General features: G+C 42.9%; 1 long non-coding RNA gene across 3 annotated transcripts; it reads right to left on the bottom strand.

Annotated features, from left to right (window-relative positions):
- Window positions 1-70905: 70905 nt before the first annotated feature.
- LOC130369406 (uncharacterized) lies at window positions 70906-143399 on the bottom strand. Of its 3 annotated transcripts, none has more exons than XR_008892740.1 (4): window positions 143290-143399; window positions 115401-115552; window positions 114247-114349; window positions 70906-71378 (listed from the first exon to the last, which is right to left on the bottom strand). It is a non-coding gene; the product is annotated as an uncharacterized LOC130369406 (long non-coding RNA). The 3 variants fall into 3 exon arrangements; XR_008892741.1 differs by lacking the exon at window positions 70906-71378 and adding an exon at window positions 108644-109563; XR_008892742.1 differs by lacking the exon at window positions 70906-71378 and adding an exon at window positions 108644-109532.
- Between the last annotated feature and the right edge of the window lie 780 nt (window positions 143400-144179).

Here is a 144179-nt window from a genome sequence, read left to right as displayed (position 1 = left end):
GGCATCAAATTACAGATTAGACATTCTTATAATATGTCAATTTACACTTTCATTTACACTTTCAAAATAACAGAAAACAAAAAAATGGTGTCTGCAAAAGTTTGGGTAACCTGCAGAATTTACAGCATGCACTGCCCTCTTTGCAAAGCTGAGACCTGACAGTGTCATGGATTGTTCTCAATCATCATCTAGGAAGGCCAGGTGATGTCAATCTCAAAGGTTTTAAATGCCCAGACTCATCTGACATTGCCCCAACAATCAGCACCATGGGTTCTTCTAAGCAGTTGTCTAGAAATCTGAAACTGAAAATAGTTGACGCTCACAAAGCTGGAGAAGGCTATAAGAAGATAGGAAAAACGTTTTCAGATGTCAATATCCTCTGTTCGGAATGTAATTAAGAAATGGCAGTCATCAGGAACAGTGGAAGCTAAAGCAAGATCTGGAAGACCAAGAAAAATATCAGACAGAATAGCTTTCAGGATTGTGAGAAAAACTATTCAAAACCAACGTTTGACTGCACAATCCCTCCAGAAAGATCTGGCAGACACTGGAGTTGTGGTACACTATTCCACTACAAAGAGATACTTGTACAAATATGGTCTTCATGGAAGAGTCATCAGAAGAAAACCTTTTCTACGTCCTCACCATAAAAATCAGCATTTGAACAAATGAACATATAGACAAGCCTGATGCATTTTGGAAACAAGTTCTGTGGACCGATAGACCGATAAGGTTAAAATTGAAATTTTTGGCCGGAATGAGCAAAGGTACGTTTGGAGAAGAAGGGGAACAGAATTTAATGAAAAGAACCTCTGTCCAACTGTTAAGCATGGCGGTGGATCAATCATGCTTTGGGGTTGTATTGCAGCCAGTGGCACAGGGAACATCTCACGAGTAGAAGGAAAAATGGATTTAATAAAATTTCAGCAAATTTTGGATGCTAACTTGATGCCGTCTGTGAAAAAGCTGAAGTTAAAGAGAGGATGGCTTCTACAAATGGATAATGATCCTAAACACACCTCGAAATCCACGGGGGATTACATCAAGAGGCGTAAACTGAAGGTTTTGCCATGGCCTTCAAAATCTCCTGACCTCAACATAATTGAAAATCTATGGATTGACCTTAACTCCTTGGGAACGGAGGTCGTATGCATACGCCCTCGCGTCCCGTCGCTTAAGGACGGAGGGGGTATCCATATGCATTTGCGATCACTGCCGCTCGCCGGGCGGTGATCGGACCGGGATGACTGCTGATATCTATCAGCAGGCATCCCGTGGCAATGCCTAGGGGGGTCCTGAGACCCCCCCATGTCGGTGATCGCGGCAAATCGCTGGTCAATTCAGACCAGCGATTTGCCCGCGATCCGGGCCATTCGGGTCACAGCTCCGACCATACTAAAGCATAGGAGCGAGGTGGCAGTGTTGCCACCCCCTCCTATCCCCTGCCATTGGTCGGTCAGGCTGACCACCAATGGAAGGAGGGGGGCGGGGGGGTTAGAGTTCATTTCCCCCGCTCTGGCCACCGATCGGAAGTCGGTACAGAGCGGGGGAACACAGGCGGCGAGGGGGGGAACATGGCCCGACTTACCCGGACCGGTGGCATCATCGGAGCGGCGGCCGGAAAGTGCGGCGGAGAAGGCTGCAGTAAAGATCGCGGTAAGTGATCTTCACTGTGGCCTTCTAAAAGCTGCAAAACTACAACTCCCAGCATGCCCAGACAGCCAAAGGCTGTCTGGGCATGCTGGGAGTTGTAGTTTTGCAACATCTTGAGGGTCACAGTTTGGAGACCACTGTGTAGTGGTCTCTAAACTGTGGTCCTCCAGATGTTGCAAAACTACAACTTTCAGCATGCACTGACTGTCTGGGCATGCTGGGAATTGTAGTTTTGCAACATCTGAAGAGGCACAGTTTGTAGACCACTATAAGGTGGTCTCTAAACCCTAGCCCTCCAGATGTTGCAAAACTACAATTCCCAGCATGGCCAGACAGTCAGGGATGCTGGGAATGTAGTTCTGCAATATCTGGCGCTTTATAGGTTGCAGAACTACAACTCCCAGCATGCCTGGACAGTCTGGGCATGCTTGGAGTTGTAGTTTTGCAACATCTGGAGGGCTACAGTTTGGAGACCACTACTTAGCGGTCTCCAAACTGTTCTTCCCCAGTTGTTGCATAACTACAACTCCTAGCATGCCCAGACTGTCCAGGCATGCTGGCAGTTGTAGTTCTGCAACATCTGAAGGGCCAGATATTGCAGAACTACACGCCCAGCATCCCTGACTGTCTGGGCAATCTGGGAATTGTAGTTTTGCAACAGCTGTAGGCACACTGGTTGGGAAACACTGTGCTAGAGTCTGTTTCCTAACTCAGTGATTCCAACCCGTGTGCCTCCAGCTGTTGCAAAACTACAACTCTCAGAATGCACTGACAGGCCATACATGCTGGGAGTTGTAGTTTTGCAACAGCCGGAGACACATTGGTTGGAATCACTGAGCTAGAGTCTGTTTTCTAACTCAGTGGTTCCCCACCAGTGTGCCTAGAGCTGTTGTAAAACTACAACTCCCAGCATGTACGGTCTGTCAGTGCATTCTGGGAGTTGTAGATTCAGTAGCAGCTGAAGGTTTGGGGTGCCCCCCCCCCCACCCACCCCATGTGAATGTACAGGATACATTCACACGGGCGGGTTTACAGTGGGTTTCCTTATACAAGTTTGAGCTGCGGCAAATTTTCCGCCGCAGCTCAAACTCCCAGCGGAAAACTTACTGTGAATCCCCCGCCTGTGTGAATGTACCCTGAAAACACTACGCTACCAAATAATAAAAAATAAAACACTACATATACACCTCCTTACACGTCGTCCCCCCCTAAATAAAAATGAAAAAAGTCACATACGGCAGTGTTTCCTAAAGGGAGCCTCCAGCTGTTGCAAAACCACAACTCCCAGTATTACCGGACAGCCATAGACTCTCCTGGCAGGCTAGGAGTCTTGCAACAGCTGGAGGCACCCTGTTTGGGAAACACTGCTGTAGGGTTTTCCTGTAGGTAACCGGGTCCGCCCCTATTGCAAATTCCTTATTTAGGCCTCAAATGCGCATGGTGCTCTCACACTTCAGAACCCTGTCGTATTTCAAGGCAACAGTTTAGGGCCACATATGGGGTATTTCCGTACTAGGGAGAAATTGCACTACAAATTTTGGGGCGATTTTTCTCCTTTTACCCCTTATGAAAAGGTAAAGTTGGGGGCTACACCAGCCTGTTAGTGTAAAAAAAATGTAAAATTTTTACACTAACATGCTTACACTAACATACTTTTCATTTTCACAAGAGGTAAAAGGAGAAAATGACCCCCAAAATTTGTAACACAATTTCTTCTGAGTACGGAAATACCCAATATGTGTACATAAAATACTCTGCGGACGAACTACATGGCTCAGAAGTGAGAGAGCGCCATGTACATTTGAGGCCTAAATTGGTGATTTGCACAGGGGTTGCTGATCGTTACAGCGGTTCTGACATGAACGCAAAAAAAAAAAAAAAAACACCCACATGTGACCCCATTTTGGAAACTACACCCCTCACGGAACATAACAAGGGGTATAGTGAGCCTTAACACCCTTCAGGTTTTTGACAAATTTTCGTTAAAGTTGGACATGAAAATAAAAAATTTGCTTTTTTTTCCCCTGAAATGCTGGCGTTACCCCAAATTTTTATTTTTCGTAAGGGGTAATAGGAAAAAAGCCCCCCAAAATTTGTAACCCCATTTCTTCTGAGTATATAAATACCGCATATGTGGAAGTAAAGTACTCTGCGGGCGAACTACAAGGCTCAGAAGAGAAGGAGCACCATTGGGCTTTTTGAGAGAGAACTAGGCTGTAATTGAAGGCTATATGTGTTTACAAAGCCCCCATGGTGCCAGAACAGTGGACCCCCTCCACATGTGACCCCATTTTTGAAACTACACCCCTCACGGAATGTAACAAAGGGTACAGTGAACATTTACGCCACAAAGGTGTCTGACAGATTTTTTGAACAGTCGTCCGTAAAAATTAAAAATGTAATTTTTCATTTGCACAGCCCACTGTTCCAAAGATCTATCAAATGCCAGTGGGGTATTAATGCTCACTGCACCCATCATTAAGTTTTGTGAGGGGTGTAGTTTCCAAAATAGTATGCCATGTGTTTTTTTTTTACTGTTCTGGCATCATGGGGGATTCCTAAATGCGACATGCCCCCAAAAACCATTTCAGCAAAATTGGCTCTCCAAAAGCCCAATGTTGCTCCTTCCCTTCTGAGCCCTCTAGCGCACCCGCAGAGCACTTTACATCCACATGTGAGGTATTTCCTTACTCAAGAGAAATGGGGTTACAAATTTTGTGGTGCATTTTCTCCTATTACTCCTTGTGAAAATGAAAAGTTTTGGGTAACACCAGCATTTCAGTGTTAAAAATCAAATTTTTCATTTTCACGTCCCACTTTAACGAAAATTCGTCAATCACCTGGTGGGTGTTAAGGCTCAATGTACCCCTTGTTACGTTCCTTGAGGGGTGTAGTTTCCAAAATAGTATGCCATGTGGGTATTTTGTGCTGTTCTGGCACCATAGGGGCTTCCTAAATGCCACATGCCCCCCAAAAACCATTTCAGCAAATTGTGCTTTCCTAAAGCCAAATGTGACTTTGACATTGTAGTTTGCCCACAGAGCATTTTACGCCCTAACATGGGGTATTTCTATACTCAGAAGAGATGGGGTTACAAATTTGGGGGGCATTTTCTCCCATTACTCTTTGTAAAAATGGGAAATTTGGGGGGGAAAACTTCACTTTAGTGAAAAAAAAAAATTTTTCATTTACATATCCGACTTTAATGAAAAGTCGTCAAACACCTGTGGGGTGTTAAGGCTCACTGTACCCCTTATTACGTTCCTTGAGGGGTGTAGTTTCCAAAATAGTATGCCATGTGGGTTTTTTTTTTTTTTTTGCTGTTCTGGCACATAGGGGATTCCTAAATGTGACATGCCCCTCAAAAACCATTTCAGAAATATTCACTCTCCAAAATCCCATTGTCGCTCCTTCCCTTCTGAGCCCTCTACTGCGCCCTCCGAACACTTGACATACACATATGAGGTATTTCCTTACTCAAGAGAAATTGGGTTACACATTTTGGGGGGCTTTTTCTCCTATTACCCCTTGGCAAAATTCAAAAACTGGGTCTACAAGAACATGCGAGTGTAAAAAAATTAAGATTTTGAATATTCTCCTTCACTTTGCTGCTATTCCTGAAAAACACCTAAAGGGTTAACAAACTTTCTGAATGTCATTTTGAATACTTTGAGGGGTGCAGTTTTTATAATGGGGTAATTTATGGGGTATTTCTAATATTAAGGCCCTTCAAATCCACTTCAAAACTGAGCTGGTCCCTGAAAAATTCAGATTTAGAAAATTTTGTGAAAAATTGGAAAATTGCTGCTGAACTTGGAAGTCTGATGTCTTCCAAAAGTAAAAGCATGTCAACTTTATGATGCAAACATTAAGTAGACATATTTTATTTGTGAATCAATATATCATTTATTTGGGATGTCTGTTTTCCTTACAAGCAGAGAGCTTCAAATTAGAAAAATGCTAAATTTTCAATTTTTTCATCAAATTTTGGAATTTTTCACCAAAAAATTATGCAAGTATCGACAAAAATTGTACCACTAACATGAAGTAGAATATGTCATGAAAAAACAATCTCAGAATCAGAATGAAAGGTAAAAGCATCCCAGAGTTATTAATGCTTAAAATGCCAGTGGTCAGAATTGCAAAAAATGCTCCCGTCCTTAGGGTTATAATGGGCTCCGTCCCCAAGGAGTTAAAAGAGCAGTGTGTGACAGACAGCCCAGAAATCTCAAAGAACTGGAAGACTTTTGTAAGAAAGAATGGGCAAAGAGCCTGGCTGGCTACAAAAAGCATTTACAAGCTGTGATACTTGCCAATATTGTCAGGATTCGGCAGGCTGGAGGTGGATCCTCTGTGTCAGAGAGGGATTGGCGTGGACCGTACCGGTGGACCGGTTCTAAGTTGCTACTGGTATTCACCAGAACCCGCCGCAAAGCGGGATGGTCTTGCTGCGGCGGTAGCAACCAGGTCGTATCCACCGGCAACGGCTCAACCTCTCTGACTGCTCAGACAGGCGCGGTACAGAAGGACAAGGCAAGAGCAAGGTCGGACGTAGCAGAAGGTCAGGGCAGGCAGCAAGGGTCGTAGTCAGGGGCAACAGCAGAAGGTCTGGAACACAGGCTTGGGACATACACAAAACGCTTTCACTGGCACAAGGCAACAAGATCCAGAAATGCTGGGAAGGGGAAGTGAGGTTATAAAGGCGTGGAGCAGGTGGGAGCTAATTACACTGATTGGGCCAGGCACCAATTAGTGGTGCACTGGCCCTTTAAATCTTAGAGAGCTGGCGCACGCGCGCCCTAGAGAGCGGAGCCGCGCGCGCCAGGACGTGACAGCCGAGGACCGGGATGCAGATTGGGATGTGATCCGCGAGCGGGCGCGTCCTGCTATGCGAATTGCATCCCCGCTGGCAGTGTCAGTGCAGCGCTCCCAGTCAGCGGTCTGACCGGGGCGCTGCAGAGAGGAGAATGCCGCGAGCGCTCCGGAGAGGAGCAGGGACCCGGAGCGCTCGGCGTAACAGTACCCCCCCCCCCTTAGGTCTCCCCCTCTTTTTGTCTGTTTGTCCCTTCATACGAGACGAGACCATTGGGAGTGACTCTTGAGTCTCCTTCCGGAAGAAAGAGAAGTCTTGGGAAATTTCATCAACGACAGGCAATCCAGAAGAAGTGGGAATGGGGAGGGGGCGCAGAGGGTGAAGCTTGCCACGGAGCAGAGTGTTACCAGGAAGGGGGCTATGAGGAGGCAAAATCTCAGCTTGCTTTTTGCCAAAAATATCCAGGTAAGCCTTGGGAGGGGCCGGTATGGGTGGAACCTCAGGAGTTAGACAAGTGGGAGCAGATGTGAGGCATCGTTTGTGATTTTTGATCTCCCCGGTGGTCCAGTCAAGGGTGGGATAATGACGTTGGAGCCATGGCAGACCGAGGAGGACTTCAGAGGTGCAGTTGGGCAGAACAAAAAATTCAATTTTTTCGTGATGCAGTCCAATGCTCATAAACAGGGGTTCTGTGCGGTAACGCACAGTGCAGTCCAATTTTACTCCGTTGACGGAAGAAATGTAGAGCGGCTTGACGAGACGGGTCACTGGGATGCTGAACCTATTAACAAAAGAGGCCAAAATAAACCAGAACCAGAGTCCAAGAAGGCCACAGCTGAGAAGGAGAAGTTGGCAGAAGGAGAAATCCGCACTGGGACAGTGAGACGTGGAGAAGCAGAATTCACACCAAGTGACGCCACTCCCATTTGAACAGGGTGCGTGCGTGCGTTTCCCAGATGCGGAGGACGAATACGGCAGTCCACTAGGAAATGTTCAGTACTAGCGCAGTACAGGCATAAGTTTTTATCTCTGCGACGAGACCTCTCTTCATGGGTCAGGCGAGACCGATCCACTTGCATAGCCTCCTCGGCGGGAGGCACAAGGGTAGATTGCAAAGGATACTGGGAGAGAGGTGCCCAGAGATCAAGGTCCTTTTCCTGGCAGAGCGCCTGGTGTCTTTCAGAAAAACGCTTGTCGATGCGGGTGGCCAAAAGGATAAGTTCAGACAGGTTAGCTGGAATTTCTCGTGCGGCCAGTACATCTTTGATGTTGCTGGATAAGCCTTTCTTGAAGGTTGCGCAGAGGGCCTCATTGTTCCAGGCTAGCTCTGAGGCAAGGGTACGAAACTGGATGGCGTATTCGCCTACGGAAGAAGTTCCTTGGACTAGGTTCAGCAAAGCAGTTTCGACAGAGGAGGCCTGGGCTGGCTCCTCGAAGACACTACAGACTTCAGCTAAGAAGGACTGGACTATGGCAGGATCATTGTGGTCCCAGAGCGGTGTGGCCCAAGACAAGGCCTTTCCAGACAGAAGACTAACTACGAAAGCCACCTTAGACCGTTCTGTAGAAAATTGGTCCGACAACATCTCCAAATGTAGGGAACATTGAGACAGGAAACCACAGCAGAGATTAGAGTCCCCATCAAATTTGTCCGGCAGAGACAAGCGGAGGCTAGGAGTGGCCACTCACTGCGGAGGAGGTGCAGGAGCTGGCGGAGGAGACGGTTGCTGTAACTGTGGCAGAAGTTCCTGTAGCATCGCGGTCAACTGCGACAGCTGCTGTCCTTGTTGGGCGATCTGTTGGGATTGCTGGGCGACCACCGTGGATAAGTCAGCGAGACTTGGGCTTGGAAACTTTAGTTTGTAACTGGATTGAACACTGGCTCATGGATCGTACCCAGAGAGTGGTGGTCAATGATTCATACTCTGATTGGTCCCCGGTTATTAGTGGTGTACCCCAAGGTTCAGTACTGGGCCCGCTGCTGTTTAATTTATTTATCAATGATATAGAGGATGGTATTATCAACTCTGTTTCTATCTTTGCAGATGACACCAAGCTTTGTAGCACGGTACAGTCTATAGAGGATGTGCATAAGTTACAAGATGACTTGGATAGACTAAGTGTCTGGGCATCCACTTGGCAAATGAGGTTCAATGTGGATAAATGTAAAGTTATGCATCTGGGTACTAATAACCTGCATGCGTCGTATGTCTTAGGGGGGATTAAACTGGCAGAGTCACTGGTAGAGAAGGATCTCGGTGTACTTGTTGATCACAGACTACAGAATAGCATGCAATGTCAGGCTGCTGCTTCCAAAGAAGGCAGGATATTGTCATGTATCAAAAGAGGCATGGACTCAAGGGACAGGGACATAATACTCCCCCTTTATAAAGCATTGGTACGGCCTCACCTGGAATATGCTGTTCAGTTTTGGTCGCCTGTTCATAAGAGGGACACTGCGGAGTTGGAAAGGGTGCAGAGACGCGCGACTAAACTAATATGGGGCATGGAACATCTTAGCTATGAGGAGCGATTAAAGGAGTTCCAATTGTTTAGTCTTGAGAAGAGACGTTTAAGGGGGGATATGATAAACGTATATAAGTATATAAATGGCCCATACAAAAAATATGGAGAAAAACTGTTCCAGGTTAAACCCCCCCAAAGGACGAGGGGGCACTCCCTCCGTCTGGAGAAGAAAAGGTTTAGTCTAAAGGGGCGACACGCCTTCTTTACCGTGAGGACTGTGAATTTATGGAACGGTCTACCTCAGGAACTGGTCACAGCAGGAACAATTAACAGCTTTAAAACAGGGTTAGATACATTCCTGGAACAAAATAACATTAATGCTTATGTAGAATTATAAAACTACATCCCTTTCCCTTATCCCCTTACACCCTTCCCTTCAATCCCCTGGTTGGACTTGATGGACGTATGTCTTTTTTCAACCATACTAACTATGTAACTATGTAACTTGGCAGCGGCACCTCAGCGGGATCCATGGCCGGATCTACTGTCAGGATTTGGCAGGCTGGAGGTGGATCCTCTGTGTCAGAGAGGGATTGGCGTGGACCGTACCGGCAATCTAAGTTGCTACTGGTATTCACCAGAGCCCGACGCAAAGCGGGATGGTCTTGCTGCGGCGGTAGCAAGCAGGTCGTATCCACCAGTGGGACATACACAAAACGCTTTCACTGGCACAAGGCAACAAGATCCGGCAATGCTGGAAAGAGGAAGTGAGGTTATAAAGGCGTGGAGCAGGTGGGAGCTAATTACACTGATTGGGCCAGGCACTGGCCCTTTAAATCTTAGAGAGCTGGCACGCGCGCGCCCTAGAGAGCGGAGCCGCGCGTGCCAGGACGTGACAGCCGGGGACCGGGACAGGTGAGCAGATTGGGATGCGATCCGCGAGCAGGCGCGTCCTGCTATGCGAATCGAATCCCTGCCGGCAGTGTCAGTGCAGCGCTCCCGGTCAGCGGGTCTGACCGGGGCGCTGCAGAGAGGAGAACGCCGCAAGCGCTCCGGGGAGGAGCAGGGACCCGGAGCGCTCGGCATAACAAATATATTAACTCTGCAGGGTGCCCAAACTTTTGCAGATGACAGTTTTTTTGTTTTCTGTTATTTTGAAAGTGTAAATGATGGAAATAAAATCTAACTTTTGTTGACATATAAGAATGTCTAATCTGTAATTTGTGATATGTAGCTGGTTGCTAAAGAAAAAGGTCAGGACCACGCCAGCACCACCACACACAGGATCACGAGCAGTTACTCTGCCTTCTAATATAGAAGTTGGTATTGTACTCTTTGGACCTGAGGAAGGCACCTTAAGTGTGCTGAAAAGCGTTGTCCACTCTTTTTTGCAAAATAAACAAGTTTTACCTGTGCTGGCTTTAGTTTCTCCGTCCTTTCGTACACAAACAGCAGCGCCTCCACTAAAAACCGGCCTTTTTCTGTAGCAACCAGCTACCTATCCCGTCTCTCCACTGGCTCTTGCATAAGAGCCCAGACCCGGTCGGAGTGCAGCAGATTTCGTTTAACAGCTCACAACCACAACTGGTGAGCCACCAGCAAGATCTGGCAACAGATTCTGCATTACATTCCACCCTGGGAGCGCCCCCCATTTTTCGCCCTACTATCCGCATAATCTGTAATTTGATGCCTTTTGGAGATTTTTCCATCTTTCCTTGGCTTCTTTATGCACATTAATGCAAATTTTTACCTGGGGTGCCCAAACTTTTGATCCCCACTGTATACCCAGTATATAGGGTTTAGTGCAGGTGAACAATCGGTCAGTTTCAACTTTTCTTGACAGCTGTCACATTTGGGTTGTTTTCTTTTTCGTATAAAAGCTATGAAAATAAGAATTTTCACGTGTTTTAGGCAACTTGATGTAAGATGGAAAGACCTGTATAAAAGATAAAAGAACTCAGCTACAGTTTGTGAAAAATGGAGAATTAAGCAATTGTACTTTACTTTCATTATAACCTTTGCAGATTGAATAATTATAATCTGTGGAGAAAGGCAATCTCTGCACTCAGTGTATTAACCCTATAGGAACCTGCCACTTACACTGTCAGTAGGAAAATGCATCTTATAAAATGTCAGCAAACACTGTTTTCTATTAATTATATCACAGGAAAATCACACCATTATATCAGAAAATACAGTCGGAGGCTGTAAAAAAAAAAAGGCCTGTTTTTTGATTCCTGGAATACCCTTTTAAGGAAAAAAAACACGTGGATTTTGATGAGGAAATTGGAGCGTTTTATCGGTCACAATTCGTCAAGGTTTCCGTACAGGTTTTTTTCTGGAGTTCTTCTAAAACTGCCACTGCAGTTTTTGAGCTAAAGCCAGAAGTGGATCCAGGAGGAAGGAGAAGTATATGTCCTTCCTTTATATTTTCCATGTCTTTTGAATACACTTTTGACTTTGGCTCAAAAACTGCAGTGGCGGTTTTCCAAAAAATGCCAGAAAAAACTGTCAGTTTAATTTTAGCATTATTTAAACAGCATTTTACATATAAAATACTGAATGAACTTATAGAAAACTATATATCTTAGACCTCAGCGTCTCCTACTTATATAGCGTAGCATAGGAGTAAAAGCTACTTTAAGGAATTACAAAAAAACTATTGTAAGTATACTATAAAACCTATATAAAAACAATTACACTGTATATATAAGTGACATTGTCCTTTTACTTTGACTTTTAGGCTCTGCTCGCATGTTGTAGATTCAATTTTAGTAAAATAACGGTAGAACTACAATGGTACTGTGATGCATCCGCAATGTGTAAACACAGCCTTAGGGCATGATACTGATTCATTGTTATAATTGATTTGAATTTATAGTTTTGATCCTTCTGATCATAGACTGGAGCCAGTAATTATTAACTTAAAGGGGTACTCCGGTGGAAAACATTTTTTTTCCAATCAACTGGTGCCAGAAAGTTAAACAGATTTGTAAATTACTTCCATTTAAAAATCTTAATCCTTCCAGTACTTATCAGCTGCTGTATACTACAGAGGAAGTTCTTTTCCTTTTGAATTTTTTTTCTGCCTGACCACGGTGCTCTCTGCTGACACCTCTGTCCATCTCAGGAACTGTCCAGAGCAGGAGAGATTTGCTATGTGGATTTTTTCCTGCTCTGGACAGTTCCTGACACAGACAGAGGTGTCAGCAGAGAGCACTGTGGTCAGACAGAAAAGAAATTCAAACAGAAAAGAACTTCCTCTGTAGTATACAGCAGCTGATAAATACTGGAAGGATTAAGATTTTTAAATAGAAGTAATTTACAAATCTGTTTAACTTTCAGCGACCAGATCATTTATAAAAAAAATGTTTTCTACTGGAGTACCCCTTTAATGTGTTTTGTTACTGATTTAGAGAAATGCTTCTCAGGATGTGCTGTTCTTTCTGTGTAGCAGATTGTATTTATGGACAAGGCATAACTATCCTCATTGATTCAGCAATGGAATGCCAAGATGAATATATATTAGACATCTGCAATTGGTTTAGTAACCAATTGATTTTTTGTAAATTTTCAGTTTTTTTTACATTTGTATCGATATGAAAGTAGAAAATAACAAAATTATATATTCGGGTAAAACAGATAACCAAATAGACAATGGGGGAGATTTCTCAAAACCTGTGCATAGGAAAACTGGCTCAGTTGCCCAGAGCAACCAATCAGATTACTTCTTTCATTTTGCAGAGGCCTTGTTAAAAATGAAAGAAGCGATCTGATTGGTTGCTATGGGCAACTGGGCAGCTTTTCCTCTACACAGGTTTTGATAAATCTCCCCCAATATGAATAAGAAGAATTAAATGACAAAAATGTTAATGTTGCAGAAGACTAAAATGATTAAAAATAAAACTGTCTCATAACTAATACATTTGAATATTTCCGTTACATTTCGGCCTAGCATAATGAAAATACATTTGGATTTAATCGATTAGTTTTTTGGATGGGCAGCGTTATTGTTATGTGTATCATCTTTGGCCAATAAGATTATCCTATTGTGTTTCTGTGGAGTCAGACAGCAGACAGGGAGGGGATTGTATATGTTTAAGTTGGAGGCGGAGCAGATCTTGAGAAGTGAGAAGTTGGGGGAGTTAAATCTTAACCTGTGCAAAGGAAAAGTGAAGAAGTTGCCCATAGCACCCAATCAGATTGCTTCTTTTATTGTTCAGAGGACATTTTAAAAATGAAAGAAGTGATCTGATTGGTTGCTATGGGAAACTGCTTTACTTTTCCTCTGCACAGGTTTTGATAAATCTCCCCCATTGTAACTTTACTGAAAGAACAAAGTTTTGAATGCGGAATTTGCCCATAACTATATTTTGAAAAACAAAAATGACAGAAGGAAAAGTGAACTTAACAAAAAGAAACTAAACTTAAAGGGGTATTCCAGGAAAAATCTTTATATACATATATATATATATATATATATATATATATATATTAGGGATCGACTGATATCGTTTTTATAGGGCCGATACCAATAATCTGTGGAGGTTAGGGCCGATAGCCGATAACTTATACCTGAATATTGGTATAAGTTATCGGCTATTTACCCCGATAACTGCAAGCGGCTTTTGCGGTGCCATAGACCGCCGCCACCCGCTTCTCTCCCCCTGCCTGTCCGGGGGTCCTGAGTCCTATCACTGTGACCGCCGCACCGCCACCGCGTCCCCGTGCCGCTGGCTTTGGCTCAAAAACTGCAGTGGCAGTATTCCAAAGACTGCCAGAAAAAAACCAAGTGGAAATTTAGCCTTAATGAAAAGTGTCCATTGTGTGAATAATGAAAAGTTCAGAATACCAAATAAGGCTAAAAAACTAAAACAGAATGAAAAAAATGGGCTTCAGAAAACTAAACTAGACAAACAGAATCACATTTTTCCGTTGTGCACATGTCTAATAGATATGACTAAAAGTATGATATGAAAAAATAGGCTATGTATGTTTTTCCTCTTCCTTACCTTCATAATAATATAAGGCTGCCATCACACACAGCAGAACTTTGACATTTCTTTAAACTGCTAATTCCACTCTTAGGGTACGTTCACACGAGCGGATCCCCAGCATGTATTATGCTGCAGATCCGCTGTTGAAGGGGCGCTGTAAGCTGCCTTTACAGGTGCCTGCTCGAAGCGGCAATACGCTACAAGTGGACACACTGAAGCAATGTGCGAGTCGCTGCACATGCGCGGTGTACTCGCACACATCGCGGCCATTCCCCCTGCTCTATGAGCTAGGCCAAGAGCTGCCGCTATATGCAAGTACACTGCACATGGGCAAGTCAACTCACACGTCGCAGTGTGTCTGCTCGTAGCAGTGGATTGCCACTCCAAGCAGGCACCTGAAAAGGCAGCATACAGCGGTCCTTCAGCAGTGGATCTGCAGCGTAATACGCGCTGGGGATCTGCTTGTGTGAATGAACCCTTAGGCTAGGTTCACACTACAGAATTTCCGTCAGAAATTCTGCTACCGCAAAATCCCATTGCTGACAATGTGTTTCCGCTGTACAGAGCACACTATGGAATGTCAAAACAATGGTCTTGACTAGGTCCATGGGGACGGCCATATTCCCATGGTTCTAACGCCAACTGATTCACACTACGGAATTTATGTCTGGAACTCAGCTTAGGCATTTCAGGTGGAAATTCTGATGCAGCAGAATCCCATTGCTGTCAAAGGGATCATGCTGCACAGTGCACACTACAGTATGTAAGTGGCCCCTTATTCTGGCAGAAGCTGCAGACAGCAATGTCTGCGCAGTCCTAGTGCTGCACTAGGAATCTCTAGGATGCTGTAGTGTGAACTTAGCCTTAGTTTTGGCTCAAAAACTACAGTGGCAGTTAAAAAAAAAAAAAAAAACTGCTGTGTGTGATTGCAGCCTGAAAAGAAAAAAAGCAGCCTGTGAACCCAGCCTCATTCCATATTTGTCTAATACTCATCAAAGTAATTATATGTGACTGTTACTACTTCTTAACCTTGCATTTGCATGTTATGACATGAGCTAACATTTACACCTAAGCAAGCTGCATTGAGTCAGCTATACACATACTTACTACTTTGCATTTTACATTGTCTGTTTACTGCATAGGTTTACTTAGAACCTGTCACTTTGTTAATTCAGGTTTATTCTAAAATTGTTGTTTAAATAATATTTCTTGAGTGGGAATAAATGCCTATTTGTACTCAATGGTTATTTATTGGTGATCTATTAGTGGCTTATTTGTCCACATATACTTTAACAAATGGTCTGTGCTGCAGTTAGACCACCTTATACATGTGTATCTGGATTTTGATGTTTGCCTTAAAAATGTGTGTGTTTTTCCCACTAGGTTTTTTTTTTGGACAAAAACGCCCCAAAAATGCCAAAACTGCTGCACAGTGTTTTTTTAGTGGCAAAAACGCCACAGCCAGATGTTGGCCGGGAGTCAACAGGGAATTATAAAACACCAAACCCACTTTGCATTTTTGGGTATGGTGTTTTTTCCCTGCTTTTGGGCCTTTTTGGTATGACTGTCAGTTTCTCAAAAATGCAGCATGCCGCATGGCGCAATTGCTGGCATAAATGGCAAGTGGCACCATCTACCAAGGTAAGGTATAGTATCCAGTACTTATCACTTTCCTTTGTGTGTACAGGTATTGGTGGACTTAGTTGTGATAGATGTAGCCAGAAGACAGCAGGCATTGGTGGAGTAGTGGTAGCTGTAGCCAAAGAACAACAGGCAGTGGTGAACTAGTGATAGCTGTAGCCAACGGACAGCAGGCATAGGTGGACTAGTGACACTTCTAGCTCCATGTTCTTACATAGAGCCGTAATTCCTAAAATCAGAACCTGGCTAGCCCCTTTTCTTGCACTGTATGGCACTGTGCCGGGTTTTCTGCATCTGGTAAGAAAATAATTTCCACACAGCAGGATGTCGTAAAGAGATAGGTACAACACCACCTGACTATACCCCTCCTTTGAAAGGCTTTTTTTCTCAAGCCTGCAAATCCAGCAACATTGCTGTCACCTGCTTCTGAGCTGATCAGACCAACAGGCCTGCTGACATTCTCATAATCAAACTCCTCCTCATTGTTCCCACTACTCCTCTTAGTATAAATTTCTAATGTCTGATCATGGTCTCCTTTCTCCCCCTTAGCAAATCCATCATGATGGCTTACAATCTCACCAACACACCTACCACCACCAGTCCCACTAGTGTTACACTCAGCCGCTGCTTTTACCTCTACCACCTCTGCAACACACTCCAAAGGTTTACTGTGACACAACTCCTCCTCTAATGCTTTCCTTCTACTTAATGCTAGGGGGTTGGAGGAAGCAAAGACAGAAATGATGAAAGAGACCATCTAGGACAGACACTTCCACTGCACAATGTAACTGCAGATGATGAGGAATCCACTGACACCTGGCTCAAATTCATATTGTCCTTCTGAGAAGACCTTGAACAGGTCAACCAGTCCAAAAGGGACTATCCTTCGAAACTATGCAACCCCTGGAAGACAGTAAGGAATTTTGCTTGCTGACACAGCTGCTACTACCACCAGGCACCTGGCTGCTGCTGCTGCTGCTAACTGTACTGGTCCTGCCTCCAACATTCATATTGGCAGAGGACATGGCAAGGGTGCTCTGTTCTCTACCTTGTATAACAATTCCTTTACCATTCATTATTTATTTATTTTTTTAAAGAGGTCACCCACTAGTCAACTTTTACTCTTAACGCCTTTAAATGCCTACTTATGTTAAACCCTGGTAGAAATACTATATGTTCGGAAAAAAAAAAAACAGAAAATACACATACCAGAACATTAGATGGCTATTCCACTTTCACTCTCAACACTTTAAACAGTGTAGTTATGTTAAGGGGTTATCCAGGAATAGAAAAACAGAGATACCATCTTTCAAAAAACCGCTTCCCGTCTGTCTCACACTCAACCTGGATACAGACGTGGAGCTATTTTTGAAAGAAATTAGCTGTGTTTTTCTATTTCTTGGATAACCCCTTTAACCCCTTAAGGACCCAGCCAATTTTCACTGTAGGACACGGCCATTTTTTACACATCTGACCACTGTCACTTTAAACATTAATAACTCTGGGATGCTTTTACCTTTCATTCTGATTCCGAGATTGTTTTTTCGTGACATATTCTACTTTATGTAAGTGGTAAAAAAATTTCGATACTTGCATCATTTCTTGGTGAAAAATTCCAAAATTTGATGAAAAAATAGAAAATTTTGCATTTTTTTTACTTTGAAGCTCTCTGCTTATAAGGAAAATGAATATTTCAAATAAATTATATATTGATTCACATATACAATATGTCTACTTTATGTTTCCATCATAAAGTTGACATGTTTTAACTTTTGGAAGACATCAGAGTATATCAAAGTATAGCAGCAATTTTCCAATTTTTCACAAAATTTTTAAAATCGAAATTTTTCAGGGACCAGTTCTGCTTTGAAGTGGATTTGAAGGGCCTTCTTATTAGAAATACCCCACAAATGACCCTGTTATAAAAACTGCACCCCTGAAAGTATTCAAAATGACATTCAAAAGGTTTGTTAACCCTTTAGGTGTTTCACAGGAATAGCAGCAAATTGAAGGAGAAAATTCAAAATCTTCATTTTTTACACTCGCATGTTCTTGTAGACCCAGTTATTGAATTTTTACAAGGGGTAAAAGGAGAGAAATCTTCCTAAAATGTGTAACCCAATTTCTTTCGAGTAAGAAAATACCTCATATGTGTATGTCAAGTGTTCGGCGGGCGCAGTAGAGGGCCCAAAAGGGAAGGAGCGACAGTGGGATTTTGGAGAGTGAGTTTTTCTGAAATGGTTTTTGGGGGGCAAGTCACATTTAGGAAGCCCCTATGGTGCCAGAACAGCAAAAAAAAAAAAAAAAAAAACATGGCATACTATTTTGGAAACTACATCCCTCAAGGCACGTAACAAGGGGTCCAGTGAACCTTAACACCCCACAGGTGTTTGACGATTTTTCGTTAAAGTTGGATGTGAAAATGATTTTTTTTTTTCACTAAAATGATAGTTTTCCCTCAAATTTAGATTTTTTTTTACAAGGGATAATAGGACAAAATGCCCCCCAAAATTTGAAACCCCATCTCTTCTGAGTATGGAAATACCCCATGTGTTGACGTTAAGTGCTCTGCTGGCGCACTACAATGCTCAAAAGAGGAGTCACATTTAGCTTTTGAAAAGCAAAATTTGCTGAAATGGTTTTTGGGGGGCATGTCGCATTTAGGAAGCCCCTATGGTGCAGGACAGAAAAAAAAAAACCACATGGCACACTATTTTGGAAACTACACCCCTGAAGGCACGTAAAAAGGGGTCCAGTGAGCCTTAACACCCCACAGGTGTTTGACAACTTTTCGTGAAAGTTGGATGTGTAAATGATTTTTTTTTCCACTAAAATGCTAGTTTTCCCTCAAATTTAAATTTTTTACAAGGGGTAATAGGACAAAATGCCCCCCAAAATTTGAAACCCCATCTCTTCTGAGTATGGAAATACCCCATGTGTGGACGTCAAGTTCTCTGCTGGTGCACTACAATGCTCAGAAGAGAAGGAGCGCCATTGAGCTTTTGGGAAAAAAATTTTTGGAATGGAAGTCAGGGGCCATGTGCGTTTACAAAGCCCCCGTGGTGCCCGAACAGTGGACCCCCCCCCCCACATGTGACCCTATTTTGGAAACTACACCCCTCACAGAATTTAATAAGCGGTGCAGTGAGTATTTACACCCCACTGGCGTTTGACAGATCTTTGGAACAGTGGGCTGTGCAAATGAAAAATAAAATTTTTCATTTTCACGTACCACTGTTCCAAAAATCTGTTAGACACCTGTGGGGCGTAAATGCTCACTGTACCCCTTATTACATTCCGTGAGGGGTGTAGTTTCCAAAATGGGGTCACATGTGGGTATTTATTTTTTTGCGTTTATGTCAGAACCTCTGTAAAATCGGCCACCCCTGTGCAAATCACCAATTTAGGCCTCCAATGTACATGGTGCGCTCTCACTCCTGAGCCTTGTTGTGCGTCCGCAGAGCATTTTATGTCCACATATGGGGTATTTCCGTACTCAGGAGAAATTGCGATACAAATTTTGGGGGTCTTTTTTTCCTTTTAACGCTTGTGAAAAAAATAATATGGGGCAACACCAGCATGTTAGTGTAAACATTAAAAATTTTTTACACTAACAAGCTGGTGTACCCCCAACTTTTCCTTTTCATAAGGGGTAAATTGAGAAAAAGCCCCCCAAAATTTGTAGTGCCATTTCTACCGAGTACGGAGATACCCCATATGTGGCCCTAACCTGTTTCCTTGAAATACGACAGGGCTCTGAAGTGAGAGCGCCATGCGCATTTAAGGACAAAATTGGGGATTGCATAGGGGTGGACATAGGGGTATTCTACGCCATTGATTCTCAAACAGGGAGCCTCCAGCTGTTGCTAAACTCCCAGCATGCCTGGAAAGTCAGTGGCTGTCCAGAAATGCTGGGAGTTGTTGTTTTGCAAGAGCTGGAGGCTCCATTTTGGAAACACTGCCGTACAATACGTTTTAAATTTTTATTGGGGGGGGGGGGCAGTGTAAGGGGGTGTATATGTAGTGTTTTACTCTTTATTATGTGTTAGTGTAGTGTTTTTAGGGTACATTCGCACTGGCGGGTTACAGTAAGTTTCCCGCTAGGAGTTTGCGCTGCGGCAAAAAATTTGACGCAGCCCACACTTGAAGCAAGAAACTTACTGTAAACCTGCCTGTGTGAATGTATCCTGTACGTTCACCTGGGGGGGGGGGGGCAAACCTCCAGCTGTTTCAAAACTACAACTCCCAGCATGTACTGACAGACCATGCATGCTGGGAGTTGTAGTTTTGCAACAGCTGGAGGCACGCTGGTTGGAAAACCTTCAGTTAGGTTCTGTTATCTAACTCAGTATTTTCCAACCAGTGTGACTCCAGCTGTTGCAAAACTACAACTCCCAGCATGTACTGATCACCAAAGGGCATGCTGGGAGATGTAGTTATGCAACAGCTGGAGGTACGCAACTACAACTCCCAGCATGCTGAGACAGCTGTTTGGGCATTCTGGGATTTGCAGTTTTGCAACATCTGGAGGGCTACAGTTTTAGAGACCACTGCAAAGTGATCTCCAAACTGTGGTCCTCCAGCTGTTGCAAAACTACAAATCCCAGCATGCCCGGACAGCAAACAGCTGTTTTGGGATGCTAGGAGTTGTAGTTTTGCAAGATCTGGAGGGCTACAGTTTAGGGACCACTATATAGTGGTCTCAAACTGCAGCCCTCCAGCTGTTACAAAACTACATATTCCAGCATGCTCAAACAGCTGTCTGGGCATGCTGGGAGGTGTAGTTTTGCAACATCTGGAGGGCTACAGTTAGAGACCACTATTTAGTGGTCTCAGACTGTACCCTCCAGATGTTGCTAGGCAACTCACCGGCTTCCATAGGATCCAGCCGCACGACGTCGCCGCCCGCGATCTCCATCGCCGCCCGCCGATCTCCGTCGACCGCAGCCTCCGGATCGGTAAGTGGATCTTCGGCGCCGGTCCCTGTCGGGTTTCCCCATCCTGCCCGCCTATTGTGGGTGGGCAGGACGGGGAAAACTAAAGTAAACCCCCCGCCCCCGATCTGCTATTGGTGGTCGCGTCCAGACCACCAATAGCAGGGATAGGAGGGGTGGCACCCCTGCCACCTCACTCCTATCTCTTCAGGGGGGTTGTGGGTGTCATGGACACCCGCAATCCCCCTTCTATTCCGGGTCACCGGGTCACCATAGACCCGTAATGACCCGGAATCGCGCAAAATTTGCTGCGATCGCCGACATGGGGGGTCTGATGACCCCCCTGGGCCTTTGCACGGGATGCCTGCTGAATGATTTCAGCAGGCATCCTGGTCCGATCCCCACCCGGTGCGCGTCGGGGACCGGAATTGTCCAAGACGTACGCGTACGTCATGGGTCCTTAAGTACCAGGGTGTCATGACGTACGCGTACGTCAAGGGTCCTTAAGGGGTTAAACTCAGAAAGAGAAATACTGTTTGATTAAACGCCTTTAACTGCCTAGTTTTGATAAACCCAGGCAGAAATACTAAATGCTTAAGTGAACCCAGAGAATACATGTAACTGAACTTTAAATGGCTATTCCGCTTTCACTCTCAATGCTTTAAACTCTGTAGTTATGTTAAAACTCAGGTAGAAATAATAGATGTTAAATTATACTAAGAAAATTCAAGCAACTAATCCTTAGATTTTCCGTATTCACTCTCCTATGCTTTTAACTGCGTAGTTATGTTAAAGCTAGTTAGAAAAACTATGTTTGATTAAACCAAAGAAATACACTTTGCCTTAGATGGTTATTCAACATTCACTACGCTTTTAATATGTATTTATGCTAAAATAAAGGAAGGTCACCCCACTACTTTGCTCAGTTTGCTAGGTTTTGTTATGTAATGGCGTTTATGGACTCGTTCACTGTTGGCTGAGATCTACAGTGCACCAACTGCACACAGTACTGCAGACGACTGGAGGTCATGGTCAGCCCACTGATCAATGTTTTGCTCTTCTTGTTATTGGCTCTTTTACTGATGGCTGGGGTTTGTAGTGCACCAACTGGACACAGTACTGAAGGTGATAAGAGGTCACTGAGGTCAGCCCACTGATCAATGCTTTGCTTGTAATGTGATAGCTTTTATGGGCTCGTTCACCACTGGCTGGGATTTGCAGTTCACGAACTGGATACAGCACTGTAGGTGACAGGAGGTCATTGTCTGAGGTTAGCTAAGTGATTAATGCTTTGCTCAGCTTGCTTTCAAATTATATAGGATTTGTGAATGCTTTCTGGGTTCAGTAGCCCTTGCACTCTCTCTTAGTTTTTCTCTCTACAAAATGGCAGCCACAATGCAGTGCATGGGCTTTATTAGCCTCTTAAACCCACCCTATTCTGTGTCCAATTGGCCTGCGAGCTGTATGACACATAAATGCAAGCAATGATTGGATTGGATAAACTGGGGTGATCTTGCTGATAGTTGCAAGGTATGCTAGGCTAACCTGATGTTATCTTGGTGTTCAAAGTAGTTCCTTTCATTAAGGTGCCAAATGTGTTCCTCATCCCTTCTGCTATTATAACCTTCATTGCCAGGTTTGCACAAGTTTGGCGAGCCACTGTCAAGTTCAGAGCGATACCAGCTCGCCAAGTTCAGCTAGCTCATCTGTAATTTTTAACATGCCTTCAAAGAAATTTTTTCTAAAAATGGAAGATGTGAACAGAACTATCAACTATATAGATGACTGTATACTGTATAGCCCCCAATTAGTTAAGTAGCACTGCACAGCAGTACTATTTAACTTTTTTCTTGCTGGGCCCGAAAAAAGCACTCATCCCAGCAAGGGGTTACAGTAAAACAGCGATCTATAAAAATCACTGCATTACTGTACTGTATGTTGTCAAAAGAGTTACGTTATACTGCAGACACATATCGCTCAGGCCAGCAAGGGATTACAGTAAACCACCAATCTATACAGATTGCTGCTTTATTGCATGTTCTTGCTAGGAAGAAGGTACAATGTATATATCCTGCCTACCATGAGCTGTACCCACGGCTGTATAGCAGTGGGCCTAGCTCTGTTCTGCTGGGAGCAGGGACATCATACATCAATTCGCTATGTATACTGTATCACCATGCATCAGTACTTTGGCATTTTTTTCAAAAAATAGTAATAGTAATGTATTTTAATATTGTGTTTACTAACGTGTGTGTGTGTGTTTTTTAAACTTTATTTCATTTTTTTTCTTTAGTTTTTAAATTTTCAGGTAGTACTACGAACTGTTCCATGATGGGAGTAGTAGTACCTGTACTAATAGACAGGTGTCACTCCTAAAACCTGATCCGATTGTCCTTTCTATTGCAGAGATGTGGAGTGGCTTTCTCCTGCGCTTGCATCGCTGCACTATACTCCGGCTGGCCAGTGATGTTAATAGAATTGACTTCACTTATTCATATTTTCCGCCCAGTGTGGTGATTGGCTGGATGGTGGCAGCCAATCACCGATCTCAGCAGAAAATATGAATCACTTGCCTGGCGGAGTATAGTGCAGAGATGCAGAGGGCAGGAGAAAGCCGCTCCACATCTCATAAGGATGAAGGAGGTTCACAGCGGGTGTCAGGAGTAACACCCGCTGTGATCTTTCCTTAACTGCAGGTACTACTGCTCCCAACATGGAGCACACTCTGCTCCATGCTGGGAGCTGTAGTACCTGCATTAATAGACAGATCACAGCGGGTGTCAATTCTGACACCTGTTGCAATATGTCTATTAATGCAGGTGCTCCAGTGCGGAGCAGAGTGTGCTCCATGTTGGGAGTAGTAGTACCTGCAGTTAAGGACAGATCACAGCTGGTGTCACTCCTGACAACCGCTGTAATCGTCCTATATAATGTATAGATGCGGGCGGCCGGACGCTCTTCTCTGGTCCCCTGCACTGCCGTTTTTATACCTATTATTCATATATAGGGGACCAGAGAAGAGCGGCCATGCCGCCCATTCTATACATTATTTAGGAGGATCACAACAGGTGTCAGAAGTGACACCTGGGCGATCTGTCTATTAGTACAGGTACTACTACTCCCATCATGGAACAGTCTGTTCCATGCTGGGAGTAGTAGTACTACATAAAAAATGAAAAAATAAAGAAAAAAAATAGAAAAAAGTTAAAACACACATTTTATTAAAACACATTATTAAAATACATTACTGATAAAAAGTTTAACAAAATTAATTTTAAAAAATATATAATTTTTACATTTAAATGTCACCTTTCTACGTTTATATTATTGCCGGCTACATTTTTAGTTTCCTGCCCGCCCACATAAATTGATCCCTGTTTAAAAATGTATAAAAATGTAATTATAAAAAAATATACATTTCTTTAAATACAATTTTTCCATCCCTACTGTATCTTTTTTTTTTTTTTTTTTTAGTACCCTACGAAATTTTATTAAAAAAAAGGTATCTCCATCCCTTTTTTAGATCACTAAAGTCCAAGAAATGAATAAAAACCGCCTGCAAAATCCCCAAAGTTTAAACCCATATGGCGTTTTTCTTGGCGTTTTTCTTGGCGTTTTTTCACTCTCATAGACTTCTATGGGAGGAAAATGCCAGGATTTTCCTGAAATAAACGCCAAAGTCTCAACAAGAGGTCGTTTTTCAAAAACTGCCAAGGAGCCAAAAATAGCTGAAAAACGCCAAAAGGATAAAAAAATAAAAATAAAAAAAACACCAGACTGAAAAACGCCAAGTGGATATGGCATTTTGCAATTCCCTATTGACTTGCAGCTAACATCTGGCCGCAGCGTTTTTCCACAAAAAAAAAAAAAAAACATACGGCAGAATGGGCATTTTTACGAGCATTTTTGCAAAAAAAAAAATAAAACAAGTGGAAACCTAACCTCAGGCTGCATTTCTACTGCCACTACAGTTTGAGCCAAAGCCAGAAGTGTATCCGTAAAGAAGGAAAATTATAAGTCTTTCCATTATATTTCATATTCCTTTTGAATTCCTTCCTTTGGCTGTAAAACTGCAGTGGAAACACAGCCTAATACACATATTCCAATTTTGTGTCTTTTGTGTTGCTATAGCTGTAATGACTATGGTTTTAATAAAAGTGTAGCATCTCGTGTTTGTGTGCATATGATAGGTGGTGTTTGCTAGATTTGTCAGGCATGCCTCTATGACATCACAAGCGAGTTTCTAATAGGCAACTTCTGAAACATCAAAACTAGTTAAAGGGTACCTCTCATCAAATAAACTTTTGATATATTTTAGATTAATAAATGTTGAATAACTTTCCAATAGCATGTTAATGAAAAATATGCTTCTTTCTATTGTATTTTTCCCGATCAGTCCTGTCAGCAAGTATTTCTGACTCATGCTGGAGTCCTAAACACTCAGAGCTGCCAGCCTGCTTTGTTCACAGCCAAACAGGCTGTGAACAAAGCAGGCTGGCAGCTCTGAGTGTTCTCCTTTGTGAACAAAGCAGACTGGCAGCTCGTAGTGTTTAGGACTCCAGCATGAGTCTGAAATGCTTGCTGCCAGGACTGGTAGGGAGACCCCTAGTGGTCATTTCTTCAAAGTGGAAAATTAAATAAAAAGAAGCATATTTTTTAATAACATGCAATTGTAAAGTTATTCTGCATACATTAATCTATAATATATCAAAAGTTTTTTTGATGAGTGGTACCCTTTAACTACTGTGACGTCAGTCATGTTAGCTGCATTTACATTACAATCAGGTTTTAGTCAAGTAAAAAGTTGTGGCATCACAAATGTTTTTCTCTCAGGTGAGCTACTGTGACATCACAACTGTAATACTGTTAGGTGAGCTACTGTGATATCACAACTACAATACTGTTAGGTGAGCTACTGTGACATCACAACTATAATACTGTTAGGTGAGCTACTGTGACATCACAACTATAATACTGTTAGGTGAGCTACTGTGACATCACAACTATAATACTGTTAGGTGAGCTACTGTGACATCACAACTATAATACTGTTAGGTGAGCTACTGTGACATCACAACTGTAATACTGTTAGTTGAGCTACTGTGACATCACAGTGGGCTCATTGATCAGTCATAAACAGCTGTTACATCAGAAGTGTGAATAAACATTAACTTGTTATAAAATTAAAAAATGTGCAAGTTGCAGAGACATCATAAGTAGAATTCAGTCAATTGAATCCAGGGTGGACATACCATAAATACCATCACATGCAAAAAAAAAAGGTGGACATACGGTTTGCACAGTTCTGTTGATAGTGTCCTCCTCTGATTAGGACTTCAAATCTGAATCGATGCAAACACACCAAACACACACACGTGTGAAACCAGTCATAACCATTTCTCCAATATAATTGTAAGAACACCAGAGTCCTTAAAGGGGTATTAGAGGAAAAACATTTATTTTTATTTTTTTTTTAGATCAACTTGCTCGAGAAAGGTAAACAGATTTGTAAATTACTTTACTTTTAAATGAATTAGAAGCCTAACAATTTAACTTGCAATTTTCTAAATATTCTAAATTTGAAAAGTACATCTTTTTTTATATGCTATGCAAGGTTTGCATAAATTTGAAGGTGGTAGAACATTTTAAAAACTACACCCCTCAAAGGTATTTGCTAGGGGTTACAGTGAGTATTTTAACACCATAGTATTTTGGCAGGAATTATTACAAAGTCAGTGTTAAAAGTTTGAAATTTGCTTTTTTTCACAAATGCATCATTTGTGGGACTATTTTTTGTACATTGCATGTTAAAAGAAGAAAATGCACCCCAAATTTTATTACGCTGTTTGTCTCGAGTTCAGAAATGCCACCGCTTAGGCCATATTTGGTTGCTTGGCCGCGTGGTGGAACCCAGAAGGAGAAGAGCACCATTTGGATTTCAGGACATCATTTTAGGCTGAAAGGATTGTAGGCCGCACCTCATGCCTACCAAGATTTTTAGCTGCCAGAACCTTACAGAACCCCCACAAGTGACCCCATTTTGGAAAGTACACCCCCTAAAGTATTCACTTAGACCAAAAGTAAGTACTTAGAGTCCTTTTTGTGTCACTGTTATGCATACAAAGTCAGTGAAAAAAAATGTAATTAGCTTTTTTTTCACAAATGCTTAATTTGTGGGACAAATTTTTTGTACATTGCTTGTGAAAAGAAGAAAATGCACCCCAAAGTTTATCGTGCCGTTTGTCCCAAGTTCAGAAACAGGGCCGGACTGAGTGTGAAAACCAGCCCTGGAAAAAATTACATACCAGCCCCATAGTGTTGCGTCATTATACCAGCACTTCGTCATTTTGTTGTTCATAAAAGGTAAAGTATAGTTCCCCCACATTAGGTGCAGTATAGTTCCCCCACATTAGGTGCAGTATAGCTCCCCCACATTAGGTGCAGTATAGTTCCCCCACATTAGGTGCAGTATAGTCCCCCACATTAGGTGCAGTATAGCTCCCCCACATTAGGTGCAGTATAGCTCCCCCACATTAGGTGCAGTATAGCTCCCCCACATTAGGTGCAGTATAGCTCCCCCACATTGGGTGCAGTATAGTTCCCCACATTAGGTGCAGTATAGTCCCCCACATTAGGGGCAGTATAGTTCCCCCACATTAGGTGCAGTATAGTTCCCCACATTAGGTACAGTATAGTTCCCCCACATTAGGTGCAGTATAGCTCCCCACATTAGGTGCAGTATAGCTCCCCACATTAGGTGCAGTATAGTTCCCCCACATTAGGTGCAGCATAGTTCCCCCACATTAGATGCAGTATAGTTCCCCACATTAGGTGCAGTATAGCTCCCCACATTAGGTGCAGTATAGCTCCCCAAAGTAGATGCAGTATAGCTCCCCACATTAGGTGCAGTACAGTTCCCCCACATTAGGTGCAGTATAGTTCCCCCACATTAGGTGCAGTATAGCTCCCCACATTAGGTGCAGTATAGCTCCCCACATTAGGTGCAGTATAGTTCCCCCACAGACATACAGCCTTCAGCCATATACAGTGTATGGCTGGAGGCTGTATGCCTGTTTACTACCCCACTTCAGTATTCCGACCACCGCTCCGGGTTTACGATCTACTGCTATGGACTATGGGTAGATGGTGACTCCGGAGTGGTGGTCGGAATACTGAAGATGACGTGCCGCTGGTCACTTACCATGCGCACGCGTCCTCCTCACTGCTCGGCTCTGTTACTATGGGTGCACGCACGGGACGTCAGTGACGTCCCTGCGTGCGCAACCTTCGGCAGCCCCTGTATTTTGAAAGTTAACGTGGGGCCGGCGGCCGCAGAGAGGTAACCGGGGCATCTTTGTGTCCCGAAAAGATTTTCGGGAAACAGGGATGTCCCTAATGTGACGCAGCCACATATCAAAGCGGCCGCAGTATCCCGTTAGGCCAGTCCGGGCCTGTTCAGAAATGCCCCTGCTTAGGATATATTTGGTTGCTTGGCCGCGTGGTGGGACCCAGAAGGAGAAGAGTACCATTCGGGACATCATTTTAGGTTGAAAGGATCGTAGGCCGCGCCTCATGCCTACCATGGTTTTGTAGCTGCCAGAACCTTACTGAACCCTCACAATTGACCCCATTTTGGAAACTTCACCCCTAAAGTATTCACTTAGACCAAAAGTTAGTATTTTGAGTTCTTTTTGTGTCACTGGTATGTATAAAAATCGGTTGAAAAATTTTAAATTGGCTTTTTTTTCACAGATGCCTAATTTTTGTGACATATTTTACATTGTGTGTGAAAAGAAGGAAATGCACCCCAACTTATATTACACCGTTTGTCCTGAGTACAGAAATGTCCCCGCTTAGGCCATATTTGGTTGTTTGGCTACGTGGTGGGACCAAGAAGGAGAGGAGAACCATTTGGCTTTCAGGACATCATTATAGAAATTATAGGCCGCACTACATGTCAGAATCATGCCGCACCCCCAGAAGTCACCCTCTTTTTAAAAGATTCACAAAAGGTATTCATCTAGGGGCTTATTGTGCATGTGAGTCACAAAGTTTTATTTCTGAGATAGTTTTGAATGGTATTTTTTAGACAAATTGTAAAAAAAATTCTTGTCACTGAAAAAATTACTTTGTTGTTGCTGTGTTAAAAAATATGCAGAAAACTGGTGGTAGCAAACTAAAATGAATTTTGTATTTCTGACAGAAATGTCCCCAACAGAACATCTCCCAGTACATATGACTATGCCCTACTATTTGCGCTGTTTTATAACAGATGTGTCAGTTAGTAGCTATGAAAGGTGGAGAGAAGAAGCAACAATGTTGCGAAGTTGAGGAAGTTCACAGGATGAAAACGCAGCTACAGGGCTATATATATATATATATATATATATATATATATATTTTTTTTTTTTTTTTAGGGACTGGTCGTACAATGTTTCATTAGCAGGATCAATCCCTATATAAGGGACGGATGTGCCAAGTGACGTTGGCACAACATAATAGATCCTGCCCAGCAAGGTAGGAACCACAATGTGCACAAAACAACCATTCCCTTACAGAACTTTGATGCTGTGTCATGCACCATCTACTGTCTATGAAAGCAAAGGATCACCGATTCCCAGGATCCTGTCAGCCCATGTTTTATTGATCAGGAATAGCTTATATATTAGGAACCCTCCAAGTAAAAATCGCTGCCCAAATCAGCAAGCGATAATACGAAAAAAAAAAGACTGCTTCATATGGTATGACATAGTCATAATAACTAGAGAAATAAAATAAATAAAAAAATAAAAAATAATATATATATATATATATATATATATATATATTTTTTAGATATGAAATTTTTTTTTAATTTCAGTGTACACATGAAGAAAGATAGTAACTTTCAACTATGGGGGGGGGGGGGGTTTGGTTACCTCACGGTATACATGTAGCGGGATAATGAGAAGGTTCTTTTGTAGATTTGTGAGGCTTTACCTCACTGTATACATGTAGAGGGATAATGAGAAAGTTCTTATGTGGATTTTTGAGAGTTTACCTCACGGTATACATGTAAAGGGATAATGAGAAAGTTCTTTTACAGATTTGTGAGGCTTTACCTCACTGTATACATGTAGAGGGATAATGGGAAAGTTCTTATGTGGATTTTTGAGGGTTTACCTCACGGTATACATGTAAAGGGATAATGAGAAAGTTCTTTTACAGATTTGTGAGGGTTTACCTCATGGTATACATGTAGAGGGATAATGAGAAGGTTCTTTTTTAGATTTGTGAGGCTTTACCTCACGGTATACATGTAGAGGGATAATGAGAAGGTTCTTATGTGGATTTGTGAGGGTTTACCTCATGGTATACATGTAGAGGGATAATGAGAAGGTTCTTATGTGGATTTGTGAGGGTTTACCTCACGGTATACATGTAGAGGGATAATGAGAAGGTTCTTTTACAGATTTGTGAGGGTTTACCTCATGGTATACATGTAGAGGGATAATGAGAAGGTTCTTTTGTGGATTTGTGAGGGTTTACCTCACGGTATACATGTAGAGGGATAATGAGAAGGTTCTTTTGTGGATTTGTGAGGGTTTACCTCACGGTATACATGTAGAGGGATAATGAGAAAGTTCTTTTACAGATTTGTGAGGGTTTACCTCATGGTATACATGTAGAGAGATAATGAGAAGGTTCTTTTGTAGATTTGTGAGGCTTTACCTCACAGTATACATGTAGAGGGATAATGAGAAGGTTCTTATGTGGATTTGTGAGGGTTTACCTCATGGTATACATGTAGAGGGATAATGAGAAGGTTCTTATGTGGACTTGTGAGGGTTTACCTCATGGTATACATGTAGCGGGATAATGAGAAGGTTCTTTTGTAGATTTGCGAGGCTTTACCTCATGGTATACATGTAGAGGGATAATGAGAAGGTTCTTATGTGGATTTGTGAGGGTTTACCTCATGGTATACATGTAGAGGGATAATGAGAAAGTTCTTTTACAGATTTGTGAGGGTTTACCTCACGGTATACATCTAGAGGGATAATGAGAAGGTTCTTTTGTAGATTTGTGTGGCTTTACCTCACAGTATACATGTAGAGGGATAATGAGAAGGTTCTTATGTGGATTTGTGAGGGTTTACCTCACGGTATACATGTAAAGGGATAATGAGAAAGTTCTTTTACAGATTTGTGAGGGTTTACCTCACGGTATACATGTAGAGGGATAATGAGAAGGTTCTTTTGTAGATTTGTGAGGCTTTACCTCACGGTATACATGTAGAGGGATAATGAGAAGGTTCTTATGTGGATTTGTGAGGGTTTACCTCATGGTATACATGTAGAGGGATAATGAGAAGATTCTTATGTGGATTTGTGAGGGTTTACCTCACTGTATACATGTAGAGGGATAATGAGAAAGTTCTTATGTGGATTTTTGAGAGTTTACCTCACGGTATACATGTAAAGGGATAATGAGAAAGTTCTTTTACAGATTTGTGAGGCTTTACCTCACTGTATACATGTAGAGGGATAATGGGAAAGTTCTTATGTGGATTTTTGAGGGTTTACCTCACGGTATACATGTAAAGGGATAATGAGAAAGTTCTTTTACAGATTTGTGAGGGTTTACCTCATGGTATACATGTAGAGGGATAATGAGAAGGTTCTTTTTTAGATTTGTGAGGCTTTACCTCACGGTATACATGTAGAGGGATAATGAGAAGGTTCTTATGTGGATTTGTGAGGGTTTACCTCATGGTATACATGTAGAGGGATAATGAGAAGGTTCTTATGTGGATTTGTGAGGGTTTACCTCACGGTATACATGTAGAGGGATAATGAGAAGGTTCTTTTACAGATTTGTGAGGGTTTACCTCATGGTATACATGTAGAGGGATAATGAGAAGGTTCTTTTGTGGATTTGTGAGGGTTTACCTCACGGTATACATGTAGAGGGATAATGAGAAAGTTCTTTTACAGATTTGTGAGGGTTTACCTCATGGTATACATGTAGAGAGATAATGAGAAGGTTCTTTTGTAGATTTGTGAGGCTTTACCTCACAGTATACATGTAGAGGGATAATGAGAAGGTTCTTATGTGAATTTGTGAGGGTTTACCTCATGGTATACATGTAGAGGGATAATGAGAAGGTTCTTATGTGGACTTGTGAGGGTTTACCTCATGGTATACATGTAGCGGGATAATGAGAAGGTTCTTTTGTAGATTTGCGAGGCTTTACCTCATGGTATACATGTAGAGGGATAATGAGAAGGTTCTTATGTGGATTTGTGAGGGTTTACCTCATGGTATACATGTAGAGGGATAATGAGAAAGTTCTTTTACAGATTTGTGAGGGTTTACCTCACGGTATACATCTAGAAGGATAATGAGAAGCTTCTTTTGTAGATTTGTGAGGCTTTACCTCACAGTATACATGTAGAGGGATAATGAGAAGGTTCTTATGTGGATTTGTGAGGGTTTACCTCACGGTATACATGTAAAGGGATAATGAGAAAGTTCTTTTACAGATTTGTGAGGGTTTACCTCACGGTATACATGTAGAGGGATAATGAGAAGGTTCTTTTGTAGATTTGTGAGGCTTTACCTCACGGTATACATGTAGAGGGATAATGAGAAGGTTCTTATGTGGATTTGTGAGGGTTTACCTCATGGTATACATGTAGAGGGATAATGAGAAGATTCTTATGTGGATTTGTGAGGGTTTACCTCACTGTATACATGTAGAGGGATAATGAGAAAGTTCTTATGTGGATTTTTGAGAGTTTACCTCACGGTATACATGTAAAGGGATAATGAGAAAGTTATTTTACAGATTTGTGAGGCTTTACCTCACTGTATACATGTAGAGGGATAATGGGAAAGTTCTTATGTGGATTTTTGAGGGTTTACCTCACGGTATACATGTAAAGGGATAATGAGAAAGTTCTTTTACAGATTTGTGAGGGTTTACCTCATGGTATACATGTAGAGGGATAATGAGAAGGTTCTTTTGTGGATTTGTGAGGGTTTACCTCACGGTATACATGTAGAGGGATAATGAGAAAGTTCTTTTACAGATTTGTGAGGGTTTACCTCATGGTATACATGTAGAGAGATAATGAGAAGGTTCTTTTGTAGATTTGTGAGGCTTTACCTCACAGTATACATGTAGAGGGATAATGAGAAGGTTCTTATGTGGATTTGTGAGGGTTTACCTCATGGTATACATGTAGAGGGATAATGAGAAGGTTCTTATGTGGACTTGTGAGGGTTTACCTCATGGTATACATGTAGCGGGATAATGAGAAGGTTCTTTTGTAGATTTGCGAGGCTTTACCTCATGGTATACATGTAGAGGGATAATGAGAAGGTTCTTATGTGGATTTGTGAGGGTTTACCTCATGGTATACATGTAGAGAGATAATGAGAAAGTTCTTTTACAGATTTGTGAGGGTTTACCTCACGGTATACATCTAGAGGGATAATGAGAAGGTTCTTTTGTAGATTTGTGAGGCTTTACCTCACAGTATACATGTAGAGGGATAATGAGAAGGTTCTTATGTGGATTTGTGAGGGTTTACCTCACGGTATACATGTAAAGGGATAATGAGAAAGTTCTTTTACAGATTTGTGAGGGTTTACCTCACGGTATACATGTAGAGGGATAATGAGAAGGTTCTTTTGTAGATTTGTGAGGCTTTACCTCACGGTATACATGTAGAGGGATAATGAGAAGGTTCTTATGTGGATTTGTGAGGGTTTACCTCATGGTATACATGTAGAGGGATAATGAGAAGATTCTTATGTGGATTCGTGAGGGTTTACCTCACTGTATACATGTAGAGGGATAATGAGAAAGTTCTTATGTGGATTTTTGAGAGTTTACCTCACGGTATACATGTAAAGGGATAATGAGAAAGTTCTTTTACAGATTTGTGAGGCTTTACCTCACTGTATACATGTAGAGGGATAATGGGAAAGTTCTTATGTGGATTTTTGAGGGTTTACCTCACGGTATACATGTAAAGGGATAATGAGAAAGTTCTTTTACAGATTTGTGAGGGTTTACCTCATGGTATACATGTAGAGGGATAATGCGAAGGTTCTTTTTTAGATTTGTGAGGCTTTACCTCACGGTATACATGTAGAGGGATAATGAGAAGGTTCTTATGTGGATTTGTGAGGGTTTACCTCATGGTATACATGTAGAGGGATAATGAGAAGGTTCTTATGTGGATTTGTGAGGGTTTACCTCACGGTATACATGTAGAGGGATAATGAGAAGGTTCTTTTACAGATTTGTGAGGGTTTACCTCATGGTATACATGTAGAGGGATAATGAGAAGGTTCTTTTGTGGATTTGTGAGGGTTTACCTCACGGTATACATGTAGAGGGATAATGAGAAAGTTCTTTTACAGATTTGTGAGGGTTTACCTCATGGTATACATGTAGAGAGATAATGAGAAGGTTCTTTTGTAGATTTGTGAGGCTTTACCTCACAGTATACATGTAGAGGGATAATGAGAAGGTTCTTATGTGGATTTGTGAGGGTTTACCTCATGGTATACATGTAGAGGGATAATGAGAAGGTTCTTATGTGGACTTGTGAGGGTTTACCTCACGGTATACATGTAGCGGGATAATGAGAAGGTTCTTTTGTAGATTTGCGAGGCTTTACCTCATGGTATACATGTAGAGGGATAATGAGAAGGTTCTTATGTGGATTTGTGAGGGTTTACCTCATGGTATACATGTAGAGGGATAATGAGAAAGTTCTTTTACAGATTTGTGAGGGTTTACCTCACGGTATACATCTAGAGGGATAATGAGAAGGTTCTTTTGTAGATTTGTGAGGCTTTACCTCACAGTATACATGTAGAGGGATAATGAGAAGGTTCTTATGTGGATTTGTGAGGGTTTACCTCACGGTATACATGTAAAGGGATAATGAGAAAGTTCTTTTACAGATTTGTGAGGGTTTACCTCACGGTATACATGTAGAGGGATAATGAGAAGGTTCTTTTGTAGATTTGTGAGGCTTTACCTCACGGTATACATGTAGAGGGATAATGAGAAGGTTCTTATGTGGATTTGTGAGGGTTTACCTCATGGTATACATGTAGAGGGATAATGAGAAGATTCTTATGTGGATTTGTGAGGGTTTACCTCACGGTATACATGTAGAGGGATAATGAGAAAGTTCTTATGTGGATTTTTGAGGGTTTACCTCAAGGTATATATGTAAAGGGATAATGAGAAAGTTCTTTTACAGATTTGTGAGGCTTTACCTCACTGTATACATGTAGAGGGATAATGGGAAAGTTCTTATGTGGATTTTTGAGGGTTTACCTCACGGTATACATGTAAAGGGATAATGAGAAAGTTCTTTTACAGATTTGTGAGGGTTTACCTCATGGTATACATGTAGAGGGATAATGAGAAGGTTCTTATGTGGATTTGTGAGGGTTTACCTCATGGTATACATGTAGAGGGATAATGAGAAAGTTCTTTTACAGATTTGTGAGGGTTTACCTCACGGTATACATGTAGAGGGATAATGAGAAGGTTCTTTTGTAGATTTGTGAGGCTTTACCTCACAGTATACATGTAGAGGGATAATGAGAAGGTTCTTATGTGGATTTGTGAGGGTTTACCTCACGGTATACATGTAAAAGGATAATGAGAAAGTTCTTTTACAGATTTGTGAGGGTTTACCTCATGGTATACATGTAGAGGGATAATGAGAAGGTTCTTTTGTGGATTTGTGAGGGTTTACCTCAGGGTATACATATAAAGGGATAATGAGAAAGTTATTTTACAGATTTGTGAGGGTTTACCTCATGGTATACATGTAGAGGGATAATGAGAAGGTTCTTTTGTGGATTTGTGAGGGTTTACCTCATGGTATACATGTAGAGGGATAATGAGAAGGTTCTTTTGTAGATTTCTGAGGCTTTACCTCACAGTATACATGTAGAGGGATAATGAGAAGGTTCTTATGTGGATTTGTGAGGGTTTACCTCATGGTATACATGTAGAGGGATAATGAGAAGGTTCTTATGTGGACTTGTGAGGGTTTACCTCACGGTATACATGTAGCGGGATAATGAGAAGGTTCTTTTGTAGATTTGCGAGGCTTTACCTCATGGTATACATGTAGAGGGATAATGAGAAGGTTCTTATGTGGATTTGTGAGGGTTTACCTCATGGTATACATGTAGAGGGATAATGAGAAAGTTCTTTTACAGATTTGTGAGGGTTTACCTCACGGTATACATCTAGAGGGATAATGAGAAGGTTCTTTTGTAGATTTGTGAGGCTTTACCTCACAGTATACATGTAGAGGGATAATGAGAAGGTTCTTATGTGGATTTGTGAGGGTTTACCTCACGGTATACATGTAAAGGGATAATGAGAAAGTTCTTTTACAGATTTGTGAGGGTTTACCTTACGGTATACATGTAGAGGGATAATGAGAAGGTTCTTTTGTAGATTTGTGAGGCTTTACCTCACGGTATACATGTAGAGGGATAATGAGAAGGTTCTTATGTGGATTTGTGAGGGTTTACCTCATGGTATACATGTAGAGGGATAATGAGAAGGTTCTTATGTGGATTTGTGAGGGTTTACCTCACGGTATACATGTAGAGGGATAATGAGAAGGTTCTTATGTGGATTTGTGAGGGTTTACCTCATGGTATACATGTAGAGGGATAATGAGAAAGTTCTTTTACAGATTTGTGAGGGTTTACCTCACGGTATACATTTAGAGGGATAATGAGAAGGTTCTTATGTGGATTTGTGAGGGTTTACCTCATGGTATACATGTAGAGGGATAATGAGAAAGTTCTTTTGTAGATTTCTGAGGCTTTACCTTACGGTTTACATGTAGAGGGATAATGAGAGGATTCTTTTGTGGATTTGTGAGGGTTTACCTCACGGTATACATGTGGAGAGATAATGAGTAATTGAAGAGGGAATAAAAGGGGAAAAGAGATAAAGGGGATGTAAAGAGATATAAAGGTATAACCAGAAAAAAAAAATAATCCAGGCATGTATGGAATAACTTAAAACACTCCTTTATGCAAAGAGGGGGTTTATCCGGGCATGTTTCACACTGATAGCTTGTTTCCCTCTGTCTCCCATTCTTAGTACACACCCGGCATCTCTTTTTGGGCGGGATTTCAGACCCCCCCCCCCCCCATGTATTTATTGTAATCTTGTATGCAGGGGGGTTTGCGGGTGGTTGAATTTGTCCGCCTTACAGGTATATCTACATAAATATCGGGATGTATGGTAGACAAAAGGCAAACGTCCCTCTTGTCCGTCCCTAAATTTTATGAACAGTAATCCCTCACTGCAGAGGCCCCTGGATTCCCCAGGCCCCAGTTTCTGTTGAATTACGGGTTTGGGGAGCTCTTTTTGGTTCCTCCTCATGGTGCCACAGGCGACAGTTTGTCTGCATGCAAGGCTAAGGAGAAGGGATACACTTGTATAGAAGTTGTCAATATACAAGTGATACCCCTTATCCAAAAGCAGATGTATTAGGTGCCAGACGATTTTCCCAGGTACATTAAGTGAGGGGGGGGGGGAGATTTGGGAGGGGGGTGGGGGGGTCAAACGTGCTATCTTTCCCCTCACATACCTGGAAACTGTGCGTGCACCCCGATTTGCTTTTGCACATTTTATATATTTTCATACCAAAACGTGCCCATTTGCTGGGCACGTATTGTCATCGACTGCTATATTTTTTGATGGGGTGTACACTGAAAATTTAGTATTCAAGTAATTGATCAGGGGCTGATTCTTATAAAGGCGGTCAAAATTAGGATCATGTCTTGGGAGGCATTGCATATTATTGCTAAAATGTAGGAAGCGCAAAATTGCCTCAAACCACCTACGAGGCATTATATTCCAATATAGTGGGGTGTCATATAATGTATCCTCTGACCAATAGGACCTCAGAGTTGGGTTTTTTAGGATCCCTATATTAAGAAGAAGGCCCCAAAATTTCTGCATCTCAGGCTCATCAACTGGGTGCCACGCATTTGATTTGGCATAGTGTGAGGTGGGATTTTGACTAATGATTTGCGTAGTGTGCAAGTTCGTTTGAAATATTATTAGGTCTAGGAGCTCCGCACTAAAAAATATATTTTTTTAAATCAAGCTCACTAAGCCCCTCTACACTGGCATGGAGTCCCACATCTGAAATAAATTCAGGAATCTGGGGTGAGTGCGCTTCTGTGGAAAGCAAGTCACGGACGATGGTGGCAGGGACAGGTCGTCTTCCCCTGCACCGTTCCTCCCACTCCTTATCACTACTTGAGGATGAAGAAATTACAAATTCATCTGTCTCACTTGCACTTTCAGTGTTAGAGCAGAGCATGGCGTACACTTTCTCGGCAGCATAGTGCCATGCTGCCATGTTCTTCTAGTATTTAAAATCTAAACAATATATATGTAAAAAAAAAATATTACAGAATATCTTTTTTAATTTTTATTAACTTACACTAAAATCTAGACCTATCTAACTTCCCCCCTATCTAAGACCCTACACCTAACACTAACCTAATGCCCTACGCCTAATGATAACTAAGTAAATACCCCGCTAACTAACTACCTAATTACTTTTTTTTTTTTTTTACCTTTTATACAAAAAAATTAAAAATAATTAATGAATGAATGAAGAAAAAAAAAGGCAGGGGATGAGAGCGGGAAGGAGATGTGGTGCTTGCGCACACTGTGTGGGACACCGGGGGTTAACAATTTTCGCTTCTTCTGTCTTCTGTCTTGTCTCTTCTCACAGCAGCTCCAATCTCCTACACTACACTGAAAGGAGTGAAAGAGATCGGAGCTGCGGCGGCAGGTCAGATCAGAAAACAGCGCGCATTTCATTGAAAGTTGCTACTGGTCAGTCACTGACAAATAGCAGCGATCGCCAGGCAGGGACCGCTCTTATTGGTCCCTGGCCCTTGAGCAGTGATGCTCAGCTGTCAGCAACAGCAAGCTCCACTCTCCTGTCACCACTGTTTACAAGCAGTGACAGTTTAGACCATGAACGTGTACACTCGTCCTAATGCCGGAAAGTACATCCTGTCTGGATATGTATACACGTTCATGGTCATTAACCCCTTAACAACAATGGACGAAAATGTACGTCATGGTGCCGTGGTACTTAACGCACCGTGACGTACACTTACGCGCCACCATGATCGTGAGCAAAGGAGTGGTGCTCGCGTCATGCGCGGCAGGTCCCAGCTGCTATCAGCAGCCAGGGACCCACCGTAATGGTGGACATCCACGATTGCCCGGATGTCCGCCATTAACCCCTCAGATGCTGTGATCAATACAGATCCAATCATCCAGCATGGCAGCCGGAGGTCCCCTCACCGGCTGTCTCCTGGGGTCTTCTGCTCTGGTCTGAGATCGAGCAGACCAGAGCACAAAATCACCGATAATACTGATCAGTGCTATGTCCTATACATAGCACTGAGCAGTATTAGCAATCAAATGATTGCTATGAATAGTCCCCTATGGGGACTATTAAAGTGTAACAAAAAAAAAAAAAAAAAAGGAAAAAAAATTTCAAATAAAAAAAATTATATTTGTGAAAAATCCCCTCCCCCAATAAAAAAGTTGAACGTCCGTTTTTCCCATTTTACCCCCAAAAAAGCGTAAATATAATTAATACACATATAATATAATTAATACACATATTTGGTATTGCCACGTGCGTAAAAGTCTGAACTATTAAAATATATTGTAAATTATCCCGTACGGTGAACGGCGTAAACGTAAAAAATTTTTAAACAAGGCCAAAATTGCTGCTTTTTTGTCACATTTTATTCCAAAAAAAATTTATAAAGTACTGATAGTACTGATAAAAACTACTGATCATGGCGCAAAAAATGAGCCCTCATACCGCCCCATATACAGAAAAATGAGAAAGTTATAGGTGGTCAAAATAGGCCAATTTCAAACATACTAATTTTGTTAAAACGGTTTGAGATTTTTTTTTTAAGCGGTACAATTATATCATTTTAATCGTATTGACCCACAGAATAAAGAAAACATGTCATTTTTTACCAGAAACTGTACAGCGTGAAAACAAAATCTTCCAAAATTTGCTAAATTGCGGTTTTCTGAAATGATTAAGATTTTTTAATAGAAGTAATTTACAAATCTGTTTAATTTTCTGGAGCCAGTTTATATATATAAAAAAGTTTTTTCATGGATAACCGCTTTAATTTAACTCCATCTGTACATGGAGGTAAAATAGCTGAAATGTCACTCTCTGGAGATGAGCGGTGTTGAATTTCGCAATCTGATAAATTTGTCAGTGCTTAAATTATGTAAATCCTGGCAGAACACTCCTTAGCTGAGACAGAAATAGTAACATTTCAAAGGAGCATTCATGTTCAGAGATGTAGTGCACTGTGTAAGCCAGTGAGCAACCAAATGCTTGCAAAGGGCAAGTGTGAAGAATAAAGAATTCTCTGCCCTAATAATCCCATTATCAGCAGAGCACACGCCATGGGTCAGATATAGAAACACAAATTACTGTAGGCTACGAACAAACACTCTCCTTTCGCTTTTTTTAGGCCTGAAAAATAAAACATCACAAAACCTGCCCCTTTTTTTTCTCTCCTCCATGATGCAGCTTTTGTGTTTTATTAATAGTGTGTATTAATATAGGCATTTTATTTTTGAAGTTTTATCCTAGAAGCATTGACTAGATAAGATCCATTTGGCCCATCTAGTCTGCCCAATATTCTGAGTACTTATGAATAGTCGATCGGGGACATTTGTCATTGTTTGCTTTGCTAAGCGAGTTCTGTAGGCATTTTTTTCTTGCTTTGGTTTTGCTTATTATGTCTATCTATCACACAGGGTTGATAAATTTGGCTTACATAAGCAAAAAACAATAAATTACTTTAGAATAAAAATTTTATAGCACACATAAGCAAAAACCAATAAATAACTTCAGAACACCACTGGGAAACACCACCTCCTCTTCTCTGTGTTTATTAAAAGTTTTTACTACTTTTTTCCTCCCTAAATGTACTAAACAATTTTTTGTGTTTTTTTCTCATTTCAGATCCATGTATGCAGAGGATTTCTTTGTCTTCGGTGGACTATGATGACCAGTTTTTTAATTTATTTTTTTTTATTAATAAAATGCTTAAAAGGGCGTGTATGGGGATTTTTTTTTTTTATAATTCTTTTTTAAAATGTGTTATTTTTTTTAATTAATTTTACTTTACTTTCTTAGTAGTGGAAGCCATCATATAGACAGAATCCATTACTAAGCCGGGGCTTAGTGTTGGCCTCATAAACAGCTAGCGCTAACCCCCAATTATTACCCCGGTACCCACCGCCACATGGGTGCCAGGAAGAGCCGGTATCAACAGGCCCAGAGCTAAAAAATGGCGCTCCTGGGCCAGTAACAATGATCCTCCCCCATCCTGGTAACGTCGGACTGTTGCTGCTTGGTTGGTATCTGCCTGAGAATGAAAATATGGGGAACCACACACTTTTTTTGGAAATAATAAAAAAAAAATAAAATAAATAACTTTAATTTTCAGCCAGATACCAACCAAGCAGCAACAGCCTGACATTACCAGGGTGGGCGAAGACCATTCTTACTGGCCTCCCCAGCCAAAATGATGCCAGCCTGTTACCGCTTAGGCCCAGGAGCACCATTTTTGATGCTCCGGGCCTGTTGGTACAGGCTCTTCCCGGTACCCCTGTGGTTGTGTGCAATAATTGTGGGTAAGCGCTAGCTGTTTTTGAGGATAACTCGAAGCTCAGACTTAGTAATAATGGATTCTGTCTATAAGACGGCTTCCACTACTAAGCATGTAAAGTAAATTTTTTTAAAAACACAACACGTTTATAAAACTTTTATTCCAAAAAACACTATTTTTCCTGTGCAACACTTTTTTCCCCCCGTGCGACAGAATTTAACCCCTTAACCCCTTAAGGACGCAGCCCTTTTTCACCTTAAGGACTGAGCCCTTTTTCGCAATTCTGACCACCGTCGATTTCCGAATTAATAACTCGAAAACGCTTTTACCGAATATTCTGATTCTGAGATAGTTTTTTCGTGACATTCTACTTTATTTTGGTGGTAAATTTTCGGCATTCCTTGAATCCTTTTTTGGTGAAAAATCCTACTTGTAAGGAAAATGGATATTCCCCCCCAAAAATTTTTTGATTCACAAATACAATATGTCCACTTTATGTTGGCATCATAAAATGGACATATTTTTACTGTTTGAAAAAATTTGAGGGCTTAAAAGTAGAGCAGCAATTTTCAAAAATGTCATGAAAATTGCTAAATCTGAAGGGACAGATGTTACAGAACTACAACTCCCAGCATGCCTGGGCAGTCTAGGCATGCTGAGAGTGGTAGTTTGGCAACATCTGGAGGACTACCGTTTGGGCACCACTGTAAAAGTGGTCTCCAAACTGTGACCCTCCAGATGTTGCAAAACTACAACTCCCAGCATGCCCAGACATGCTGGGAGTTGCAGTTTGGCCTTCCTAGTGGTTGCCTCAGTTTCCCTACCTGAGTCAGGATCCAGCAGTCTCCAGCGACGATCCGGGGGCCTCAGGCATCTTCTCCTCCAGGTACCGGCCTCCATCTTCTTCCCACGTTCCCCTCGACATCCAGGGGTGGGCAGAACAAGGGGGTTGCCATGGCAACCCACTGTCCTGCCCTTCCATTGGTCAGAATCAGCTCTGACCAATGGCAGGGGATAGGAGGAGATCGCAGCACTGCGACCTTGCTCCTATCCCTCAGTATGATCAGGGCTGTCCCTGACAGCTCCGATCATCCCTATTTTCCGGGTGATCAGGTCACCAGAGACCCGATCAGCCCGTAATAGCAGAAAATCGCATGTCTGAATTGACATGCGATTTTCTGTGATCGCCAACATGGCAGGGTCTCAGGACCCCCCTCGCCGATGTGCCGGGATGCCTGCTGAATGATTTCCGGCTAGCGGCGGAGACCGGAATTCCCACGGGCGTATGCAGACGCCCCACGTCCTTAAGGACTCGCAATGCAGGGCGTATGCATAAGCCTGGCATCCTTAAAATGTTAACTACCAGCACAAGTAAACCTGTACGCCCCTGAAAGACCAGGCCTGTTTTTTCAAATCGGGGATGTCTGTCTTTATTAGAGAATAACTCTGGTAACGTTTTGGCAATCACGATAATTCTGACATTATTTTTTTGTCACAAGTTGTCCTTTATGTACATAGTAAAAGTAAGCCGATATCATTTGTAATTTTTTTTTTTTACAATGCAAAAAATCATGACATTTTTTTAAAAATTAAGATTTTTTGCTATTTTAACACTAATAGGTTGCATATATTTATACTTACTGACCAAATAGTTCATGAAACTTTCAGATGTCTACTTTATTTTGACAGCATTTTTTTTTTTTAATTAACATTTTAAATTAATTAGAAGCCTAACAATTTAACTAGAAATTTTGAAAATTTTGAAAATTTGAAAAGCACATCTTTTTTTTAATGTGCTATGCAAGTTTTGCAGAAATTTAAAGGTGGTAGAACATAGGACCCCCCCCCCCCCCCCCAAATGACCCCATTTTAAAAACTAGACCCCTCAAGGTATTTGCTAGGGGGTACAGTGAGTATTTTAACACCATAGTTTTTTGGCAGGAATTATTAGTCAGTGTTAAAAATGCTAATGCATCATTTGTGGGGCATATTTGTACATCACTTCTAATATTGCAAGAAATGCACTCTATATTTTATTAAGCTGCTCGGCCTGTGTTTGGAAATACCCCCGCTGAGGCCATATTTGGTTCCTTGGCCGCGTGGTAGGACCCAGAAGGAGAGGAGCGCCATTTGGCTTTCAGGGCATCATTTTAGGCCAAATGGATTATAGGTTTACTTCATGCCTTCAAAGGTGACCCCATTTTGGAGACTACACCCCCTAAAGTATTCATCTAGACCAAAAAAGAGTACTTTGAGGTTTTTTTTGTGTGGCTGGAATGGATACAAGTCAGTGGAAATATTAAAATTTTCTTTTTTTTCACAAATGCATTATTTGTGGGACATATTTTTTGAATATCTGAAAAGTAGAAAATGCGCCCCATATTTTATTACGCTGTTCGTCCCGTATTCGGTAATACCCCCGCTTAGACCATATTTGGTTGCATGGCCACATGGTGGGACCCAAAAGGAGAGGAGCACCATTTGGCTTTAAGGATATCATTATACAAATTATAGGCCGCACTTCATCTTGCAAAGCATTCTAGCTGTCAGAACAATACTGCACCCCCAGATGTGACCCCATTTTCGAAACTTCACCCCCTAAAGTATTCACGTAGTGCAAAAGTGAGTATGTTGAGCCCTTATTGTGTGGCTAGAATTATTTCAAAGTCAGTGGAAAAAATAGCAATAGCAAATAGCAATTTTGTCATGTCAAAAAAGGGATGCCAATGTATATTGTACTGTCTCATTCAGAAATGAATGCGGAAACGCAGTATGAACGGGATGCAGTGCACATAGAGCACATCCGCAGCATTTTTCACACCACGGATGCCCCCCAGCAATCACAAGGGCGAGATCACTGCTGTGGCTGGGTAGCTCAGTGTGTTCGCTCATGACTGCCGGTGGGAATTCCGCCACTATGTGTGGACACACAAAGCTACCCAGCCGCAGCAGGGAGCTCATTATTGTGACTGCTGGCGGGCATCTGCAGCACGTAATATGCTGCGGATGTGCGCTGTGTGATCCTACACATTATAAATTTTTCTTTTTCTTTTTTTTTTTTTGAACTGTAATTTTTATTAAGAAGTTTTGCAGGTACAGTAATACAAAAGCAAAGTAAGTAAGAAACATCACGGCGGCCAGGCCCAACGCCTGTCGCATTTATAAGAACAGAACCAGGGCCAAGGCCCAGCAACAAGTAGCAGAACAGAGATCAGACCCCAACAAAAAGAACTGCTGAGGCACACAACGATATCATAGGCGAACTAGAGAAAGCCTCCGGCACAAAGCCATGATGCTACCATGGTATAAATTTTTATTTTTCATTATATTTATTTAATAAATGTATTTTTATTTACTTAGTATTCCAAAGCATTGCAAATATATGCTGCCTGCTAGTTTTAAACTCTGTCACGTCCTGTTTTACACTCTGGCAATAACCAGGGCAGACCTGGGGGTCCTTGTAAAGACAAGGTAACCAGCAGCACCCCGCAAGAGAGAGACAGAGGGAGCCCCCTCCCTCTGTCAAAACACCTTACAGCTCGCGGTCGCCTCCGACCGCGGCTGTAAGGGTTAAACTGCTGGGACCGAAGTTTACTTCGGTCCCTGCAGTGCGGCAGGGTCCCGGCTATGTGTTACAGCCGAGTCCCTGCCGCGATCTCGTGGGTGCACTGGGCAGCACCCACGAGAACCATGGAAGAGTATACACGTCCTGGTGTGGGAACGTTCATCCTGCCTGGACGTGTATACACGTCCATGGTCGTTAAGGGGTTAATATCGTACAACAGTAGTAAATACATTAGGAAGGTAATTTAGTCAATAATTGAGGAACATAAAAGGGGGCTATGCCCTATGAATAAGAATTAAGGATGGGGAAGGGGAAGCGATTATCGATTGGAGAAGCGATTGTGGAAGTGATTTAGTTAGGGTGCGTTGAATGCTTGTGTGTTTTTCCTTTTTTTATTTCTATTTTGGTTTATCCTTGTTTGTTTTTGATTTTTGTATGTATTATGTTATTTGATATGAAAATTAATAAAAAGATTGGAATCAGAATATCGTACAACAGAATTTTCCCAACATGTGCAAAACATTGATAAATACGTGTAAGAAAAAATTTTCTGGGGAAAAAATAACACTCAGAAAATAACCCAACACTCTTAGTAAATCAGGGTTAATGTAATTCCAAGTCAATCACACTTCTGTGAAATCACACTGTCCACTCAGGAAGCAACACTGATTGACAATCAATTTCACATGCTAGTGTGTAAATGGAACAGACAACAGGTGGTAATTATAGGCAATTAGCAAGACACCCCCAATAAAGGAGTGGTTCTGCAGGTGCTGACCACAGGCCACTTCTCAGTTCCTATGCTTCCTGGCTGATGTTTTGGTCCCTTTTGAATGTTGGCAGTGCTTTCACTCTAGTGGTAGAATGAGACGGAGTCTACAACCCACACAAGTGGCTCTGGTAGTGCAGCACATCCAGGATGGCACATCAATGCGAGCTGTGGTAAGGCGTTTTGCTGTGTCTGTCAGCATAGTGTCCAGAGCATGGAGGCGCTACCAGGAGACAGGCCAGTACATCAGGAGACATGGAGGAGGCCATAGGAGGGCAACAACCCAGTAGCAGAACCACAACCTCCACATTTGTGCAAGGAGGAGCAGGAGGGGCACTGCCAGAGCCCTACAAAATGACCTCCAGCAGGCCACAAATGTGCATGTGTCCACTCAAACGGTCAGAAACAGACTCCATGAGGGTGGTATGAGGGTCCAACATCCACAGGGGGGGGTTGTGCTTACAGCCCAACACTGTGCAGGAACTTTGGTATTTGCCAGAGAACACCAAGATTGGCAAATTCGCCACTGGCACCCTGTGCTCTTCACAGATGAAAGCAGGTTCACACTGAGTACATGTGACAGACGTGACAGAGTCTGGAGATGCCGTGGAGAACATTCTGCTGCCTGCAACATCCTCCAGCATGACCGTTTGGCAGTGGGTCAGTAATTGTGTGGGGTGGCACCTCCATGTACTTGCCAGAGGTACCGACTGCCATTAGGTACCGAGATGAGATCCTCAGACCCCTTGTGAGACCATATGCTGGTGCGGTTGGCCCTGGGTTCCTTCTAATTCAAGACAATGCTAGACCTCATGTGGCTGGAGTGTGTCAGCAGTTCCTGCAAGAGGAAGGCATTGATGCTATGGACTGGCCCGCCCGTTCCCTAGACCTGAATCCGATTGAGCACATCTGGGACATCATGTCTCGCTCCTTCCACCAACGCCACGTTGCACCACAAACTATCCAGGGGTTGGCGGATGCTTTAGTCCAGGTCTGGGAGGACATCCCTCAGGAGACCATCCGCCACCTCATCAGGAGCATGCCCAGGCGTAGTAGGGAGGTTATACGGGCACATGGAGGCCACACACACTATTGAGCCTCATTTTGACTTGTTTTAAGGACATTACATCAAAGTTGGATCAGCCTCTAGTGGGGTTTTCCACTTTGATTTTGAGTGTGACTCCATATCCAGACTTCAATGGGTTTATAAATTTGATTTTCATTGATAATTTTTGTGTGATTTTATTGTCAGGACATTCAACTATGTAAAGATGAAAGTATTTCATACGATTAGTTCATTCATTCAGATCTAGTATGTGTTATATTAGTATTCCCTTTATTTTTTTTTGAGCAGTGTATGAAGGATAGCCTTATGCTGATCGAATGCATGCTTAAAGGGGTATTCTGGGCAAAAACATCTTATCCCCTATCCCCGCTGCTGGGACCCCCTGCGATCTCCCTGCAGCACCTACATTCTATGCGGGGCTGCGTCTCCAGTTTCTGAAACCTCCAGGTTTCCGGGACTGGGGACATGACGTCACGCCGCGCTCCCTCCATTCATGTCTATGGAAGGAGGCCTGATGGCCATCACGCCCCCTCCCATAGACAGGAATGGAGGGAGCTGCTACCACTTCTGCAGGAAGGCTATTCCATGCATCCAATACTCTCTCAGTAAAGTAAAACTTCCTGATATTACTGCAGAAACCTTTGCCCCTCTAATATAAAACTATGTCCTCTTGATGTTGTTTTTTTCTTTTAAATATACTCTCCTCCTTTATCATTTATTCCCTTTATGTATATAAAAGTTTCTATCCTATCCCCTCTGTCTCGTCTTTCTTCCAAGCCATACATGTGAAGTTTCTTTGAACTTTCCTGATAAGTTTTATCCTGTAGTCCATGTACTAGTTTCTCTAAACTCTCCAAAATATATCCATATATCCTTCTGGAGATACGGTGTCCAGTACTGCGCACAATACTCCAAGTGAGGTCTCACCAGTGCTCTGTACAGCAGCATGAGCACTTCTCTCATTCTACTGCTAATACCTCTCCCTATACACCTAAGCATTCTGCTTGCATTCCCCGCTGCTCTATGACATAGTCTGCCTACCTTTAATTCTTCTGAAATAATGACCCCTAAATCCTTTCCTCAGATACTGAGGTTAGGACTGTATCACATATTCTATATTCTGCTTGAGGGATTTTATACCCAAGGTGCATTAGCTGCATCCTGCAGTTATTTAAGATAAACACCAAATATTCACACATGGTATTATTTTCTGATATTTTTTCCACCTATTAAGGAAATATAGGAGGAAAAACAATTTTTTTGCATTTTGAAAAACTGCCAGTGACCCTAAAACTACTAGAGGGTAAAGATAACACACCCCAAAAATGCCTCTTGGGTATGATATTTCATATTTTCCTGTTGACTCCGAGCTAACATCTGGCCACAGCACATTTGTCCCTAAAAAATGCATTTTTTTTTTTTTTTTTTACAAAAACACTATAGGGGCATTCATGAAGCCTCAGCCAGCACACAGGCTTGCTGGATTTATGACAGGCCCATGCACCCATGCTGAAATCTCCACTATGAGCTCGTGGAAATTTGCCCCCTTAACCCTAAACTGTGCCCCCTTTTCTATAGGCCACATCCCTTTAGAGAGCAGTTAAAAAGAAAATAATTGCACAACGTCTGTAGCAAGCATAAAAATGATGTGACTATTTTGCAAAATAAAAATAAAAAATCACAAATTGTTAAATACCCCCCCCTCCCTATGTCTGTTTTTAACCATACTGAAAAGACCCAATGTATTCAATCTTCCTAAAATATCACATTACATATATGTTAAGAGAAATGAGCCCAAGGAAGTAGTCAGTAGTAAAGGTTGTCAATAGAGATGAGCGAACTTTTAAAAAATTCGATTCAGCCGATTCGCTGAATTTTCCGAAAAAGTTTGTTTCGTTTCTAATTTTTTTGCGGCGAATCTATATTTAAAAAGGCTATTTCTAGCCTACATACAGCCTTCTATAGGGGTATAGAACACTTTGCTGTGTTCTAAAACGCATATGGAGTGTGCTGGGGTAGTGAAATAATACTGTTATTCAGAATAACATGCAGATTACCGGCCTCGCTTTTAGAATCACTGCCGCACAGCAGCACAATTACAGAGCCTGGTGGTGGCATCAATGTCAGGAGACCATATAGTGACTGAATGACACAGCGTAGAGGTGTTGGCAGCATGAGGAGACCATATAGTGGCTTAATGGCACAGCGTCGAGGTGTTGGCAGCATGAGGACACCATATAGTGGCTGAATGACACAGCATGGACAGGTTGTCAGCATGAGGAGACCATATAGTGGCTGAATGGCACAGCGTGGATGTGTTGGCAGCATGAGGACACCATATACTGGCTGAGTGGCACAGCGTGGAGGTGTTGGCAGCATGAGGAGACCATATAGTGGCTGAATGGCACAGCGTGGAGGTGTTGGCAGCATGAGGACACCATATAGTGGCTGACTGACACAGCGTGGATGTGTTGGCAGCATGAGGAGACCATATAGTGGCTGAATGACACAGTGTGGAGGTGTTGGCAGCATGAGGACATCATATACTGGCTGAATGGCACAGCGTGGAGGTGTTGGCAGCATGAGGACACTATATAGTGGCTGACTGACACAGCGTGGATGTGTTGGCAGCATGAGGAGACCATATAGTGGCTGAATGGCACAGCGTGGAGGTGTTGGCAGCATGAGGAGACCATATAGTGGCTGAATGGCACAGCGTGGAGGTGTTAGCAGCATGAGGACACCATATAGTGGCTGACTGACACAGCGTGGATGTGTTGGCAGCATGAGGAGACCATATAGTGGCTGAATGACACAGTGTGGAGGTGTTGGCAGCATGAGGACACCATATACTGGCTGAATGGCACAGCGTGGAGGTGTTGGCAGTATGAGGACACCATATAGTGGCTGAATGACACAGCTTGGATGAAGCTGAAGCATGAGGACACCATATAGTGGCTGAATGACACAGCGTGGAGGTGTTGGCAGCATGAGGACACCATATAGTGGCTGACTGACACAGCGTGGATGTGTTGGCAGTATGAGGAGACCATATAGTGGCTGAATGACACAGTGTGGAGGTGTTGGCAGCATGAGGAGACCATATAGTGGCTGAATGACACAGCGTGGAGGTGTTGGCAGCATGAGTACACCATACAGTGGCTGAATGGCACAGCTTGGATGAAGCTGAAGCATGAGGACACCATATAGTGGCTGAATGACACAGCACGGACAGGTTGTCAGCATGAGGAGACCATATAGTGGCTGAATGGCCCAGTGTGGAGGTGTTGGCAGCATGAGGACACCATATAGTGGCTGAATGACACAGCGTGGAGGTGTTGTCAGCATGAGGACACCATATAGTGGCTGAATGACACAGCGTGGAGGTGTTGTCAGCATGAGGAGACCATATAGTGGCTGAATCACACAGCTCGGATGAAGCTGAAGCATGAGGACACAATATAGTGGCTGAATGACACAGCATGGACAGCTTGTCAGCATGAGGACACCATATAGTGGCTGAATGACACAGCATGGAGGTGTTGGCAGCATGAGGAGACCATATAGTGGATGAATGGCACAGCCCGGAGTTGCCAGCAGCATGAGTAGGCACTAGGCCTTCACAATCCCTAAGTTTAAAAGATGAATTAAGAAATTTAAACTGAAGATTTTGTATAGCGGGTGCTACCTATGAGAAAATTTGAAATTCCCAGACCCAGGACCAACAGCGGCATCAGTAACCCATATATTGCCTGAATGACACAGCATGGAGTTGCTTGATGCACGAGTACACACCAGGGCTTCACAATCCCCCCCAAAAAACACCACAATTTTAGAAATTTTTGAAAAAGATTTTGGATAGCGGGTGCTACCTATGAGAAAATTTGAAATTACCAGACCCAGGCCCCAGCACAGTGGCATCAGTAACCCATATATTGGCTCAAGGACACAGCCTGGAGTTGGCTGATGCACCAGTACACACAGGGCTTCACAATCCCCCCCAAAATCGACAAAATTGTATAATTTAAAAAAAAAATGTAAACCTTTGTGTAAAAACAAGCGCATATCCAACAGTTCAGAAGACTCTATAATGCAGGACGGTGGACCACCCAAAGACTTTCTTCTCAAAAATAATAAACCACACAATGTTTGAAATAAAAAAATAAAAAATTATTACGTGTGTGTAAGCGCATCTGTCTCCAAAAGATCAGATCACCAAAGGAGTTTTTTCGCCAAAAATGATTAAGCAGAGTTACCGTATTTATCGGGGTATACCACGCACCGGCCTATAACAAAAGTTTTTTACCCAAATATCCATAGTAAAATGAGGGTGCGTGTGTGCGCGTGTATACCCCGATATACCCCCAGGAAAGGCAGGGGGAGAGAGGCCGTCGCTGCCCGCTTCTCTCCCCCTGCCTTTCCTGGGGTCTAGAGCGCTGCTGTCGGCCCTTCTCACCCCCTGGCTATCGGCGCCGCTGCCCGTTCTGTCCCCCAGACTATCGGTGCCGGCGCCGATAGCCAGGGGGAGAGAAGCGGCGCCGACAGCCAGGAGGAGAGAAGGGGCAGCGGCACCCATTGCCGGCGCCGCTGCCCCGTTGCCTCCCCCCATCCCCGGTGGCATAATTACCTGAGTCGGGTCCGCGCTGCTGCAGGCCTCCGGCGTGCGTCCCCTGCGTCGTTGCTATGCACGGCGCGGCGCACTGACGTTCAGCGCATAGCAACGACGCCGGGGACGCATGCTGGAGGCCTGCAGCAGCGCAGACCCGACTCAGGTAATTATGCCACCGGGATGGGGGGAGGCAATGGGGCAGCGACGCCGGCAATGGGTGCCGCTGCCCCTTCTCTCCCCCTGGCTATCGGCGCCGGTACCGATAGTCAGGGGGACAGAACGGGCAGCGGCGCCGATAGCCAGGGGGTGAGAAGGGCCGGCAGTAGGGCTCTAGACCCCAGGGAAGGCAGGGGGAGAGAAGCGGGCAGCGACGGCCTCTCTCCCCCTGCCTTTCCTGGGGCGGTATCGGCGTATAACACGCACATAGACTTTAGGCGTGTTATACGCCGATAAATACGGTAATCCCTCTCCGTATTTTTTTTTTTTTTTTTTTTCATTAAAAAATCACACGCAACATAAAATTATCAGTAAATTTAAAAATAACACTACCCAAGAGTGTTTAATTACACTATGCATTGCACCAGGAACAGTCAGGAGTAGACCTCAGCAGTACCCAAGAGGCTTTAATAACCCCTTACATTGCACAATCAATTGCAAGATCGAGCAATAACAGGTGTGTTATGGCCTCAGATGTCTGGGCCACACTAGCACTCCACTGAACGGATTAGCGTGTCTCTATCTTTCACCGACGGGTATGGGTAACCTGCCTCGAAGCAGGTGGTCTCCCCCGGGCACGTTTGTCTCCTGAATTTCCACTACTGCCACACCACGCTGACTGCCAACCGTGCTACCGCCTTGCTGACTCAAGGGCAACCTGCAACTCTCTTCTCCTGATGATGATTAAGCCCCTTCTGCACCCGGCTCCTGTTGGCGATAGGGATCATTTTTGCCAGGAAAGAAGAATCACAACTAAGTGCGGGTCATAAGCTAGGGTTCATTAAGTCGCTGCCCCTTTTACACACCCCATGTCTCTACTAACAATTGGATGGTTTAGTGAGGTCCTCGGATCGGCCCCAGTGGGGTAGGAGAAGGCCCTGGCAGAGCGCCGAGAATTTAACGATCATTGTTGAAATTTGCATTAAGCATGTATTTAGCTACTGCTATACTTCCAAAAATGATAGGCCCAAGGCCTGAGGCACTGGGGAGGCAAGTAGTTCCTGAAAGACACAGAATGATTCTAGAGCAGTCATTCGCAGTACCCAAGAGGGTTTCATAGCCCCTTACATTTAAAGATCAATGTTGACATTTGCATTAAGCATGTATTTAACTACTGCTATACTTCAAAAAATTATAGGCACAAGGCCTGAGGCGCCAGGGAGGCAATTAGTTCCTGAAAGACACAGAATAATTCTGGAGCAGTCATTCGCAGTACCCAAGAGGGTTTCATAAATCCTTACATTTAAAGATCAATGTTGACATTTGCATTAAGCATTTATTTAGCTACTGCTAAACTTAAAAAAATTATAGGCCCAAGGCCTGAGGCGCCAGGGAGGCAAGTAGTTCCTGAAAGACACAGAATGATTCTGGAGCAGTCAGTCATTCGCAGTACCCAAGAGGGTTTCATAAACCCTTACATTTAAAGATCAATGTTGACATTTGCATTAAGCATATATTTAGCTACTGCTAAACTTCAAAAAATGATAGGCCCAAGGCTAGAAGCATCAGTTTAGTTCCCCCATATTAGGAGCATAGTTGTCCCCCAGATTAGGCATCATAGATGTCCCCCAGATTAGGAGCATAGTTGTCCCCCAGATTAGGAGCATAGTTGTCCCCCAGATTAAGCAGCATAGATGTCCCCCAGATTAGGCAGCATAGATGTCCCCCAGATTAGGCAGCATAGATGTCCCCAGATTAGGAGCATACTTGTCCCCCAGATTAGGCAGCATAGATGTCCCCCAGATTAGGCAGCATAGATGTCCCCCAGATTAGGCAGCATAGATGTCCCCCAGATTAGGCAGCATAGATGTCCCCCAGATTAGGAGCATACTTGTCCCCCAGATTAGGCAGCATAGATGTCCCCCAGATTAGGAGCATAGTTGTCCCCCAGATTAGGCAGCATAGATGTCCCCCAGATTAGGAGCATAGTTGTCCTCCAGATTAGGCAGCATAGATGTCCCCCAGATTAGGCAGCATAGATGTAACCCAGATTAGGCAGCATAGATGTCCCCCAGATGAGGTAGCATAGATGTCCCCCAGATTAGGAGCATAGTGGTCCCCCAGATTAGGCAGCATAGATGTCCCCAGATTAGGAGCATACTTGTCCCCCAGATTAGGCAGCATAGATGTCCCCCAGATTAGGCAGCATAGATGTCCCCCAGATTAGGAGCATACTTGTCCCCCAGATTAGGCAGCATAGATGTCCCCCAGATTAGGAGCATAGTTGTCCCCCAGATTAGGCAGCATAGATGTCCCCCAGATTAGGAGCAAAGTTGTCCTCCAGATTAGGCAGCATAGATGTCCCGCAGATTAGGCAGCATAGATGTCCCCCAGATTAGGCAGCATAGATGTCCCTCGGATTAGGCAGCATAGATGTCCCCCAGATTAGGAGCATAGTGGTCCCCCAGATTAGGCAGCATAGATGTCCCCCAGATTAGGAGCATACTTGTCCCCCAGATTAGGTAGCATAGATGTCCCCCAGATTAGGAGCATAGATGTCCCCCAGATTAGGAGCATAGTTGTCCTCCAGATGAGGCAGCATACATGTCCCCCAGATTAGGCAGCATAGATGTCCCCCAGATTAGGCAGCATAGATGTCCCCCAGATTAGGCAGTATAGATGTCCCCCAGATTAGGAGTATAGTGGTCCCCCAGATTAGGCATCATAGATGTCCCCCAGATTAGGAGCATACTTGTCCCCCAGATTAGGCAGCATAGATGTCCCACAGATTAGGCAGCATAGATGTCCCCCAGATTAGGCAGCATAGTTGTTCCCGCAGTCAGCGTGGGCCAGTCAGAGCCAATCAAAGGGCCGTATATGGAAAGCGGGCCATACAATGCCCAGGTCTGCCCCAGAGGGTTTCATAACTAACCATAATTGAGAAATTTTTGTTGTAGGAGCATGGTCAATCTACTCCGAACCATCTGGCATTGGTGGCTGGAAATCCTGGCTGATCCATCCCTGATTCATCTTGACAAACATCAGTCTCTCCACATTTTTAGTGGACAGATGAGTTCGTCTTTGGGTGACTATGGCCCCGGCCGCACTAAACACCCGCTCTGATGGCACACTACTGGCCGGGCAGGACAGCTTTTCCAGGGAAAACACTGCTAGTTGTGGCCATAAATCAAGTTTGGCTGCCCAGAAGTCCAGAGGATCTTCAATGGTTGTTGGCATGTCCATGTCAAGGTATGCCACCACCTGCTGGTTCAGGTCCTGCTCCATGTCTACCTGCTGCTGATGAGTTGCTTCACTATGCGGGTGAAGAAAGCTACTCATCAGCGACTGTAGACTCAGGCTGCTGCTGATTGAGCTGGTACTGCTCCTGCCACCCCTCCCCAGCAACCATGGCAGTGGAAGGTAAGCGCAGAGGGCCCCCCCGAGTCAGACCTGCGAGTGGATGGACCATGTGGCCGATAGGCATCAGCTAACTGACTACGTAGAAACTCTCTGTAGTAGGTCAGTTTGTCCTCCCTCTATGTGGGTGTAAAAAAGGCCCCCATTTTGGGACGGTAGCGAGGGTCTAATAAGGTGGAGTTCCAGAAGTCATCCCGCTGACGAATTTTGACAATTCGGGGGTCACTACGCAAGCAACTGAGCATGCATCGTGCCATTTGCGCCAGTGACTCAGAGGGACTAACTGCCTCCATCTCCACTGCATACTGCCACGGTGTGTCTGGGTCCTCTGTCTCAACTTCCTCATAACCCTCCAGCTCCTCTGGCTGCTCCTGCTCCTCCTCTCCTGTCCGAAGACTAGAAACACCGGCCATCTCATCCAACCTGTGCTCCACTCTACCCCTCATCATCCTCCTCCTCCAGTTCAGCCCCCACAGGGCCTATGTAGCCTGGAGATGTAGGCGCAACGTCTCCATTGCCGTGACCAGCCATGGTTTCAATCATTTGCAGTAGGAAATGTAGGAGTGGAATTACGTCGTTCATGGCGTAATCCAGGCGACTCACAAATAATGTGGCTTCCTCAAAGGGCCTCCGCAAACGGCAGGTGTCACGTATGAGCTGCCACTGGTTCACATTGAAGTTACACAGGGGAGTACTCCTATCTGCTTGGATCATCAAGAAATCAATGATGGCTTTTCTTTGTTCGTATAGTCTGTCCAACATATGGAGGGTGGAATTCCAACGTGTGGCAACGTCACAAATAAGACTATGTTGTGGGATACCGTTCTGACGCTGCAGCTCAAGGAAGGTGTGCTTGGCGGTGTACGAGTGGCAGAAGTGCATGCACAGTTTCTTTGCCATTTTCAGGATGTTTTGCAAATGGGGTGAAGACTTGAGGAAGCGCTTGACAACCAGATTCAACACGTGTGCCCTGCAGGGCGCATGTTTCACACTTCCTTGTCGCAGCGCGGACACGATGTTCTTCACGTTGTCGGTCACCATGGTTCCCATTTCCAGATTTTGTGGAGTAAGCCATACTCGGATTTCTTTACGAATGAACTTTAGCAGTTCCTCCCCTGTGTGACTCCGTTCACCAAGGCAAACCATGTGAAGAACAGCTTGACACCGCCGTGCCCTACACCCATGGTACGATGAAGGGCCACCGAGATTTGACCGTGCAGTGGAGGCCGAGGACACGGTGGAGGATGAGGAGGCGGCGTCGCACACTGTAACAGGACCAACTGCCTGTGAGCGAGAGCGTGGAGGAGGAAGCAGTGTGACCTGTCCAAGTTGTTGTTGTGGCTGTGCAGGAACAACATTTACCCAGTGAGCCGTAAAAGACAAGTATTGTCCCTGCCCGTAGTTACAGCTCCACACGTCGGCGCTGCCGTGCACTTTTGAACACACCGATAGGCTCAAGGACTGGCCCACCTTCTCTTGTACAAACTTATGCAGGGCTGGTACTGCCTTCTTCGCAAAGAAATGACGGCTTGGGACTCTCCACCTCGGCTCGGCACAAGCCATCAATTCTCTGAAAGGTGCAGAGTCCACCACTTGAAAAGGGAGGGACTGCAACACCAGCAACTTGGACAGGAGCACATTCAACTTCTGCGCCGTTGGATGAGTGGGCGCATACTGTTGTCTCTTGGACATGGCTTTGCCAATAGATTGTTGGCGGAATAGCTGACTAAAAGCGGGAGAAGCAGGAGCGACAGAAGGAGGGTTTAACACACAGCTCCCTTCGGCTGAGGTGGTGGAGCCTTGGCTGGATGAAAGAGGGAGCGGATGGCCACTGGGTGATGCAGCAGGCTGGACTACTACATCGGAGCCACGGTTCTCCCAGGCCGCTTTATGGTGGCGAAGCATGTGTTGACGCAGGGCCGTGGTGCCGACATTGGGACCCTGGCCACACTTCACCTTCTGCCAACAGATCTTGCATGTGGCTACGTGAACCTCCTCCGGATGCCTTGTGAAAAACTTCCACACCGCCGAGTAGCTGATTTTCCCACCCGCAGTCCACACTAATTGACTGCTACTGGCGCCGTCTCCAGGAACCCCTGTTCCACTTCCTCCCAGAAAGGTAAGCTGCCGCGAAGCAGGTGGTCTCCCCCGGGCACGTTTGGCTCCTGAATTTCCACTACTGCCACCACGCTGACTGCCAACCATGCTACCGCCTTGCTGCCTCAAGGGCAACCTGCAATTCTCTTCTCCTGATGATGATGAAGCCCCTTCTGCACCCGGCTCCCAATTGCGATCGGCTTCATCATCATCAACAGTTGTGTGCACATCACTGATGTCCTCCTCAGGTTCCCCAACAGTGTCTGCTTCAGGACCCTGAACACTTGCAACACCGCCTCCCACGTCACTCTCCGCATCACTACTTGGCCGCCTAGCGGAGCAAGCGGAGCATGTCTCCTCCCCTTCTTGGCTGTCCAGTAGCTGCTGACTGTCCTCTATTGGATTGTCCTCAGTAAATAGTGGAGCTGAACCCACAGCATAAGATACTTCTTTAGGACAGGGAACAGCATAGGACAAAGGCAATGGGAGGACACGGACTGCTCCCGGGCCATGCCAACTATGGGTTGTGTCTGAGGAACCCACTGACTGTTGACTGGGGGTGTCAGATGTCACTTGTGATGATGTGGATGAGCGTGTTAACCAATTGACGACAGCAGATGGGTTGCTGGTGGAGACACGACCGCTGGCTGATAACAGGAGCTCAGGCCTCTCGCTGCGACTCCTGCTGCCACTCGCCCCAAATCTGCTGCCAACTCTGCATGAAGTATTTAGGCCTCTGCCACTCCTCTGTGCATGTCCTGGCACTTCTCTGCCTGACATACTTAGTGCGTTTATGAGGGTATTACAATACGCTACACTACTCTTTAAACAGTATTTGTCTAGAACAGCAGCAGGTGATTACTTACGGCTGTCCTTGAACAGTATGTAGGCCCTTGACAGCTTAACAGGTACTAGATGGTACAATACTTGGATGTACGTATGTGGTATGCACTGATAAGGGCAGTAATATGCCTAACTATTAGCAGAAAAAAAAATCTGTATTTTTGTAAAACACCAGCCGGTGGATACTATTGTTTGGACTTTGACGGTATGGAGCACCTTGACAGCTTCACAGGTACTAAATGGTACAATACTTGGATGTACCTATGCGGTATGCACTGATGAGGGCCTATTAGCAGAAAAAACTCTGTATTTTTGTAATACACCAGCCGGTGGATACTATTGTGTGGACTTTGACGGTATGGAGCACCTTGACAGCTTAACAGGTACTAAATGGTACAATACTTGGATGTACCTATGCGGTATGCACTGATGAGGGCCTATTAGCAGAAAAAACTCTGTATTTTTGTAATACACCAGCCGGTGGATACTATTTTTTGGACTTTGATGGCATGCAGCACCTTGACAGCTTAACAGGTACTAAATGGTACAATACTTGGATGTACCTATGCTGTATGCACTGATGAGGGCAGTAATATGCCTAACTATTAGCAGAAAAAAAATCTGTATTTTTGTAAAACACCAGCCGGTGGATACTATTGTTTGGACTTTGACGGTATGGAGCACCTTGACAGCTACACAGGTACTAAATGGTACAATACTTGGATGTACCTATGCGGTATGCACTGATGAGGGCCTATTAGCAGAAAAAACTCTGTATTTTTGTAATACACCAGCCGGTGGATACTATTTTTTGGACTTTGATGGTATGGAGCACCTTGACAGCTTAACAGGTACTAAATGGTACAATACTTGGATGTACCTATGCAGTATGCACTGATGAGGGCAGTTATATGCCTAACTATTAGCAGAAAAAAAATCTGTATTTTTGTAAAACACCAGCCGGTGGATACTATTGTTTGGACGTTGACGGTATGGAGCACCTTGACAGCTTAACAGGTACTAAATGGTACAATACTTGGATGTACCTATGCGGTATGCACTGATGAGGGCAGTAATATGCCTATTAGCAGAAAAAACTCTGTATTTTTGTAAAACACCAGCCGGTGGATACTATTGTTTGGACTTTGACGGTATGGAGCACCTTGGCAGCTTAACAGGTACTATATGGTACAATACTTGGATGTACCTATGCGGTATGCACTGATGAGGGCAGTAATATGCCTAACTATTAACAGAAAAAAAATCGGTATTCTTGTAAAACACCAGCCGGTGGATACTATTGTTTGGACTTTGACGGTATGGAGCACCTTGACAGCTTAACAGGTACTAAATGGTACAATACTTGGATGTACCTATGCGGTATGCACTGATGAGGGCAGTAATATGCCTAACTATTAGCAGAAAAAAAATCTGTATTTTTGTAAAACACCAGCCGGTGGATACTATTGTTTGGACTTTGTTGGTATGGAGCACCTTGACAGCTTAACAGGTACTAAATGGTACAATACTTGGATGTACCTATGCGGTATGCACTGATGAGGGTCTATTAGCAGAAAAACTCTGTATTTTTGTAATACACCAGCCGGTGGATACTATTGTTTGGACTTTGACGGTATGGAGCACCTTGACAGCTTAACAGGTACTAAATGGTACAATACTTGCATGTACCTATGCGGTATGCACTTATAAGGGCAGTTTTAAATGCGTAACTATACGCAGAAAAAACTGTTTAAAAATAAAAAAACAGCCGGTGAATAGTATTGTTTGGACATGCACAGTATGTAGCCAGCCCCTTGACAGATTAACAGGTACAAAATGGTGCAAATGCATTACAGTCCACTGAACAATCACGTATTTCTGAACAGCTGCAGGACCCAACAGTGCAGCACCACAAAAAAAAAATCCAGGGATTAAACCCTAAATTGCACTCTGTCACACAATTCTGACCATAGAAGTTTTGTGGAGCAAATAAAAATAAACTCAATTGGGCTGAAAAATGAGGAGATAAGGGGGGGCGTGTCCTGCAGCGCATGGCGGCGGTCGCATAGTCTCTGTGCTCCGCTATCCTCTGGGCCTACTAGCGGCTTTACTGCATCTGTACCTAACTACTTATCCCCTCACCGACTGCCACCGGTTGGGGAACTACTGGCCAGTGGGACCATGACCCGTACGAGAGGCCACAAAAAGAAGAGTCCTATGAAACTCACAGCGTCCCCGCCTCAGCTCCCTGGAGTGCCTTCTACAAGTGGCTCTGCATCGCCATCTGCGGGGAGAACTTCTCCGGTCTCGGACTCGTCCTCAGCAAACGGCGCACACCTCCATGCTCCGATGCCAGTGGCCCTGTCCATGCCCAGCGGACCAGCACTGCACCAGGTACGATTCTCCCCTGCGCCCCCGGCAAAGCAAGTGTCAGAGAGTCTGCCTGTGAGAGGGACGGAGGAGATCAACCAGGTACCCCTTACAGAGCATGTTATGAGAGGTCTGCTAACGGAACTGCAACTCTCCATACAGGCCGACCTACAGAAAGCAGTTTCCAGTATACAAACTGAACTGACTAATATAGGGAACCGTGCCTCCCATATTGAATCTAAAATGGCGGAGCTTACGGCTTCACACAATACTGTGGTGGATGTGGCCAACTCCTTAGAAGATGAAGTACTGGCTCTTAAATTGAAGATTGCGGATGTGGAAGACCGTTCCCGGCGTAATAACTTGAGAGTTAGAGGGGTGCCGGAGTCGGTCAAAACCGATTGAATGATTATTTAACTGATTTTTTCACCTTGCTTCTCCCTCAAGCCAGCCCATTGGATCTGCTCATGGACCGGGTGCATAGACTGCCCAAGCCGAAGTCCCTCTCGGCCTCAGTGCCGCGTGACGTTATCCTACGTATGCACTTCTACCATATAAAAGATCAACTAATGCAAGCGGCACGTAATGCACCCACTTTGGCTGACAGATTTAACGGCCTGCAACTGTATACAGATCTTTCAGCAGCTACGCTGGCCAGACGACGGGAATTCAGTACCGGAGCCAAACTGTTGCGGGAGCATGGGATTCCCTACAAATGGGGCTTCCCCGTCAAGATGATTATTACCCGCAATGGCTCGAAAAAGATAGTGACCACACCAGAGGAACTGGAGCATCTTTGCAGTGAGTGGAATCTGCGTGTTCCTGCCTCTTCAACTCGATCCCCTGGTTCTTCTCCTATACCTGCTGTGGAAGAGGAATGGAACCTGGTCACCAACCGTAAACGGAAATCTAAGTGACACTGAGTTACTGGGATCCCCCACCTTGCCCTGGACATATGATCTTATGGACTATGGTTGCTGCGACTGGATCCGGTACAGTCTTTATGGTTCTACTATGTCCCCTGTTTTTCTTTTTTCTCTGGAGCTGATTAGGTACTCTTCAGTTGTTTTTTTTATTCTCAGGCCCAGCTGCGGACATTTTGTGAACTGTTGTCCCCCACTGAGGCTTACCACATGGCCTTTATTGACATATGTGTTTATGTGTTTCCCCTGTTCTTGTTCCCCTTTTCTTTGTGTTTTCCCTTTGTTTGTTGGTCTGTCCAGTCCGGGTCTCTTGGGTACATGTTTTTGAGTCCAGGGTGCCCTTGTTGTATGCGATGGCGGATGATACCAGAGGCGGTGAATGTGCTTGTTGTTATGAAGTCGATACTTATGATTCAGGGCTCCCTTTTATATTGTTATGGTACTTAAGCTGGTTTCCCTTAACACTAAGGGATTGAATTCGCCATGAAAAATGAGGAGATAAGATGCTTCAGAAAGTTCAGACAGCTTGGAGATCTGTATGAGGCAGCTGACAGCTATCTGCCCCTCTCTGCTGCAATGCTCAATAACGTGAATAGGAGGTTTAGCTATCAATGATCCTTTTCAGTGTAACAGCACAGCACTCTGCACTCCTGCCTTTCCCTAATGCTGATGTGACTAGCAGTTGCAGTGTAACGCTGTGGTATGAGCTATTCACACACACGCAGTCCCGTCCTCTCCATCTGAGTGCAGTGGCATCGCTAGGGGGGGGGCCAGAGGGGGCCATGGCCTCCCTAGATCAGGGCGTGCCCCCCCCCCCTTGCCCCCCCCCCCCCCACCAATTTAAAAAAAGTATGGATGTCCCGATACATTGATGGCTCCACCCCCAGCACAGGAGAGGACGGGCCAAGAGCTGACAGGTCACACAGCAGAGCAGCCGCTTCATGTGAGGTGAGTGATGTCCCCGTATCCTGCCTCTCTCGCCCCTGATCAGCAGTATAACCCTGGGCTGGGTCATGTGTATAGTGGCAGTCCAGAGGGGTCACTTTCCCTCCTCCAGTGTCCACAGGTCACATTATCACAACAATTTTTGGAAGAAATCATGGCAAAAATTGCACGCTTTTACCGCGATTTTTCGTAAATCGCAGTAAAACAGCGCAAATTTTGCCGCAATTTTTCCCAAAAATTGTCGTGATAATGTGACCTGTGGACACTGGAGCTGATTTTGTGGACACTGCAGCTGATTTTGCAACCTATTAGCTTAAATAGGTAGCAAAATCAGCAGCAGAAAATATACAGCAGATCCTGTACGTGTGAACGTACCCTAAGGGCTCATTCAGAGGTGGATCCACAGTGTATTTTATGCTGCAGATTCACTGACAATGGACCCTACTGTGCTGCCTCCATCTGTGCCTGCTCATAACGGCAATCCTCCGCTATGAGCAGACACGCTTTTGATGTGTATACTCTCACACATCATGGCCGCTCCTGCTCTCTGAGCTAGGCCGAGAGCAGCCGCGATGTGTGACAGTATACACATCAAAGCGTGTCAGCTCATAGCTGAGGATTGCTGTTTTGAGCAGGCACAGATGGAGGCAGCACTGTAGGGCCCATTGTCGGGGGATCCGCAACGTAAAATATGCTGGGGATCCATCCGTGTAAATGAGACCTAAGGACACAAGGCGTATGTGTACACACAGTGCCTGCTCCCATTGTGTTGTGTAAATCATTAGCTAGAACCCTTGGCTAATGCCAGACATCACCAATCAGGCTGATGTTTGACATTAACACTTTAGATGCCGCTATCAAAGTTGATAGTAGTGTCCAAAAGTTTTAACGCCTTAAGGACCGAGCGTTTTTTTCCGTTTTTGCACTTTTGTTTTTTCCTCCTCACCTTTTAAAAATCATAACCCTTTCAATTTTGCACCTAAAAATCCATATGATTACTTATTTTTGCGCCACCAATTCTACTTTGTAATGACATCAGTCATTTACCCATAAATGTATGGCAAAAACAGAAAAAAAATCATTGTGTGTGTATATATATATATATATATGTGTGTGTATGTGTATATATATATACATATATATATATATATAGATAGATATATATATATATATATACATACACACACACGTTTTAAAATTGCCCCCCCACTTTTGTCACTGGCCCCCCATGTGCCCCCCCTAAATATGAATGCTGGAGACGCCACTGTCTGAGTGCATAGATGAAATGAAGAGGGGCAAGATGGCCGCCGATTATATAGGGGCTGTGACATCACAGGGGTCAGTGAACACTGATAGGCTGCATCTCACATGTGGTTCTGGGTCAGCCCGCCTACCTTCATTCCCGCCGCTGTTTCCCACCCTCCCATAATCCCCTGCCCCATGTACTCACATGTGGATCCGACATCTTAGGTCCGCAATAGCCTGGAACGCTGTAAAATAGAGTTTAATGAAGCGATTCGTGCGATAGAATCGTGGCGATATTCGTATTCGTTGCGAATCGAATTTTTCATGAAATTCGTAACTAATTCGGGTTCGTCAACTTCGATTCGCTCATCTCTAGTTGTCAACTATGTATACAGCAGTTTTGTATAGGAATTATTTGGTAGTGCCATATATAATATAATAAACGATTTGCTAATATTTCTTTAGAACACCATTTATTAGAGTTCATTAATGAATATTTTTGTCTACGCAGTCTAGAGAGGAAAAAATGACTGCTGTCAAGCAGCGATACATGTCACCAGTACTTCAGGAAGAGTACTAAAAAATACATTGGTCTAATGATGGTCTAAAAAAAAATGTAAAAAGTAAATATGCACTCAGAGCTACTGTCTGTCTTTTAGTGGGTTGTGGGGGTGGGGACACAGGATCGATGCTGATGCTCTCACAGCGTATGCATTCTTGCTCACTATTGTAGGGGCAGGGAGTCCAGCATTAGACAGGAGTCCCTGCTCCTGTATTTTAAATTCCCTTGTGTGCCTGCCTAAGCTTCGTGCTCCAACACAGGATTCAGCCAGCCAAAGCAAAGAAAAACCAGACCGCAGCCTTCATCTGTACAGTTACAAGCCATCTACTCGACTATTGCACTGCATAGGTTAAAGAGGTATTCCAGGCCAAAACTTTTTTTTTATATATCAACTGGCTCTGGAAAGTTAAACAGATTTGTAAATTACTTCTATTAAAAAATCTTAATCCTACCAATAGTTATTAGCTTCTGAAGTTGAGTTGCTGTTTTCTGTCTAACTGCTTTCTGATGACTCACGTCCCAGGAGCTGTGCAGCTCCTATGGGGATATTTTCCCATCATGCACAGCTCCCAGGACATGACATCATCGAGCAGTTAGACAGAAAACTTCAGAAGCTGATAACTATTGGAAGGATTAAGATTTTTTAATAGAAGTAATTTACAAATCTGTTTAACTTTCCGGAGCCAGTTGAGGGATGCAATATTTGGTTTGCTTCAGACACTGGCAACCCACACTTTGCCACTGCTTCACAGTAACCCATTGGATAGGTCTTACTGATCTACCTTCAGGCTTTCGAGGGGGTTTATGAACATTATGTTGTTTTGTGTGTGAGATGCAGGGCAGATGGAATTACCCTAGGGGCAGATGGAATTCACCTCCTGTATTCGTGATGCCAGGGCGTGGTTTATCCTCAATACCACCCAAAGGTATACCGCTGGATCCTGGGCTAGGCAAGGGGGCAATAATGACTCTGATGCCAAGTTATGGACAACGGTAGCTTTACTGAGTGACAGATGGTACAGTCTATACAGTTCAGCCAGGGCCCAAGGAGGTGACCAGTGATGCAGAGACCTTAATGGCTTGCTGGGACTTGTAGTAGGACTGGACAATTGAATGCAGACCACATTGACTTGACAGATGACAGTGACTGACTTTAGCTTACTTGACTAATGGTGGCTGCAGGACTTGACTTTGAGGCCTCCAACACTCTGGACCCACACACTAGGCACGACTGCACTGGACCTCAGCTTAGCAGAAGAGCAGAGCTCAAAGAGAGAGAAGCAACTCCACCCAGGGCTTATATGGGGGAGACTAACAGGTAGCCCATAGGTCACTCTTGGGATCACCTGGTCACTGATACCTCCTGGGTAACAATCACATGACATATCACATGGTATAACTCTTAAAGCAACATTACATTTTGTAACCCTTTACATGGCAAAATATATTTACAATGGGGAAACAAGTGCAGGGGGCCTTGGGGACACTGAAGGAGGCTGCCGGACAGGACAGCAGGAGCAAGGGGCAACACCTCCTATACTGGGTCACCACAATTACTATGGGCAAGTAGGTTTTTGCTTGCTACAGGTATACATACAGAAAAAAATGTGCATAGACAGTGAAACCAATGCACATATATACACACTATGCCAGGTTTTGTGCCAGTAATTCCCTTTTATCTTGTGTATTCTACTGATTCACCCAATGGCCTAATCATAATGGTGCCAACTGGCAATTGTCATAAACAAGTACAGACAATGTGTGCCCATGGGTGACAGGTCTAAATCTAGAAATATGAAGCATCTGTGCATATTAGCTGTCCTGTATGCATGAAGTCCTTATTACAAAGTATCAAACTAATCACTTAGATTAGCAGCCTGTGAAAATGTTAAATAGATGTTAGAGAAGCCGGACTGCTGAGAAACCTAATATTTATACCTGATGACTAACACTGGTTCAGTTGTGAAAAACCAAACAACCTAACTGTAACTAATGCATTAAAGAGAACCTGTCACTATGTTGTGGGACACTAAACCACCAGCATATCTTTATGCAGATGGGGTTTAATGTCCCAAAACTGGCCATATGGAGCCTGCCTGATCCCCTATTATTTAACATATGACGTAGGAGTACTATACTGTTTGGTATCAGCTCAATGTGCATGCACGGAAACTGCAGGATCCACCTCCAGGACCACGTGCCTCTAAGATAGATGTTGAATAATATACAGTGGTCTATGGTTGATACTGTTAGTGCCTTTTTCGTTTCTATGTATTGAGTTGTAGTTTTGCAACATCTGGAGGTCCGCAGGTTGAAGACCACTGATATTGGAGGTTATACTCATGTGTCCCCGTCGCTCCGGACAGTCACCACTCGTCACCGCTGCCCTGGATGTCACCCTCCATCGCTGTCGCCGCATCCCCGGGGTGTCCCCGATGCTCCGGCAAGGCTTCTGCTTCCCCGGCATCCTCGCTCTCCGTCGCCGCCATCACGTTGCTACGCATGCTGCTCCTATTGGATGACAGGACGGCGTGCGCAGCGACGTGATGACGACTATAGAGAGCACCGACGATGCAGGGGATCCTGAAGAGGACGCGCCGGAGCCCTGAGGACAGGTAAGTGATGGTTAGCGGACCACATGGGGCACTGTAAACGGCTATCCGATGGCAGCTAAAGCAGTCTGCCATTTATGCGATGGCCCCGACATACAAAAGCATCATATGTTGATGCTGCCTTCAACATGCGATGGCCTCTGAGAGGCCATCGTATGTTGAAATGATCGTATGTCGGGGCCATCGTAGGTCGGGGGGTCACTGTACATTTTCTGCATTCGGCTGGCTTCATATAGGCAGTTTTGGGACATGAAAACCCAACTGCATAAAGACATGCTGGGGATTTAGTATGCCAAAACATGGTGACAGGTTCCCTTTTAAATATTACAAACTAGGTACTTACTTATAGCAAGAGTTTGATATATTCTATTGTGGTGTCCCGGTACTGGACTCGGTCCCGTACCTTTGGTTGTAAGTCCCCATAGTCAGAGTTCCTCATGCTGATTGGGCTTCCATGGTGGGATAACCCCTAGTCACCTCCTAGTATTCTTGAAATTGTATATGTTTAATATATTATAATGTAGTGTAAGTAATGTACAGGACCTTAGGTCACGTAACTAGGTCATGTGTTATATCCATAATCCTTTGTAATAGGACTGACAGGTTTGGGGAACCAATAAGCTTTGATCCTGCCCCTTCAGATATAAGGGTGCTGTTAGCCAATGATCCCTTTCTTGTTTCCTGATCATCTCTAGAGAAAGCACTACTCCGTACAATTCTGCAAGAGAACTTAGGCCTGAAGCCTACCAAATCTGCATGCTAAACCGTGAGTCTATCCAACTCCATCCTAAAATCCTACGTGACTACTGAACCTAAAACATACCCCTAAATTCAGTGGAACAGCGTAAAGCAAGGATTCAAAGCTTATTCCCTACAAGGTCCCAGCCAACCTGTGAGGAGCCTAAATTCCGGTCCTCTTGTAAAGACGTTTGTTAATTGCATCCTGCATAAAAGCTGCAGTAAAGTTATTTCAAGTTCAATACAAGTCCGGCTGTGGACAATCCTTTATTCCTCCCTATCGCTGTTGGGACGGGTGGCGGTAGGACATATAGATACAGAAGAAGCCCTCACCCTGGTGTCACGACAATTAAGGGTTAAATCTATACCCAGCAACACCATCCGGCAACACCCCTGTTCATCCCTCATCCCAAGTCACCACACTATTATATATTTAAAGGATGTTTTGTTATTACAATTATTATTATCATTATTATTATCCCATTTTACTTAAATGGGAACTCTGGTTAAATGTTATTTCCTCTGAAGATGCCCAGGCTACCGCATTTAAAAAAATACACCTTGACTTATATTCCACTGCTCCCCTGATGCTGTTGGTATCATTGTCCCATCCTCTGGTGTGATCTTCCTGCTCCTGCTCCCGACACACAACAATGCTGGCAGCGATACTCCTCTTTGGCCAATGATCGTCAGTGTGATGTATTGAGCAGTCTTCTTCATGGTGCCAGGGCCCAATACTGTACATCCCAACTCCACTAAGCTAATCACTGACTGAGGCACAACAACGATGTGGCCGATGATTAGCTGAGCTGAATTGCTGCTAGTCTAGCCCCAGAAGCAGACAGAAGGCCACACCAGAGGACGAGACCGCAATACCGGTGGCACAGGGGCAACTTAAGGTTCATTTTTGTAAATTGCACCATCCTGGGCATTCTCAAAGAAAAAATTATTTTTACTGCTGTACCCCTGTAATTTAGTCGATTGCTCTATGATTGATTATAGTAGTCTTTCTTAGTCTTTCAAATCCCATTGACATGTAATAGAGAAATATTTTTCTGTTTATGGAATAACAATATAAACTTAAATGGTATAACTAATAAACTGAAATAAGTTTTGGTTGTGTTCAGCCATGTCTTTTTAACATTCACATAACAAATTAGACTTTGAAAACTATCATTGTACAACCCAGTCTCAGACTGATCATGTTCTACTGCTAGGGGGCAGCATTTATACACTCCTACTTCTTTGTAGTTCCATACAGACCACACACAGACATGCAAGTTGTGGGCTGATGGCTCCAGGCAATGAACTCACACAACAGTTGCATGCACATACCAATGCAGTCATGGAATGAGCAGATTTGATCAGCATCTCCAATAATAGTCAAACAAAGCCATCAGTCTTTTTCAATGACATAATATTAAAATTTAGCTGAATTAGTTGAGCAAACATGTGTTATCCAGTCAAGAAAAAAACAAACAAAAAAAACAAAACATGATTTGACCACTGTAGTTTAAAGGGGTTATCCACCATTAGTACGTACCCGGCAGACAGTAATGAATATGCTTAGGAAGGATTTGCACTTGTCTTGGGGCTAAATGGCTGTGTTGTGAGATTACTATAACACTGTGGCTAGTTTTTTGTAAACTGGTATTTCCTGTTTGACTTTTCTTTTTTTGACTACAAAATTTTCCTCCCTCCCACACATCAGCCACCTCACCCATTGAAACATAAATGAGCTGCATCAATTCAAAAGACCTGTGGTTTTCAATCAGGGTGCCTACAGCTGTTGCATTAGTTGCAGATTGATCTCTCTCCTACCAAGCGATCCCTCCACCCATTGAAGCAGACAGGCTCCCTGTCATCAGCTGACTAGTGAGTCAGGTCTCGGCTGCATTGCAACCTGGGAAAACTGAGACAACAGTCCTTTTGTATTCTGTTAAAAATAAATATTGGGGTGAAAATCACATAAGAATTGTGAGAAAACCGTCACACACAGGTACAGACACTATATTATGAACTACACTAACTTTACAGCCCATGTAGCATAATCAAATAAAAAAAAAAAATCCTGCAATATTCCTTTAAATGCTACAGTTTATCTGGTCGCCTTTGTCACATATATAATATTTAGACATAGAATGCTCTTTGGTGACATTTAAAGTGAAGGACAAATTTGTTGTATCTCTGAATACAGTAGGGATTCCATTAAAAGACAAAAACCTAATGTAAATTACTAACAAAATTGCTCTTATTAGCAGTAGGAGTGATCACACAATTGAACTAACATGTTGTGCAGCATCATTAGTAACACATAAGCAGACTGCAGGCTGTATTACAACAGTCTGTGGTAAATGCTCCAGTCCACCTTCTAACATCTTGACAGAGTTGCAGCACAATGGATTGAGTAAAATTCCCTGATGACCCTTGACTATTAAAGGGGTTCTGGTGCCAGAAAGTTAAACAGATTAGTAACTTACTTCTATTAAAAAATCTTAATCTTTCCAGTACTTATTAGCTGCTGAATACAACAGAGGAAATTCTTTTCTTTTTGGAACACATAGCTCTCTGCTGACATCACAAGCAGAGTGCTCTCTGCTGAGAAGAAAATCCTCATAGCAAACATATGCTGCTCTGGACAGTTCCTAAAATGGACAGAGATGTCAGCAGAGAGCACTGTGTTCCAAAAAGAAAAGAATTTCCTTTCAGCAGCAGTATTCAGCAGCTGATAAGTACTGGAAGGATTTAGATTTTTTAATAGAAGTAATTTACAAATCTGTTTAACTTTCTGGCACAAGTTGATTTAAAAAAATAAAAAGTTTTCCACCGGAGTACCCCCTAAGGTAGCTAAACACATGAGATAAATGTTGGCTGAATGTTTATGTGGCAGACAGTTCTCTCTGCATATTTTCGCATACACATGAACAATCGGCTGAGCCAAGTGATCATTTGTTCTGAATGGAGAAGAAGGGGTGTAAGCTGCTGGCGGACACATCTGGTAGTGACTTATCTCTTAACATTTATTAGGTAAGTATTACAAAAGGTATACTCAAAATAGATCTTCAAAAATCCTACAAAATTACAAATTCTAAAATGTGTCCAACTGAAACAAAATAATCAGGAAGATATAACCATTGGGAAGTACAGTCATAAATGTTGACTGAGATCCACAGCCCAGGCTATCATCATTGTAACCGCAACAGATTCCCCTTTAAACAAACTGTCCCAACACATTTTTCCCACTAACATTATGGGGTTCATCAGGGGACAGGTCCTACGGACCACCATCAAGCCAGTTAGTGGTCCAATCCTGATTATCAATCTTTTTACTTGGCTGTTTTCATATCTGTATATGATGCCATGTAATCAGTATATTTTGTTTTTTATTTTTGGTATTGTTATTTACAATTTCTGATGTTTGACCCCCGATGAACCCATTTTGTGTATACTTATATTAAAGGAGTACTCTGGGATATAAAAATGTATCCCCTATGCTAAGGGTAGGGGATAAGTGTCAGATTGTGGGGGGACGTGTCCGACTGCTGGGACCGCCTGTGATCTCCTGAATGGGGCATGTTAAACACCATACAAATCTCTGGTTCTTCCATAGAGCTGCATGAAGGGGACATATCGGCTGCTGCTTCTTGCAGTGGTAGACATGCTCCATTTAGATGGAAAGCAGAGGGGCTGTGCAGGAGATCACGGGGACCCCCCCCCCCCCCCATGATCTGACACTTAATCCTTATGTTTTTATAAAGAGCACTCCTTTAATATATATTAAATAAATCTTACATTTTAATAAGGGCTTTAGTTGTTCTGTAATGATATTGCAATATAAATGTGCCCATTTCTAAGATTATTGTTATGAATAGTTCTCATGCACATTAGATTGTTGGCAGTCCCATCAAAACTGACAGCTTCAGAAGATACAGGTTTAATGTGCATTGGGGGCCTTTAAAGTGCTTCTACAACTGCAACTAAAAAGGCAGATTCAAATAATATCTATAAAAAATATATATTTTTTCATTGTAATTTTCAAACACATTTGTGTAAATTGACCAACACAATAATTAACCTCTTAATGACCGCTGAGGCTATACTTTTTGTGAACTGGATATTTCCTGTTGGAGTTCATTCCCTGGAACTGCAAGTCCAATTATTCCTTGTTTGTAAGTGTGGGGTCACTTTTCTCCATACCACACATCAGGTATGCTGTTAAAAATAAACATTGAGGTAAAAATCACAGAAGAATTAAATGAAACACAGGTACAGACACTATATGATGAACTACACTAACTTTACAGCCCCTGTAGCTTAGTAAAAATTTAAAAAAATTAGGAATACCCCTTTAAGGATTAGTGTAGCATACTCTCTAATAAAAAAAATCTCTTACATTGAATAGAATAGCCCAGAGGAATACTATGAAGAGGGTAACAGCAACAAACTTTATTCCCATGATGGGCATCAGTCTAACCCACCAGTCTATAAAGTTTAGCCAATACTCTATGGAGAAATTAAGTACAGTGATCCCTCAAATTACAACGGCCTCAACATACTGTACAATATTTTCAACATACAATGGTCTTTTCTGGACAATTGTAACTTGAAACCAGACTCAACATACAATGCTACAGACAGTCCAGAACTGCAAAACGTGTCAATGGCTGGAAGAACTGACAAAGCAGAATGGACATTTCACTGGGAAAGCCCCTGTATTCCTATAGTATATGCACTGACTGGTGTCTGGTAGTGCCCCCTACAGTACAGGGAGGTATTACATGTTCTGTACTACTCTTTACCTGTGCCACAGTTAGCTGCTCCTTTGGACACCAGGTGAGGGTGGCTCCACTTTACTTTTTTTCGGACACTTTGTGTAATGTACAGGACCCTGAAGAAGCTCCTGTGCTCTACATAGACAGTGATTTACAGCTCCCAGCAGCTCTTTCTTACTTTTATATGTAAGGAAAATGTTTTATCTTTATTAGTTATCTACTTATTTTTCTTTAATCCCCACTTATTCCTATTTTTGGATGACATTTTGGTGGCTTCAGAACCAATTACCAGGTTTCCATAGAGTTATGGTCTCAACATGCAATGGTTTCAACATACAATGGTCGTCCTGGAACCAATAAATATTGTATCTTGAGGGACCACTGTAAAGGTAAGAGGGTTATTCATATTTTTTGAGAGTGTGTGGGGTAATATATATGATAGAATTGGTAAATCTGGGGTCTGTCCTCTTGTCTTGCTGTTTTTTCTTTAGGCTATTCGTGTTTTTTTTATTATCTTTTACGTATGTGTAAAACCATGTTGTGAATATCAGATTTCCTTTCATTACTTTTATAGATTGCTTTCTTTGTGAAAATAAATGGCATCAAGGACAAACATTGCAAGAACAAAGCTAGAAAGACTATACTATACCTGTAAAATATTGTAAGTACTGCACGGTGAAAGACTTGATCAGGTGTAAAGAGTGTAGTGTGGGAATGGAAGCACTCTGGCTTATCTACATCATTAGCTCTCCTCTTACTGGCTAATGACTTGCTTGGCTTTGTGTACAGAGTGCCTGTGCAGATTACAGCTGATATAAAGAGCTGTGACAAGTAGTTTGAGAGTCCTCAAGCTCCCTGTCATAGCTCCCATCATCACTACACAGCAGCTGCACCCTGGTTCATTCACACATACTCTCTGCTTACACTCCATAAGCTGACCTTCAAGACATGGGCTTTGACTACAAATATAACAGATTTATGCTTCCCTGGATCCTAACTATAGGTGACTGCACCGTAAACAAATGCATCTATATTAGAGCTAGTGATGAGCGGCATTGGCCATATTCGGATTCGCGATATTTCGCAAATATATAGACAAATATTCATCCTATATTCGCGAATTTTGCGTATTCATTATATTTGCATATGCGAATATTCGCATATTCGTGTATTTGAGGAAGAAAACAGTGAGGGGGTGGGCAACTTTACTATTGGTTGCTATGGATGTTGTTGATAACCTCTGACAAGTGTATTTGCATCATTCTAATTGGCCCACAAGTGAAAAGAAGGAAATGTGAATATTCACGCATGCGAATATGCGCATATGCGAATATTCACATATGCGAATATACGCATATGCGTATATTCACATATGCAAATATGCGCATATACGGAAAACGAATATTCGCAATTTCGAATATATATAGCGAATTTATTCGCAATATTCACGAATTTGCGATATTCACGATAGAAATTCGAAATGCGAATATTCGCGCCCAACACTAATTAGAGCATGTGCTAAATGTAGAATTGGTTTTTCATATATATTTGCCTTCCTATTTCTAGAATAATATCCTATTGGAAGTCTAGTAATGGTGTCAGATTTCTCCACGATATAATAATTGAGGGTGCACTTCTGAACAGGATGGGTGGCATTATTGGGAAGAATGAGAATGATGGCATTAGAGCTTCCCGAATACATTAGATAGCTACTGGATGAAAGTTGTTCATTTGGCAGCTTTCACATCCAGCTCCAAAATAGACAGACATATATGGCATGATGTACTTAAATTCTGGCAAAGAAAGAATAATGAGAACTGCTACTAGACATTCAGCTCTTCCTAAAAATGAATGGGATATGTTCCACACATACACTACATGGGCACAACGATTGAGGCACTTACAAATACAACCTTGAACAGTGTTTTTTGCCATATGCTAACTCCTGCCAGTAGATGCGGCCTCTTCTAGTCACATTGGCCATGCCCCTCCCCCACCTACTTAGACTTGATTGATGACAACCTCAGTAGCGATGAAGCCTGGCAGCCCCATTGATCGAAATAGTTATGAGCTGTAATACAGACACAGCCAATGGCCAAGAGTGTTGTTGTAAATGGAAAGCTGAATGTTTTACTAATTTTTTACAACCCCTTTGAGAATTTTTGGAGACATGTTCATTTTCTGCAGCTGACTTTGCTACCCATTGACTTCAATGGTTAGGAAAATATGTAGCAGAAAAAATACTGTACATGTGGCCCTGCCTTTAGGGTAGGGTTACACCAGGCCGATGCACAGCGTATTTGATGCTGAAAATAATCTGTGAAGCAGTGGGAAATACCCTGTGTACAGGGCCGGACTAGGTGTGAAAACAGCCCTGGAAAAAATTACATACCAGCCCCATAGTGTTGCGTCATTATACCAACACGTCGTCATTTTCTTGTTCATAAAAGGTAAAATCATGCATTTTAAAGCACATTAGTTTCCCCCACATTAGGTGCAGTATAGTTCCCCCCACATTAGGTGCAGTATAGTTCCCCCCACATTAGGTGCAGTATAGTTCCCCCCACATTAGGTGCAGTATAGTTCCCCCACATTAGGTGCAGTATAGTTCCCCCACATTAGGTGCAGTATAGTTCCCCCACATTAGGTGCAGTATAGTTCTCCACATTAGGTGCAGTATAGCTCCCCCACATTAGGTGCAGTATAGTTCCCCCCACATTAGGTGCAGTATAGTTCCCCCCACATTAGGTGCAGTATAGTTCCCCCACATTAGGTGCAGTATAGTTTCCCCACATTAGGTGCAGTATAGCTCCCCACATTAGGTGCAGTATAGTTCCCCCCACATTAGGTGCAGTACAGTTCCCCCCACATTAGGTGCAGTACAGTTCCCCCCACATTAGGTGCAGTACAGTTCCCCACATTAGGTTCAGTACAGTCCCCATATTAGGTGCAGTATAATTCCCCACATTAGGTGTAGTCACTGAGGACAAGCAGGGCTCTGTACACTGAGGACAAGCAGGGCTCTGTACACTGAGGACAAGCAGGGCTCTGTACACTGAGGATAAGCAGGGCTCTGTACACTGAGCACAAGCAGGGCTCTGTACACTGAGGACAAGCAGGGCTCTGTACACTGAGGACAAGCGGGGCTCTGTACACTGAGGACAAGCGGGGCTCTGTACACTGAGGACAAGCAGGGCCCTGTACACTGAATACAAGCAGGGCTCTGTACACTGAGGACAAGCAGGGCTCTGTGCAGTGAGGACAAGCAGGACTCTGTACGCTGTACACTGAGGACAAGCAGGGCCCTGTACACTGAGGACAAGCCGGGCTCTGTACACTGAGGACAAGCAGGGCTCTGTGTACTGAGGACAAGCAGGGCCCTGTACACTGAGGACAAGCAGGGCCCTGTACACTGAGGACAAGCAGGGCTCTGTACACTGAGGACGGACCCCACACCCCCCCGCCCCCACACACCCCAATCCTCAAGTAGAAAAACAAGCTGTTGGAAGACTAAATTCCCAGCATGCTCTTACAGTGAGGACATGCTAGGAGTTGTAGTTCTACCAGCTAGCCAGTGGGAGGTAGATGTGAACAGATGGCCGGGGAGCGGAGCTTCACAAAAAGTTGTACAAAAAGTATCAGTTTGCGACTTTTTGTGCACCTTTTTTTAAAATGCTACAGCACGTTTTGTAAGCCAGGTCTGACCTGGCTTTAATTTGCGACTTTATTTAAGGGGGTTTGGACTGGGACCAAAAAAACACCCTGACATTTAAGAATAAGCAGTTCATTTTTTTTTTTTGGGTGGGGTCTGAATGCTGGGACCTCCACCAATCACCTCGCTTCAAGTTGCTCTCTAGCTGTTGCAAAGCTACAACTCCCCTCATGTCTGGAGCCTCAGTCATTATGGGATGCAGTTTTGTAACAGCTGAAGGCCACAGATTGGAGGACAGTGTCCCCATCATCACTGCAGAACTTACACATTACAGCAGTGATGGGACAGTTAGGAGAATACACAATGATTTCACTGACCTGAGTGATGTCTTCTCTGTCGTCGTTCCTTTTCCTCTGGTCCAGACGCCAGGTCTTCTTCCAGCTCCATCTTCTCTGCAGAGTCTGAGGCCCAAACTTCATTGTCTCCTCACTATGTCAGCAGATCCTCATCCTCTGTATGACGACAATAATCATTATAATACTGCCAGATACTGTGCCCTAAATAAAATGCTGCCACACACTGCACCCACTGAATGTAATACTGCCACATACTGTACCCACTGAATATAATACAGCCATACACTGCGCCCTGAATATAATACTGCCATACACTGCGCCCCCAATATAATACTGCCATACACTGAGCCCTGAATATAATACTGCCATACACTGCGCCCCAAATATAATACTGCCATACACTGAGCCCTGAATATAATACTGGCATACACTGCGCCCCAAATATAATACTGCCACACACTGAGCCCTGAATATAATACTGGCATACACTGCGCCCCAAATATAATACTGGCATACATTGCACCCCAAATATAATACTGCCATACACTGTGCCCTGAATATAATACTGGCATGCACTGTGCCCTGAATATAATACTGCCATGCACTGTGCCTTGAATATAATACTGCCATACACTGAGCCCTGAATATAATACTGCCATACACAGCGCCCTGAATATAATACTGCCATACACTGCACCCTGAATATAATACTGCCATACACTGTGCCCTGAATATAATACTGCCATACACTGCACCCTGAATATAATACTGCCATACACTGCGCCCTCAATATTATACTGCCATACACTGCGCCCTGACTATAATACTGCCATACACTGCGCCCTGAATATAATACTACCATACACTGCGCCCTGAATATAATACTGCCATACACTGCGCCCAGAATATAATACTGCCATACACTGCACCCTGAATATAATACTGCCATACACTGCGCCCTGAATATAATGCTGCCATACACTGCACCCTAAATATATAACTGCCATACACTGTGCCCTGAATATAATAATGCCATGCACTGCGCCCTGAATATAATACTGCCATACACTGAGCCCTGACTATAATACTGCCATACACTTTGCCCTGAATATAATAATGCCATACACTGCGCCCCAAAAATAATACTGCCATACACTGAGCCCTGAATATAATACTGCCATACACTGCGCCCCAAATATCCAAATATAATACTGCCATACACTGAGCCCCAAACATAATACTGGCATACACTGCACCCTGAATATAATACTGCCATACACTGCGCCCTGAATATAATACTGCCATACACTGCGCCCTGAATAGAATACTGCCATACACTGCGCCCTGAATAGAATACTGCCATACACTGCGCCCTGAATATAATACTGCCATACACTGCGCCCTGAATATAATACTGCCATACACTGCGCCCTGAGTATAATACTGCCATACACTGCGCCCTGAATATAATACTGCCATACACTGCGCCCTGAATATAATACTGCCATACACTGCTCCCTGAATATAATACTGCCATGCACCGTGCCCTAAACATAATACTGCCATTAGTCTTTGGATTAGCCTTTGGATAGGGGATAAGTTATAGATTGCGGGGGGTCCAAGCACGATCGCCTGAACGGGGGCCCAGTCATTATGCCAGAAGCCGACGTCTGACCCCACAGGAAGCCGTGGTCGGCACGCTCCCTCCATGTATCTCTATGGAATATACGGAGGGGTGTGTCGGCCGGCACTTCGTGCGGGGTCGGCATACCTCTTTTTCAGCTGACTGCCAGGGCCCGTACTGGAGATCGCGGGGGTCCCAGCGCTCGGACCCCCCCCCCCCCCCACAATCTATAACTTATCCCATATTCTTTGGACCCGCATCTATCAATCATGCATATACACCTCCCCCCTTATCCTTGGTTTCCTCAGCCTCACACCACCCCAAACCCCCCATCCTTGTTATCCTCACCAACACCCCCCTGCCTCCCCCCCTTCAATCATAAATATATACCCCTCCCCTCATCCTTGGTCCTAACCCCCCAGCCTCCCCCCATTAATCATAAATATACACACCCCTCCCTCATCCTTGGTCCTAACCCCCCAGCCTCCCCCCCATCAATCATAAATATACACCCCCCTCATCCTTGGTCCTAACCCCCCCCCCCCCCCATCAATCATAAATATACACCCCCCCTCCTCATCCTTGGTCCTAACCTCCCAGCCTCCCCCCATCAATCATAAATATACACCCCCCCCTCATCCTTGATCCTAACCCCCCCATCAATCATAAATATACACACCCCCCCCCCTCCTCATCCTTGGTCCTAACCCCCCAGCCTCCCCCCATCAATCAAAATTATACACCCCCCCCCCTCCTTATCCTTGGTCCTAACCCCCCAGCCTCCCCCCATCAAGCATAATTATACACCCCTTCCTCCTTGTTCGTCACCCCCAGCCTCCCCCCCCATCAATAATACATATACAACACCCCCCTCTCCTCAGTCTTACCTTAATCACACGCAGATCCGTCCCGCGCTCAGCAGCAGTTCCACGCTCCCAGCTTTACGGCGTGAAGACGCAGGGGGGAATGACGCCGCATGTGACGTCACACGTGATTCCCCTGTGCTCCCAGGGCTACGGACAGACAGAGTGGCAGACAGAGCGGGCGGACACAGACCAGAGCGGCCAGCAAATTTTCGGCCCCAAAGTGGCCCCAGGCCCAGCGGCCCACCGGGATAGATCCCGGTATCTCGGTAGGCCAGTCCGGGCCTGCCTGTGTATGAGCTAGGAGCAGACACAGGGCTTTCCCCGCTACAGCCCTGTGTCTGCAACAAGTTTCAGAGGCCAGCTGCGCATAACAGTTATGCCGGCCTCCAAACCTTATTGCAGACATAGGGCTGTAGCAGGGAAAGCCCTGTGTCTGCTCCTAGCTTGTACATAGTGTATTCCCACTGCTTGGCAGATTTGTCGCAGCGTCAAATATGCTGCATATTCACCCAGTGTGATCCTACCCTTAAATGGGTACTCCGGCCGTAAGACATCTTATCCCCTATCCAAAGTATCGGAAGGGTAAAGATTTTTTAAAGGGGTACTCCGGTGAAAACCTTTTTTCTTTTAAATCAACTGGTGGCAGAACGTTAAACATATTTGTAAATTACTTCTGTTAAAAAATCTTAATCCTTCCAGTACTTATTAGCTGCTGAAGGCTATAGAGGAAATTCCTTTCTTTTTGCAACACTGATAACATCACGAACACAGTGCTCTCTGCTGACATCTCTGTCCATTTTAGCAACCATGCATAGCAAATGTATGCTAAGGGCACCATGGTGGCTCAGTGGTTAGCACTGCTGCCTTGCAGTGCTCGGGACTTGGGTTCAAATCCCACTAAGCACAACAATAAATAAAGTGTTATTATTATTATTATAATAATGTCAGCAGAGAGAACTGTGCTCGTGATGTCATCAGAGAGCATTCCAAAAAGAAAAGAATTTCCTCTGTAGTATTCAGCAGCTAATAAGTACAGGAAGGATTAAGATTTTTTTTAATAGAAGTAATTTACAAATATGTTTAACTTTCTGCCACCAGTTGATTTAAAAGAAAAAAGGTTTTCACCGGAGTACCCATTTAATAGAAGTAATTTACAAATATGTTTAACTTTCTGGCACCAGTGGATTTAAAAAAAAAATGTTTTCCACCGAAGTACCTGTGGTGATCCACGGTGTATGGCGGGACCGTGGGGTGTAGCAGTGTAGGTGGATGGGGCAAGATGATATTAACCCCCGGGGCAAGGTGTTGTTAACCCCTAATGTTCGTGACACCAGAGTGTTTTTTTGGTACCCGAACCACACGAACGGTATCTCCGCTATTCCAATGGCTAGGTAGTGAAAGGAGAGTCCATAACTAGTTATGGTTTAACCCCTTCATGACCCAGCCCATTTTCACCTTCATGACCTGGGCATTTTTTGAAAATCTGACCACTGTCACTTTAAACATTAATAACTCTGGAATGCTTTTACTTATCCTTCTGATTCCGAGATTGTTTTTTCGTGACATATTCTACTTTATGTTATTGGGAAAATTTCACTGATATTTGCATCCTTTCTTGGTAAAAAATCTAAAAATTTCATGAAAATTTTGAAAATTTAGCATTTTTCTAACTTTGAAAGTCTCTGCTTGAAAGGAAAATGGATATTCCAAATAAATTACATATTGATTCACATATACAATATGTCTACTTTGTGTTTACATAAAAAATTGACAAGTTTTTACTTTTGGAGGGCACCAGAGGGCTTCAAAGTTCTGCAGCAATTTTCCAATTTTTCTCAAGATTTTCAAAATTGTAATTTTTCAGGGCCCAGTTCAGGTTGGAAGTGGATTTGAAGGGCCTTCATATTAGAAATACCCCATAAATGACCCCATTATAAAAACTGCACCCACCAAAGTATTCAAAATGACATTCAGTAAGTGTTTTAACCCTTTAGGTGTTTCACAGGAATAGCAGCAAAGTGAAGGAGAAAATTCTAAATCTTCATTTTTTACACTCGCATTTTCTTGTAGACCCAATTTTTGAATTTTTACAAGGGGTAAAAGGAGAGAAATCACCCTAAAATTTGTAACCCAATTTCTCTTGAGTAAGGAAATACCTCATATGCGTATGTAAAGTGTTCGGCGGGCGCAGTAGAGGGCTCAGAAGGGAAGGAGCGACAATGGGATTTTGGAGAGTGAGTTTTTCTGAAAGGGTTTTTGGGGGGCATGTCCGATTTAGGAAGCCCCTATGGTGCCAGAACAGTGGACCCCCCCCACATGTGACCCCATTTTGGAAACTATACCCCTCATGGAATTTAATAAGGGGTGCAGTGAGCATTTACACCCCACTGGCGTTTGACAGATATTTGAAACAGTGGACTGTGCAAATCAAAAATTTTATTTTTCATTTTCACAGACCACTGTTCCAAAAATCTGTCATACACCAGTGGGGTGTAAATTCTCACTGCACCCCTTATTACATTCCGTGAGGGGTGTAGTTTCCAAAATGGGGTCACATATGGATATTTATTGTTTTGCGTTTGTCAGAACTGCTGTAACAATCAGCCACCCCTGTGCAAATCGCCTCAAATGTACATGGCGCACTCTCCCTTCTGGGCCTTGTTGTGCGCCCCCAGAGCACTTTGCGCCCACATATGGGGTATCTCCGTAGTCGGGAGAAATTGCGTTACAAATTTTGGGGGTCTTTTTTCCCTTTTACCTCTTGTGAAAATGAAAAGTATAGGGCAACACCAGCATGTCAGTGTAAAAAATTTATTTTTTTACACTAACATGCTGGTGTAGACCCCAACTTCACCTTTTCATAAGGGGTTAAAGAAGAAAAAGCCCCCCAAAATTTGTAAGGCAATTTCTCCCGAGTACGGCGATACCCCATATGTGTCCCAAAACTGTTGCCCTGAAATACGACAGGGCTTCAAAGTGAGAGCGCCATGCGCATTTGAGGCCTGAATTAGGGATTTGCATAGGGGTGGACATAGGGGTATTCTATGCCAATGATTCCCAAACAGGGTGCCTCCAGCTGTTGCAAAACTCCCAGCATGCCTGGACAGTCAATGGCTGTCCGGCAATACTGGGAGTTATTATTTTGCAACAGCTGGAGGCTCCGTTTTGGAAACAGTAGCGTACCAGACGTTTTTCATTTTTTGGGGGGAGGGGGGCTGTGTAGGGGTATGTGTATATGTAGTGTTTTTTTACTTTTTATTTTAGGTTAGTGTTAGTGTAGTGTAGTGTTTTTAGGGTACAGTCACATGGGCAAAGGTTCACAGCAAGTTTGCCACTGGAAGTTTGAGCTGCAGCGCAAAATTTGCGCCATCTCAAACTTTCAGCACTCACTGTAAACCTCCGCCCATGTGAGTGTACCCTGTACATTCACATTGGGGGGAGGGGGCAAACATCCAGCTGTTGCAAACTCCGAGCATGCCCTTTGGCTGTCCGTGCATGCTGGGAGTTGTAGTTTTGCAACAGCTGGAGGAACACTGGTTTGGAAACACTAAGTTAAGTAATAAACTTTCAAGTGTTTTGCAACCAAGCTTAGTGTTTCCAAACCAGTGTGCCTCCAGCTGTTGCAAAACTACAACTCCCAGCATGCATGGTCTGTCAGTGCATACTGGGAGTTATAGTTTTGCAACAATTGCAACAGCTGGAGGCACTATGGTAGGAAACGGACAATGTTTCCCAACTAGTGTGCCTCCAGTTGTTGCAAAACTACAACTCCCAGCATGCCCAGACTGCCCAGGCATGCTGGAAGTTGTAGTTCGGCAATATCTGAAGGATCAGATGTTGCCGAACTACAACTTCCAGCATGCTTGGGCAGTCTGGGCATGCTGGGAGTTGTAGTTTTGCAACATCTGGAGGTCCACAGTTTGGAGACCACTGTATAATGGTCTACAATCTGTGCTCTTCCAGATGTTAGAGAACTACAACTCCCAGCATGCCTGGACAGACTGAGCATGCTGAGATTTGTAGTTTTGCAACATCTGGAAGAGCACAGATTGGAGACCATTATACAGTGGTCTCCAAACTGTGGGCCTCCAGATGTTGCAAAACTACAACTCCCAGCATGCCCAGAAAGCCAAAGGCTGTCTGGGCATGCTGGGAGTTGCATTTTTGAAACTCTCAGAGGCAGCAGTGAGATCGCTTTACGGCGATCTCACTGCTGCCAATGAAGATGCCGCACTGCTGCCGGAAACTCACCTCCGGGACGCAGCGCAGCCGGGACCGCATGGAGGACGCCGGGACCGCTCGGGACGCCGCATGGACGGGTAAGTGACGCCGGGGGACGGGTCAGGGACACTTAGCAGAGCGGTGTGTGTCCCGATCCCCGTGATCGGGACTCACACACCGCGCTGCTAAGTATTCTGAGAGCGAAACGCTGCTATCAGCTAGTCAGATTTGACCAGCTGATAGCAGCGATCGCTGGGGGGGGTGGAGGATGAAACCCCCCGTGGTCGCACGGTAAGATGGCTGGCTATCAGTGATAGCCACCATCTTTCCGGGCGCTGCGGGATGCCGCGAGTAGCGGCAGTAATGTTCATGACGTACCTGTATGTCATGGGTCGGGAACACCTTGCCACCCATGACGTACAGGTATGTCATAGGTCGGGAAGGGGTTAACTGAGGCTTTACTGGGTTTAGATAGATGGTATTATCCTCACCGCTAGGCCAGATTCCCAGAAAGGTGGCCAGGAACACAGAAGAACACCAATTAGACTGGTAATAGACTATAGATAATTATCTTGAGGTTTGACTTTAGACTGGACTTGAACATGGGTAGTGACAGCAGACATAGACTTTTGACTTACTGGAATGACTGTAAATTTGAGGCCTTCCAGGTGATGGTCACTAGCACTGAGCCAAAGCCCAGGTGCTCTACACAACCTCTCACAGGTACTTTAGACTAACTGTACATTAGGACACTGACTATCCATAAAATAAAATAGATAACAGTACAGTAACAGCAGGGGAGACACTGCAGGAGAGCCCCCAGGTCACTGAGGGACTCAACCTGACAGGGACTAAAGGTAGTACAGAACCATGTTCTGTACTGGGACATTACAGTACCCCTTTAAGGACTTAGCTCAGTTTCACCTTAACCCCTTAACGACGAAGGACGTATATTTACGTCCTCCGCCGGCTCCCGGGTCGGTCCCGGCGGCCATCAACGGCCGGGACCCGCGGCTAATACAGGACATCACTGATCGCGGTGATGCCCTGTATTAACCCTTCAGACGCGACGAGCAAAGCTGACCGCCGCATCTGAAGCGAAAGGGAAAGTATCCCGGCTGCTCAGTCGGGCTGTTCTGGACAGCCGCGGTGAAATCACGGCGTCCCGAACAGGTTACAGAACACCTGGAGGGCCCTTACCTGCCTCCTAGGTGTCCGATCGGCGAATGACTGCTCCGTGCCTGAGATCCAGGCAGGAGCAGTCAAGCGTCGATAACACTGATCACAGGCTTGTTAATACACGCCAGTGATCTGTGTAAAAGATCAGTGTGTGCAGTGTTATAGGCCCCTATGGGACCTATAACACTGCAAAAAAAAAAGTTTAAAAAAAGTGTGAATAAAGATCATTTAACCCCTTCCCTAATAAAAGTTTGAATCACCGCCCTTTTCCCATAAAAAAAATAAAACAGTGTAAATAAAAATAAAAATAAACATATGTGGTATCACCGCGTGCGTAAATGTCCGAACTATAAAAATATATCATTAATTAAATCGCACGGTCAATGGCGTACACGTAAAAAGCGTATTTTTAGTCACTTTTTATACCATTAAAAATTTATAAAAAGTGATCAAAAAATCCGATCAAACAAAGATAAAATCTTCAGATCATGGAGAAAAACATGAGCCCTCATACCGCCCTGTACGTGGAAAAATAAAAAAGTTATAGGGGTCAGAAGAGGACATTCTTAAACGTATAAATTTTCCTGCATGTAGTTATGATTTTTTCCAGAAGTACGACAAAATAAAACCTATATAAGGAGGGTACCATTTTAACCGTATGGACCTACAGAATAATGATAAGGTGTCATTTTTACCGAAATATGCACTGCGTAGAAACGGAAGCCCCAAAAACTTACAAAATGGGTTTTTTTTTCGATTTTGTCGCACAATGTTTTTTTTTTCCATTCCGCCGTGGATTTTTGGGTAAAATGACTAATGTCACTGCAAAGTAGAATTCATGACGCAAAAAATAAGCCATAATATGGATTTTTAGGTGGAAAATTAAAAGGGTTATGATTTTTAAAAGGTAAGGAGGAAAAAACGAAATTGCAAAAACTGAAAAATCCTGCGTCCTTAAGGACGCAGCCCTTTTTTTGAAAATCTGACCACTGTCACTTTATATATTAATAACTCTGGGATGCGTTTACCTATCATTCTGATTCCGAGATTGCTTTTTCTTGACATATTCAACTTTAACATAGTGATAAATTTTTGTCATTACGGTACTTGCATCCTTTCATGAATGCTTTTAAGGAAAATGGATATTCAAAATGAATTATATATTGATTCACAAAATACAATATGTCTTCGTTATGTTTGCATCATAAAGTTGACATGTTTTTACTTTTTGAAGACATTAGAGGGCTTCAAAGTTCAGCAGCAATTTTAAAAATTTTCATGAAAATTTCAAAAATGGAAATTTTCAGGGACCAGTTCAGTTTGAAGTGGATTTGAGGAGCTTTCATGTTGAAAATACCCCATAAATTACCCCATTATAAAAACTGCACCCCTCAAAGTATTTAAAATGACATTCAGAAAGTCTGTTAACCCTTTAGGTGTTTCACTGGAATAGCAGCAAAAAAAAAAAGGAGAGGAATTCCCCAAAAATTTGTAACTCCATTTCTCTCGAGTAAGAAAATATCTCATATGTGGATGTCAAGTGCTCTTTGGGTGCATTAGAGGGCTCAGAAGGGAACGAACGACAGTGGGATTTTGGAGAGTGAGTTTTTCTGAAATGGTTTTTGGGGGGCATGTCGCATTTAGGAAGCCCCTGTGGTACCAGAACAGCAAAAAAACAAAACAAAACACATGGCATACTATTTTGGAAACTACACCCCTCAAGGAACGTAACAAGGGGTACAGTGAGCCTTAACACCCCACAGGTGTTTCACGACTTTTCGTTAAAGTCGGATGAGTAAATTAAAATGCATTATTCTTTCACTAAAATGCTGGCTTTTCCCCAAATTTTACATTTTTACAAGGGGTAATATTAGAAAATGCCCCCCCAAATTTGTAACCCCATTTCTTATGAGTATGGAGATACCCCATGTGTGGACGTCAAGTGCTTTTGGTGAGAGAATTTGTTTAGAATGGAAGTCGGGGGCCATGTGCGTTTACAAAGCCCCCATGGTGCCAGAACAGTGGACCCCCCTCCGCCCCATGTGACCCCATTTTTAAACTACACCCCTCACAGAATTGAATAAGGGGTGCAGTGAGTATTTACACCCCACTGGCGTTTGACAGACCTTTGGAACAGTGGGCTGTGCAAATGAAAAATGAAATTTTTCATTTTCACGGACCACTGTTCCAAAAATCTGTCAGACACCTGTGGGGCCTAAATGCTCACTGTACCCCTTATTACATTACGTGAGGGGTGTAGTTTCCAAAATAGGGTCATATGTGGGGGGTTCTGGCACCATGGGGGCTTTGTAAACACGTGGCCTTCAATTCCTGACAAATTTTGTCTCCAAAAGCCCAATGGCGCAAATTTTTCATTAGTGAAAATGAAAAATTTTGGGTAACACCAGCATTTTTTTTTTCCCATCCAACTTTAACAAAAATGTGTGGGAAAACTTCTGTGGGGTCTTAAAGCTCACTTTACCCCTTGTTACGTTCCGTGAGGGGTGTAGTTTCCAAAATGGGGTCACACATGGGTATTTATTTTTTTGCATTTATGTCAGAACCGCTGTAAAATCTGCCACCCCTGTGCAAATCACAAATTTAGGCCTCAAATGTACATAGTGCGCTCTCACTCCTGAGCCATGTTGTGCGCACGCAGAGCTTTTTGCGTCCACATATGGAGTATTTCCGTACTCGGGAGAAATTGTATTACAAATTTGGGGGGGGGGTCTTTTTTTCCTTTTATCTCTTGTGAAAATGAAAAGTATAGGGCAACACCAGCATGTTAGTGTGAAAAACTTTATTTTTACACTAACATGCGGGTGTGGACCCCAACTTTTCCTTTTCATAAGGCCTACATTAGGGATTTGCATAGGGGTGGACTCGGATGCAAACATTACAATTGGTTCTGCTATCAAAAATATTCTACGTCAGTGATTCCCAAACAGGGTGCCTCCAGCTTTTGCTAAATTCCCAGCATGCCTGGACAGTCAATGGCTGTCCGGAAATGCTGGGAGTTGTTGTTTTTCAACAGCTGGAGGCTCCGTTTTGGAAACACTGCCCCAATTTTATTTTTATTGGGGGAAAGGGGGGGGACAGTGTACATGTGTGTATATGTAGTGTTTTACCCTTTATTTTGTGTAGGTGTAGTGTAGTGTTTTTAGGGTACATTCACACGGGTGTGGGTTTAAGGTGAGTTTCCCACTAGGAGTTTGAGCTGCGGCGGAAAATTTGCCACAGCTCAAACTTAAAGCAGGAAACTCACTGTAAACCCACCGTGTGAATGTACCCTGTACATTCACATGGGGGGCAAACCTCCAGCTGTTGCAAAACTACAACTCCCAGCATGCACTGACAGACCGTACATGCTGGGAGTTGTACTTTTGCAACAGCTGAAGGCACACTGGTTGGAAAACCTTCAGTAATGTTCTGTTACCTAACTCAGTATTTTCCAACCAGTGTGCCTCCAGCTGTTGCAAAACTACAACTCCCAGCATGTACTGATCGCTGAAGGGCATGCTGGGAGTTGTAGTTATGCAACAGCTGGAGGCATGCAAGTACAACTCCGTGCATGCTGGGAGTTATAGTTTAGCAAGATTTTGAGGGTCACGATTTAAAGACCACCGCACAGTGATCTCCAAACTGTGGACCTCTAGATGTTGCAAATCTAGAAATCCCAGCATGCCCAGACAGCAAACTGCTGTGTGGGCATGCTGGGAGTTGTAGTTCTGCAAGATCTAGAGGGCCACAATTTAAAGACCACTGCACAGTGATCTCCAAACTGTACCCCTCTAAATCTTGCAAAACTACAAATCCCAGCCTGCCCAAACAGCAAACAGCTGTCTGGACATGCTGGGAGTTGTAGTTTTGCAACATCTGGAGGGCTACAGTTTAGAGACCACTGCATAGTGGTCTCCAAACTGTCACCTCCTGCAGCCTGGTCACCTCCTGCCACCTGGTAAGGGACCTCCACCGCCGCTCACATCACGGTTCCCCCGCTCTTCCCGGACCACCGTGGGTGGGCAGAGCGGGGAAACCAAACTTTAACCCCCAGCCCCCGATCTGCTATTGGTCGGTCCCTTCTGACCAACCAATAGCAGGGATAGGAGGGGTGGCACCCCTGACCACTTCACTCCAATCCATTCAGGGGGATCAGGGGTGTCTTGGACACCTCCGATACCCCTTTTTTTCCAGGAAATCGGGTCACCGGAGACCCATATGACCCGGAATTGCCCCAGATTCAGACCGGCGATTTCGGGTGATCGTCGACATGATTCTGCGACCGGCTAGCGGCAGGGACTGAAATTCCCACGGGCATACCTGTACGCCCTGCGTCCTTAAGGACTCAGTATGCAGGGCATATGGGTATGCCCTGCATCCTGAAGAGGTTAAAGGTCCCATTGGACGCCACTGTCAGCTTAGGGTTAAAAGCTGGCCGCGGCTACAGGAATCAGCTGAGGGCCGTCCGGTATGGTGCGGGCTCGAGTCAGGAGCCTGCAATATACACTGTTAACGGCACAAGGACCTGTATACACATCCTTGGTCTTAACAGGTTAAGAACCATTTACATGTGTAAAATGGACAGTAATCAGCTGACAAATAAGCAGATATGTTGCAGAGATGTTTGCCAGCTAATTGGATATATTGTGCATCCTTTAAAATTTCTGCTATCGGCTGCACTTGACCCTGTGAGGATGTGCGGCCGACAGTGATGAATTCAATGGACTGGATCCTTTGTGCAGCCAAGCTGATTTATTAAGCATTGTGAGAACTTTTTTGCACATTTTAGCTTTGATGTTGAGGTCAATGGGGAAAATTCAGAAAAGGTATGTAATGTTTCCGCAACATAAATTGAAATTCTACCGATTTAATAACTACACAAGATGTAAGGGTAGGTTTCTACACAGTTTTTTTTTTCTGGCCTTTTTTTTTAAACTGCTACTGCAATTTCTGAGCCAAAGCAGAAGTGTATTCAAAAGAAATGGGAAATATAAATGAAGGACCTATACTTCTTTGGCTCAAAAAATGCCAGGAAAAAAAACTGTATAGAAATCTAGCGTAAGGGTATGTTCACACGGGTGGATTTATTTGCGGGTTTCCCGCTGCGTATTTGAATGCGGGAAACCCGCAAATAAATCCGCCCGTTTGAACGTACCCTAAGACAGACAGAATCAGCAGGTTTCTTCTTTATACAAACAAAGACAGGACATGATTGTTGCCTCAATCTGACTGGTTCTTAACCAGAAATACTCACAGACTGGGTTATATGCATTAAACCATAATAATAGCAAAGATGTTTAAAAACCATAGCAACCGTACTGAGTGTAATTCACAGATAATGGAACCCTTGCATTACTTCATTTCATGTACAGAACTTGTGTGTGCTATAATTGCACCAGGCTCTGAACTCACATATAAAACACATAAAACAGTTGTGATTGTTCATAAAAAGATGACATTTATTGCTCAGGAAGGCAACAAATCACAAAAACAAGTACAATAAATATGAGCTTACTGAGCAACAGACTTGTACAGCAGGAAAGGCCCTGTCTGTGGTGCTTACAAATTAGAATTACCAACACTCCCGAAACCTCTACTTCTGGATGGGATTGACGTAGCCATTATTCTGCAGGCTGGTTTACAGAATAGTCCTGACAAAATCAGAGCTCAAAACTCTGGACAGATTTATCAAAACGTGTCCAGAGAAAAAGTTGCTGAGTTGCCCGATAGCAACCAATCAGATCGCTTCTTTCATTTTTCAGAGGCCTTTTCAAAAATGAAAGAAGCGATCTGATTGGTTGCTATGGGCAACTCAGCAACTTTTTCTCTGGACACGTTTTGATAAATCTCCCCCTATTTTTACAAGAAGGGTGTAAGGCAGTGTTCCCCAACCAGTGTGCCCTCGGCTATTGCAAAACTACAACTCACCGCATGTGGCTGTCCAGTATTGCTGGGAGTTGTAAAAGCTAGATAAGCACTGGTTGTGAAACAGGGGTTTAATCCCTGAAAGGGGTACTCCTGTGGAAAACTTTCTTTTTTAAATCAACTGGTGCAAGAAAGTTAAACAGATTTGTAAGTCACTTCTATAAAAATAAATCTTAATCTTTCCAGTACTTTTTAGGGGCTGTATACTAAAGAGAAATCCAAAAAAGAAATGCATTTCCTCTGATGTCATGACCACAGTGCTCTCTGCTGGCCTCTGCTGTCCATTTTAGCAACTGTCCAGAACAGGAAAAAATCCCCATAGCAAACATATGCTGCTCTGGACAGTTCCTAAAATGGACAGCAGAGGTCAGCAGAGAGCATTGTGGTCATGACATCAGAGGAAATGCATTTCTTTTTTTGGATTTCTCTTTAGTATACAGCCCCTAAAAAGTACTGGAAGGATTAAGATTTTTTAATAGAAGTCATTTACAAATCTGTTTAACTTTCTGGCACCAGTTGATTTAAAAAAAAAAAAAGTTTTCCACGGGAGTACCCCTTTAAGGACCAAGGGTTTTTCCGTTTTTGCACTTTCATTTTTTCCTCCTTACCTTTAAAAAATCATAACTCTTTCAATTTTGCACCTAAAAATCCATAAGATGGCTTATTTTTTACGCCGCCAATTCTACTTTGTAATGGCATCAGTAATTTTACCCAAAAATCTATAGCGAAACAGGAAAAAAAATCAGTGTGCAACCAAATTGAAGAAAAAACACCATTTTGAAAATTTTGGGGGCTTCCGTTTCTATGCAGTAAATTTTTCGGTAAAAATTACACCTTTTCTTTATTTTGTAGGTCCATACGATTAAAATGATACCCTACTTATACAGTAACCCCCCCAACATGCGATGGCCCGACATATGATCAAATCGACATCCGATGGCCTCTCAGAGGCCATCGCATGTCGATGTCAGCATCGACATACGATGCTTTTGTATGTCGGGGCCATCGCATTAACTGCTATCCGACAGCGCAAAATGCTTAAGCTACTGTCGGATAGCAGTTTAAGCAGCCCGGACAGGTTCACTTACCTATCCCCGCTGCTCTGTGTCCTCTTCGCGATCCTCCGGCGTCTTTTGCATCTTCTCCGGGGTCCGGGCCTCACTTTCCGGCATCGTTATTACGTCAGTGCGCACACCGTCCCAGCGTAGCAACGTAATAACGTCACCAGAAAGCGAGGCCCGGACACCGGGATCCGGAGCAGCGGGACAGCATCGGGAGCCCCTGGGAGACCCTCGGGAGCGGTGAGGACGGGGTCCGGAGCGGCGGGGACAGGTGAGTATAAATGTACTTTTACTATTGCACGAATCCCTCAACATACGATGGATTCAACAAACGATGGGTCGTTTGGAACGAATTACCATCGTATGTTGAGGGATCACTGTACAGGTTTGATTTTGTCGTACTTTGTAAATCATAACTACATGCAGTAAAATTTATACGTTTGTGGTTTAATTAACAATATATTTTAATAATTTGAACATTTCCACACGCGGCGAGGCAATACCACATATGTTTTTTTTTTTATTTACACTTTTTTTTAAATGGGAAAAGGGGGGTGATTCAAACTTTTTTTAGGGAAGGGGTTAAATGATCTTTATTAACTTTTTTCACTTTTTTTTGCAATGTTATAGCCCCCATAGGGGACTATAACACTGCAAACTCTGATCTTTTCATTGATCATTGTTATCCCATAGGATAACATTGATCAATGATTCATGCCTGGATCTCAGGCACAGAGCAGTCATTCGGTGATCGGACACACAGGAAGAAGGTAGACACCCTCCTTGTGTCCTGCAGCTGTTCAGCCCACTGAGCTAGCCGGGAGTAGTATACTTTCCCTTTAAACGCGGCGATCAACTTTGAATGTTGCGTCTAAAGGGTTAATAGCGCGCGGCACCGCGATTAGTCACGGGTCCCGGCCGTTGTTAGACGCCAAGCCTGACCCGCTATGATGCGTGGTCCCGCATAATAGAAAAGGAAGCGGACTCAGGCATACAGGTATGCCCTTGGTCTTTAATTAGTTAAAGAAACCTTTTCTTGTATTTCTGTTTTGTCTTATTCCTCTCTTATTCTTAGGGCCATCTTAGACAGACAGACATCTGGGTGATTGGCACTTGTCTAAAGAGCCTATTACAAGACTTGACAGTTGTGTTTCCATCAATCGTTGGCCAAACATCTCCTGACACACGAGGAGATGTGCGGCTGACATAACTGGATCCTGTGTACAGCTGGTAGCTACCTCTATACAGTCTTATAGATAATCAGTAATATGATATACAGATCCTGTGTATATCAAAAGCTTGCCGCTCAGGGAGGAGGGAAGATCGTCACCTAGGATCCCCCTACTCCTGATATCAATCCATCATGGGGTCTGTGTGAGTGGTCCACTACTGGACCGAATTATCATTACCTGACAAGAAGGATTATCTTTGCCTACTTGTCATATCTTGCTGGGGTTTAGCCTGTTATTTTTCCTAGATGGTTGTTGCCCCTGAAGAACCCCTCCTATCTACTAATTATCTAAGTACAGGGGGGAAACGCATCGGGACTTTGACAATACGCTGATTTAGAGGTTAATATTTGTACATCTTATACAGTCTATTGTCTTAATAGGGGCAGTATCTGATAAGCCCCTGATCTAACCTCTGATCGAAGAGGCAAGTTTGGTGTGTGGCACCTTGGTGATTTGGTGTTTTGTTTTGAGGACAAGTATTATTTTATTGCATACTCATTAAATGTTACATTTTAAATGAGCAAAATTCCAATTTATCGGTGAAATTGTTCTAAATTGCTCATAATTGCATCTTTGCATCTGATCTTTCTGTGACAATAGTGAGCTGCTTAGTTTAAAAAGGCCAGGCCTGGTCAGTATTTAAAATCTCATCTTTATTATTGTATACAAACAGGTAGAAAAACACCCATAAAATAACCCACCCTTAAAATTCCCCCCAACAAAAGCTAAGCAGAATACCACTGGGATGTATATGAAGATCACAATGCTACCAATAGTACAATCCTGCAATATCAGTCAAGTCAGCACACAATAAACGATATTTCAAGACTTGAAATATCGTTTATTGTGTGCTGACTTGACTGATATTGCAGGATTGTACTATTGGTAGCATTGTGATCTTCATATACATCCCAGTGGTATTCTGCTTAGCTTTTGTTGGGGGGAATTTTAAGGGTGGGTTATTTTATGGGTGTTTTTCTACCTGTTTGTATACAATAATAAAGATGACATTTTGAATATTTTTGGGCTAATTTTTGTAGGTTTTGTTGATCATTATTAGCCTTTTGGGCTTGTAGGTAATATATACTGGTCAGTATTTAGTACAAAAAGATAGCAACCCTAGCTGAACTCTCTATTCTGTATTACATAAAAAGACTTTGCAGAACTAAACAAGGCTGATTAAAGAAAATTTTATATTTATATCTTCTAAAGAAAAAAGTGAATAGCACACTTTTTCCCTGTCAGCAGATTACCATAGAAGAAGCTTTTTTTCTTAGGAGAAATCCACATTATATTTGATTGATAGGTGAAAGTTGTTGAAACTACTATAGAACACTGCAGGCATTTTTCTCTCCTTCTTCAATTATAAACATGTCATAAACCAATACCTTCACTATTAAGAAAATGGAGACATACAGGCTTAATCATCTTCACTCAGGTGCCATGACAATGATCGCTTAAAGGGGTATTCCAGGAAAAAACTTTTTTTTATATATATCAACTGGCTCCAGAAAGTTAAACAGATTTGTAAATTACTTCTATTAAAAAATCTTAATCCTTCCAATAGTTATTAGCTTCTGAAGTTTTCTGTCTAACTGCTCAATGATGATGTCACGTCCCGGGAGCTGTGCATGATGGGAGAATATCCCCATAGGAACTGTACAGCTCCTGGGACGTGAGTCATCAGAGAGCAGTTAGACAGAAAACAACTCAACTTCAGAAGCTAATAACTATTGGAAGGATTAAGATTTTTTAATAGAAGTAATTTACAAATCTGTTTAACTTTCCGGAGCCAGTTGATATATAAAAAAAGTTTTGGCCTGGAATACCCCTTTAAGATTAAGGGCTGGATGTACATTGGCAATTTTAGCTTCACTCTGTTCCTTCTTAAATCTTAAGTAACAGGATTATCCACCATAGAAATGGTAACTAGAACAACACACCTAAGGCCTCATTTACACATTCTGGATATTTACACAGTCTATGGAACAGGTTCCTCCCCAAAGTATGTGGAGGAAAGCACAGGAACATGGAGATGTGGTTATGTGGGTGATCTTAAAGATTGACAGCTCTTTTAGGTATCCAGATCTTCCTGTTTCCGACAGTCTCCTGGACATTCAGTGACAGTCGGTAAGTATGATCATAAGTAAGAAGCAGAACCAATTGCCTTAGGGTCCATTCACCCCTACACCGTTTCACACAGAGTGTGCATCTTCATACTCCTTGAAGAAGCTCTGTGTGAAACGGCATAGGGGGTAACTCATTGTGTACGGGTAAGGAGCCTAGCCATATTTCCCTCTGGCATGCTGCATGTGGAACTGTTTCAGTTTATCTAGGATTTTGTCCTGAGGGCCTGGAGATAAGTACAGTGACTCCCCCCCCCCCCCCCCCCCCCCCGACCTACAATGGCCCCGACATACGATAATTTCAACATGCGATGGCCTCTCAGAGGCCATCGCATGTTGAAGGCAGCATCAACATACGATGCTTTTGTATGTCGGGGCCATCGCATAAACGGCTATCCGGCAGCGCAGACTGCATCAGCTGCCGCCGGATAGCCATTTACGGTGCCCCGTGTTCTCCGGTGATGGTCTCCTACCTGTCCGCGGGGCTCCAGAGCTCCTCTTCGGGATCCCCTCCATCGCCAGCGCTCTCCTTCGCCGTCATCTGCATGCAGTAATTTTTCCGCCACGATGTCCCGTCACTATATAACGCCCGTAATGAATTACGGGCATATGCGGGTGCAAACGGGCAGTTACAAAAACCCCATAGGCTGCAATGCAATTCAGTCACGGCCGTCAGGGGTTTTGTAATGGCCGGTTTTCTGACGGAAGTTCCTAAACGGAGATATTTCATAGTGTGAAAGAGGCCTTACTCTGTTTGTCCTGTCTGATATATTCCCACATGTGACATTCTATCTACAACTTGCATGTTCAGGGTGTCTCCTTTTCTGACTTTTCCACTTTAATATTTATTTTGATATGTACATTTGCTGCTCATATTTGCACTTTATGCCCCTATATATTAGTTTACAATGTGATGGATACCTATGTGCAATATAATATAAACCAGCCTCATACTGTTTTACTTGTATTGTGGAAACTCCTAGCAGCAAGTTTTTAGTTTGACTGTTGTTGCTCCTTTTACATTTTTCTTAATTTTTTCCTTTTGCAAACAATAAAATGTGTCATTTATTCTACTATATGTGTATTATTAGGGTTATTATTATTATTATAAGGGTGTCCATTATTAGGGTTTACATATTTTCTAAGCTGAATTCCACTCCGAAGTTCCACTGTGAAAAATACAGTGCAGCAGCCTTCCATTGTTTTCAATGAGATTCTGCTGCAACGTTCACACTACAGAATTCCCCTGACTCCAGACACTGCAGAAAAAATGAACATGTTCATTCTTTTGGCAAAATGTTTTTGACATAGCAGTCTATGGCACATTTCCAAGCGGTCCTACTGCCGGCTTGTTCTGCCAATGCCTACCACAAATTGAATCTCCGCCCAAAAATATCTATGGGCAGAAATTCCGTAGTGTGAATAAGCCTTAAGTATTATTGCTGAAATGTAAAAATGTCTTTTAAGTAACAAAAACCAGCAGGTAATATGTTGTGTTTTTAGCTGTAGCTTTTAATACCCTGAGGTTACTGAAAAAAGTTTTACACAAAAAAAAAAACTTTTCTGACTATTTATAAAATATATTTATTTTCCTTTATAACCCTCTGTCTTTACAACAGAAGAAAGGAAATTGCAACCACCAGTGTATACTGAAATGTACATGTTTCCATTACACTCTGTAAGGAAGTAACAGGCAATGACACAAATTCAAATACCCAGAGTAGTAAGTTTCACTTCCTCAAAGAGCCGCAATAGTGGAACATACTGAACTAAAGAAAACCATGATGCTGTAATAGCAAAAAATAACATCCAATTCAAAAAGATAAAGTCACATAGATATAAGTTAGGTCTAAATATAGACACAGTTTTTTTGTGTTTGTAAATATAGACACTGGTTTCTGGCATTGTAGTATATTATGTAGTATAATGTATAAGGGTCGTAGCTTGGAAATATGAAAGATACTATGGGGGAGATTTGTCAAAACCTGTCCAGAGGAAAAGTTGCTGAGTTGCCCATAGCAACCAATCAGATCGCTTCTTTCATTTTTGAAAGGGCCTCTGGAAAATGAAAGAACCGATCTGATTGGTTGCTATTGGCAACTCAGCAACTTTTCCTCAGGACAGGTTTTGATAAATCTCCCTCCATATTTACAGCTATAAAGTAGAAGGTAGGAGAAGAAAAAAATTGGTGTCTTCTAAGAGGCTTAGGATTTTTTACAACATGTGGGCGTTTTTTTTTTTTATAAATCTTCATAAAAAGCTGGGACTGGAGTAGATGTTACATAAAAACCTCAGTAATTCAAGAACATACTACATGAATGATAATCTGCCATAGACAGTCACTGTAAAACATTTGACCATAAGTATACATTTTAGCCATACTCTTAAGTACACTCTAACAAGGGTATCACAGAAAAGGGATATTATGAATGGATCACTATAACAGGCCCCTTATTTGAACGAAGATGTACTTTTCCCAAATGACATGTGTTCTCGAAGACGGAGAGGTCTGTTTATGATCAGATAAATCATACAGTAAACCCTTCTCTCAGCTGGTTGATAATAGTCAGACTCACAATAAGTGTTTTTCACAGATGAGCTTTTGCAGCTATTACAAAGATGGAAGCAATTTCTTGACATGATAAAGTTCCACTCATTCACACAGGCAATAAACAGAGCACCTTTCTCTGAGGGTGGGTTCACACCACCATTTTTCTATACAGTTTTTGGATACGTTTTTTTTTTTTAAACCGTATGCAACCGTACAGCAAACCATGGCCATAGACTTTCCATTCAAAACCGTATGCACCATATTGTATACAGGTGTCTCCGTTTTTCAAACCACACGTTTTTTTTACTTTTTTTTTATTCTGTACAGAAAACCGTGGCCTACCACAGTTTTTGGACTGGGTGAAATACCGTATTAACCCGTATATGTTTTTTTTAACATGGGAGTCAATGGGAACCGTACAGAACCGTATGTGCATACAGTTCCATCCGGTTTTCACCATACGGTTTTTGACTTTGCACAGTTTTTTTTCTTGGAATTTCAATCAAACAAGTGAAACTTTATTCATAATGGAGTAAAAATGTAAAAACTTATATGTTTTTTTCTTAAAAAACCGATGCAACCGGACATCATTTTTCAAACAGTATACGGTTTTCAACCGTATACAGATAAAATTTTGTACACACGTTCTGATACAGTTTAGTCAGGTTTTGAGGAATCCGTTTTTTTAATCAAAAACCTGATAAAAAAAACTGTATTGCAAAAACGTGGTGTGAACCCACCCTGAGCTCAACTTTGTTCTGGAGATGACCGTGATAGTGTAAATTGTTCCTGGTCAGACAATTTTAAGAATTTTTTGTTGAACTCTATGGCCCAGATTTATCAAACTGTGTGAGAGAAAAAAGTGGAGTGATTATCCCACAGCAACCAATCACAGCTCAGCCAACGAGCTCTGGTAAAGTGAAAGCTGAGCTGTGATTGGCTGCTGTGGGAAAATCACTCCACTTTTCTCTCACACAGTTTGATAAATCTGGGTCTATATTACTATATAGTATAACGGCTGATTTTGTTATAAAGACATACAATAAATTCTGCAGTGTCTCCAAAAATGTGATATATGTACACCTAGGAATACTGAAGGACAAGCAGGGCTCTGTGTAGTGAGGACAAGCAGGGCTCTGTACACTAAGGACAAGCAGGGCTCTGTACACAGAGGACAAGCAGGGCTCTGTACACTGAGGACAAGCAGGACTCTGTACACTGAGGACAAACAGGACTCTGTACACTGAGGACAAGCAGGGCTACGTACACTGAGGACAAGTGGGACTCTGTGTAGTGAGGACAAGCAGGGCTCTGTACACTAAGGACAAGCAGGGCTCTGTACACAGAGGACAAGCAGGGCTCTGTACACTGAGGACAAGCAGGACTCTGTACACTGAGGACAAACAGGACTCTGTACACTGAGGACAAGCAGGGCTACGTACACTGAGGACAAGTGGGACTCTGTGTAGTGAGGACAAGAAGGGCTCTGTGCAGTGAGGCTCTGTGACATGCTATGGGCTCACACAGGAGGATGATTAACAAGCCAGGAGCCTGCACAGAGCCCTGCTTGTCCTGTCCTCACTTCCTGTATTTGGACTCTTCACAGGCAATAGCTGCAGGGACAGCACATTTTCACCCATAAATATATATACACATATACACATTTTTTAACCAATGCATAGTACAAATATGTATAAAGTGGGGGTACACTTTCCTCAAGTCTGGGCTTGATTATCACCAATAAATGGGTGTATATAAAACATATGTAAAAAATAATGATCCAGTGCATTAACCCCTTGCCGCAGAATGCCAGGTATACCCGGCGCTGCGGCACGGGAGGGTTATGAAGCGAGCTCAGGAGCTGAGCTAGCGTTATATCCGCACGGTACCGAGTGCTATCAGCAGCCAGGACCCGTGGCTAATGCCGGACATCGCCGTTCTGGCAGATGTCTGGTATTAACTCTTTAGACAAGGCAATCAAAGTTGATTGCCACGTCTAAAAGTGAAAGTAAAAGTATCCCGGCAGCTCAGTCGGGCTGATCAGGACATCGCGATAAAATTGTGATGTCCCAATCAGCTAGGACGCAGCAGAAGGGGGGTTTACCTGCCTCCTGCGTGTCCGAACGGTGATTGATTGCTGCAAGCCTGAAATCCAGGCTTGGGCAATCAACCACCAATAACACTGATCAATGCAAAGCTGTGGCTTTGCAGTGATCTGTGTAAAAGATCAGTGTGTGCAGTGTTATAGCCCCCTATGGGAGCTATAACACTGAAAAAAAAAGTGAACAAAAAAAGTTAATAAAGATCCCCCTTTTCACATAAGAAAAAAAAAGCTGTGTAAATAAAAATAAACATATGTGGTATCGCCGCGTGCGTAAATGACCGAACTATAAAAATATATTGTTAATTAAACTGCACAGTCAATGGCATACGCGTATTTTTGGTCTATTTTTATAACATTAAAAAATGAACAAAAAGCGATTAAAAAGTCTGATCAAAACAATGGTACCGATAAAAACTTCAGATCATGGCGCAAAAAATTAACCCTCATACCGCCCCCTACATGGAACAATAAAAAAGTTATAGGGGTCAGAAGAGGACAATTTTAAACGTATAAATTTTCCTGCATGTAGTTATGATTTTTTCCGAAGTAATAAAAATCAAACCTATATAAGTAGGGTATCATTTTAATCGTATGGACCTACAGAATAAAGATAAGGTGTCATTTTTACCGAAAAATTTACTGCGTAGAAATAGAAGCCCCTAAAATTTACAAAATGGTGTTTTTTCTTCCATTTTGTCGCACAATGATTCGTTTCACCGTAGATTTTTGAGTAAAATGACTGATGCCATTACAAAGTAGAATTGGTGGTGCAAAAAATAAGCCATCATATGGATTTTTAGGTGCAAAATTGAAAGAGTTATGATTTTTAAAATGTAAGGAGGAAAAAATGAAAGTGGAAAAACACTATGGGGGACATGTATCATTATTTGTGTATGGTAGAAGCAGTTTACCCCTTTTCCCGAATTCTAAATTATGCGCAGAAGAGCTAAATTTATCAATCAAGCGCAATGAGCTTCATAAATTGTGGGTAAATATAGTAAACTCCTCAATCCACTCTTTGGAACATAGAATCGATGATTTAGAGAATCTTGCTACGTTAAGTCCAAGATGACTCATATTTGCGCAAAAAAACAGCTCTTGCAACAAAATTTTTGGTGTAAAGAAAAAGTACGCAGTTAATAAATCCATGCGAACTATAGATGTCACTCCAAGGTACTCCGATTGAGCCACATCTGGAGGACATGCTCTACCAAAAGGTGCGCAAAAAAATCACGCAAAAAAAGGGCTTGCGCAAAATGTTGCGCAAAAAAATACACACAAAACAGGAGTAAAATCTTTGATACATGTCCCCCTATGTCCTTAAGGGGTTAATTTAAAACAATTTATTATTACATTGAAAGTGCTTGTCATTAGCTATTGAAAAAGAGGTAGATGAGTACCTTGAAACGCGTCTAGCCTCTATCACCTGTACCCCAGTATTGGCAAACCCAACGATCTTTACCATCATTCACTGGATCGCAAGAAATTCACCAGAGCATGCTTCCGGGGATGTACGCATCCCACCTGCCAGCGGACGTCTCCCCGGCGAAAACCTTTATCCGGCAACCAGGCTCCAGAACACTGCTGGTAAGAGGCACAGTGTGCCAAATCCCCAAATCCACTCAAAACTTTCTCTGTGTTGCCGGGGTAGAGTGGTCCACATTTGAGGGGCCTCCAGTGCTGCAGAACGCAGCTTCATGCACCCACAGGATTACAATTAAAAGACTATATATCCCACTCACCAATCTCTATCCCTGTGCCGCCAGGGTAGAGTGGGATACACACAAGGAAACCCCAGCACCGTAGAGCGCATTGATTTTAACCCCTTACCAACACGCTGCCAGATACGAGCTATACAGAGACATTGCTACTCAGACTATAAGATATTTGTAATCAACCATACTAGGCACGATCTCCGTGCATACATCTATAAGCGCTTCAGACTATTTGCCACTTTTTTACCCTGAATATTATATGTCTATTTTATTTCATTGTATGAATATTTTGTACATTCACTACCTTGCTTATTGTGGTGAGTCCAATGTAAGGGTCCTACAAAGGACACCACAAGCACTATCATTGTAATAATAAATTGTTTTAAATTAATTCACTGGATCTACATAATTTTTTACATATATTTTATATACACCCATTTATTGGTGATAATCGCCCAGACTTGAGGAAAGTGTACCCCTACTTTATACATTGTTCGCAGGTTGTTTGGGAAACACAACCTTTTTCACATTAGTGCTCGTCTGGCAGTAATACTATTGTCCCTATTGTCGGGTTGCAGCTACCTATACACATTTTTGTCTATATTACAAATATACATATAATTGTATTATCTACATTATATAAAAAGCTTTTGTTGACAACAGGTACACTTTAAGGCATTGTAGGGTGGGGACTTTTTTGATGAAATTATTTCAAGTATTGTGTTTGTTAAGTTTTTATTAGCTTGGCATCTTGGCATAAAGAATATAGATAGCGCACTCACCAAGCTGGTCATCAAACAGTGATACTTTATTAAAGAACTTGAATATGCAACATACAAACTTCAGTGCAGGACGGACAGGTGAGTAGCAGCACGGCTACCTGGGCGGGAGACGGTGCCGTTTCGCTCTCAATGGCGCTTCGACTGGCCCTTCATCTGGTGCAGTTTCTCTCCATTGTCATTCCCGGAACACTAGTGTGAATAGGGGTTTAGTTTGCACCTTAAGGGAAGCTCTCCCGCATGTCACACCCTGCTCACACACAGTGTTCAGGAAGAGGAAAGTTTGTACCGCCTATCTTTGATCACATGATCTTAATTACCTGTTTTTACCACACCTGCAAATTGTATTACTAGCGTGTGTCTATATATAGAGATCTGTATCAGTTGAGATGTTAGCTGTGACAAAGGATGGTAATCCATCCGAAACGCGTCCAGTACTCTGCCACTGCCGTGGATGTATTGCTTTTATCTGCAATAAATCGATATACTCAGACTCTGCTGGATTATCTTCTTCTTTATCACATTGTGCACCTGGTCCAGGCGGATGCGAGAGGTGAGCTGACAGATTTGTGCTATTTGGAACTCTGGACTTTGTTCGCGCTCCCTCCCAGCTCCATTGCATTAAGTCCACATCGATTTCCATTACATCTCACGACGGTGGTTCGAAAGTGGTACAAACCTGGAGGAGTTACTTGCTATGGCCCAAGATCCGAGGAACCGCACACAAAAAGCGGCACAGCTTTTTTCCTCGTCGCAATCACAGGCTTGTACGGATGTGAACCTGAAAGTTCTACTGCATAGCTTGGAATCTCTGCTGAGCCAAGAAACTCGCCTGTGGTGGGATCAAACCACACTCACGAACTATCGTCAGAACCGAATCATACCCAGGGGCCTACGCATAAAAAAGGTACCTACTACTGTATACAATGATGAGTTCGTGAATGAGTGGAATGAGGCTTTAAGCGAGTGCTCCTTCAAAATCATGAGACTGATTATTAAATATGAGAATGAAAAATTGGAGAGTATACAACCTGATATTGATAAGCTGAAACAGGACATGTCTAACTATAGTACTGTGTCTGAATACGATGCTCTGATACAACAGATGGAAAGTAACATTGACTGACTTGAAAGCCAGATCATGCAAACAAAGAAAATTAAATTACTAAGAGACGATAATGATTATAAACTGAAACAAGTATATGAATGTGGAAGATAAGAAAGAGGTGATAACCCCTGTTCTATCCTCAAGAAACGAATGGTTAAATACTCCAAACCCAAACCCAGGGTTACTTTCAGCTCCTCTGAGCCGTAATCTGATAATAGCGGTGTCTGAGTTAGAGACTGTGTCCAATCCACCGCCAAAAAACGCATCGTATTACCGCAAACCTCGTCGCAAGAACAAAGGCAAGCAACAAAATGTAAGAAACAACGAAGAGGTGGCAGAAAACTCTCAAGAAAACGGTGGATCGGGCCGACAGCTCAGGAATCGGGAGCCCCGCAAGGGGTCATGAATCTGTCCTCTGTAGCATTGAATTTAAATGAAATTAGGGTATTATCGAAGGGCCTTAATTTTGCTCCGACCAATTCATTTAATGTCTTTAATGCTATGTGTGAAGCCAATAAATTTATTCACAACCTTGCTATCAAAAAACATTTAGGGTATAGGGGTTTGAAATTCCACGAACAATTATCGCTTATCTCTTTACAAGAACTGGGAGCTGAAAGTGCCCCCCTTGTTCGGGACATTCAAACCAATCCTATACATCGTAACTCTAATCCTTATTTTTATCCTGTTCACTCCCGCAGTGATTGTATGGATGTTTTCCAGGAATTAGTAATGCAGGAGTTTGTTGCCCTTGACAATTCACACTATGCACAGGTACACAATAAGTCCAATCTAACAAAAGGTGAGCTACAGGCTGTGCGATCCCTTAGAGAAAATGGTAATTTAACTATTCAAATGTCTGACAAAGGAGGCATGGTCACAGTCATGGACACAGTCATGGACACCAGTTGTTACATTGAACAAATGAACAATATGTTGAGTGATCACAACACCTACAGAAAACTTAATAGTGATCCTACATTGGAGTTCAGTAGTGCACTCAACATATTGCTCATGGAGGGGGTGGCTTTGGGGGCCATTACTGAGAACCAAAAAGAATGGTCTGAGAACACTGTATGGTCTCCCCAAAACACATAAAGGGGTTGTCCCCCCCCCCCCCATGCGCCCCATTGTTTCTTCCAGAGGTTCTTTGCTAGAACGTCTGTCACAATGGTTAGACCAGATGTTACAACCTCTGGTACAGCGAGTTCCCGGTTTTCTACGTTACACTAAAGATGTACTGTCTCAACTCAGGGAGATGCCCTGGTATGCAGGTTGCAGCTGGGTGACATGCAATGTCGTCTCGCTGTATACCTGCATCCCCTGGGACATTGCCCTGACAGCCTTGACATTTCATCTAACTAACCACAGTCAGTATACTCCGGATTTATGTGAGTTTATTTTACTAGCCACCCAGTTTCTCATGTCACATAATTATTTTTCATTTTGCAATGAATTCTTTTTGCAGGTTAGCGGAGTTTCTATGGGGGCTAGACACTCCCCCTCCCTTGCTAATTTAACTATGTCATATTGGGAGTCTAAATTTATTTTTTTCTGATTCTAATCCCTTCTCCGCTAACATTGTCTGGTATGGAAGATACATAGATGACGTGCTCGTCATCTGGCAGCCCCAAGTATCTTCCGTGCCAGACTTTGTAGCATACATTAATAACAATCTATTTAATCTCAGTTTCACTTCGGAAACGTTTTTGAGGTCTGTGTCATTTTTGGATTTAACCCTGACAGGTGTTCCAGGCAATATGGTTCAGTCTAAATCATACAGGAAGCCCATTTCGGGTAATACTTTACTTATGGCGGACAGTAACCATCCTAGGCACACCACCAGGGCCATCCCCATAGGCGAACTGACACGCCTCAAACGCAATAACTCATCCGTAGAAACATATGAAGTTCAGAAAACTGAACTGATGAGTAGATTGCGTGAGCGTGGCTACTCACAAAAATCACTTGAGGTAGCTGAAAAAATGGTAGATAAACGGGATAGACAGGCATTGTTACGTCCCAAACCGCCCTCTACATCTGTAACTAAACCAGTTTTAGCTCTAACTTACTCCCCACAATTTAATAAAGCCCATGGCATCATTTTGAAACATCTTATATTAAGATATATTAATATTAAAACAAGATCCGGTACTAGCCCAATTATTGTCGCAGGGTTGCATGATTGTTTCCAAAAAAGCCAAATCTTTGGGTGAACGGTTATCCACCAACAATGCAGGTGCTAATCCGTTTAAACACAAAAATTGGCTTAAATGTGTGGGCTTTTACGGTTGTGGCCGACATCCATGTCGGACTTGTAAATACATAAAAAATATTAAAACTTTCCCCAACTCATTGAAAAGTAGAGAATTCACTATAAAACATTTTCTCATTTGTTGCTCTACCAGCGTTGTATATGTCATTGAGTGCATAGAATGCAACCTAATGTATGTTGGGTGCACAAAACGTAAATTTAAAACCCGAATTTTAGAGCATCTCAATGACATGTCCAACGTTGCTAGGCGCAATGTCTCAGCGGCATCCTCCCATTTTAGGAATACTCACGCTGGTTCAGACAGTGCGTTTAGAGCTTATGCAATTGAAAAAGTTTTTCAGCATGCTCGAGGAGGTGACCTGCAAAGACGACTTCTAAATCGGGAAGCTTTTTGGCAACTTACATTAAATGCAGCTGAGCCATGTGGAATGAATATCCGCAAGGAACTATTTTTACACTATTGACTTTCTTCTAGGTAGGTTGCCACACGTGTGGCATACAGGTTCTCTCTGACCTATTACTATGACTAGTAGTCAAAGGTTATTGTTTATGTGCATTTACTGTATATGTTTCTATTTTTTATGCATGTCCTGTATTTACCTTCTAGGTTTTGCTATTTTCAGCTCATGAAATTATGTCATTCCCGGAACACTAGTGTGAACAGGGGTTTAGTTTGCACCTTAAGGGAAGCTCTCCCGCATGCCACACCCTGCTCACACACAGTGTTCGGGAAGGGGAAAGTTTGTACCGCCTATCTTTGATCACATGATCTTAATTACCTGTTTTTACCACACCTGAAAATTGTATTACTAGCGTGTGTCTATATATAGAGATCTGCATCAGTTGAGACGTTAGCTGTGACAAAGGACGGTAATCCGTACGAAACGCGTCCAGTACTCTGCCACTGCCGTGGATGTATTGCTTTTATCTCCAATAAATCGATATACTCAGACTCTGCTGGATTATCTTCTTCTTTATCACGTTGTGCACCTGGTCCAGGCGGATCCATGCAGAGTCGCTGCGGGAGGTGAGCAACCAGGCTCCAGAACATAGCTGGTAAGAGGCACAGTGAGCCAAATCCCCAAATCCACTCAAAACTTTCTCTGTGTTGCCGGGGTAGAGTGGTCCACATTTGAGGGGCCTCCAGTGCTGCAGAACGCAGCTTCATGCACCCACAGGATTACAATTAAAAGACTATATATCCCCCTCACCAATCTCTATCCCTGTGCCGCCAGGGTAGAGTGGGATACACACAAGGAAACCCCAGCACCGTAGAGCGCATTGATTTTAACCCCTTACCAACACGCTACCAGATACGAGCTATACAGAGACATTGCTACTCAGACTATAAGATATTTGTAATCAACCATACTAGGCACGATCTCCGTGCATACATCTATAAGCGCTTCAGACTATTTGCCACACTGGGATGCCAGCACTTTTTTACCCTGAATATTATATGTCTATTTTATTTCATTGTATGAATATTTTGCACATTCACTACCTTGCTTATTGTGGTGAGTCCAATGTAAGGGTTCTACAAAGGACACCACAAGCACTATCATTGTAATAATAAATTGTTTTAAATTAATTCACTGGATTTACATCATTTTTTACATATATTTTATATACACCCATTTATTGGTTATAATCGCCTAGACTTGAGGAAAGTGTACCCCTACTTTATACATTGTTCGCAGGTTGTTTGGGAAACACAACCTTTTTCACATTAGTGCTCGTCTGGCAGTAATACTATTGTCCCTATTGTCGGGTTGCAGCTACCTATACACATTTTTGGCTATATTACAAACATACATATAATTGTATTATCTACATTAAAAGTTTTTGTTGACAACAGGTACACTTTAAGGCATTGTAGGGTGGGGACTTTTTTGATGAAATTATTTCAAGGTATTGTGTTTGTTAAGTTTTTATTAGCTTGGCATCTTGGCATAAAGAATATAGATAGCGCACTCACCAAGCTGGTCATCAAACAGTGATACTTTATTGAAGAACTTGAATATGCAACATACAAACTTCAGTGCAGGACGGACAGGTGAGTAGCAGCACGGCTACCTGGGCGGGCGACGGTGCCGTTTCGCTCTCAATGGCGCTTCGACTGGCCCTTCGTCTGGTGCAGTTTCTCTCCATTGTGCGTGAAATGGCACCGTCGCCCGTCCAGGTAGCCCTGCTGCTACTCACCTGTCCGTCCTGCACTAAAGTTTGTATGTTGCATATTTAAGTTCTTCAATAAAGTATGACCATTTGACGACCAGCTTGGTGAGTGCCCTATTTATATTCTTTATGCCAAGATTGTGTGCAAAGTTTATTTTCTGATAGTGAGCACCACGTGGGGTTGTCTTTACGGAGCTGTGTGGACAAGCACCCGGATTTGCCATTCAGGAGTGCAGTTATATTTTGGTGGAAGAGCTATGCCCAGTCGACTGTTTTCTTCTTACATCCAGTCACTAAGAATAAGCTGCACCCACAGCCCATTAGGGCTTCACAAGCATATTCTAGGTATATTGTTATACATCAATTAGGCTGCTTCATACTTACAAAAAATTATAAATTATAATTTCTTCAGGAGTCAGGCCAACAGTCAGAGAGGCGGAGCCCTCTGGCTATGTCACGCAGTTGATTGACGTACAGGGCATGCCTGTCTGCGGAGGTCCTGTGTAGCTCTGCTGAGCACACGCCAGCTGTCAATCAACTGCATGGAGTAGCCGGAGAGAGGTGGTGCTGCCCTGGAAAAGAGTGGACCCCTGGCTCCGCCTCTTCAACTGTTGGCCTGACTCCCATAGGAATTATAAAGCTGTTTTTTTTTATGTAAATATAAAACAGCCTCATTTATTTATATCCAAAGTAAGAAAACGGTCCAGCACAGGTTTGCAGGTAAAAAACAGCTTCTTCTTTTATTGGGTCAGTTCCTACAAGACAAATAAGCCGACGCGTTTCGGACCTACACTCGGTCCTTAGTCATGGCATACATATTCAGTAAAAAGGAGATACATATATATAAAACGTTATGGTCACATGACCATTCATCAATTAGATGAAGGACAAAGTGGAAAACATGGCATGGATCTCAGAAAGCATCTGTATAATGCAAAAAACATGGACAAAAAGCGGCAAACAAGGAAGTCATAATTTCAAAAGATAGATACAATAAAACCAAAATCCTATAATGGAGACCAAAAGTAATAATATTAATATTAATAAGCATCACTACTAGAGTTCATACCCTCCTTTTACACATGCTGTCCTGATCTGCACGGGCTTATGGCTCGTATATAGAAAAGATTATGGAACATTATTCTGGTTTTCAAAGCCAAATATTTCAGCCCGTACGGAGACATGCAAATACTCCACTAATTAATAGCAGGTTGGAAAAAAGGGGGGGGGGGGGGGGGGATGTATTTATTAAATAAGCAAACAGAGGAGGAAAAAGGAGAAAAAACCTATCTGCAAGAGAGCCATATGTGGCATTTTTTGCCACCTATTGCCACCTCAGCATGATAGGATCAAATCCTGCCTCAGATTCATGCCCTGCGGTTGACGGGTATCCAACTGGAAAATCCAGAAAGACTCCCTATTTAGCAGGGTCCTCCGGTGATCACCTCCTCTGGTGTGCCTAAATACTTTTTCTATGCCCATAATTTTCAGAGAATCTGTGTTCCCTCCGTGAAAGTCCCTGAAGTGCCTGGACAAAGAAGACATTTATTTATATCAGTATACCAAGAATAGGCTTGTGAAGCCCTAGTGCACTGTGTGTGCTGCTTCACAAGCATATTCTCTCTGACAGCTGTGCTTTAAGACAGTGTTTCCCAACCCAGTCCTCACCACACACACAGTGCACACCAACAGTCCAGGATTTTAATTTTTCCCTGTTCTATTCCAATGGAGTAACTGAAAAAAAACGTAATGTTGGTGTGCCTTGAGGACTGGGTTGGGAAACACTGCTTTAAGATATTAAAAAAAGTTCAGAGAATAACATAAGGGAGCATTGATTGTATGAAGAAAAAATTCTATAACACTCGAAAAAGGAAAGCAACGGAAGTAGAGAAATAAAATGAACAGAGGCAGAAGAAAAAGAGGGGTTAAATATGCTTCTTTTATGTGACACGATGCACATTAATAGTTTTTCTGTCTACACAAACACATAAAAGATCTGTACTGTACAGGAGAGTCATTAAAATGGGAGCCTAAATATGACCAAATAAAGTATAGTTTTAAACTCAGACTTTTTCATAAGTCAAATATTAACCATAGGTTTCACAGTTGGAAAAATCAATTAGCAGCATAAAAAAAACCATACTAAAATTAGAAACAAATAGGCACAGTAAGGCAAATTCAACCAATCAATCCTCAGTGTAGAAAAGCAAATAGCGGTGCTCGATAGCTATACCAATCAGCCTACAAGTCTGCAATCTTCCAATTTTCACAGCGAGATATAAGTGAGACATGAAGCAGCACATTAGGCCAGTCTGTCAGCAGCAGTACACATACCAACTACAAGGAAATGCACAGCAATTAAAGTGCACCTAGGTTGTAAAGGCTCCGATTAAACAAGTTCCTTGACATGCAATAAAATCTATTCACAGCGTTGAGGCTTCAATGGTTACTTCAGATTCCATCTGGTTTTTTTTTGCACTGTGATATTGTTCTCCATTGCTTCAGTCATATCTCATTTGCTTGCAGATACTCATGGAAACTGTGATATAACAGAAACTAAGCACTTCCTCTAACTGCTAACTACGAATTCACCTAAGACCACAGCACTTGTTTTTCTCAAGTGACACAGCTTTGTGGAAATAGATCTGTCGTGGAAAAAGGATGTTTTTAGCTTTTCTAAAAAAAAAAAGTGAAAATGTATTTATAGGAAAAGGAAACGGTGATGCTCATACTTTCCATTGATTGTAAGGCATTGAAAAAGATCAAAAATACTTAAAAACCACATCGTTTTCATGTGATAATAATAGACATGAAACCACTGAACATGAATGTGACACAGTAAACAAACTATACGAGACACATATGTTACTACCGTATTTTTCGCCCTATAGGACGCACCGGCATATAAGACGCAACCAATTTTAAAGGTGCAAAACCTAGAAAAAAAAGATTCTGAACCCAACAGTGATCTTCAACCTGCGGACCTCCAGATGTTGCAAAACTACAACTCCCAGCATGCCTGGACAGCCGTTGGCTGTCCGGGCATGCTGGGAGTTGTAGATTTGCAACATCTGGAGGTCCGCAGGTTGAAGACCACTGGATAGGAGGTAATACTCGCGTGTCCCTGCCGCTCCGGACCCGTCACCGCTGCCCGGGTGTCCCCGTCACTCCGGATGTCTTCTTCCCCGGGATCCACGCTCTCCGTCGCCGTCATCACGTCGCTACGCACGCCGCTCCTATTGGATGACGGGACGGCGTGCGCGATGACGACGAAGGAGAACGCCGGCCATGCAGGGGATCCCGGCACGGAGCAGACACCGAGGAGGCAGGTAAGGTCCCTCCCGGTGTCCTGTAAGCTGTTCGGGACGCCACGATTTCATTGCGGCGGTCCCTAACAGCCCAACTGAGCAGCCGGATTAGTGTCACTTTTGCTTCAGACGCGGCGGTCAGCTTTGATCGCCGTGTCTGAAGGGTTAATACAGGGCATCACCGCGATCGGTGATGTCCTGTATTAGCCGCGGGTCCCGGCCGTTGATGGCAGCAGGGACCGTGGCGATAGGTGTGTATTCGCCGATAGGTGTGTATTCGCCGTATGGGGAAGAAAAAATGCGTCTTATACGGCGAAAAATACGGTACTTATGATTGGTGTTTTAGTAGTAATATATTTTACACTTATATTAATGTAATATTGAGTTCAGGTGAAAAATGAAAGATACCCACATTAAGATACATTTTCAACTTTGACATGAACTGTTTGTGAGGAGTCAATAGAAAAAGGTTGAGAAGCCCTGGTGTAGAAGACTATGCTATTTTGTCTGGCAAAAAAAAAACATACGGTAATATGAAAGAATAGAGAATAAGTAATCCAATTGTTGGCTTGGGTCATCAGACAAAAATGTAATAATAAATAACATTTTAATAAAATTGCATTTTCCCAGTGCAGTTAAGAATATAAAAGAGGAATTTTAACATGTTGTCAAATACTGTATGAGGATTTACATACTTTATATCGGACCATCACATAAATATGTATACTATATGTTTTATATGTAACTGGATCTGAAACATGATTGATTCCAGAGCATGTAAATAGATAGAGGTTTCTGCAAAGGCCATAGAAATTGTTCTATTTGTTTAGTCTTATAATTAGAGATGAGCGAACTTACAGTAAATTCGATTCGTCACAAACTTCTCGGCTCGGCAGTTGATGACTTTTCCTGCATAAATTAGTTCAGCTTTCTGGTGCTCCGGTGGGCTGGAAAAGGTGGATACAGTCCTAGGAGACTCTTTCCTAGGACTGTATCCACCTTTTCCAGCCCACCGGAGCACCGGAAAGCTGAACTATTTTATGCAGGAAAAGTCAGCAACCGCCGAGCCGAGAAGTTCGTGACGAATCAAATTTACTGTAAGTTCTTTATAATTCTAGAGACGCATACTGATTATTCTTGGACTGAAGTCATCTAAGAATCTATGTTCAGGTCTTTTCCTGTACTCATTGTCAGCTTCCGGATGTACTTAGTAGCTCTCTTATTGTATTGGATGCATTAATATCTCCAGTAGTATAATAGTGCCGATTATCCCATCTCATGGCCTCCAGCAATCTCAGGACAAACTGAATTGTGGTTCATTGTTAAACTCATTAAAACTTCTTAATGAAATGATGCAAGGTAAGATCACAATGCACAGGTCTGTGTCTGCACAGGGCTGGGCCAAAATCTGTCCTAGAATACTTAATGCACTAACATGTCGAAGCATGAAGCCTACTATTTTACTTTCCAGTTGCTTGCTATTGAGAGACACAAGTGAAAATCACTATTGTTTTCCTAGTCTAGTGGTGGATGACTTATAACCCAAGCATCTAAAGAAGAGAAATAAAGTTGGTAGAAATTAAAGCAACTTATACCTGTCTGTTCCATGACTGGCTATTACAGCACCTTAGCCATAATAATAAAATGGCAGTACCATAAAGAATTTACTAAGTCAAAACTATTGTTTTATCTACTGCAAACACAAGCGTATGTGATGTCTTTGTATACTCCACAAACCCTGTGCTGTCCTTAATTCATTAGAAAAAAAATAATACCCAGGACTCACCAGTGATGCTTAACCAGTAACGGTTTATAGATCAATGTTGCAGAAATACAATGTTTGCCTTACTCAGCTGTCTGCATATATATTTATATATATATACATTTTTAATAATAGTTAATTAAATAATGTCCTAGTTCTTCACACACACAGCCATGTGTATATATATATATATATATATATATATATATACGGTATATATATATATATATATATATATATATATATATACACACACACACAAATAAATTATTATTAAGATATTTCCGATCATCTAGATTTGCTGTTAAAGGGGTTATCCAGAAAAAAACTTTTTTTTATATATCAACTGACTCCAGAATGTAAAACAGATTTGTAAATTACTTCTATTAAAAAATCTTAATACTTTCAGTACTTATGAGCTTCTGAAGTTAAGGTTGTTCTTTTCTGTATAAACCATCTCTGATGACACTTGTCTCGGGAACCGCCCAGTTTAGAAGCAAATCCCCATAGCAAACCTCTTCTAAACTGGGCGGTTCCCGAGACAGGTGTCATCAAAGAGCATTTAGACAGAAAAGAACAACCTTAACTTCAGAAGCTCATAAGTACTGAAAGGATTAAGATTTTTTAATAGAAGTAATTTACAAATCTGTTTTACTTTCTGGAGCCAGTTGATATATAAAAAAAATTGGTCTACTTGTAGACCAATAGCTAGTTCTTAATATCTATCTATCTATCTACAATATTTTCCATATATAATGTCCTATGCTGCTCTTTACCTGCACAAGGGTGGGCTGCTCCTTTGTACACCAGGTGAAGGCGACTCTATTTTATTTTTTGGGTACCATCTGTACTGTGCAGGACCCTGAAGAAGTTCCCATAATCTACACAGAAAGCAATTGACATCTTCCAACATCTCTTTCTGACTTTTATATATAAGGCCTTGCTTTATTTGAATGGGTTATCTGCCTATTTTTCTTTCATCTTCATATTTTAATGCAATATTTTCAACCCACAATGGTCATCCTGGAACTCATTATTATTGTAACTGTTATAAACATATGTAGCAAAGTAAACATAGATCCAAGTATTCAGATTATATTGTATATTGCAACAGTAAGCAAAAATGATAATGCCAAGGACAAATTTTTGTGTACAGTGGTCCCTAAAGTTACAATATTAATTGGTTCCAGGACAACCATTGTATGTTGAAACCATTGTAGGTTGAGACCAGAACTCTATGGAAACCTGGTAATTGGTTCTGAAGCCCCAAAATGTCATCCAAAAATAGGAAAAAAGGAGGATTAAAGAAAAATAAGTAGATAACTAATATAGATAAAGTAAGTTCTTACATATAAAAGTAAGAAAGATCTGCTGGGAGCTGTAATCACTGTCTATGTAGAGGACAGGTGCTACTTTAGGGTCCTGTATAGTACACACAGTGTTCTAAAATAAAGTAACATGGAGCCGCCCTCACCTGGTGTCCAAAGGAGCAGCTATCCCAGGCACAGGTAAAGAGTACAGAACATGTCATACCTCCCTGTACTGTAGGGGGGCGCTACCAGACACCAGTCAGTGCAGTCACTTCAGTAATACAGGTAAAGAGTAGTGCAGAACATGTAGTACATCCCTGGACTGTAGGGGGCGCTACCAGACAGGAATTCAGTGCATGCACTTCAGTAATACAGGTTTTACCAGTGAATGCCCATTCTGATTGGTCAGTCCCTTCAGCCATTGACACGTTTCACAGATCCGGACTGTCCGTAGCATTGTATGTTGAGTCTGGTTTCAAGTTACAATGGTCCAGAAAAGACCATTGCATGTTGAAACAATTGTATGTTGAAGCCATTGTAAGTTGAGGGATCACTGTACTTCTTTTCAGGTAAACATCCAATTGTGAAAGTACGACGGAAATGCCTCTGGCATGTAGAGCATGTCTCAGCAGGGCCGCATTGGAGAAACCGAACAAAGTGGAAGCTCATTCCTGCCCTTGTTATGCAAGTTTAACCTTTGCATATTAGGCTGAAGTTGAACATTAAGGTCACAGCTGGCAGCATGACTTGCTGTGGAAGTAGCAGCTCTGCAGGAAACATGAGAAGGATTGTAGTGAAGCTGTCAAACAATAAAAAACACTAGGAGATATTCTAGCCACATCTCCAAGACCTTGTTTGTGTGGTGCCTGAATACCTACTAATAATGGAAAAACAGACACAACCATTTGATCTGATTATGTATGACAGAACCCAGCGCTATGGATTAATGACTTACTGTGCCTATCAAGTATCAACTTACATTTAGCAATTCAAAAATAAACAGAGATGGCATGCCTGGCATCTGAGCCACTTCACTGAGGATCAAATAGTGATTCTGCTGTTACTTCTTCCCATAGTCTAGACTGAGAAAGGAAATGGAGATGAAGAGGATTAGAATCGCCAGAAATGTACTTTCTTTTAACCCTGCCATTTGCTTGCCATAACAAATATGTAGACCTCCTTTACATTGTTTGTTATGAAGCAGCTTTTTTTTTTTTCTTTATCCATGCACAAAATAAGAATGCTGAATAATTGGAAATACAGCGGTCCCTCAAGTTACAATATTAATTGGTTCCAGGACGACCATTGTATGTTGAAACCATAGTACGTTGAGACCATAACTCTATGGAAACCTGGTAATTGGTTCTGAAGCCACCAAAATGTTATCAAAAATAGGAAAAAGTGAGGATTAAAAATAAATAAGTAGATAACTAATCTAGATAAAGCAAATCCTTACATATAAAAGTAAGAAAGATCTGCTGGGAGCTGTAAATCACTGTCTATTTCAGTGTTTCCCAACCAGGGTGCCTCCAGCTGTTGCAAAACTACAACTCCCAGCATGCCCGGACATGCTGGGAGTTGTAGTTTTGCAACAGCTGGAGGCACCCTCTTTGGGAAACACTGACCTATGTAGAGGAAAGGAGCTTCTTCAGGGTCCTGTACAGAACACGCAATGTCCTAAAAAAAGTAAAATGGAGTCGCCCTCACCTGGTGTCCAAAGGAGCAGCTAACCCTGGCACAGGTAAAGAGTACAGAACATATAATACCTCCCTGTACTGTAGGGGGCGCTACCAGACACCAGTCAGTGCATGCACTTTAGGAATACAGGGGTTTTATCAATGAAACGTCCATTCTGATTGGTCAGTTCTTCCAGCCCTTGACACGTTTCGCAGATTCCATAGCATTGTATGTTGAGTCTGGTTTCAAGTTACAATGGTCCAGAAAAGACCATTGTATGTTGAAACTATTGTATGTTGAGGCCATTGTAAGTTGAGGGATCACTGTACTGTACTTCTTTTTCACCATAGGCTATAGACACTTGGGAACCTTTAAAAATAAAGTACTTATTATACTTTGTACTTATTATGGTGCAAAACATTTTTTCCACAAGTCTTTATTAATATTGTTGCTTACTTTTATGTTTTCTGCATGAGCTTTATTTTCTCTCTATACTTGTACACTGCCAATTCTTTTCTGCAGACTGCTTTGTATCTGCTCTCCCCTCTATCTACATCCTGTGTGAGTTGTCCTCCAATGTTTATCCAGAAAATCCATCAAATTTGCACCTAGGAAACAAATCAATAAAAAAAATCAGTGCAAAGGTGTCCATAGCTTCTAAGCTTATAACCAAAAAGGGCAACGAACAACCCCACCCCCCCCCCCCCCTTCTAAATCCTGTGTGAAACCGAGCAGAGAGTAGTTGTAACAAATCTAAAAATAAATGAAGAATTCAGATGGAAGGATTAGTGTTGAACAGGTAAAGGTGAGCAAAGAAGACAATGACAAGTTTACTTGGAAAGTATTGTATATGTTCACACTACTTCAGGTATTTTTATAGCAACCCAGTCCCAAGGTCTGTGACAATATCTAGTCTGCTGTGTTTAGGAAGGGTGGGGGTAAGGAAAACATAGGGCCAATGCTACAGCTAAACACTCTTTATCAACAGATCTATAAAAATTAGCACAAGGGAAATATGCGCTTATAGCAACCAGTCAGGTTACTGATTTTATTTCCCATAATGCCTCCAAGAAAGGAGAACTGTAATGATCATTTAGACCTATGCAGATGTTCTTCATCTGGGACATGTTGGACAAATATAATGTTGATGTTGGACAAATATAATGTTGTGTCCCTGTAGTCACAGCCATTGATTTCTGCTCTTGGAGATTCATAAGGTCCAGTACAAATCAGAAGCAACTACGGTGCACATCTCAATAAACATTCTTTTAATTCTCCATACACAACATGTAATTCTAGTTCACTGTTTTACACTGCCATAGGCCTGTGTGCTGTATATCTGTGTTGAGCATGTATATTAAACTTGCTTTTACTAGCAACAGAAAATTTCACTCATATGAAGAGGAGTATGTTTTCATCTCCATGGGGGACATTTATCAAAGCATTTAGTCGTTTTTTTTTTTTGCTTAAAATTATCGCAAAAAAGTCGCAAGTGCGACTACTCTCTTTTTTCTGCGACTTTTTGACAGTGTCCTAAGCAAAAAATAAAAATCTTGCTTACCAAAGCAAAAAGTGATTTTTGACTTGCAGTGGTCAGAGATTTATCAAGTGCGAAAGTCTTACTAAATTTACTCCAGCTCAGACATGGAGCAGAAAAAGCCACTACCAAAGCAAAAACATTTTTTTTTTTAATTGCTTATGTGAAAGAAATTTATCAAAAGGCTAAAACCAGTTGATAAATACGTCGCACATAATCAAAAAAAAATTGTAAGAAAAAAAATAACTAAAAAAAGGAATACATAAGCAAACATTGAGGCTAGGTTTCCACACAGGTTTTTCTGCATTTTTTTTAAAACAGTCACTGCAGTTTTTGAGCCAAAGCCAGAAGTGGATCCAGAGGGAAGGAGAAGTGTAAGTCATTCTTTTATGTTCCCCATTCCTTCTGAATACACTTCTGGCTTTGGCTCAAAAACTGCACTGGCAATTCTCCAAAAAATGGCAGAAAAAATCTGTGTGGAAACCTACCTAAATAGTGCAAAATGTAGTGCTCTCTCACAATGGCACATATTCTGTACAGCAGTACGTAGAACATGTGTGGTTCTTTTACTTTAGATATCAATGGCAAAAAGTAGGAAAAATTCAGCTCACCGTTGTAGTTCTCAGACCCAGGTCACGTATATGGTAACACACCTCTCCAGATGGAAGACTCGGAATGAGGCAAGGGCCGTGTTCCCAGGTGCGGCAATTAGGCAGAAGAGGAAATAGCATCCGGCTCCCAGACTGGATAAAATACTGGCTTTATTGGAACATATTAAAAACCAAACTGGAACATAATGTAGATAAGAACAAACGAAACGCAACCAACACGTTTCGACCTGTTAACAAGTCTTAATCATGATTAAGACTTGTTAACAGGTCAAAACGCGTTGGTTGCGTTTCGTTTGTTCTTATCTACATTATGTTCCAGTTTGGTTTTTAATATGTTCCAATAAAGCCAGTATTTTATCCAGTCTGGAAGCCGGATGCTATTTCCTCTTCTGCCTAATCTTTTACTTTAGAGTCATATAAAACAAAGCCTTAATATGTCAGAGTTCTAACATTGCCAAAGGTCTACCTGGTCATATAGTAGTTCGGTGGAGTTCAGTGGACTGTATTTATATGAACTAATTTTAACATATTATTTTGCATACAGCTTCACTTTTTTTTTTCTTTTTTTAAGATGTTATAGTTTCCTGTCTGAAAATGACAGATGGGGATTTAATGTTATATATGGAATTGGTACTGAAATGTATATTTGCAAAATGTCAGAAAGCTAACCATCACTCTTGTCAAAACAGTAATGTGCAATTATACAGGGCCGAGAAGCAGTACTGGAGAATATTGCATGATCTGCTCACAGGGCAATTTCAACAGCACGTAGCTTGGTAGTCAGCCAAGTATACACCATATTTAGAAAGGACTTCCTGGTGAGGGTAGTGTGTGTAAAAGAAGAAGTTGGGTGCAGCATAGAACAGCCGGCTGGATTGGCAGCATTGACTGTGAGGTTACAAAACAGCGTGACGTGCTGTAGAGTGTGAAAGACTAAAATAAACACAGATCTTTCCAGCTTTACTGAGAAAACCGCTAACTGCTTCATGTCTGAAAACTAGAAGAGCTTCACTCTCAAGGTCACTTGTAATATTATATAGACTGGAATATTCAGTTCATGGAATCCATGGGTGTTATTATAGTTTAAGGGTGCCATCTTCAAGAAAAAAGGTGCACAGAAAACTTAAGGGAATTAGGGAACAGTTACATGTTATGATGTGCTCTTTATAACAACCAGGTAACTTTATTAGCTACATAGGGATATAAATGAAATAGTCAGCAAATAGCAAAACATATACTTTTAGTAAGTCTCAAGAAATAAATGAGTATTTTTTACTAGTTAATATGTGTTGGATACTATGTATTTCTATATTAAATATTATTTATTAAATCAATAAAATGACGTACTGCCAATCGTTTTTTGGCCTTCAGTAAAGTAAGCAATGGACTCCATATTACTAAAAGTGACAAATGATAATGGGGGACATTTATCAAGGTATTTAGATCTTTTTTTTTTTTTTTTTTTTTTTGCGTACAAAAGAAGCACAAAAAGTCGCACATGCCTAAGCACTTTTTTGTGTGACTTCTGTAACTAAGTAAAAAGTTACAAAACAGCCTTACCTAAGCAAATTTCAGTTTTCACTTTGCAGTGGTCAGGTATTTATGATGTGCGAAAGTCACACGTAGGCAAAAAAAAAAGTTGCAAACCCCTTACAAAAACTTGCAAGTCTAATCTAGGTCTGACCTGGAGTATAAAACTCCCATACATGAGCAAATTTAGAAAGTCACAAAAAAGTCTCACAATAGTCTCAGCTGCGACTTTTTCATTTTGCTTATGTGCTCCGAATTTATCAACCCCTGTCATAGTATGATAAATATATAGCAAATAAGCAAAACTAAAGCAAAAATAAATAAATAAATAAATAAATAATTACTTCAGAACTTGCTTACCAAAGCAAACAATGATAAATGTTATGCTTACATGGTTGTTAGTCCAATGTGTATGCCACCCTTGGCACTGTCCTGTGTAGTTTCTTCTACTGGCTGTGTAGGAGAAGCACTCAAGATGCAAAAACAGACATCAGTAGACTCTGCTTCCTCCTGGGGACTTTGCCAGGCCTGTTCTGATACAACACTGCATTGCTTTTTTCAGGATATATATATATACCTTGTAAATATTGTGATTAAAGTAAAATTTTCATTATGCAGTCCATAACTTGAGGAGGACACTAAACATGTAGTTCAACTACTCTTCCCCCCTGCCCAGCTGACATGAGAGTGAAGATATAATGCAAATTCATGACGGAGGAGAAGAGAGCAGGACTCAGGGAATGGGAAACAGCCTGCAGAAAGCCCAGGAGCAGGCCTCCATTGCTCAGAACTAAACATTAGCATACCAGCAACAAGAAAGATTTCACAAGAATCCTTGAACTTATCAGAAACAGGCAAAAAGCGTTTTAAAGGGGATCATCCACACTTTATACCTGTATATTGAGATTAGTGCAGGTCATCGTGCTGTCAGTTTCACTTTAAAAGGGTACTCCACCGGAAAGCATGTTATCCCCTATACAAAGGATAGAGGATAAGATGTCTGATCACGGGGGTCCTGCCGCTGATTGCATCTGGTGTTCGTGATGTCACGCCATGCCTCCTCCATTCATGTCTATGGGAGGGGGCATGATGGCTAGTACATAGCCATCACGCTTCTCCCATAGACATGAATGGAGGGGGCGCGGAGGCTGTAGTTGCCAGTCATCCGGCACGGATCGGCATTCGCTCCATGCACCAGATGACTGGGGTGCCGCAGCAGAGACCGCGGGGGTCCCCAGCGGAAGGACCCGCGCAACAAGACATCTTATCCCCTATTCTTTGGATGGGGATAAGATGTTTTCCAGCAGAGTACCCCTTTAATATATGAAACACAATGTTTTTCTCATATATATTTTTCTTGAGTGCATTGTTTTATCAATTGTACATGTATGTATTCATGATGTCATCTTGACCTTCTGGGTTAACACTATGCCCACAGTTATTTAAAAAGCAGTATGTTGAATTACTGTATGGACCTGATGAAGAATGGGGTTGCCCTTTCAAAGGCGTTGTCTGTTAAACTTGCCAATAAATTATATATTTCTAATTTTTATCTACTTGTCCGGAATTTGTCTGCAAGCATCCAATATGCAGGTCTGCATCTTCTCCACATATGCCTGTTGCAAGATAAGAAACAGCAATTGTACAGTTACTGTGTGTCCACGCATAGCACTGATGTACTGTATGGCAAAGTTATCCCAGTGGTGAACAGCAAGGGTTTTTATTTACCTATTTGTTTTAAAACTTTTCTACATACAAAAAAAGGTCTATTGTTTTCTTCTTGTCCCAAGTGTAAGATATGTTGGTTATGTTAACTGGAACCCTAAAGCCTTTATAAGGTCAATAGGTCAAAAGTTTTTCTGTTTTTGTTTTTACACCTAAAAATGACTTTAAATGACTCAAAAAAAATCTACTAAAGTGACCCATTAAAATTTATACTGCTCTCCAACTTTGATCCCCATGTGCTTTATTTTGTTGTCAATGCGACATGATAGGCCATTCAGCAGCACATGGTATAGCAACCAATCACTGGCCACAATGTTGACATCTCTATGGGGCTCCCCCCATTAAATTAAAAATACAACAAGCCGTATAACCAGCACGTATTAACCATAAAACCAGTGACTATATTTATGGAGAGTCATAAACCCAACTTTTTATATTGTTACATGTTAGGACAAAATCCAATTTAGTTTTAGTGGAAACTTTACAACTGGCCCTGTTGTCAACTTTGATTGGGTGCTATTGGAAACCACATAGTTTGTTTTTTCTCCATTGTAATAAATGTGGCATTGAAGTGAAATCACTCTTTAAGTCTACATACATTAAGGACAACTTATTGTTTTATGCTGCAATTTCTTGGCTTAGAGAAATGTAAATATAGGGCAGATAAATAGTTCATCTTAAAGGAACCCTGTCATCAGTTTTATCCCAAACAAACTATAAGCAGTATTATACAGGGACAGGCCCCAAATTTTACAACTGCATATGATTCACTCTCAAATGCTGTGGCCTTTAAGAGAATCGCAGTTGATAAACTCTCCGGAAAAGGGACTGGGTCATCTGGAAAGTCCCAGTCAGATTCTTCCCATCCCCTTGGGCTTGACTGATAGATCTATCCCTATTTGTGTGTATGCCCTGAGCTGAGCATGCTTCATACTTAATGGGTGCCGGCTACTATAAGCAACTAGGATCCATGGCTAATAACGGACGCTGACTGGATCAATTTTGGGCATTAACCCTTTAGATGCCGCAATCAAAGTTGACCATAACATCTAAATGTGGGCAAAATCATTATGGGCTAGCTCAGGGAGCTGATCGGGACCACCGCAACAAAATTGACAGGACAGACAGAGGGTGTAAGCAGCCTCAGCAGCCTGTAGTAATGAAGCCCCAATAACACTGATCAATGCTGTGCTATGGCACAACATTTTTCAGTGTATATAAGCGAAAGACTGCATGTAGGAACTAAAAAACTGTGAATAAAATAAAAAAATAAAATAAAGATAATACATGTGAATAAGCCCCTTCCCTAATTAAAGTTTAAATTACTCCTTTTTACCTTTTTCAAACTAAATAATGTAAACAAAATAAATGTAGTATCACCACATGCGGAAATGTCCAAATTAATGCGCACCATGTAAATTGTACCGCACAGCCAATGGCATAAATGTGGAAAAAAAAAAGTCCAGGACTGCTGATTTTGGTAACTTCATATACCAGAAAAAAATCAATAACAAGCGATCAAAAAAATGAGCCCTCAGTACTATTTTTCGTACAAAAACATATTATTTGTTTTAAAGTAGTAATATGAAACACAACCTATATAAATTGGATAACGTTGTAATCATATGGACCTAAAAAATAAAGATAATGGGGGAGATTTATCAAAACCTGTCCCGAGGAAATATTGCTGAGTTGCCCATAGCAACCAATCAGATCGCTTCTTTCATTTTTATCAAGGCCTCTGCAAAATGAAAGAAGCGATCTGATTGGTTTCTATGGGCAACTGGGCAACTTTTCCTCTGGACAGGTTTTGATAAATCTCCCCCAATGTGTCATTTTTACTTAAGAGTGCTTAGAAGCAGAAGCCCCCAATGTAGCAAAAAAAAATTTTTTTTTGCAATTTCACTTCAGAAATATTTTACTTTTGTTTCACTGTAGATTTAATGGCAAAAATAGTGGTGTCATTACCAACTACAATTGGTGGCACAAAATCAAGCCCTTTAATGGGTCTGTATGTGTAAAACTGAAAGCAAAAACAAGGACAAGACAAGGAAATGCAAAAAAAATCCTTCCTTAAAGGGGTACTCCAGTAGAAAACATTTTTTTTTTTTAATCAACTGGTGCCACAAAGTTAAACAGATTTGTAAATTACTTCTATTTAAAAATCTTAATCTTTTCAGTACTTATCAACTGCTGTATACTCCACAGGAAGTTGTATTTCTTGTTCTTTCTTTCTGGAGTTCTTTTCAGTCTGACCACAGTGCTCTCTGCTGACACCTCTGTCCATATCAGGAACTGTCCAGAGCAGGATATGTTTGCTGTGGTGATTTGCTCCTGCTCTGGAAAGTTCCTGACATGGACAGAGGTGTCAGCGGAGAGCACTGTGGTCAGACAGAAAAGAATTCCAGAAAGAAATGCAACTTCCTCTGTAGCGTACAGCAGCTGATAAGTACTGGAAGGATTAAGATTTTTAAATAGAAGTAATTTACAAATCTGTATAACTTTCTGGCACCAGTTTGTATACATCAAGCTTCCGGGGTAAGGTGAAGCCATCAAGGATTCCCCAGGTGACTGTCCTATTCCCAGATAGGTAAAACAAAAGCTATATTACTTCAGAGTAAATCATAGAGAGTAGTAGTATGGTAGATTATGTCTGTTTCCTGTTGCCCTTAAAGGGGTTCTCCGGTGCTTAGACATCTTATCCCCTATCCATCGGCCCTGTGGTCGCCGGTAATCAGACCCAGAGCGAACACGTGTCTAAAAAAAAATTACGTTTTCTATGTTTTATTTCTGCTTAAAAAAGCTCCAGAGCACATTTCCCCCCATCTCATACAAAGACTTCGGACCGAAGCCCAAACACAGGACGTGCAGCCTGGAGTGCTGAGGAGGGGGGTGTCCAACCAACAGCATATGGCAGTTAAGTGTGAGAGGAGCTATGATTGGATGAGGCTGGACACACCCCTCTCAGCACTGCAGGCTGCACTTTCTGTGTTTGGACTTCGGTCCAAAGTCTGTGTATAAGATGGGGCAAAATGTGCTCTTGAGCTTTTTTTAAGCACAAACAAAACATAGAAAACTTTTTTTTTTTTTAAACAAAGTATATTAGAAATATTTTTTATTTACCAAAAGGAGTGCAATCGCAAAACATAATTTTAATGAGAGTTATCCTTTAAGGACATTAGGCATTAATGTACATCTTGATGCCACAAAAAATAATAATGCCCCCTTGGTATCCCACACAGTAATGTGGGTAGGTAAGTAGGTTTCAGGGAAGGGGTTGGAAGGTCTCCCCAATAGGTAGATCACTCCAGGAAGTAGAAAAGACTCCTAGTATGTTGTTTACCTCCATAAAAATTTGGCCCTTTGGTAGTGTGCAAGGGCCTGAGACACAGGTCTCATATGGTGTACTGATGCTTAGTGCAGGCAAAAGATGATTTTGGTCATCATGTGGAACCCCACCCCATCTTTACAGATAATAATAATGCATATGAAAAAAACATTAGCTTTACCCCAAGCTTCGTGGAGAGGTCAGGCTAGATAAAGTATAATGAAAAGGAGACCACCAGACCTGGTAAAGGCAGCAGGGGTGGGGGATATCCCTATTTAAAGGGGTACTCTGGTGCAAAACATCTTACCCCCTATCAAAAGGACAATCTCTGGGCTGGCAGCAGCGGCGTCTGGAACACGGGAGCATGGAGCTCCCGTGTTCGTGACTTCATGCCACACCCCCTCCATTCATGTCTATGGGAGGGGGCGTGACAGCTAGTACGTAGCCGTCATGCCTCCTCCCATTGAACTTAATGGAGGGGGCGCGACAGCTGTGGTCCCCAGCCGGCAATTATGGGAGTTCACAGCGGCGGGATCCCTGCGATGTAACATCTTATCTCCTATCAAATGGAACTCCGTTCTGTGACGAATGATTGGGGACTACAGCCGCCACGCCCCCTCCATTCAGGTCTATGGGAGGAGGCATGACGGCTACGTACTAGCTGTCATGCCCCCTCCCATAGACAAGAATGGATGTTTTGCACCCAAGTCAAGTAATTTGGGGGCTGTAGGAATTTACAAATATTTATTTTACAGTAAACCACCTTTCTACAGATTGTTAGTTGTGTTTTAACCCTATTTTAACCCTATATAATGGCTTAGCACCTAAAAGTCATCATTAAATAATTTAGTCAGTGTTTATGTATATCCTACTTCATAAATGATACATTAAAGCTTCCTGATGTTCTCTTAAATCATTAAAGCATAGGAAAGTACCCTGCAGCAAACAGGGAACAAGGATACGAGAAGAGAGCAGCAGATATAGCAAAGATTAGCGGTGTGAAGTACTGTCACTGTGAAGAAATACAGTAAAGGGTTCATTTTGTTGAATATGTTCTAGTCATTGTTAAATTAATCTTAAAATAACACTATGTGGCTGTTATATGCCTAAGGCCAGTCATATACATTACACAGACGTTTTGACTGATAGAAGTATGTTTGAATTATTTGTTGCTACAATTCATGCATACTAGCTGGCTGCTCTTGTGGTTCTGACCTGTTGTCTGCACTGGTATATGATTATAATAATTATATATATATATATATATATATATATATATATATATACATATATATATATATATATATAACTCAACGTGTATGTGTGTGTATGTATGTATATATGTATGTATGTATATCTGTACGTATGTATGTATGTTCCACAAAAACTTTCAAACGACTAGAGATATTAACATGATACTTGGCACACATGTTACTAATATGTCAACAACAAACATAGGATAGGTGATTTAACCATTACTCACCCCCATTTGCCAGGAGCGGGGCTTATGTTTAAAGTCCCATACAAGTCGATGGGAAATATTACTGCGTAACTTCCAAACGGCTGGAGATATTTCGATAATACTTGGTCACATGTTACTTATATGTCCACTTAAAATATAGGATAGTTAATTTAATCCTTAACTACCCCCATTTGTGAGGGTCAGGGTTTTTGTTTAAAGTCCCATGCAAATCAATGGGAAATGTATGTTCCCATATGATTTCCGTACGGCTGGAGCTATTCCAATACCTGGTACACATCTTACAGGTCGAGAGGACGGGATGGGAGGTCGGGATGGGAGGTCGAGATAGGAGGTCGGGATAGTTGGATGGGATATGAGGACGAGATATGAGGTCGGAATAGGAGGTCGGGTAGGAGGTCGGAATAGGAGGTCGGGTCGGAGGTCAAGATAGGAGGTCGAGATATGAGGACGGGAAAGGAGGTCGGGATAGGAGGTCAGGATAGGAGGATGTGATAGGAGGATAGGATAGGAGGTCAGGATAGGAGGTCGAGATATGAGGACGGGAAAGGAGGTCGGGATAGGAGGTCGGGATAGGAGGTCGGGATAGGAGGACGGGATAGGAGGTCGGGATAGGAGGTCGAGATAGGAGGACTGGATTGGAGAACGGGATAGGAGGACGGGATATGAGGATGGGATAGGAGGTCTGGATAGGAGGTTGGGATAGGAGGTCGAGATTGGAGGACAGGATAGGAGGTCAAGATAGGAGGTCGAGATATGAGGACGGGAAAGGAGGTCGGGATAGGAGGACGGGATAGGAGGTCTGGATAGGAGGTCGAGATAGGAGGATGGGATAGGAGGTCAAGATAGGAGGTCGAGATATGAGGACGGGAAAGGAGGTCGGGATAGGAGGACAGGATAGGAGGTTGAGATAGGAGGTCGAGATAGGAGGTCGAGATAGGAGGTCGGGATAGGAGGTCGGGATAGGAGGACAAGATAGGAGGACGGGATAGGAGGTCTGGATAGGAAGTTGGGATAGGAGGTCGAGATAGGAGGACGGGAAAGGAGGTCGGGATAGGAGGACAGGATAGGAGGTTGAGATAGGAGGTCGAGATAGGAGGTCGAGATAGGAGGTCGGGATAGGAGGTCGGGATAGGAGGACAAGATAGGAGGACTGGATAGGAGGTCTGGATAGGAAGTTGGGATAGGAGGTCGAGATAGGAGGACGGGATAGGAGGTCGGGATAGGAGGTCAGGATAGGAGGTCGGGATAGGAGCTCGAGATTGGAGGACGGGATAGGAGGTCGGGATAGGAGGTCGAGATAGGAGGATGGGATAGGAGGTCAAGGACGGCATAGCAGGACGGGATAGGAGGACGGGATAGGAGGTCGGGATAGGAGGTCAGGATAGGAGGACGGGATAGGAGGTCGGGATGTGGGGTTGGGATATGACAACAATATATGAGGACTGCATATGAAGTCAAAAGCTTCCTCCTTTGTTTATTTTCCTCCCCAAAAAGGATTTGGAAGGAAAAACAGGGCAACGCCGGGTACTCAGCTAGTATATATATATATAAAACTCAACGTGTGTGTGTGTGTATGTATGTATATATATGTATGTATGTTCCACAAAAAACTTTCAAACGGCTAAAGATATTAACATGAAAATTGGCACACGTTACTTATATGTCAACAACAAACATAGGATAGGTAATTTAACCCTTACTCACCCCCATTTGCCAGGGGCGGGGTTTATGTTTAAAGTCCTATACAAGTCTATGGGAAATATATGTTACTGCATAACTTCCAAACGGCTGGAGATATTTCGATAATACTTGGTCACATGTTACTTATATGTCCACTTAAAATATAGGATAGTTAATTTAACCCTTAACTACCCCCATTTGTGAGGGTCAGGGTTTTTTTTTTTTTTTAAGTCCCATGCAAATCAATGGGAAATGTATGTTCCCATATAATTTCCGTTAGGCTGGAGCTATTTCATTACCTGGTACACATATTACGAGTCAGGATATGAGGACAGGATGGGAGGTCGGGATAGGAGGATGGGATATGAGGACGAGATATGAGGTCTGGATAGGAGGTCGGGATAGGATGTCGGGATAGGAGGTCGGGATAGGAGGACGGGATATGAGGATGGGATAGTAGGTCTGGATAGGAGGTTGGGATAGGAGGTCGAGATTGGAGGACAGGATAGGAGGTCAAGATAGGAGGTCGAGATATGAGGACGGGAAAGGAGGTCGGGATAGGAGGACGGGATAGGAGGTCTGGATAGGAGGTCGAGATAGGAGGATGGGATAGGAGGTCGAGATATGAGGACGGGAAAGGAGGTCGGGATAGGAGGACGGGATAGGAGGTCGAGATAGGAGGTCGGGATAGGATGTCAGGATAGGAGGTCGGGATAGGAGGACAAGATAGGAGGACGGGATAGGAGGTCTGGATAGGAAGTTGGGATAGGAGGTCGGGATAGGAGGACGGGATAGGAGGTCAAGATAGGAGGTCGAGATATGAGGACGGGAAAGGAGGTCGGGATAGGAGGACAGGATAGGAGGTCTGGATAGGAGGTCAGGATAGGAGGTCGAGATAGGAGGATGGGATAGGAGGTCGAGATATGAGGACGGGAAAGGAGGTCGGGATAGGAGGTCGGGATAGGAGGACGGGATAGGAGGTTGAGATAGGAGGACGAGATAGGAGGTCGGGATAGGAGGTCAGGATAGGAGGTCAGGATAGGAGGTCGGGATAGGAGCTCGAGATTGGAGGACGGGATAGGAGGTCGAGATAGGAGGATGGGATAGGAGGTCAAGGACGGGATAGCAGGACGGGATAGGAGGACGGGATAGGAGGTCGGGATAGGAGGTCAGGATAGGAGGACGGGATAGGAGGTCGGGATGTGGGGTTGGGATATGACAACAATATATGAGGACTGCATATGAAGTCAAAAGCTTCCTCCTTTGTTTATTTTCCTCCCCAAAAAGGATTAGGAAGGAAAAACCGGGCAACGCCGGGTACTAGTTGTATGTATTTATACATACACACACACGTGTGCACATACAATCAATTTTGTGTTTGGTATTTTCAAAATAGAATGAGAATTATTTCAAAAGATGGTACAGCCCTGACTAATGCAGAAGTCCTTGTCTTTACGTCGTTTGTGAGCCACATACGGTGATTATGAGAAGCCATATTAAATGGAAGAGAGATGTTAAAATGTGATAAAACATGAGTTCTTGAAACTACTACATATAAAGATAAACATTTTAACTTAAAGAAGTAGTGCAGTGAAAAGTAACTTATCCTCTATCCAAAGGATAGGAGATAAGTTATAGATCGCGGGGGTCCGACTGCTGGGCCCTCCCGCGATCTCCTACCGTACGTGGCCGTTCCGACCCCAGCAGGAAGCTGCGGCCGACACATCCTCTCCATGTATCTCTATGGGATACATGGAGGGGGCGTGTTAGCCGCTGCTCCGTGTGGGGTCGTCCGTCCGTCCCAGCTGTCGGACCCCCCGTGATCTATAACTTATCCCCTATCCCTTCTATAGGGGATAAGTTATCTTTCACTACACTACTCCGTAAGTGTGGGGGTTACGAGATGTCTGAAACATTATAATTGTGGTATTGTAAAGGAGAACCACTGGTTCAGGACTACTGATCTAATAGATAGTAAAATGTTAAGTAAGGTAACTGTTCCCCCTGGCTTTATTGATAATCCCCAGTCATATGTCAGTTCACTTGTAAGGATACAGCCCGAAAGTCTCTTCCTCCTGGAGGAGAGCTACTTTGCATTTTCTTCCCAGTGGAGCTTTGCATGGTCTGTAAGTCTCCGCACACCGGTTTCTCCAGATTAAGAAACCTAACCTCTTCAGTCTCATAAGTAAGAAGTTACACATCTTTTCACATTTTACATTTCTTTCTGGTGTTTGATTTTGGCTTGTAAAAAGCTGTGCATGGATGAAACTTTTCCCTTTTTTTAGGATAGATTTAGTATACTTTGAATATTATTGGAACTCTGCTACATTGTATCCTCTCTAACTGTAGTATACTTGAGCATAGTGGAGGACGGCCCCTAGTTAAAGGGGTACTCCGGCGCTTATACATCTTATTCCCTATCGAAGGATAGGGGATAAGATGCCTCATCGTGGGGGTCCCGCCGCTGGGGACCCCCGTGATCTTCCACGCCACACCCCGTGTGTTCGCTCCGGGTCTTATTATTGGCGATCACTGGGACGGAGCATAGTGACATCCCGGCTCCGCCCCCGTGTGACATCACGCTCCGCCCCCTCAATGCAAGCCTATGGGAAGGGGCATGACAGCTGTCACGCCCCTTGAATAGACTTGCATTGAGAGGGCGGAGCGTGACATCACACGGGGCCGGAGCCGTGACGTCACTATGCTCCGTCCTCGTGGTCGAGATGGACTCAGTCTGAGGGCCTCCAGCGGTTCCGGAAGCCGCTAAAGGTGGGTGCTGCATGGTAGATCCCGGGGTCCCCAGCGGCGGGACCCCCGCAATCTGACATCTTATCCCCTATCCTTAGGATAGGGGATAAGATGTCTAGGGGCGGAGTACCCCTTTAAGCCTGAAGAATCATAAATGGTTAATGAAATCTGCTTTTTTGAATGGTCTGTCTTTCGCATATCAAATGAATAGTTTTTAGGCTTCAATGCAAAATCTGTAACAAGCCTTGAGCCTACAATGTCAGTTATAAGTGGTCCTCTCAGCCACCAGGCCCAGGTGTAAAAGATACCTCTACTACCCTATGGCTGTACCGCTATTGGCCATATTATTGCAGGAAGAAAATATATGTGGATCACAAATATATTAATTTTGGCATAGGAAAGGATTGGATTTGTAAACTCATTTGTCAACGTCTCCAAGACACTCAATCCAGCATGAATCTCCGCTGAAGTAAACAAGAACCAATTTGGACCAAGGGTATCACAAAAAAGACATATATTGGGGGGCAGTTTATTTAGACCTGGCATTTTTAAGACCAATGTTAAACAGAAGTCCAATAAAGTAGAATTCACCAAATTTATTAAAAGGTGCATGTTTGGCTGTGTACGAACAGTTAAGTAATACAGATTTTTACTATATTTCTTGGCCAGTTTTGGTCATAACTTATAGTAAATCTGGTAGGCTGAGGAAGGCCTGGTCCCTGCTAAACCCTTCTTTATTTTTTTTTAAATGTGGTTAGAGTTGGAAGAAAAAATAAATAAAATAAGTTGCAATGTGTTCTGCAAAAACAAGTATGTGACAACATTTTGACAAAATATTTTGCCGCCAATACAGTGTTGGACAGCCCTTAGTAAATTCCCCTTAAAATGTATAAATGGATGAGATTAGCCGTCTGTGGTTAATGTAGGAGTTGTGATAAATTCCTTTCTAATGAAAACATTTCTGTTAGCTGTACAGTGTTTGTTATACATGTATTTGATCCCTTATATTCCAGCTGTTCTTGATACAGTAGCTGAAAGTCCACAGGGACCTAGCTAAGCTGCACATGGAAAAGCGTAGGGTATGTTTGTTTTAACCTCTTACTCCTGGGACAGATTGAAACTTCAGTATACTGCTAATAAGATTTTCATTTACACCGATCAGCCGCAACATTAACCCCTTCATGACCCAGCCCATTTTCACCTTCATGACCTGGGCATTTTTTGAAAATCTGACCACTGTCACTTTAAACATTAATAACTCTGGAATGCTTTTACTTATCATTCTGATTCCGAGATTGTTTTTTCGTGACATATTCTACTTTATGTTATCGGTAAAATTTCACTGATATTTGTATCCTTTCTTGGTAAAAAATCTAAAAATTTCATGAAAATTTTGAAAATTTTGCATTTTTCTAACTTTGAAAGTCTCTGCTTGAAAGGAAAATGGATATTCCAAATAAATTACATATTGATTCACATATACAATATGTCTACTTTGTGTTTGCATAAAAAAATTGACAAGTTTTTACTTTTGGAAGACACCAGAGGGCTTCAAAGTTCCGCAGCAATTTTCCAATTTTTCTCAAGATTTTCAAAATCGTAATTTTTCAGGGCCCAGTTCAGGTTGGAAGTGGATTTTAAGGATCTTCATATTAGAAATACCCCATAAATGACCCCATTATAAAAACTGCACCCCCCAAAGTATTCAAAATGACATTCAGTAAGTGTTTTAACCCTTTAGGTGTTTCACAGGAATAGCAGCAAAGTGAAGGAGAAAATTCTAAATCTTCATTTTTTACACTCGCATTTTCTTGTAGACCCAATTTTTGAATTTTTACAAGGGGTAAAAGGAGAGAAATCACCCTAAAATTGGTAACCCAATTTCTCTTGAGTAAGGAAATACCTCATATGCGTATGTAAAGTGTTCGGCGGGCGCAGTAGAGGGCTCAGAAGGGAAGGAGCGACAATGGGATTTTGGAGAGTGAGTTTTTCTGAAAGGGTTTTTGGGGGGCATGTCCCATTTAGGAAGCCCCTATGGTGCCAGAACAGTGGACCCCCCCCCCCACATGTGACCCCATTTTGGAAACTATACCCCTCATGGAATTTAATAAGGGGTGCAGTGAGCATTTACACCCCACTGGCGTTTGACAGATATTTGAAACAGTGGACTGTGCAAATCAAAAATTTTATTTTTCATTTTCACAGACCACTGTTCCAAAAATCTGTCAGACACCAGTGGGGTGTAAATGCTCACTGCACCCCTTATTACATTCCGTGAGGGGTGTAGTTTCCAAAATGGGGTCACATGTGGATATTTATTGTTTTGCGTTTGTCAGAACTGCTGTAACAATCAGCCACCCCTGTGCAAATCGCCTCAAATGTACATGGTGCACTCTCCCTTCTGGGCCTTGTTGTGCGCCCCCAGAGCACTTTGCGTCCACATATGGGGTATCTCCGTACTCAGGAGAAATTGTGTTACAAATTTAGAGGGTCTTTTGTCCCTTTTACCTCTTGTGAAAATGAAAAGTATAGGGCAACACCAGCATGTCAGTGTAAAAAATTTATTTTTTTACACTAACATGCTGGTGTAGACCCCAACTTCACCTTTTCATAAGGGGTTAAAGAAGAAAAAGCCCCCCAAAATTTGTAAGGCAATTTCTCCCGAGTACAGCGATACCCCATATGTGTCCCAAAACTGTTGCCCTGAAATACGACAGGGCTCCAAAGTGAGAGAGCGCCATGCGCATTTGAGGCCTGAATTAGGGATTTGCATAGGGGTGGACATTCTACGCCAGTGATTCCCAAACAGGGTGCCTCCAGCTGTTGCAAAACTCCCAGCATGCCTGGACAGTCAATGGCTGTCCGGCAATACTGGGAGTTATTATTTTGCAACAGCTGGAGGCTCCGTTTTGGAAACAGTAGCGTACCAGACGTTTTTCATTTTTTGGGGGGAGGGGGGCTGTGTAGGGGTATGTGTATATGTAGTGTTTTTTACTTTTTATTTTAGGTTAGTGTCAGTGTAGTGTAGTGTTTTTAGGGTACAGTCACATGGGCAGAGGTTCACAGCAAGTTTGCCGCTGGAAGTTTGAGCTGCAGCGCAAATTTGCGCCATCTCAAACTTCTAGCACTCACTGTAAACCTCCGCCCATGTGAGTGTACCCTGTACATTCACATTGGGGGGAGGGGGCAAACATCCAGCTGTTGCAAACTCCGAGCATGCCCTTTGGCTGTCCGTGCATGCTGGGAGTTGTAGTTTTGCAACAGCTGGAGGAACACTGGTTTGGAAACACTAAGTTAAGTAATAAACTTTCAAGTGTTTTGCAACCAAACTTAGTGTTTCCAAACCAGTGTGCCTCCAGCTGTTGCAAAACTACAACTCCCAGCATGCATGGTCTGTCAGTGCATGCTGGGAGTTATAGTTTTGCAACAATTGCAACAGCTGGAGGCACTGAGGTAGGAAACGGACAATGTTTCCCAACTAGTGTGCCTCCAGTTGTTGCAAAACTACAACTCCCAGCATGCCCAGACTGCCAAGGCATGCTGGAAGTTGTAGTTCGGCAATATCTGAAGGATCAGATGTTGCCGAACTACAACTTCCAGCATGCTTGGGCAGTCTGGGTATGCTGGGAGTTGTAGTTTTGCAACATCTGGAGGTCCACAGTTTGGAGACCACTGTATAATGGTCTCCAATCTGTGCTCTTCCAGATGTTAGAGAACTACAACTCCCAGCATGCCTGGACAGACTGAGCATGCTGAGATTTGTAGTTTTGCAACATCTGGAAGAGCACAGATTGGAGACCATTATACAGTGGTCTCCAAACTGTGGACCTCCAGATGTTGCAAAACTACAACTCCCAGCATGCCCAGAAAGCCAAAGGCTGTCTGGGCATGCTGGGAGTTGCAGTTTTGAAACTCTCAGAGGCAGCAGTGAGATCGCTTTACGGCGATTTCACTGCTGCCGGAAACTCACCTCCGGGACGCAGCGCAGCCGGGACCGCACGGTGGATGCCGGGACCGCACGGAGGACGCCGGGACCACTCGGGACACCGCTCCGACGGGTAAGTGACGCCGGGGGACGGGTCAGGGACACTTAGCAGAGCGGTGTGTGTCCCGATCCCCGTGATCGGAACTCACACACCGCGCTGCTAAGTATTCTGATAGCGAAACGCTGCTATCAACTAGTCAGATTTGACCAGCTGATAGCAGCGATCGCTGGGGGGGGGGGGGTGGGGGACGAAACCCCCCGTGGTCGCACGGTAAGATGGCTGGCTATCAGTGATAGCCACCATCTTTCCGGGCGCTGCGGGATGCTGCGAGTAGCGGCAGTAATGTCCATGACGTACCTGTATGTCATGGGTCGGGAACACCTTGCCACCCATGACGTACAGGTATGTCATAGGTCGGGAAGGGGTTAAAACCTCATTGTTATATGTTTTTGTTGGGATAAATTAAACATAAATTAAATAAAGGTAGGTCTAGTTACTGGTACCATTTTTGTATTGATCGGACTTTTTGATCGCTTTTTATTCATTTTTTCATGATATAAAAAGTGACCAAAAATACACTATTTTGGACTTTCAAATTTTTTCGCGCATACCCCATTGATCGTGCGCTTTAATTAATAATATATTTTTATAGTTCGGACATTTACGCACGCGGTGATACCACATATGTTTATTTTTATTTTACTTACACAGTTTTTTTTATGGGAAACGGGGGGGGGGGGATTCAAACTTTTATTAGGGAAGGGGTTAAATGACCTTTATTAACTTTTTATATTTTTCACTTTTTTTTTGCAGTGTCATAGCTCCCATAGGGGGCTATAACACTGCACACACTGATCTTTTACACTGATCCCTGCAAAGCCATAGCTTTGCATGGATCAGCGTTATAGGGGGTTGATTGCTCAAGCCTGTAGCTCAGGCTTGGAGCAATCAAACACCGATCATACGCGACGGAGCAAAGTAAGGGGACCTCCGCTCGCTTCCTAGCTGATCGGGACATCACGATTTTATCACGATAGTCCCGATCAGCCCGACTGAGCTGCCGGCAAGCTTTTACTTTCATTTTAGACACGGCGATCAACTTTGATCGCAGTGTCTAAAGGGTTAATAGCGCGAGGCACAACGATCGGTGCTGCGCGCTATTAGCCCAGGGTCCCGGCTATCATAAGCTGCCGGGACCGACCCGGTATGATGCAAGGTCACGTCGTGACCCTGTTTTAAATACCAGGACCGGGCGCAGGGCGTACAGGTACGCCCTGCGTCCTTAAGAGGTTAATTTTAATCCAGTTCTCAGTACACTGAGGAATTTCAGTGGTGGGCATTTCCTTTTTAGTTTGCTGCTGAAATTGTTCTGCGCAAAGAAAGAACATGTTTATTCTTTGCACGGAAGTCCGCGAGCACTGCATAGCCGTCAATGGTGACAGCGCAGTGCCACACGGTCCTACCGCCAAAGTATTTCGGCAGCGGTTGACAGATAGAATCTCCACTTGCAGAATTCTGCGAGCTGAGATTCCGCAGTGTGAACTTACCTTAAAACACTCTAAGGGGAACCTGTCATCATGTTTATGCTGCCTAAACCACCAGTAATCTGGGCAATCCCTGATGGCTTCTGCTGGACCTGCCAGCCTTGATTGTTAGATCTCTTCTTATACCCAAACAGGTAAAGATCTATCAATCAAGTCCGCCAGGGACCGCACTGATGAATCCTACAAGCAGCATGAAAGTGATGACAGGTTCTCTTTTAAGATTGTGCACAAAAGCTGTAGTCATGACGTACTGGATAAAGAGTGGCAACAACATTTACATACATAGGCAAATAATTGTGAAATTACTTCAAAATGTAAACACAGCCCTACATGTAGCTTTTTAGGGACATTTATCAATGTTTGCTTATGTATTCCTTTTTTTAGTACTTTTTTCTTTACTTTTTTTTTGCCTATGTGTGACTTATTTATCAACTGGTTTCAGCCTGTTGATAATTTTCTTTCACGTAAGCAATTTCTTCTTTTTTACTTTGGTAGTAGCTTTTTCTGCTCCATGTTTGAGCTGGAGTAAATTTAGTCAATTTTTAACCCTGTTGCGACTTTTTTTTGCACAGTTGCGACTGTCGCAGTTAATAAATACCTGACTATCCATAGTCCATTTTAAAATTATTACTTCGTAGTTAAGTTTTTGAAAACTTGCTTTTCTCGCTTTCCAGTCAAAATGTCGCACGAAAAATCGCGTAGTCGCAGGTGCGACATTTTTGCGACATTTTTAGTAAAGAAAATCTAACTAAATCGCTTGATAAATGCCTGTCTTTATGCTTTTCTAAGGCTTCTTTCACACTGCCATTAGTACACAGCAGTGTGACGCCCATCGGGAGAGCCGGGCAGAAAAGCGGAAGAAAAATTATTGCTTGTGCCATCTTTTTCTCCCACTATTCATAACGGTGCCTGGTGGCCCCTATAATAGTAAATGAAATCATGAAACAGCAGTTAAGAGTAAAAAAAAAAAAAAAGGGACATTGACAGTCGTTCTCGACGGGGAGCAACAACAGTGTGAAAGGGGCCTCAGACTGTCCAATAATTCAAAATTTCTGAGCATTTACTGCTTTAACCGTATATATGTATGTAACACCCACAGTCTCATGACTGAATTCTCTACATGTACATGATTCCTACAGATACATCTATCTATTCCTGCAGCTGAGATCAAAGATCAAAGATTGTGCTTTTGAAGCTTAGTGTTATGTAAACCTGTAAAATCCAGTTAAAGGGGCTTCTCCTATTACTGACTGTAGTGACATCACACATCATAAAAGTCTGATCGATGGAATTTCAGCTGCGGGGAAAACTGTCAATCTTGACAAAAACCATAAAGTATAAGTATTACTAATGCTATTTCATCTATTATACATCCTTATAGGGTGTATTTGCCAACCTGCTAGTGTGAACCAGTCCTAAAGGGGTTCTCTGACATCAGGAGAAAAGCTATGGGTTTCTTTTTTACAGAAATAGGGCTCCTCCTGTCCTCCGGTTTTGCCCGATTTTAAAGTCCAGCCCTTTAGTCATAAATAATGTATACAATGGACACAGCCCATTTATACAGCACTTATCTGACAGACAGTTTGTTTCTCTTGTCTACCTGAATGGGGGATTGTTTTTAAAACTTAAAGGGGTACTCCGGTGGAAAACATATATATATATATTTTTTTTTTAAATCAACTAGTACCAGAAAGTTAAACAGATTTGTAAATTACCTCTATTTAAAAATCTTAAAACTTCCAGTACTTATCAGCTGCTGTTTAATACAGAGGAAGTTCTTTTCTTTTTGAATTTCTTTTCTGTCTGACCACAGTGCTCTCTGCTGACACCTATGTCCATGTCAGGAACTGTCCCGAGCGGGAACAATTCCCCATAGCAAACCTCTCCTGCTCTGGACAGTTCCTGACATGGACAGAGATGTCAGCAGAGAGCACTGTGTATTATAGCTGATAAGTACTGGAAGGATTAAGATTTTATAATAGAAGCAATTTACAAATCTGTTTAACTTTCTGGCACCAGCTGATTAAAAAAAAATATTTAAAGGGGTACTACGGTGGAAAACTTTTTTTTTTTTTTAATCAACTGGTGCCAGAAAGTTAAACAGATTTGTAAATTACTTCTATTAAAAAATCCTAATACTTCCAGTACTTAATAGCTGCTGAATACTACAGAGGAAATTATTTTCTTTTTAGAACACAGAGCTCTCTGATGACACCTCTGTCCATTTTAAGAACTGTCCAGAGTAGGAGAAAATCCCCATAGAAAACATATACTGCTTTGGACAGTTCCTAAAATGGACAGAGATGTCAGCAGAAAGCATTGTGCTCGTGATTCAGCAGAGAGCACTGTGATCAAAAAAGAAAAGAATTTCCTCTGTAGTATTCAGCAGCTAATAAGTACTGGAAGGATTAAGATTTTTTTTAATAGAAGTAATTTACAAATCTGTTTAACTCTTTGGCACCAGTTGATTTAAAAAATAAAAAAAATAAAGTTTTCCACCTGAGTACCCCTTTAAGTCTGCAGAGTGACAACTGTTGGTGAAAATGATGCATGCTACTAAAGGGCTTCAGTTCACTGGCAGAAAACTCTGTCAAATGTATTTATAGCAGTGTTTCCCAACCAGGGTGCCTCCAGCTGTTGCAAAACTACAACTCCCAGCATGCCCGGACAGCCTTCGGCTGTCCGGGCATACTGGGAGTTGTGGTTTTGCAACAGCTGGAGGCACCCTGGTTGGGAAACACTGATTTATAGCTCTGCTACATCTGTACAAATAAAGCCACATCTGCCTCTGTTAGCGTTCACATAACACTAAAGCAGGTGTCTTGCAGTTTTGCTTTTTTATTTTATGAATATATTCTGACAATGACTATGGTGATGACAGAATATGATCTATAGTCACGTGTATATGCTCAGTATCTGTACTTAAGACCAAAGGCAGGTTAATAATCAATGTAACAACAATAACACCGACACCATAATAACACCGACACCATAACCTGCGGGAGCCACATGACTGCTTCCCCACACTTTCCTATGAACTCTGCTCATCTGCCTTCCTAGAGCACACAGTACCGCAGAGCTAGCAGCTGCCTACATTCTCCTCCTCTGCTACTTATAGCCGGTATGGGGAGTCCTGGCAGCATGCTACCTAGATGAAGAGTGACGGAAATGAGGAGTATCGGGCTGGCCACGCTGCCTAAATTATGTAATGAGAGCAGCAATTCTCCCCAGACTGCGGGGGAACCACACACGGAAAGGCGGACACAGGGATGAGGAGCAGCAGAGAGAAGGCGGCAGAGAAACACGCATGTGCACTGAGATCTCAATGCGTCTTTATGCCGAGGATGGCTGGGAGCCAAGTGAAGTGCTGCTGGTCCTTCTGTATGCTCTCCTAGAATGAGGTGTCAGCTACACTCACTGTGTCCTCCTCCCATTATCCGTCTGTGCTATAATGTATAGCACGCTACTAAGCACCTGAAGAGAAAAAAAAAAGAAAAAAAATGAACACCTTAGATGACTCCTATGGTTCTGCTCTCATTTTCTTATCAGCAGTAATACACCAAGATGCAGACATTTTAGTTCTGTTGGAGACTTTGAAGACATCCACCCACTCAGCCACACATGAAAGGCACCCCTCTTTCCCAATATGGTTTGGTCGTTTCCAATGTGACTGCTTAGTCGGATCCCTGGGAATATGAATCCAGTTCAAATAGGGAGGGGGCAGCAGAGAGCTGGGACTTGGAGAGATTCCTAGCATCTTGTATCATCAGGAATTTCCCTTTCAAAGCACAATGCAGTCATTTAGACTCCTACAGTGAATGAGATGAAAGCAAACATAGGTCACAAAACACAAAGCAGTGCCAAGGCTCCTACCCACCACCAGATTATTGTCCTCTGGGAGCTTCTTTAATGTTATCTTATAAACAGCGGAACAATTAGGGCGATCTACGAGAAGCTAGAAATGAAGGCGCTTGTATGTTTGTTTTATTAGGATCTGGAATTGAACAAAAATCTGCAATATTTTGAAGGCAGTAAGGATTCTTTATGCCGAAGTTTTGCTCCAGCCTAGGTTTTTTTTTGTTTTGCAATTTGGCTGAAATCCACAAGCATTGTGAATCAGATTTTTTCTCTTCAAAATATTCTATTAAAGGAATCTGTCAGCTCCATTTGCTCCTAAGAGCTGCAGACACCATTGGATAGCTGTTAGGGCATAAAAGCAACCTGTACCTTTCCTGAAGCTGATGGTTGTCAACCTGATAAAACTGTCTTTTTATTTCCCTACTAAGTGTCAAGGAGGCAGAGCTAAGCTGCTCAAGTGCCACAGCCTGGCATGCCTTCTTGCTCGCCTTCACCTCCAAATCCCTAGTTGACAGACATACAGAGCACTGTATGTCAGTAAAGGAGGGGCTGGGAGGTGAGGGTGAGCGCTGAGGTCTGCCAGTCTGTTGCACTTAGCTCAGTTCCGCCTCCTTGACATTTGGCTGAGAATCGCTATTCAGAAAATACAGCTGACAGATTTCCTTTAAAAGGTAAACTGTAGTGCCTAAGGAGCCCAGGCCCGCCTACTCCCTGCTGCCCGGGGCTCCTTAAGTGATACTGTGCTCAACCTATCACCGGCCGAGGCGGGACATTGCTGCGGCCGGCGATACGCTGAGCGCAGTATGACTCACCGTCCAGCACCGGAGGACCGGGACACCGATATCGGCGCAACGGGGGAACGTAGGAAGGTGAGTTAAAGTTTGTTTGTTTTTTAGTTTTTGCAGCCCCGACACAGGGCTAAAGGAAAATTTTTCACTACAGTTTTCCTTTAAAGGGTAGCTCCCACCATCCTATTTTTTTTTTATGTCCCTGCCTATTGCCAATCTATCCCTAACCCCCTGCCTGCTTTTAATTATTCTTTTTACTATATTAAAAATAACTTTTTGTCTGCCTGGTAGTGTGCTCGCTACCAGGCAGACTTCCCCAGCAGGCACCACGTCACTGATGCCTGCTGGGGACAACACTTCCGCCCTTAGTTTATCTACACAGGGTGCCTCAGGCTGTTCACCACTACAACTCCCAGCTTGCCCTGACACCTATTGGCTGTCAGGGCATGCTGGGAGTTGTAGTAGTGAAACAGCTGGAGGCACCCTGTGTAGATAAACTATAAGTTAGTGCCATACGGCGCTACCTCGCTAGCCCATTCCCTCCGGCAAACCCCCCTACCCGCCCGCATACCCCGTTCCCTCCATCACAAACGCCCCCTGTCCGCATACCCCGTTCCCTCCATTATACGTCACAGATACTGCAGAGTCCGGCAGCGGGCGTGCAGGGGCAGCGGCGGCGGCGACATGTGCGGGAGGACTGGCCTCCCAGCCAGTGGCCGGGGAGCCGATGCGCTCACTCCCGCCTGTCTGATTTACAGGCAGGGAGCGAGAGCAGCCTAAATAAAAAAGGACTGATTGCCAGGCCAAAATCAGTCCTTTTTCAGGCGTGACGTCACGCCAGGCTGCAGCCAGCCACTAGGAGGGTGACCCCTAGTGCCCGGTTTTTAAATGTAAATTAAACCATTTTAATGGAAAAAAAAAAGTATATTAGAGATATGTTGTAGTACATAAGTACTACAACATATCAAAAAATAAAGTTGGTGACAGTGCCTATTTAAGTCTCATGTACATTACTGTACTATGCATATGTGATGTACCACTGAGAACTGCAGCCATAACCTTTTTTGGGAACAATGATGTAAATCTGGGTGAATCTTTTTTGATATGACATGCTCTACTGCATAGGCAGATATTATTTCCTAAAATTACTGCTCCTTAGGGAGAACACTGTGCCTCTCAGAGATACCATAAACTGATACACACAGTGCTAGCCAATGCATCCAGAATATGGATCCATATGCTGGTATGTTCTTGGCCTACAGTACTTACGTGGCCTACTTGTGGGGGTATATGTCAGCAAACCTGCAGAACAGTATGCGAACATATACCATGGAATACCCAAGCCGTGCCCATTCAGTTCAATTAACAAAACATTGTCAATTTCCAAGTTTAAGCATTAGTTTTGCAATACTCTAAAGCACAGACAACTGCACTTTTGAGTTTAAAAAAATTACATTAGACACTCAAAAATGAACCAAACATAGTAACTAACAGACTTAGTTCAGTCCAGTCACCTGAATGGGCATGGCTCTGGGACAACTCAGTATACCTTGGCATACTGTTGTACCAGTAGGTTGTTGCATACCCCACACAAAGGAAACTTTACAAGGGTGGACCTAGGGTTACACTACATTCTACTGTAAAGTCACAATCCTTTATTCCCCACATAGTTAAACTGGCCCTGTAGGCATCAATTTGCCTTGACTTGAGTTATCCTATTTTAATCCATACAAAAGAAGATATCTGCTATGGTCATGACATCCATTTAGTGCACAAAGGCACTAAGAGCCCACTACACATAAGGGCTCACCACGGTATATCTTTTTTCCATTGTGCACAGCTGCCACCGAACCGTTTAATGTACCTGCTCCCCATTGCTGGAGACACAGTAAGTGACCATTGCTTACTGTGTCTCTGCAGTGTCAGTCCTACAGTGCAGGTACATATTATTTACTGGAGAAAGTTGTCACACCACACACACATTATACAAAACATACTGTTTTTCCTGTCCCCCTGTATTGGATTGCTACAAGTGCCAGCATGTCCTGACTGCTGCAGACATTCAAGACCTGCTGGGATTTGTAGTTCTCCTTGCAGCTGTGTGAAACAGTCCTACTTAAAGGGGTATTCCAACTGTTAAAAACCTATCCTATATCCACAGGATAGGGAACAATTGTCTGATCTTGGGGGAAGAGAGGGGGGGTCTGACTGCTGGTACACCCTACAATCTCCAGAATGGGGCCCCTGTGCTGTATTCGGGTATCTCTGATACTCCCATGTGCAATGCATAGACCACACGTAGACACACTGCTCCATGCAGGGGGGAGAGCATGGGCCCTGTTCTGGAGCAAATATTCCCAAGGTCGAACCCCCACAATCAGACTGTTGAGACTTATTAACTCTTCAACCCTCTATAACCACCCTCCCCTTTATTTAAATAACTATATACAAATAACTCACACTGACACCTTTAACTTTTTTAATGGGTGGGAATCGGCCACAGCTTATTTATTATAAATGTATAAATAACCAAAATTATAAAACACGAACAAGGCACTCTTTGGCTTCGTGCCAACCCGCGAGGTACTGCCGCACCGTCCTGTGTGGAGGTCTACCCCGGGTTGACCCCGCTTCTTCTATCTTCCTTCCGCCAAACTGTGACTTACAAACAGATAACAAAAAGGGAGGGAGGGAGGGCAAAACTCCGGGTCCTGGGCAGATTGGAGGGGGGGAAGGGAGCGCAGGGCTTATAAACCCCTAGGGAGGAGCCCTAAAAGCCCGGGAAGAGAGGGCTATCTGAATGGCGCACTCCTTCTCCCCACCTTTGGGACCTACCACCTGCTGTAACCAGGCAGACTCTGGGGGAAGGGTGACCCAACTCTCTTTTCCTATTAACCCCTACCGGCTCTCCAGTCAGGGGGCAAGCTAGTTAAGCACAGCTTGCCCCTCCAGATTGCTGGAATACCTCTTGAAGAACAGGACGGTTTATCTTTACTCATTTTGTGCTTATTTTCCTTTATTCTTCCTTTTTTCTTAAATTGGGTTGACTTGGGATTTCATGGGCTCTGGAACCAGTTACCATTTTTCCATATGGTTCTGGACTTACCATACAATGGTTTCAACATGAAATGGTAGCCCCGGAACCAATTAATATTGATTTTTAAGGGGACACTGTATATTGCCAAGAGTGTTGATTTACAGATACAGCTGGACTATATAAAAGGTATATGGGTGCTGCACTACAGCTTGGAAGTTGTGATACAGTGATCCCTGAACTTACAATGGCCTCAACATACAACAGTTTCAACATACAATGTTTTTTCCTGGACCATTGTAACTTGAAACCAGACTCAACATACAATGCTACGGACAGTCTAGATCTGTGAGACATGTCACAACTGGAGGAACTGACCAATCAGAATGGGCATTTTACTGGTCAATCACCTGTAGGTGCATGCACTGACTGGCTGTCTGGTAGCGCCCCCTACAGTACAGGGAGGAACTACAAGTTCTGTACTACTCCTTACCTGTGCCAGGGTTAGCTGCTCCTTTGGACACCAAGTAAGGGCGGCTCCATTTGGGGCACTGTGGCCCAGATTTATCAAACTGTGTGAGAGAAAAAGTGGAGGGATTTTTCCCCAGCAACCAATCACAGCTCAGCTAACAAGCTGAGGTAAAGTGAAAGCTGAGCTGTGATTGGTCGCTGTGGGGAAATCCCTCCACTTTTTCTCTCACACAGTTTGATAAATCTAGGCCTGTGTGTACTGTATAGGACCCTGAAGAAGCTCCTGTCCTCTACTTAAACCTTTGTTTCCCAACCAGGGTTCCTCCAGCCGTTGCAAAACTACAACTCCCAGCATGCCCGGACAGCCGTTGGCTGTCCGGGCATGCTGGGAGTTGTAGTTTTGCAACAGCTGGAGGCACCCTGCTTGGGAAACACTGACATAGACAGTGATTTACAGCTCCCAGCAGATCTTTCTTTCTTTTATATGTAAGGACTTGTTTTATATATATTAGTTATCTACTTATTTATCTTTAATCCTCACTTTTTCCTATTTTGTGGATGAAATTTTGAGGCTTCAGAACCAATTACCAGGTTTCCATAGAATTATGGTCTCAACATACAATGGTTTCAACATACGATGGTCGTCCTGGAACCAATTAATATTGTAACTTGAGGGACCACTGTATTTTATGTTTATGTACGTGAGCCTACAGGATAAAAGATTGCTTGTAAGTAGAGATGAGCGAACTTATAGTAAATTCGATTCGTCACGAACTTCTCGACTCGGCAGTTGATGCCTTTTCCTGCGTAAATTAGTTCAGCCTTCAGGTGCTCCGGTGGGCTGGAAAAGGTGGATACATTCTTAGGAAAGAGTCTCCTAGGACTGTATCCACCTTTTCCAGCCCACCGGAG

This window comes from Hyla sarda, chromosome 4 (genome assembly GCF_029499605.1).
Source record: "Hyla sarda isolate aHylSar1 chromosome 4, aHylSar1.hap1, whole genome shotgun sequence".
Classification (NCBI taxonomy): domain Eukaryota; kingdom Metazoa; phylum Chordata; class Amphibia; order Anura; family Hylidae; genus Hyla; species Hyla sarda.
The sequence above is the reverse complement of the archived record's forward strand: the minus strand, read 5'-3'. Positions and strand labels throughout refer to the sequence as shown.